Source organism: Glycine max, chromosome 11, assembly GCF_000004515.6.
Source record: "Glycine max cultivar Williams 82 chromosome 11, Glycine_max_v4.0, whole genome shotgun sequence".
Classification (NCBI taxonomy): Eukaryota; Viridiplantae; Streptophyta; class Magnoliopsida; order Fabales; family Fabaceae; genus Glycine; species Glycine max.
In genome coordinates this window covers 8,315,080-8,438,775 of record NC_038247.2, presented here as the reverse complement: position 1 = coordinate 8,438,775, position 123,696 = coordinate 8,315,080, and the positions used below count along the sequence as shown (strand labels likewise).

The 123,696-nt window shown below is 32.1% G+C and overlaps 15 protein-coding genes, 1 non-coding gene and 1 pseudogene across 37 annotated transcripts; 10 read left to right on the top strand and 7 right to left on the bottom strand.

Annotated features, from left to right (window-relative positions):
• Nucleotides 1–5,857: 5,857 nt before the first annotated feature.
• On the top strand, nucleotides 5,858–14,255 carry LOC100787028 (pentatricopeptide repeat-containing protein At1g30610, chloroplastic). The gene is made up of 9 exons (XM_003538952.5): nucleotides 5,858–7,110; nucleotides 8,374–8,565; nucleotides 8,942–9,023; nucleotides 9,138–9,329; nucleotides 10,039–10,152; nucleotides 10,736–10,826; nucleotides 10,900–11,057; nucleotides 12,785–13,216; nucleotides 13,781–14,255. Exons 1-9 carry the CDS (start codon nucleotides 6,059–6,061, stop codon nucleotides 14,147–14,149), a joined length of 2,682 nt encoding a protein of 893 aa, XP_003539000.1. The 5' UTR covers nucleotides 5,858–6,058; the 3' UTR covers nucleotides 14,150–14,255.
• A 4,270-nt stretch (nucleotides 14,256–18,525) lies between these two features.
• LOC100786486 (protein PARTING DANCERS) lies at nucleotides 18,526–21,325 on the bottom strand. The gene is made up of 8 exons (XM_014763674.3): nucleotides 21,084–21,325; nucleotides 20,302–20,426; nucleotides 20,124–20,212; nucleotides 19,932–20,027; nucleotides 19,736–19,830; nucleotides 19,624–19,664; nucleotides 19,452–19,535; nucleotides 18,526–18,977 (listed from the first exon to the last, which is right to left on the bottom strand). Exons 1-8 carry the CDS (start codon nucleotides 21,178–21,180, stop codon nucleotides 18,828–18,830), a joined length of 777 nt encoding a protein of 258 aa, XP_014619160.2. The 5' UTR covers nucleotides 21,181–21,325; the 3' UTR covers nucleotides 18,526–18,827.
• Nucleotides 21,326–22,635: 1,310 nt separating this feature from the next.
• On the bottom strand, nucleotides 22,636–22,719 carry TRNAL-CAA (transfer RNA leucine (anticodon CAA)). The gene has a single exon. It is a non-coding gene; the product is annotated as a tRNA-Leu (tRNA).
• A 4,872-nt stretch (nucleotides 22,720–27,591) lies between these two features.
• BZIP28 (bZIP transcription factor bZIP28) lies at nucleotides 27,592–31,618 on the bottom strand. Of its 2 annotated transcripts, none has more exons than XM_026124291.2 (5): nucleotides 31,341–31,618; nucleotides 29,970–31,262; nucleotides 29,741–29,873; nucleotides 29,546–29,630; nucleotides 27,592–28,111 (listed from the first exon to the last, which is right to left on the bottom strand). In XM_026124291.2, exons 2-5 carry the CDS (start codon nucleotides 31,199–31,201, stop codon nucleotides 27,888–27,890), a joined length of 1,674 nt encoding a protein of 557 aa, XP_025980076.1. In that variant the 5' UTR covers nucleotides 31,202–31,262; nucleotides 31,341–31,618; the 3' UTR covers nucleotides 27,592–27,887. The 2 variants fall into 2 exon arrangements, with proteins under 2 accessions (XP_025980076.1, NP_001237238.2); NM_001250309.2 differs by having other exon boundaries at nucleotides 27,609–28,111; nucleotides 29,970–31,237; nucleotides 31,341–31,611.
• Nucleotides 31,619–39,213: 7,595 nt separating this feature from the next.
• LOC100814660 (polyprenol reductase 2) lies at nucleotides 39,214–43,525 on the top strand. Its single transcript, XM_003537780.3, has 6 exons — nucleotides 39,214–39,822; nucleotides 40,428–40,765; nucleotides 42,162–42,396; nucleotides 42,818–42,913; nucleotides 43,000–43,071; nucleotides 43,189–43,525. Exons 1-6 carry the CDS (start codon nucleotides 39,640–39,642, stop codon nucleotides 43,291–43,293), a joined length of 1,029 nt encoding a protein of 342 aa, XP_003537828.2. The 5' UTR covers nucleotides 39,214–39,639; the 3' UTR covers nucleotides 43,294–43,525.
• An 843-nt stretch (nucleotides 43,526–44,368) lies between these two features.
• On the bottom strand, nucleotides 44,369–45,952 carry LOC100785971 (NADP-dependent D-sorbitol-6-phosphate dehydrogenase-like; annotated as a pseudogene).
• Nucleotides 45,953–46,772: 820 nt separating this feature from the next.
• On the top strand, nucleotides 46,773–48,548 carry LOC100815182 (V-type proton ATPase 16 kDa proteolipid subunit-like). The gene is given in 3 exon segments (NM_001289251.1): nucleotides 46,773–46,961; nucleotides 47,469–47,754; nucleotides 48,057–48,548. Coding segments are annotated over 3 exon segments (495 nt in total). The 5' UTR covers nucleotides 46,773–46,885; the 3' UTR covers nucleotides 48,190–48,548.
• A 2,249-nt stretch (nucleotides 48,549–50,797) lies between these two features.
• On the top strand, nucleotides 50,798–57,020 carry LOC100813590 (epimerase family protein slr1223-like). Of its 2 annotated transcripts, none has more exons than XM_014763512.3 (13): nucleotides 50,798–51,012; nucleotides 51,104–51,181; nucleotides 52,313–52,388; nucleotides 52,825–52,884; nucleotides 53,169–53,287; nucleotides 53,775–53,819; nucleotides 53,968–54,046; nucleotides 54,245–54,306; nucleotides 55,509–55,611; nucleotides 55,846–55,906; nucleotides 56,105–56,175; nucleotides 56,485–56,624; nucleotides 56,713–56,979. In XM_014763512.3, the coding sequence occupies exons 3-13, from the start codon at nucleotides 52,322–52,324 to the stop codon at nucleotides 56,812–56,814; spliced, it is 909 nt and encodes a 302-aa protein (XP_014618998.1). In that variant the 5' UTR covers nucleotides 50,798–51,012; nucleotides 51,104–51,181; nucleotides 52,313–52,321; the 3' UTR covers nucleotides 56,815–56,979.
• An 818-nt stretch (nucleotides 57,021–57,838) lies between these two features.
• LOC100814132 (GPCR-type G protein 2) lies at nucleotides 57,839–67,571 on the top strand. 6 transcript variants are annotated; one of them, XR_416705.3, is made up of 13 exons: nucleotides 57,839–59,440; nucleotides 59,528–59,736; nucleotides 59,917–60,167; nucleotides 60,484–60,562; nucleotides 61,141–61,229; nucleotides 62,105–62,197; nucleotides 63,297–63,323; nucleotides 63,463–63,549; nucleotides 64,639–64,710; nucleotides 66,138–66,268; nucleotides 66,837–66,988; nucleotides 67,095–67,147; nucleotides 67,240–67,571. XR_416705.3 is itself a non-coding variant. In XM_006590805.4 (13 exons), coding segments are annotated over exons 1-12 (1,407 nt in total). In that variant the 5' UTR covers nucleotides 57,951–59,225; the 3' UTR covers nucleotides 67,102–67,147; nucleotides 67,240–67,571. The 6 variants fall into 6 exon arrangements, 4 of the variants coding, with proteins under 4 accessions (XP_006590868.1, XP_006590869.1, XP_006590867.1 ...); XR_005887124.1 differs by having other exon boundaries at nucleotides 57,951–59,440; nucleotides 60,487–60,562; XM_006590805.4 differs by having other exon boundaries at nucleotides 57,951–59,440; nucleotides 67,100–67,147.
• Nucleotides 67,572–68,939: 1,368 nt separating this feature from the next.
• LOC100784908 (uncharacterized) lies at nucleotides 68,940–77,407 on the top strand. Of its 11 annotated transcripts, XM_041006693.1 has the most exons (13): nucleotides 68,940–69,026; nucleotides 69,371–69,499; nucleotides 69,882–69,970; nucleotides 70,510–71,357; nucleotides 71,645–71,730; nucleotides 71,837–71,931; nucleotides 72,116–72,421; nucleotides 72,596–73,105; nucleotides 73,369–74,059; nucleotides 74,173–74,403; nucleotides 74,515–74,639; nucleotides 75,265–75,635; nucleotides 76,059–77,407. In XM_041006693.1, the coding sequence occupies exons 4-13, from the start codon at nucleotides 70,548–70,550 to the stop codon at nucleotides 77,067–77,069; spliced, it is 4,236 nt and encodes a 1,411-aa protein (XP_040862627.1). In that variant the 5' UTR covers nucleotides 68,940–69,026; nucleotides 69,371–69,499; nucleotides 69,882–69,970; nucleotides 70,510–70,547; the 3' UTR covers nucleotides 77,070–77,407. The 11 variants fall into 11 exon arrangements, with proteins under 11 accessions (XP_040862627.1, XP_014619466.1, XP_014619464.1 ...); XM_014763980.3 differs by having other exon boundaries at nucleotides 68,987–69,499; nucleotides 75,265–75,624; XM_014763978.2 differs by having other exon boundaries at nucleotides 69,017–69,499; nucleotides 70,582–71,357.
• Nucleotides 77,408–83,064: 5,657 nt separating this feature from the next.
• LOC100527491 (uncharacterized) lies at nucleotides 83,065–86,757 on the top strand. The gene is made up of 7 exons (NM_001249867.2): nucleotides 83,065–83,320; nucleotides 83,999–84,076; nucleotides 84,184–84,259; nucleotides 85,109–85,182; nucleotides 85,281–85,351; nucleotides 86,491–86,534; nucleotides 86,624–86,757. The coding sequence occupies exons 1-6, from the start codon at nucleotides 83,255–83,257 to the stop codon at nucleotides 86,531–86,533; spliced, it is 408 nt and encodes a 135-aa protein (NP_001236796.1). The 5' UTR covers nucleotides 83,065–83,254; the 3' UTR covers nucleotide 86,534; nucleotides 86,624–86,757.
• A 2,519-nt stretch (nucleotides 86,758–89,276) lies between these two features.
• Nucleotides 89,277–90,207, bottom strand: LOC100784378 (putative gamma-glutamylcyclotransferase At3g02910). Its single transcript, XM_003538947.5, has one exon. The coding sequence runs from the start codon at nucleotides 90,015–90,017 to the stop codon at nucleotides 89,445–89,447; it is 573 nt and encodes a 190-aa protein (XP_003538995.1). The 5' UTR covers nucleotides 90,018–90,207; the 3' UTR covers nucleotides 89,277–89,444.
• A 3,955-nt stretch (nucleotides 90,208–94,162) lies between these two features.
• Nucleotides 94,163–98,962, bottom strand: LOC100783311 (uncharacterized). The gene is made up of 5 exons (XM_041006787.1): nucleotides 97,158–98,962; nucleotides 95,325–95,783; nucleotides 94,908–95,080; nucleotides 94,499–94,747; nucleotides 94,163–94,273 (listed from the first exon to the last, which is right to left on the bottom strand). Exons 1-5 carry the CDS (start codon nucleotides 98,923–98,925, stop codon nucleotides 94,163–94,165), a joined length of 2,760 nt encoding a protein of 919 aa, XP_040862721.1. The 5' UTR covers nucleotides 98,926–98,962.
• A 2,501-nt stretch (nucleotides 98,963–101,463) lies between these two features.
• Nucleotides 101,464–105,209, top strand: LOC100811958 (prohibitin-2-like). 2 transcript variants are annotated; one of them, XM_006590276.3, is made up of 6 exons: nucleotides 101,464–101,625; nucleotides 101,955–102,128; nucleotides 102,926–103,042; nucleotides 103,773–103,943; nucleotides 104,141–104,353; nucleotides 104,742–105,209. In XM_006590276.3, the coding sequence occupies exons 2-6, from the start codon at nucleotides 101,955–101,957 to the stop codon at nucleotides 104,934–104,936; spliced, it is 870 nt and encodes a 289-aa protein (XP_006590339.1). In that variant the 5' UTR covers nucleotides 101,464–101,625; the 3' UTR covers nucleotides 104,937–105,209.
• A 1,582-nt stretch (nucleotides 105,210–106,791) lies between these two features.
• LOC100500369 (uncharacterized) lies at nucleotides 106,792–108,471 on the top strand. Of its 2 annotated transcripts, none has more exons than XM_041006385.1 (7): nucleotides 106,792–107,018; nucleotides 107,094–107,217; nucleotides 107,294–107,337; nucleotides 107,459–107,569; nucleotides 107,654–107,746; nucleotides 107,834–107,946; nucleotides 108,051–108,427. In XM_041006385.1, exons 1-7 carry the CDS (start codon nucleotides 106,909–106,911, stop codon nucleotides 108,209–108,211), a joined length of 756 nt encoding a protein of 251 aa, XP_040862319.1. In that variant the 5' UTR covers nucleotides 106,792–106,908; the 3' UTR covers nucleotides 108,212–108,427. The 2 variants fall into 2 exon arrangements, with proteins under 2 accessions (XP_040862319.1, NP_001356049.1); NM_001369120.1 differs by having other exon boundaries at nucleotides 106,793–107,018; nucleotides 108,036–108,471.
• A 1,504-nt stretch (nucleotides 108,472–109,975) lies between these two features.
• LOC100811428 (anaphase-promoting complex subunit 8) lies at nucleotides 109,976–112,803 on the bottom strand. Of its 3 annotated transcripts, none has more exons than XR_003263389.2 (4): nucleotides 112,565–112,741; nucleotides 112,109–112,428; nucleotides 111,419–111,691; nucleotides 109,976–110,282 (listed from the first exon to the last, which is right to left on the bottom strand). XR_003263389.2 is itself a non-coding variant. In XM_041006692.1 (4 exons), the coding sequence occupies exons 1-4, from the start codon at nucleotides 112,648–112,650 to the stop codon at nucleotides 110,279–110,281; spliced, it is 462 nt and encodes a 153-aa protein (XP_040862626.1). In that variant the 5' UTR covers nucleotides 112,651–112,741; the 3' UTR covers nucleotides 109,976–110,278. The 3 variants fall into 3 exon arrangements, 2 of the variants coding, with proteins under 2 accessions (XP_040862626.1, XP_014619456.1); XM_041006692.1 differs by having other exon boundaries at nucleotides 111,640–111,691; XM_014763970.3 differs by lacking the exon at nucleotides 111,419–111,691 and having other exon boundaries at nucleotides 112,565–112,803.
• Nucleotides 112,804–120,695: 7,892 nt separating this feature from the next.
• On the top strand, nucleotides 120,696–122,906 carry LOC100810888 (protein RGF1 INDUCIBLE TRANSCRIPTION FACTOR 1). The gene is made up of 4 exons (XM_003537773.5): nucleotides 120,696–121,057; nucleotides 121,213–121,440; nucleotides 121,868–122,083; nucleotides 122,342–122,906. The coding sequence occupies exons 1-4, from the start codon at nucleotides 121,055–121,057 to the stop codon at nucleotides 122,564–122,566; spliced, it is 672 nt and encodes a 223-aa protein (XP_003537821.1). The 5' UTR covers nucleotides 120,696–121,054; the 3' UTR covers nucleotides 122,567–122,906.
• The last annotated feature ends 790 nt before the right edge of the window (nucleotides 122,907–123,696 follow it).

Sequence of the window (123,696 nt, the reverse complement as noted above, 5' to 3'; positions counted from 1 at the left end):
GGGGCGAGATTGCCAAAAACAAAATCAAAATCAAAAACGTAAATGTGTGCAATTCCAGTTTTAGGCTTATCGGTTTCTGTAGCCAAGGGACTAGTATATTATTGAGGATGACACAAACTCAAGCAACGGTCAAGGATGCTTCAATTATTCATTCATTGTTTGGTCACCCATACCTCATCATTCATGGACCACACCTCTCCCTAGGCCCTATCTTGTTTGTGTTTGGCTTCACTTGTCTTTCGATATTAAGGAGATAATAGTTTATAGTTACATCAATCAACTGATTGCATTCCATAAGAAACGAATATTATTACAATTACTTTTACATGTCTTTGTTAGGGAGGCAAAAAAAGAAGAAGAAAAAAGGCAGTTAAAAAGCACAATACAGAACAAAAAAAGTGATGTTGTAGCATCGCTTCCTCGAATGTGAAAATAAAATTCTCAATTCAGTCAATTGTATGAAGTTCGAAGGGGTTTGCTAAACCTTTAATTAATCATCACGATGGCAAAAGTCAAAGGGACAAAGCAATTTAAGGAATATATACCTTTAATTTTGGTTTTCGGCTGTTGATTGTTGCTTCTTAAAGTATGTCTCTGATCTCAGATCACGTGTAGATTCTTACTTTTGTCGGTGATTTTTTTCACCATCACTAATTTTGGTTTCTCGTACATTTTGTAATCAAGTTACGTAGCTTTGTTTCGGTTATAATTAAAGTAAGTTAGATTCTCTTAATTGGGATTTTTTTCTTGATTGGGATTTTTTATAGGTAAGAATTAAATAAGGTATGAAGGATTTATAACATTCAAGTAAGTTAGATTCTCTTAATTCTTGATTAGAGTAAATTGGAGTAAAACCATAGATAAAAAATAGGGATGAATCCCAACTTTTTAACTTCTTAACTTTTGTGTATAATAATTTAAACTAAAACATAAATTTAGAATAAAAATAAAATTTAAATTAAAAAAAAATAAAAATCACTGAGAAGTCGGGTTGTCAAATCCCTACATCTCAATGTCACAAAAAAATGGTGTAATTTGGGAATTAAAAGCCAAACTAGTGTATATTAATTTATTTATTTTTGGAGAGAAAGAGTGTATGTTTTGGCAAAAAATCTTCCTTTCAACATCAACCAGTGGCATAGTGACATAGTATACTCCACACATACAGTAGTACCAATTTTAGTGACATGTTTGATTTATAATTAAAATTATTGTAGTGCATGTTCTAATTTACATCTAACAAATAAAAATAAAATGAAAATAAAAATAAGAATATGATCTTTTGATAAATTTTTTTTTTCTTTAAAAGTTATTTTACACCAAATTTTCAAATATGCACTAACTTATTAGTATCATCTAATTTGGTTCAAATACTAGTACTCTTTAAATTTTATTAATCTCAATTTATCCTTAATCTCACCACTAGACATGGCAATGGGGGCGCGACAAAAATGGGTATTGCCCCTAGTCCCTGATTTCCCAACATTTATCTGTACTCGTCTCCGATATCCGACGGATTAAAATTTGTTACCCCATTCTCATATTCGTTGGGTATCGGGTATTCTCCTCTCCTTTAGATTTGTAAAAAAAAATTGTAAAAAATTACATTGAAAATCTGATTTTAAAAAATTGATTATTACACATTTATTTTTAATTATTTGTACTTGCATCGCATTTGTCTACAAAAATCATCAAGAAAAGAATATTAAATTATGTAAAAATTGTAAAAAATTAACAAGTAATTAATAAAATTTTTATAATTTTATTATCGGAACGAGTACAAGAATGAATATGAGACGAGTAATCACATCTCCTTTCTTGATCCCAATTAAAAAAATCGAATAATCTCTCAATTCGCACTCCATCAACTCAATCAACTCGAGTATTCTTATATGTACGGGTTTCATTGCCATGCGTACCCACCACCATGAAGACCAACTGAATTTGGTCAACATACAAGAACACATGAGATAAACATTGGTTTCGTCGCGTCATCCTTATGTCGAAATTTCAATACAAGGCTTTTAATAACAATACGCTTCTTGTTCGTAAAAAAAAAAAAACACAATACGTTTCTTATGTTGAACAAATGTTATATATTGAATTGAATGACATCAAATGAATTGTGAAAAATTAAACTCGAATTAGACCAAAAGTTAAATGCAACAAGTACCATTTTTGCGTCATTCATATTATTCTCTCGTAAGTTATGATGATGATGATTCTTATGCAATGAAGCATGGAAATAATCTGAGTCCAAATAACATATTGGTTTTATTCTTCACTAAACCCAAATACTCTGAACAAAGTTAAGAACAATAATATTAGTAATTTTTTACAAGAGGTACTCAGCCAAATATATATAACATAGCCGGGAAGGACAGCATGATACAACCAGGTGGTGGATCTGTCATTAGCAAACCAAATTCTCATTTCTATGGCAGAGACAAAACCGAACCCTCCATCTGAATTAAGGAAAAAACCAACACAAGGATGACTAGCAAGAACTCCCTTGTTGAAGAAATTGAGAGTAGCCAGGGAGACTTAACTCAGCCTTCTGGGATCCCTCGTAGGACAATTCCCACATCACTAGTTAATCCACATAGGCTTAACTTAACCCATCCATCAAAATATGTTCCACGGTTTCGGTGTATCATCCAACACAAAGAGCACATAAAGCTCGTTTGAGATTGATCTTTTAACCCATTGGGGCACAATCAGATTTGTTTGTTTTTTTACCAGGAGTTCTAATGGGAATTGTCCTCTAATATTCTAATAGATAACGCATCAAGAGTCCTTTTTTTTTTTTTTTTTTTATCATATTCCATTCCTTGTTTAAGGTATTTATGCAATTTTAACATTTCTTTTCACTCTCTACATAATCAAATAAAAGGAAAAAACTTAGTTCTTTTCTATAAAAAAATGTAAAAAAGTATTTCATTTATTTTTATTTTTTTCATTCATTTTCTTTCATTTCATATTTTTTTTGTTTAAACCAAACTTCCATAAGGCTAAGCTAAAGCTGTGATAATTTTTCAAAGTGGGATATTCTTTCAAGCAGATGGCAACAAAAATGTAGTTAACTCATTTAAGATTAAAGGAAAAAATTATAATTAAAAGTGAAGTTATAAAGAAACAGGTTTGTAATCCAAACAAGCCACACAATTGTAAATACATGCTGCGTGCAAGAATGTTAATTTCACAGTTTAAGAACACGGAAAGTAGTGTGCGTAGCTGTTGTCTGTGGAAATGCTAGGTTACAGATTAAATAGGCGACAATGAAATGAAACCCTAATTTTCTTTTGCGCGTGAAATTATGGTCGTATCCTTCGTTTTATGTCTCGGCCCGGATCCTTCATCCTGTCCATGAGCATATTGGGCTTGAGGTTAAAGCTCATTTGTTGGCGGCCTAATTTAAGACTATGTAATCTTTAATCTATCAATTTGATTCTCAAATTATTTTAAAATATTTAATTTAATATCTAATAATTTAATTTAGTTCTTAAATTTTTTAAATACATCAATTTATTATTTTTCGTCCAATTAAGCTCACATCGTTTAGAATTGAGTACGAATCGTATGCCATATATTAGAACACTATATTGAGCACTAAAATTTTTATTGGTCAATCTTAATGTTAAATCATATACCTAATCATATCATATTCATTCTCTATAATATATGTTATGTTTCATTTAAATATTGTATTATTTTATGCTTAATTTATTTTTTAACATTTATTGAAACTAAATTATAAGGAAAAATAAGAACTTCATTTTAAGTGTGGTAAATTATGGGGTGATCCTTTTTTTAATTCTTCAGAATGTTGTCTGATAAAATGTACAAGGGACTTTTACAATGAAAATAAAAGAAAGTATGATGCAGCATTGAATATTAAAATAATAAAAAGGAGAAAAACAATTGTAAAACTCAATGCAAATCAGTTACATAACAAATTCATTTTTTAATGTATATTTCTTGCTCTGAAAAATTAAAAACAAAAACAGTTAAATAACAAATTCAATGTTCATCATGTCCACCTCTTGTAACTGTTTCCTTATTTCTCTCTCTTTTTTATAAACTAAATATTCATCTCTCTCTCAATTAAAATGAATGAAAAGCAATATTGATAGAAAAGTAGGGGTCATAATATAGATTAGTAAACTGCACATAACTAAGTGGGTCATAATATAGATTAGTAAACTGCACATAACTAACCGAATCTGGTAACAATCACCAATTTCTAACTTTGGTATTTACCAATTAAGAATCAAGCACACACAAAAGACATGCAGTAGACTGAACCTTGATTCCAAAATCATCAAATAAGCGTATCAAACATTCCTACCTGCAGAATGACGCAATAACACATATTGGGATGCAGACGTGTGGTATCACAAATCACTTAGTATTTTTTTAAACAGGCAACAAAGAGTAATTGTTTGCAAATGCATAAAATCATTTCATGATTTTTATTGAAAAATAGTTAAATTAAACATATTTTTAGTTTTTTTTAAAAAAAAATAGAAAATAAGTACTCAAAGTAAACTTATTTTCAAGCTTTAAAATTTTAAAATGAAAACTATTTTAAAAAATGGAAATATAAGATGAAATTTTTTCTTTCAAACAGCATACACTGCATAGATATGGACTGCCGTTGAAAAGTTTAGAAATATGGATTTTGATCCACATTTAAAGAAGATAAAAAAAATGAAATGGTATATTTATGGATACGATAGAGAATGGATCTATTGTGGTTAGATATATGGCTTAAGGTTAAGATTAGTCAATAAAAGTTTTAATGTTCCAAATATTGTTCTAATCCACCGTAGAGGATTTGCACTTGTTAAAATTGTGAATTTCAACATTTTTTTAAAGGAATGGTGATGATTTTTAATTGTCATTATATTTTGGTCCCTTAACTTAATTATGTATTGTCATATTGATTCTTAAAAACACTTTCAATTTTTTAATAAGTTAACTTTTTAACTTTTTGTTAATTTTTCAGTTAGTTTGGTCAAACATAACCTAATTTTTATGTTATATGTAAATTATTAACATAGACATTATCATATTTATTCACTGTTATTTTTTATCCCTCAAGTTTTTTTCCTCTTTCTTACCAAATTTGTCACTTAAATTGTAATATAAATATAAGTGATTATATATCGATTAATTTAATGACATTGTTAACAAGATTCTAAACCAGAACTTCTACCCACATAAGTTACTATATTATATGCTATTAATTTGTTAGAATGTTAGATTAATTAATAATTATTCTATTTTATGAAATAATACGAATCATAGTAAAAAATAGAAAAACTTAAAAATCACAAAAGAGAAATAAACTAGGTGTTAGAATCATTTTCTTATATTTTTATTTTAAGATGAGAAAGGTATACGTGAAAGAAATGACATATATGATCTATGTAATTAATTAACACACAATTATCAGCTAAAGTGAAATTACAAAATATACGAGAAAATATGATTTAGTGACTAAAATAACAATAAATTATTAAATTCATATACTAAATAAAAAAATTAATAATTTTTAAAATTAAAAAATTAGTTCATTGATAATATATGGATAGATTAGTTCATCAAGAATATGTTAGCAATTGGATCCAAATGTGTCACATAGGCACCTGCGCTCAATAAATTAATCTTTACAATACCATGTATATTAATTAAATTCAATTATTCTGCGAATATAAAATATATAAAATATTTCCAAATTCCAACACATAAATCATTTTCAATTTAATCTCTAAAGTAATGAAATTGAAAACAATTTTACCTTTGTGAGCGGTTTTTTCCCGTATAAAAAAACACATCGTTTAACTTAAATACTAACATTATCAAAACGAGTCCAAAGTTCACATAGGCGTACTAAGAAGTGTGCATCGTGAATGATATTTTCGTAGAGACGGAGCATGTTGGTTTCCCAGTGTGAGTTTGGTGTGTTCGGCGAAGGAATCAGCTACGTAGTTACAGTATGACCTCCTCTCTCGTAAGTCCTTAACGTCGTACTACTGTTTCTCAATTTGTTGAGATGGGAATTGTTGGCTTTGAAATTAATGCGAATTCTGCTTCTGCTTCTGCTTTGCATTATTATGGTGCTAATTCGTTCTCTTCCCACACGGTTCCTTTTTCTCTGAGACCCTTTTTCGGGAATGCTCTGAACGTGAACACGAGGGTTGCAGGGAAGATTCGGGCCTCTCATGCTAGAAAGCCCAAATTCGGAGCAGTTATTGTTGCTTCACTGAGTGGTGGCTCTAATAATGCTGGGTTGATTAGTGACGCTGTTCTTCCCAAAGACTCAGAATTTAAGCCATCCTTCGACGAATATTTGAAGGCCATGTCTGTCAGAACTGTAAGGGTCAAGAAGCGTGCTGCCACTACTCAAAAACACAAGAAGACGGAAAACGGTGATAATAATAAAATTGATAGAGAAGATGAAGTTGGTGTGTACAAAGAAGGTTGCTCCACCAGAAGTAATAATAATGGTAAGGTCAGAAGAACAGCAACTAAAGGATTCACAAGTGAAAATGATGGCAACCTTGATGATGTAAAGGCAAAGCAGAAGAAAAGTGGAGCAAATGTAAGACAAAATGGGCCGTTGAAACGCCGAAGTCGGAGTTTAGAGCCAGAATCATATGATGGCAGTGAGATTGGCAAAAGTGGAAGTGGAAGGATGAGCAAGAGCATAGTTAGGTCTAGTTTGAATGGTAGCCATGGGAGTGTCAGAGAGAGAGGAGTGACTCATGATTTGTATTCTTCAAAGATGTTGGGAGAAAAGATTGTTAGTAACAGACAAAGGGATTACAATACACAGGGTAAACCCCCCCCTGGTGGAAATAAAATTGTTGCTAGGCAACAACAAGTTCAGGATAGAGGGCTTGATAGAAAAAGACATACTGAAAATGGAAGTTTGGCTTATAGAAATGGAAGCCGTAAGCGTTTCATTGATAGGGGTTATGATTCTGACAATTTGGAGGTCGAACGAGCAGCATTTGAGAATCTTGAGGACCCAAACAATGTTATCAGAAAGTCACAGTTTTCACATAAGGAAATGGAGGAGAAAATCCAAAAGCTAGCCAATTCGTATGTAGTCTTCTATTATTTCTTTCATGCTTTTGGGATACCTGAAAATAAATAGACTAAATAATATGCTCAGGATTTAAGTATATGCATAAACTTTGGTGCTAATTTTTTTTCATTAACAAATTTTAGTAAATTGGTGCCCAAAGGGACAATTGAAGCAATGTACAGAGGAAGCTTAATACCTAAACTTGCATGTGATATTTGAGCCAGGTCTATGATTGTTTGGCTTGACATTGTAGATGTAAGTTTATTTGTCAAAGATTTTTCTCACATTGAACATTTTGCACTTTGGTGGCTTTCCATTTAAATCAGAATTGAATCAGTGTGCCACAAGTAAGTGTAGGAAGAGTAGAGTTAAGGACTTAGTCATTAAAGGAACACTTTGCCTCAGCTGCATGCTTAACATCAAATAACTTTGGCTTTGGATGTTCCTTTGTTCCTCTCAAAGTTGGTAAACTGAGGATTTATAATCCATGGTTGTGGTTTGGAGTTGCATCGTGCATAATTTGCTGCTTTGCACCTTGTTCTGAGTAAGTGTTTGGTTATTGCATAGATTCTTTTATTTATGCCTTATGTCAGCCAATAATTCATGAGCTGGTGAAATGGCACTTAACTCCCATGCAATCTCTAAATGGCAGGCCCCTAATGTCTGGTGATTTTGCTCAAGTGCATTTCTTTATACTATAATTCTTTGTATGGGAGATTAGTGTGATTCTTGACCTTTCATTTTCTCCTATTATTTGGATTCACAAGAGTCTTGTGAATCTTGTATTAAAGCATTGTTTGTCTCTGCATTTGGGTGTGTAAATCACTGTTGGCCCCAAAGAAAAATGGGGAAAAAAAGTACATGAAAGGAGTTATATATTTCATGCAGGAAAAAAACATCATACTCAGCTTCTTGACAGGCTCCTAAAATTTATGATGCAAGCAATGATACAAATAAACATCTCAATTGCCATGGGAATATTTAAAGTTTTAAATATTAAATTCGTAGTAAGGATGGGCTCCTGGAGTTTTTTTTTTCAGTGTCTATAGATGGATTGCTTCCTTCTTTAATTTCTTTAACCTATGTTGGTATGATTGAATAGATATCACAGATATGTTGCAGGTAAATGTTGCTTCAAGTGGCAAAGCATCATTTTTCTTTCTTTTTTGCTTTAAGTTGATAATCCAATGGCTATTCTCAATGTGTAATTTTATGATCTTTTTATTAGTTTATTCATGTTAAAGTGTTTCTTTCCTGTCTACCATTTTCTCAAACAGGTTAAATGGTGCAGATATCAATTTACCTGAATGGATGTTTTCTAAGATGATCAGAAGTGCAAGGCTTAAATTTAATGACTATGCCATAACAAGGATTATCATAATCTTGGGAAAACTAGGAAACTGGCGGCGAGTGATACAAGTGATTGAATGGCTTCAAAAGCGTGAACGTTTCAAGTCCCATAAACTAAGGTAATTCAGTGGCCCGTGGTACCTAGTCACATGTGTGGATATCTTAGAAAATGATTTTAAGTAACCCAACCATTGAAATATGTTTCTTTCATGCCAAATTATACAATTTTAAAAAAACCTAGACATATAAAATATGTGTGTATTTGTTTATTTAAAAACTATATTATACTTTGATTTTGATGCCCATTGGAGTAGAAAACTTTAATTTTGTAATAACGTACTTTCAATCTAGTAGTAGATTCCATAACTTTTATCCTATAAATGTTATTCATTGGTGTAAGATTGATTTTCAGAAACACACACAGAGGAACCTGACATATAAAGTTCTGTTCTATCTTTGGTTAGTCAATGTTAATGTGCCAGTCTTTGACATTAGGCATATATATACCGCTGCTCTTGATGCACTTGGAAAGTCGAGGAGACCTGTAGAGGCACTAAATATATTTCATGCAATGCAGGTAATGCATGTAATCCATGCAATATGCTCATTTTTACTGAAATATATTAATTAACATCATGTGTAAATAACTAAATATGGGAAACTTCTCTAACACTCTTTCCTTTTCTTCCAGCAACAAATGTCCTCATATCCTGATTTAGTAGCTTATCATAGTATTGCTGTGACTCTTGGGCAAGCAGGGCACATGAAGGAACTTTTTGATGTGATTGATATTATGCGATCACCACCCAAGAAGAAGTTCAAAACAGGGATATTTGAGAACTGGGACCCAAGGCTGGAACCGGATATTGTAGTCTATCATGCTGTAAGTTGTTTAAAGAAGAACTTAGTTTTAAGAGCTTGATGCAATAGTTGTTCTACTCCATATATTTGGAGGCCACGTCTAAATTGAAATGTATGGTTTTGGGATCAGACATATCATTTTGAATATGCAAGTTAAATTCCAAAAAATCCTTATGGTTTAATTTATTTGTGGTAATGTGATAGTTTCTATAGTTAAAGATAGAATATATATTTTCACACTTGAAAACACTTGTAAAAACCAATTTTATGCAACTAATTCTTTATTGGTCTTGAAAATAATAGTTTTAATGACCAATTAAAGTACTTTGTCTTTGTCCAACAGTTGTTTTTTTCTTGTACAAATTTGGTTTTTTTCATTTTATCTTTTTGGTTGCGATAAGAAGGTTTTCATGATCCATCGTCTTCCTATGGTTGTTTTGCCAAATGAATTTTGCTATTCAAAGTTGCATAGGTGTTCAATTACTTCCTTGAATGAATGATTATGATAAAAAGGCCTCATGCTTGCATATTTTGTATTTATAACTTAAGTTGTTTTGTGGAGCATTTATCTGTCCTTATCTACACCATTGTGACTGGGTTTCTTATAGTCCATATTCTCTACTTTAATGTTTTAGTTGAAAATAGCTTTTTTTTTAATAACTTTCACAGTTTTCCAATTTGATAATTTAGGCATGATTTTGTATTTGTATATTAATTAATTGGGCATGCAGGTCCTTAATGCTTGTGTTAGGCGGAAACAATGGGAAGGAGCCTTTTGGGTTTTGCAGCAGTTAAAGAAGCAAGGACAGCCGCCTTCTGCCACAACTTACGGCCTAGTTATGGAGGTAGTAGTTGCCCCTAGTTTTTATTTATTATTATTATTTATAAAACATTTGAATCTTTTACATGCTTCTTGGTAAATAGCAAATATTTTTAATCAAGCTGGGAAGTAAAATTGGGTAGTTTTGTTTTCTTTTTCTTTTTTTAAACTTAATAATTTTGAGATTCTATTAAAACTTAGAAGCAAAATACAATGATGTTGGATTAGGATATATCTACTAGAACAGAAGATCATACAAAACACAGAAGAGAACATAATAAACAACAAAAAATAATACATCAACTCAAAAGAGTAGCCCACTTGTTCATTCACACATGGAGTTGTATTTAATTTAATAATTTTACTAAGTGTTGTGTGGCTAGAAGCAATGTGATAATTTAAATTTTGCTTCAACAGAAAAGAATAACATATTTCATTAAATTTGAGAACTTTACAAGATTTAGGACAGGGTTCCTGCTCCTAGTTGAGTTGAATTATACTGCAATTGGGAAACTTTGATTCCATGGAAACTACAACTATGGAAACAATTATGTATATATGAATGTTGGCTTGCACATAATTCATGAATTTGTGTAATGCTTGAACAGGTGATGCTTTCATGTGGCAAGTATAACTTGGTTCATGAATTTTTCAGAAAACTTCAGAAGTCTTTCAGTCCCAATTCATTGACATATAGAGGTATTCTCATTTATTTCATATCTATGCCAATCACTTAACTTCTTTATAATCTTGACCTTCCTTTTATATGCAGTTCTTGTAAATACACTTTGGCAAGAGGGAAAACCTGATGAGGCTATACTGGCTGTCCAAGAAATGGAAAGACGTGGAATTGTAGGTTCTGCTTCTCTTTATTATGATCTAGCTCGATGCCTCAGTGCAGCAGGAAGAAGTCATGAGGCACTAAAGCAGGTGCTTTTTTGTTATTCCTATTTTCTCTCACTGTTACCTTTTCAATAGGGTAGTCGTGGTGATGCCATTTTGTTTGTCCTGAAAAGCTTAAATGCATTAATAAGTTGATGATGTATTGTTAATTTGTAAGATTTTGGCCAAGTAACACACAACTTTTACCTAAGAGCCAGAGCTTATAAGGTCTCAAAAGAAGAAAGAATTTTCAAAAGGTAACTTAGCTGTGAACCGATAAAACAAGCAATTTAAATTGAACTCTTGATCTTTTCCAAACTTTTCCCTTTTTATCGAAAGCATGTTTATTTTTCAAGTTGACCATAAAGTACACACATCACCAATTCACTACATTAGTCTTCCCGAAATTTTGATTACTAAATTAGTCCCTCAAAGATTTAAAATGTCACCACATCAATCTTTCAAAATTTTCATTACCAAATTAGTTCCTCGAAGTTCTAAAATGTCACTAAATTTTCATCCTTATGGACGACTAAAGTGATAACATAAAAAGATTAATTTATTGACACGAAAGGTTTAAAGGATTGGAGTTAGTTTGGTGGCAAAAATTTTGGAAGACTAATGTGGTAATGTTTTAGATTGAGAGACTAATTTGGTGACCAAAGTTTTTGGAGGATTAATGGGTTGATGCATATAAGTAGAACTTTATAGGACCGACTTGAAGGTTTACTCTTCATTTTTCTCAAGCTCTATAACCTAAAGTCCACTTAATGCAAGTGAGAATAACCCTAGCACACTCAAAATTCTCCTGACTTCCAAGTTCCAACAGTTCATAGATCCCTCACACGTGAAGGCATCAGCTAGGTCGCATCTTACAAAGTCAATGCCAAACAGAACAGAACAGCTGCTAACTGACAATGCAATAGTTGTTCAACTGTCTCACCATCCATCATACCATACCATACCATACATCAACGAATTATAATGATATTACACTCCCTTGAATTCGGCTGTGAAAATGTTCCATAAAGGACTTGTCCAAACCCAATAAATGACTAAAAAATAGAAATCAATAACCTTTTGGAAGGCTTGCATGTGAGTTAGTTTAATAGAAGTTTAATTTCATGGGATTTTGTATAAATAACAGTTTTATCAGTTGTCTCCAATGGGATAGCTCTCAAGCTCAAAGGTAGTGGAAAAAGTGGAATCATAATTCATGAATCAATGTGTGGTAATTTGGATTTGGAGAGAATAGAAAGGAAATTGATTTATCTAGACTACAGATGCAGTAGTCCAAACACACAATTGATAATAAAAGGAAAATTATGACAAAATTTTATGAGTAGCGCAGAGAATCTCCAATATCTATTATGCAATGGTTGGTTTGAAAACTAGCAATTGATGGAATACAACATTGGCTGAACTGTGTCACACTCCCACTTACTAAGTAATTGTAAGGGCATTATATACATCCATAGCATTTGTCCAACTCTTCCACCGTGCTTAATTGCTTATGTAAATTAACACACTCCAAACAGCAGGAATAATCATTGTCATGGCCGCAATATTTGCACTTCAGAGAAGTCTAAACTAGATTATCATCGCTTCAATTGACATAAATTGATTGGATTAGTGTTGACTGTTAATTCTTTGTTGAATAAATTCTTTTGGTTCAAAGTGCCCTGGTTATTATGAAAATAAGTTATAGTGTAGAAGGGTATTTATACACTTTTATAAGGCTTGATCACCAAAGGTATCGTTCATCTTTTTGACAGATAGACAAGATATGTAAAGTTGCAAATAAACCACTGGTAGTGACCTACACTGGCTTGATGCAAGCAAGTCTAGACGCTGGAAACATTCAAGATGGGGCTTATATTTTTGAGAAAATGAAGGAAATTTGTGCTCCAAATCTGGTTACTTGTAACATAATTCTGAAAGCTTACTTGGAACATGGCATGTTTCAAGAAGCTAAAGTGTTGTTTGAGCAGATGTCAGAAAATGCAAATCGTCTGAGGGGAAATACTGATTACAAAATGCTGGTGGTACCAGATACATACTCATTCAACACCATGCTAGATGCATGTGTTGCAGAGAAGAGATGGGATTATTTTGATCATGTGTATCAAAGGATGCTGTACCATGGTTATCACTTCAATCCAAAACGTCATCTTCGAATGATATTGGAGGCTTCAAAAGCTGGAAAGGTAACCTTCCTATCCTATTCCTTTTGTACATATTCATTTGTTTATGAATGATCCTTTTGGTGATCATGTGAAGAGCATTTTACTTTTTGCATGTGATGATTTAGGAGATATGCATAGTAAAAAAATAAAATGGACTTCACGTTTTCTTGCTTTCCTCTTCAAAATTTGTGTCTCGATGTTAATTTGAATGGGGTGAACTACAGGAGTCTAAACAAAATAACTATATATTTAATTTAGAGATGTAGCGAATAACCGTAATGTTTTGTGAGATTTCCCTATTCACGTACAAGTTTGAGCTGCTGCTCTTATATTAGTATGGGCATGTCATTTTTGGTTCAAAATCTCTTTTTGCATTCATGTACCAAAATACCTATTGACACCTTATAGTTGAATTTTCTATAGTATGTACGTTTGTTTTGATATTGTTCTGATGTGTGCTGCTATCATAAAATCTTAGTTCTAGGTCTAGCTTTTTCCTTGTTGATACAAACTATATGCGGAGAAATGTTATCTTTATTATGAAATCTGAGATCATGTCGTTAACTTATGGAACTTATATTTTAGGAACGGCCTTTGGAGATAACATGGAAGCACTTAACCGATACAGATCGTATTCCACCTGCTCCTCTGATCAAGGAGAGGTTCTGTGCAAAGCTTGAGAAAGATGACTATGTTGCTGCTCTCACATGTATCATCAACAATCCCCCTAAAGACTTGCAGCCATTTTCCAAATCGTCTTGGTTGAAACTATTCAAAGAAAATTCTCAGCGATTTCAGAAGGATACGATTGTTGGACTAATGAACGAGGCCAGCAATATAGTTTCCAATAATAGTTTTCCAAATCCAACACTTGAGTATTTAATTCAATCATGCAAAGAATTTCTTTTTGCTACTGTCCTCAGTACAGCTGACATGGATTCAGTAAAAATGTAGTGGTGGTAGAGTAAGCTGGTAGTAGCCAAATCTGTATCCAAATCTTTGTAATATATTCTCAATCAGAATCAAATGGAAGCCTTATATTATAAAGGGGTTCTACTTCCATGCAAGTTCCACAGGAAACAGTCCCAAATAGATTTTTTTTATCCTTAGGAAATGCACACAGTATCATCAGAGAATTTATAACATTCACATATCTTGATTAACCAATGGAGTTAGATCCCCTCAGTAATACTCCCAAACAGATGGATGATAGATAATAATATGTTATTTTTTATCAGTTAATAAAAAATATTTTCAAGATCCCCCTCCCTCTCTTCCTTTTCACGCAATGCCTTTAGAAGGAAATCTTCATTACTTGTGTATATACCAATAAAATAGATTTGTTAAATTTAAAAAAATTATTGAGAAAATGACCTTGAAGTTCAGGTTAGAAATGATTGATTACCAGAGGAGATAATAGTTATCTTAGCTACCAAATATACCCTAATATTTTTACTGTATATCTCAGTTTGATATTTTGAAAATGACATATTTTGCTAAAAAAGAATGACATATTATTCCATTTAATATCTTTAAAAAAATTGAAACTAAATCCTGCCTAAAACAAATTTGTTTTCCTTTTTTTAGGCATTTGTTTTAGGATATCTAATTCTATTTTTGAGAATCATTTTTCCAAAAATATAATGATAGAATTGACATTCCTATATAAGTAAATATTTTTAAAAAGTTATGTTTAATTAATAATTAAAATTTACTATTGAGTTTTTGATATTCTCAAAGATAATCAAAACATTTATTTGGTCCACATTATATTTTCACATAAATATATGATACAATTATCAAAATATCCTTATTCTATGAAAGATATATTTTTTTTTACTGTGATTATTTTTTTATAAATATATTTTGTAGCCTACCTGATATATGGAGATACTATAACAATATTTAATTTTTACATAACCTTTGCTAATAGAATGATTAGTCTATAGTAACGGTTATTTGTGTGTATAAATTATTTTAAAAAATAAATTTATGAAAATGAATTAATGATACACAAATTACCATTTATTTTAAACATCCTATTAATACATCTTATTTTTTTCATCTTTTTTCTTATTTCCTTATAAATCCTATCATATCTATTATTTTTTTCTTTTTTTTTTACTCTCTTTTCAGGTGTTAGCACATTGAGTGTCTATCAGACATTTTTTATTATATTTATCTATTATCATTGTAGATGAATTCATTATAATTGTCTAATTGGATATAATAATAAATATTATTTAATAAGGAAATTCAACTTTTTCATTTTTTCCCCTATATATTATTTTATTTTAGGCATAATGAACTATTTGATCTTTTATTTTTTTGTTCGCTTTAATTTTTTATCTTTTAAAAAGTTTAATTTAGTTATTTATCTTATTTTTACCCTTTATTTTATACCACTCTATTTCCATCTTTTTAATAGCTTAACTATTGTTTGGTTGGATTTGCTTTTAGTTGTACTAGACTTGTATTTATCTTAAATTCATTGGTATAAATAAATCCTAAATTCTAGTGTATCCCCTGCTATATGTCAAAGAACCATACAAATATTGAATATACTTTATGCTCTACAGTTTCACTAATGTGGATGAGTAAGAATTATCTCAACTTGCATACTTTCTGAATCTTTCTAGTATTATCCTCTTTTATAAGTGTTTCTCTTTGTTCTGTGTTTTGGTTACTCAATTTCATTCTTTTATTTGCTTATTATGGTAAATTGGTAATAAATTATCTCTCTTATGTCGTAACAACTAACAAGGGTGATCCTTGGCGCAACATTAAGGTTGTTGCTTTGTAACCGGATGTCACGGGTTCAAATCTTGGAAACATCTCTGCTTGCGGGGGTAAGGTTGCATACATCTACCCTTCCCAAACCGCCCACCTAGTGAGAGCCTCATGCAATGGATCGCCCTGTATAAAGCATGCCCTAACCTCAGTATGGGGCAATCCCCCCTCTTAATCTTAAACATTTATATACCCAAAAAGGAATTATTTCTTCATTTTAAATGCCAAAAGGTTGTTACTTTTCTTTCTTGGGAGGGTGGGAGTACAAAGATTCCCAAGTTCAATCAATGTTATTCCTTCTTACTCATATTCCTAAGCCTTGCTTAGTACTTGGTGGCTGACATTTGATCAACATGTTCGACCTATCTTGAATATAAATAAATAGTAGGCTTCTATAATAAGAATGGAGCTCTGAAATTTTTCTTTTGTTTAGCTTTAAGTTTCTACTTGTTTTTTTTTTGTTTTTGAAAAGGGTGTGCAGAGGTGACAAAGTAGGGGCTGACATCCCAACGATTTGGCACCCCTGCCCCAACCTAGACTCTGCCGCACTGCAAGATTATATATATAAAAAAAGAGGAAAAGAAATAACTAGCATGGGGGACATCAACCAAAATCCATGAGATAAAACCAAAAAGCTATGAGAGCCTATAGTTAGGAAGACCTAACCTATTTCTAAAAAATCTTCCCTAATGAAAGAAGGAGGAAGAGCCCACCAAACAAAATTCTATACACTAAGACCATGAAAGACAAACCTATCTGCACAGGTGTTGCCTTCTCTGCACATATGAGAAACACTAACATTCATCTTTTGTGTGAGAATTAGACAGTTAGTCTATCTATTAGAAAGCTTAAGGAACAATGCTTTTTGAAGGCTGCAACCACCAATTGAGAATCACTAACAAACCAAAGATTATACCAACCTTTAATATAAGCTAATTCAATAGCAAACATGGCTCCAATCAGATCAGCATTAAAATTCTACTTGTAGGTTTGAGTTGATGTTAATATTTTTCTTTCTTTACTTACAGGTATTCTCTGGCTCAAGAACATGGAGATCTTATCAATCTTCATGACTGGTTCCAGTCTTTTAGAACAATTGTTCTTCAACATAAAAATAAACGGAAGCAAAATTCAAAGCAATCCCCCTCATCAAAGAAGAGAAAAGATATAAATGGATCTGCAGACCAAAACGAAGCATCAATCAGTATCCTTAATATTTTCAGTATCATAATAGCATGAGGTGTATTGCTTCAAGTGCATTGCTAGATGTCTGTCCCAAATTAGCACTTCAGAAGAATTAATGGAACATTTTCAAAACTATGACATGGATAGAAGCATTTTAACTTGATTGCCATCCGTACATGTTGCTAGTCAGCTTTCTACTTTGTTTAAGATTATTTACAATTATGGAATACATTTTTCATACTTTTCATTTAGGGTCCAATTTACCTGGAAAAATGTGATCCAAAATAAAAAGGTAAATAAATAAATGATAACTGGAAAAATGAACTATAAAGGATTATCTGCGTGTCAAAAGATATTTACCGATTATTTCTTTGCAGAAGTGATTTGTTCATGTTATCTTGTTAGTAATATTTACAGAAAAAACTATTTTCCAAACATTTTACTCCATTATCACTTTCTGTTATTAGTTACCTTTTAGGGCTTTAAGGAGTTTTTTTTTTCTTTTTTCTTTTCTGTACGCTAAAAGTACAAGTGAGTTGTCACCATGATCAGTAAGAGTGTTTATAAATTGTTCATTGACAAAGATGAGTCGTTTTTAAATCAAGCTGACAAAGGATCACATATAACATTTTCATAAATGAGATCAAAAGCCAATAACTTAATTTTGATAATTAAAAGCTAACTTATCCCAATTTATAAGAAATTATTAAATGACTTGGAAGACTATATGGTCCTAATTCGTCTTCGTATGACATTAATTGTTTTGTATTTTAAAAAATATAGTTGTTACATGAAGATTGATTATTTCATGACACTTTATTAACTTTTTTTAAAATTAAAAAATATGATTAAATGTTATCTTAAAATTGATTGTTTAATAATTTCTTTTTATTTGTAGAAATTTAATTTTTCTCATTTTTTATCGATAAATGTTAATTATTAATTTTTTTTATTAATAGAAAGAGTTGAATTTATAATCTCTTATTCTCTCTTCAATGTTATATTAATCTTATAAATTCACTCAATTCCTCTCTGACTATAAGGTTTACAAATATTTTTTCAAATCATCAAAACATAGGTTCAAATCAAATTATTGAGAAAAAAAATCCTATTTATAGGAATAAAAACATAACTAAAAAAATTAACAAAATTACATGAATAATGATAGTTGCTAATTGTGACATGACAAACTCACGTAAAAAAATCGCAGTCTAAATGATAGTATATGTAACTCTAGAATAAGTCTACAAATCAACTTCTCATAATATATATAACCATCAGACCACGAGGCTGGGATGGGTTTGGATGTCATCTCATTGAAGTACGTTTGTTGATTCCTTTTGTTGGGTGATATTCTTGATATTTAAATACAGTTCAGTTCATAACACTAACGGGCTAAAGCTTCCGTCTATCATCAATTTATACTTCAAACCAAAATCTAAGACCAAGAGCCTAAAACTGCTTGTCATCATCGTAAACAAAACGATATGGTGCTTTCTAACTCGTGATGTTTGTCAGTCGATAAAAATTGGAACTACGAGTACTATTTTATAAAGAAATTAACAAAGATCCCATGTTAAAACTGTGCAAAAGAGCTGCTTATTTTATTTGGGCAAAAACAACTCCAACCTGGATTCCATTGTTACTCTGTCTGTCATCAGTTGATCTTGGGACACAAGTAAAACTTTGGGTCCCTGAGAAACCTTGAAACCATCTCTGCCTTGTCAGTAGAAAGATCTGTGTTCTCTAGAATTTGCTCTTTTGACGCCTTGGCAATTGCTTGGACAGAACCAATAGCTTGACTAAGCTGAATTGAGCGATCAGAATAACAGAATAACTCAAGCTACATAGGCATGGCTACCAGGGTTTCGCATGTGACAAAAATATTATTATGTGGTATACTATCCCAATAAATAGGACGAGTTGCACGAGCCTAATATAGCATCAAACTCAAAACTTTGTCACGAGGGCAATTATCAGTAAATGTACAAAACGAATGCACAATATATAGAGAGAGGAGAAATCAAGTTACACCAAGAGCAATTCTAAGAAAATGAATGATGAAGATGAAACTTAACTTTTATATATATATATATATATATATATATATATATGTATACTTAAATTTACTCTTGTAACTTGATCCTTCCTCTTATACTACCTTAACGAGTTTTAAACACCTATATGATCAAGAATCCTGGGATTTAGCAACTTTGGGTGGAAACACGGAAAAATAGGGAAAACTAATATGGAGTAGTTGCCTCATAATAGAGGAATTTACCGAATTTGCATCGTGATTGTCAATGCCTGGGATGGATGTAAGCACCTTAAGGTAAAAGTTCATTCCTTGCACTAACTGCTTCCTCTTCAAAACCATAACAAAATTCGTACATCAACATGTTATTTTCATTTCTGAAGGGACATATATATGAATGTAGAATCAATCAACTGACCTCAGCTTTCAATTTTTCCCCAATTCTCTCCTGCTTGTATACTGCAATTAGATGGAGAATGAGAAATATGAATTGGAACAAATTAATTTTAGTTTGAAGTTTCTGGTTCTACCTCCAGAAGAATGAGCTATTTTTACCATCTTTTCAAACCCCATCTCTGAGTCCTGAACTGGCACAAATGTAGGCTTGCCAATCACCATCCCAAATCTTCATCCATAAACATGATCCTTATTCTTTCATTATTCAAGTCATACATGGCAAATCATATCAATCAATCAGAACACAAGTAAGAAAGAAACAAAACTCACTTGAAATATGACTGAATAAGTGAATCAAATTGCTCTTTTGCCGGGAGTGTGATAACCACGTAAAAACGTGCAAATTGCATCTTCAGTTTCTTAACTCTGAATGAGAAAATTAAAATCTAACATTAAAACTCATAACTAACCACTCAAACATGCATACTCCCAGTCAATGACTCCATAACAGCAGCCTAGTACCTGTTGAAGATTGGAGCAACATTGTTGCAGTCCCAGTTTGTCACAAAAATGAAGGCCACAGACAAACCCCCACAATTGAATATAAAATCCTACAAGGAAACTCCTCATATTTCAACGTTGAACCACTATCTGAAAGGAACAAAAAAAACAGGGGAAAAAAACACAAACTGCCAATTACCGGGGCGATTGGGACAAAATTTAGGCGAAAGGAATTAGCAGAGAGGAAAGTGGAGATAAAATTGATGAACGATGGATGTTGGTCCTCTTTCCATGCATTTCTCATCAGGCAGACTCCAGCTGTAACTACAACAGTACGTAACAATGGCCTCATAATTCTAAAAAAGTTAAATAAGAGAATGAATACATTTTGTAGTGATAAAAAATTTAAACGCACGAACAACATATCTAAAAGTCAACGCATCAAGATCAGAATCAAAAGCATTACTGCAAAGTTTCTTCAATAAATTAATTGGTGGTTTTAAGTGGATAACCAAATTCCGCACGTACGCTTTACCAGATCCTAGGATCAATCTGATGGATGAGAATAGTTCTCTTTACAACAATTTTCCTAAAATATGCTCAAAATTAAGCATCAAACAACCACTTCATCCTCCAATCCTATCAAAACCATACTTGAAAACAAGAATATCATCATATTCAAAGAAGAATTAAAATCGACGTCTAACAGGGAATAGAAGCAATAGATCCCTCTCCCTCAAAAACGAAATTCTATAATGATTTTTAAAATATTCTTCTACTTCTACCTATGAAGGACGTAAGTTTTTTGCTCCTTTTCTTCTTCCCTAAGTAGAAAGCAGATAGATCTCAAAGGAAAAATAGAGATACAATAGCATGAACCTCTGCTTCAAATTAGTATTGAACAGCATCAGAAAGTATGAGATCAATTCCGCATCATCGATGATAAATGCGATTTACGATTTGAACAAATAGATCGAATACCAGCAGCAGCAATAAAATTGTTTTCCGTTAATGAAGAAACATTGCTTCCGGAGAAGGTGGAATGCGAAGTTGTTGAATCTCGGAGGGATATATCCATATGTGAATCAATTGCGGAGAGAACTGTGAATGGAGAAGATCGAAGAAGCTCTTAGTCTGTTTTCGAAACGTGATTGATTTATTTCCCTCTCCCGAAGAATTCAAATGGCGAACGAAAGAGTGGAGAAGAGAGTCATACCGACGCGGTGGTTACGGCCCCAGAAATCAGAGCGAACGAGGCGGTGATAAGAGTTGGATCGCAGTTTGCATGTTTCCCGCCAAGAATATCAACCAATTTATATTATTATATATATACTTTTATTTCCATATTCAAATGAGTGTATTCGAAAAATGTTAGTGCATCACCCTTTAACGAACATACTTTTTATTGTTAATAAAAAAATATAAAACTATGTAATTCTCATTTTTATTTAATAATTTTTTCTCATAATTATTTTTGAATAAATTTTGACTAATAGTAGATTACGTATTAAAAAAATGCTGTGAGTTGTCTTTAGAGTTTGCATGCATCTTAGAGAAGTAATAAACACATTCCACTAATAAAATGGAATATATTTTTTATACTTTGTTAATATAAATATTTTATACTATTAATTAATTAAAATTATTTTAAGAAAAGGAATATTTAATTCTCTTAAATTTTATTTCTTTTATAAATAGACGTTTCAAACTGTAGTTTAGTCTTAATTGATTCTTGCACTTTACTTACAGACAACTACTTTAAACTTTAATTTATTTTAATTGATCCTTAAATTATTTTTCTTCCTTCAATTAAACTTGGCGTAAATAATAATAATTGCATGCCTTTAAAAAAAAAATAAGTACACCTTAACATTGTAAGAACATAAAAAAAACAAAAACAAAAAGTATATTATATTAATTTAATTTTTTTAATTAATTAAAGATATTTGATATAATGTATAAAATATTTCTTAATATTTTAACACACTTATTTGCTCCCTTATAAAAAACGCACTTATTTGCTAGACTCTACGGAAATTATTCATATCTAACTTGCCAATTGATTTGGTATGTGTTGGAAACAGAAAAGAAAAAAAAGAAGAAGAAGAAGAAGAAGAAGGAAATATCTTATAATGGAGAAAATGCTGATAAGTTTTTTAAGATTTGTGATAGAAAACCACGTCAATGAATAGGGCATTAGTAGCGTTAAAAGTAGAATAGCATCGGACTCAGTTTATCCTAATATATATTGAAGGAAAACATTTACAAGCTAAGCAAAATATTTTCAGAGCTAAAGAAAGAAATTCTATCTCTTGAACAACTAGCTTTTGCACACTAGAAAAAAGACATTTGTCATGATACGCAACAATTTTTGCAAGAAAAACAAACAATTCAGCAAATATATATAGAGGAAGAATGGGACATAAAAGGAAATAAATATAGGAACCCGACCCTCGTACGCTTCAGAGTTCAGAACCATTCGCATTGTTCTTCAATGCAAGTAAATCAAATATGAAAAAAATTCAAAAGTTTATGTCAGAAGTGGGATTTGAACCCACGCCCTCTCACGAGGACCAGAACTTGAGTCTGGCGCCTTAGACCACTCGGCCATCCTGACTTGTGTATTTATCATTCAAATTTTGTCTAGTAATTAAAATGGTTTTCACCATCTACATTTTCTTTTGTTTCTTTTCAGTAATTACGTAGCCATCCCTTTATTACCTTTACAATTTGAACGATTATCTTCATTATTTGACTCTTATTTTTATTATTTTCGTGAAAACTCAATTTTAAACAGGTACTTAAATAATAATAATAAATTAGGAATGAATTTTTTTAATTAAAGATTAAAAAAAATATTTTCCATAATAGGAAATAAGAATAAATTTCAAATTTAAATGAAAATTTAATCAGAGCACAAATTTGTTATCTGAGAAAAGTCGTAAACCTTAAAAAATTATTAAAAACTAGTATTTTAATCTGTGTGTTAAGTGAAAAATCCAGCAAATAAAATTTATTATTATAATTAATTATCATAAAAATGTAAAAAATACTTATATCATATAATTAATATAAATATATATAAATCACTTAATTAAAGTTTAATTTATTGGTTAAAAAATAATTTAAAGGCAGTAACACTTTATTCTTTACCAAAATTTAGAGGAAAATAACTAGTATGACTAGTACAAAATACCAAGCTCAAAATTTTAATCATACTTAGGGATATGCTATTAATTAAACGTCCCAATTTTTTAGGTTCAATTAAATGTCATAATATAAGAAAAATGAATAATGACTCAACTCATATTAGCTTCAGTATATTTAAGAAACCATCTGATTCTGATATGTAGGGAAAAAGTTAGCTTAGATTAATTACATTGAAACAGTATACTTTTTACCTCGGTATATGACGTTGCAACTACAAGATACAAGACCAACACAATTCACATAGCTGATAGATAATTGTCTATTGAGCATGTTGATCCGGTTTCAATTCCTAATCATATAAATGGAAAATGCTTTATACCTGAAAATTGAAATACTTTTGACAAACACCAAAAATAAATAAATAAACCTAAATGGTCTATAAAAGAGAGGGTCCAGTCTGATTTATCTTTTTGTATACCTTTGAGGTTTCTAGAGATTTTTTTTTTGGGTAAGAGAATAGTTTACGGCAATTCAATTTAGCTTTTTCGGTATCTGACTGCTAACTTCAGTCACCTGATAGATGAGACTTGAGAGATAGATCTACAAAGTACAATTGTTGAAGTGGAAATCTTCTAAACATTTTTTTTTTCATACATATATTTTTTACAACCAAACTTAAGATTTCTTGTTAAAAAATTTGAGTTTTTTTACACTTGAAAATTCAGGCACGGATCTAAGGGGTAAGCAGCTCCCCTCCCTTAGGACTCTTTTGTATACATATGAAACAAATTTAACAAAATACAAACAAAGAAAAATAGATTTTTGAGTTAATATTTACTTAAATTTTTTTAGTAGCAGATCATATCTCCAATTTTATTCATAATTTTTTTAAGTTTATTATTTATTAAATAATTATTTATTATAAATTAAATATTTAAATAATTATGTAAAAAAAAATATGACATTCACTTCTAGATCCATTCCTACATGGAATAAAACATGTTGGTTTTAGGTTATGTTTGACAAAAATAATTAATATGTTTATTTCAAGCTGAAAATTTGGTTAAAAGTTAAAAGTTAATTTTTAGTTTAAATTGATATGTAACTTATTGTATAATAAATGTTGGACCAATGCTGAAAGTTTCCATGATTTTATGTTCAAACTTATGCAGTAAGTGGATTCAGCTACTCGTATTAGGATCGTATTATGGTGTATCTGGAAGTCAAGGAATGCAAAGCTTTGGGATGAAAATTTAATCCAGTCAACAACTGCATTCACTTTAACGTGGCAGCAATATTCTGAATGGAGAAATAATGCCACCTGCTGGTCCAAGCACACGCTGTAATCTCCAGAAACTTGTCATGGCACGAATTGGAACCCTCCTCCAAGTGGATTCATGAAATGCAACACTGATCTGCACTTTTTCAAGAAGCAAAATCTTTTGGCATTGCTATGTGCTTGAGAGACAACAAAGGTAACTTCATTAAGCCTAACTCCTCCACTTTCAATGGCTTACCTACTCCAAGAGAAGCTGAAGCATGGCCGCATGGGCGCTTGTTAATACCTTTCTCTGGCTGCAAAATCTCCAGCTTTCAAACGTCATAATAGAATCTGATTGCAAGGTCGTGACTGACAATTTTAACAGCTGCTCCAAAGGTTCCTCTGATTTTAATATCTTGATGAATAAATGTAGACAATTAGGCTCCACAATTCCAAATTCTGGGTGAGTTTTGTAAAGAGATAAGTTAATCTTGTGACTCACAACTTAACAAGAATCTCAAGGTTTTATGTTAGTTCTCATGAGTTTAATCATATTCCCTCTTGTATTGTTTCTTCAATCATGAATGAAATGATATAACTATATTTCTCCTAAAAAAATTGTATAATAAATGTTTGATAATTGACTATTGAATATGCCATATTTATTTGATTTAGTATATACTTTTTTATTTTCCAGACAAAATATATTTTTTAAGTAATTTAATAACTTTAGATTTTTCAGTTAAACTTGAATTCTGATTTTTTTTTACTTAAACCTCGTTTTTTTTAAAAATCGTGTAATATTAAAATATTTTTTATGAAAAAATATTTTAATATCAAAGAACACGATAATTAAGAAGTTTTATTAAGTATTATGGGTAAAAATAAAAAATATAAATACTAATAAGATATAAGCTTAAATAAAGCATGTTTATATTGTATGAGTTTATTTTTTAATACAATAATTTGATTGGTAGGAAAAAGTTATTGCTAAAACCTTATTCTTTTTTGTTTGGTGCTCATAGAAGTTTGTTAACTTCTTGAAGATTACCTCTAAATTTTACCGAGTCATTTTTTTAGTGCGTGCGTCGGAAAACTTGGTAAGCAACCATTGTTGAGTTCTTTGAATCTTTGACTAGTTTATCGAAGCGTCAAAGTGGTGAAAGCAACTATTAGAGGAAAAGAAAAATTGTGAAATATTAAGAGTGCTTTTGATATTACGATTTTCTATTTTAATGGTTAAAATTTTAATAACTTTATAATTTAAAAAAGACTTAAAAATTTAACAGTTTATGTATTTTATTACTTAAAAAAATGCAATTTCAAATATTAGAGGAAGAGAAAAATTGTGAAATATTAAGAGTGCTTTTGATACTACGTTTTGCTATTTTGATGGTTAAAATTTTAATAAATTTATAATTAAAAAAAGACTTGAAATTTTAACGGTTGTATGTATTTTATTACTCAAAATGCAATTTCAAGTTTCAACCTCTGTTTTTTCTAAGCAACGGCTGTCACTACATTTTACGTTCATAAAATATACTTTCTCACTCTAGACTAACTAAATGTTTAAATCCATACCCTTTCATAAGTGCCATATGGTTTTGTTAATAGGGAAACAGGAATTTAAAAATAAAATATCCACTTCAAAAAAATAAGATACATAGAAATAAAAATAAATTTCATAAAATCATTCCCACCATCTAAAAAATCAATAGCATGTTTTGAAACTTTAAAGGTTGTTCAAGCCTCAAAGCCCACTTAAAAAATTTATTATATATATTAAAATAAAAATTAATATCCAATCTTAATTATTTAAACTTTTGTCCACTGTGGATTTCAAAAAAGAAAAAATAAAGGCAAAGAACATTATAAATAAAAATGACAATTTTCTCTGCCATTTAATAATTTTCGAGGAGACTATTCTATGTAAAATCTCCAGTTGGGAAATTGTTCTCCCATAAAATAATGACGAAAAAAAACTTTAAAGTAGATTTGAAATGGAGACGAGGACCACACTTTTCGTCCCACGAATGCCCATGTATATTAAAAATTGAATGTGTTAATTTATTTTTCATAATTTAGTTTTTAAAACGGAATATAATATACAATATTTAATATCCTCTTTTATTTTATTTCATTTTTTAAATTCATTACAATTTCAAGATTTTACAGGGCCTTCTGAAAGAAAGGAATTACGGGGGCTTCCTCACTTGAGGAGAATTAAAGAAACATGGACCGGGAAAATTATTACGAGATAGGGATAGGAGATGAAGACAGAAATAATTAAGAGGCAAAGATAAGAAAGATGATACTCATTACTCAAGACAGTGCTATGAGGTATCCCTAGTTCTAAAATTTAAATATATTACTCTACAAAAATAGATTGTTCCCCTACTCCTTTTTTTCTCATCATTTTACAAGAAATCTCCTCATTTATTTTGTCAGAAAATATAAATGCCAATAACAAAACTTAATGTGTCCATATATAAATGTTTCTCCTACATTACAAACAATAAAGAAAATATATTTAATATCTTTGAAACTTAAAATTACTCAAAGATAAAAGATATTTACCCAGAATGCTGCAACTTTAATATCTTAATATATAATCCACTAAAATCAGCTCAATGATGAAAATTATAGATCATTTACATGAGATTTTAGGTTTAAATTTCGTTGTTATTATTAAATCTTAAAAGATACAATTATATACTCACTTTTTCTTTATAAAAAAAATATTTCTTTAAATAAATTTCAATATATTGATAAATTAGTCTCTACTTCTCTGTTAGAGATATTGTAAAATCAGATAAAAAAAATTTATAACTGCCTGAGTCACTGTATAGTGTCATGTACAAGTAACTTATTATTATTGTTTTGCAAATATCTAAAACTGCGCCACCTAGATGATAGTTTAATCTAGATATAATAGTAGATTACGTGAGAAGATGTCGGTATGGTCCTCATCCTTTAATTATTGATTTCTGACTTCGATGTGATGCATTGGATTTTTTTGATTAAATTATTCTGAACGGATTAGAAAATTGGAACAGATCCACAACAGAATAGTCATTCTTTACAAAAGGAAAGTTGAACAGGTTCTCTAAAATGTCATCATAAAATGTCCAAATAATGCTTACAATTTAATATATATACTGAAATTAAATATGCTCTATGATAATCTAGATATAAGACAGGAATTAGAACTTGTATATGGACTTTCTGTCCGAGCTGGACAGGTAATGCGAATCAAACTTGAGACCATAACAACTAAGGAAAACCTTTTGTAAATATGCGAAACCGAGAGTGCAATGAATCAGCAGCGAATATATAAAGAAACAACCATGCAGCTGCAGGAACTCCTTCCCAAACTATTGTTTTAAGTCAGAATTTGAGTTGGCATTACCATTCTGGCGGTGCTGCTGCTGTTGAAGATGAATGTTTTGTTGGGATGCAGAAGGAGGCTGCTGCTGGAACATCAGAGGGTTGACAGAATGTTGAGGAATCAAACAGCTAGAACCATGCGAATCGCTACTTAGTTCAGCTGTAGCAATCTTTAATCTTTGAACTTCAGCAGTAAGAGCCTCATTTAGAGCTATTCGAAGAAAATACAGGGCACAGAATTAGTCAGAAGGAAGCAATCGATAAAGTCATACTAGTCTCCAAATGTTACTACAGAGGTACAAATGGCAGCTACTAATAACTGCATGAAAATGTAACTGACAGGTATGTCTTTTAATAATAATATGAAAATGTAGCAGGCAAGTATGTCTTTTAAATAGATAGAGTGCTGATAAAAAAAATAGATAAAGAGTAAGCATCAGGAAAACAAAATACAAGCATGCATACACAAAGGTCACTACTCGATGAACATGTATCCCTTTCAAAAACAGTAACTCTCAAAAGAACTTTACATAATGAGTTCTATGCAAAGGAAATTCATGCATAATCATATTCAGTAGAAGGGTGCAAGTACAGATAAGGGAATATCAGGCAGATGTTATAACTGGATTGCTTTATTAATTATCATCTTGAGCCTTGACTATACCAGATGACTTGTGTAAGGAAAAGGTAATTGACTTGGTTTCAGCTCACACAATATTTCTCAACACTCCCCAAAATTAGCATCATGTTGATTCCATAAAGTTTCACTGATTTGAGCAAAATTAATCTATGATCTGTCATAAAGTAATTATTATCCAAAAAAGTTAGGCGGTGAAACATGGCCTTGCACAAAGCCCCCTTTGAGTTCGAAATGTAGATAATTAGCAGTTGGCTTTAAGTTATGCCTAAATTGAACCGTGTTTAAGAATGAGAGTGGCAGGCACGAAACTCCTATCCACTGGATAATAAAGTTCTGGTATCATATCAAGAAGCAACTCTCCCAAGAGTTTAAACTGTTAGGTGAAAACCCATGATAGAATTTTATATATGAAAGGTTCCAAACATATTTTATTAATAGTACTCTCTCAATCACCGGATCAGTAATAAGCAGTAAAATAAAGTTGACAGTATGAGATAATGTAAAAGGCCCTGGTCTTCATACATAAAATTAAATTTAAAAAATTAAATTGAGTAGCTAATATAAACTATATCCCAAATTAAAATAAAAATAAAATCTAGTCCAACAACTTGAAGGAGCTATATGAACAATTTTTATATACTACTATTTATGTATTGTTGTCAGTTATGCATGCTTGCAAGGTTTCTATTATGACACAAACACGCAATTAAATAGCTTACCAGCTATTAAGTATAATACAAGTAAACAAGTACAATTTTATCATTAATTGCATACTGTTTCCACTTTACAGGCCAACTGCTAATTGTTTGCACTTACTCTTACACTCTTCGCAGAAAGTACTCACTATGCAGGTTGAATTGAAATATAATCTATGCAAAGACTAGTTCAACCAAGGCTATATAAGTGAACAATTAACTATTGAAGCCTAGCAGTTTTTAGCCACAAATCAATAAAACAAAATGGAGAGAAAAATTGAAAGACTACGAAACTAAAGGACATAAATACCATCTCGGAGCTTTGCTTGCTGTTCCATAGATTGAAGGCGAAACTTCAACTCGCTATTCTGGTTAGTGAGTCCAGCAGAATCTCTCTGTGTTCGCATAAATGATAGGAAATTAGGAATGAAATCAAATCAAATTACAAAACAATCTCATGATCACAGTAATAAATTGAAAACACAAACAGGTCCTCAGTCCTCACCTGTAACAGAGTAAGCTGTGCAGATAGTGTGGTGGCTTCTGTCTGTAGAGTCTGAACCTTGTGTTCTAGCTCCGAAATGTACCGCATCTTTCGCTCTTTGGATCGCGCAGCCGATTGCCGGTTGGCCAAAATCCTGAAAATGACCCCAAAACCAAGTCAATCAGTCAACTGGCAACATCAACCATACATGTAAGTAAGTAAGTCACTAGCCAAGATAACATCAACACACCTTTTCGCACGCTTTGGATCGGTCAAGGCAATCTCCGCAAGCTTTTCATTGGCCATAATTTTCTTCAATTCAGGCCCACTAAACTCCCCATTTCCAAACTCCAAGCTGAAGGCCGCCGAATTCCCATCAATTCCACCCGCAGGCGACATCAAACCACCTCTCTGCCCCGGCGAAGGAGGCAGCTTCGGCGACTCGTCACCGAAATTCAACTTCCCAATGAAACTATCCATGGAGACACTCCTATAGTGCCTTGTAGTTGGTGCAATCTCACCCCCAGCACTCCTTTTCATCCCTTCCCTCTTCTCACTCCCTCCATGCCCACTCTCATTAACACTACTCTCAGCTTCATTATCACTACTGTCTCCACCATTGGTCTTAGTTCCACTGGCTCTACTATCCAAATCATCGCGATTTTCGCCTCCATTTTTATCATCGGTTCCAGAAGAGTTCAAAGCATCAAAGCTATCCAAATTCATGTAAGCAGAGAAAAGATCATCCACCACTTCCCCTTCAGGAGATTTCTTCTCCCCGGATCCCTCTACATTATTATTATTATTAGTATTAGTATTATGCTCAACAACCCTGTCCCACGGTGTTTCCCGTTTCACCAACTGAGCAGGTTTCGCTGAAACGGGGTTCCGAAGAGGGATAAGCGGCGGAGAAGATTGCAAAACGGTGGAAAACCCAAACGGAATATCACTGTTAGAGCGTCTATGCGCTTTCCGAGGAGGTAATGGTAAATTACTGTTGTTGGTGTTGAGTGTTCTGGAGAAAGGTGAGGGTGGCAACAGGGAATGAGAACTCACGTCGCGATCTTCCATGGACACGTCAGCAGCTTCGGACACGGAAGTCGAGGAGGAGTCACGGAAGGGAGAGGGGCTAAGTGGAGGGAGGGAGTCGAGGGAGAAAAACGAGGGCTGCGAGAGTGATCGGGTGTGGGTGGGTGTAGGGGAAATGTTGCTGTTGCTGTTGATGTTGCTGTGCTGACGCGACAATGGGATCTGAGAGTACGGCGAAATGGGTGGGATCTGGTGTGGGTGCGAGGGTGGTATACCGGCGCGCTTGTTACTGTTCCCACCGTCGAACTGGTTCTGATTCTGATGATGATGCCTCGCGCGCATTTGCGAGGGGTTGAATTGCGGGATGCTAAGTTGCTCCATGTTTAACGGCTGCTTCAGAAAGTGAAGCCTCTGCAACATGTCAGTCGTCGTAGCTTCTTCATTTTCTCCCATTCTCTCTCACCTTCAAATTCCGCTACTAATCAAAATCTGCAAGCGCAAATGATAACAAATACTGTAATAAGAAGAAGAAGAATTAAGAGTGAGTTATTATTATCAATATGATATGAACTTATGAAATTGTTATGGTGACCTTGGGAGAGTTCATCTACTACAATAGGGAATGGTGAAGAGGCGAATTGAATTGAATTGAATTGATTAATAATAGCAGTAGCAGCTACGTCGGTCTTGGAAGTGTTAACTTTGTCTGACGGAAATGCCGAAGGAGCAGGCGCTTATCTCTCCAAGATTCACTCTCTCTTTCTCTCTCTAGAACAAGAGCAACAACGAAGAAGGAAGGACGAGAAGAAGAAAAGAACCCTCTCTCTGCCTCTTTCTCTCTCTACATCCACTATTACACGGATTTCATGACTAGTACGCGTGAATTTAATTTAATAACAATTTTTTGCATTTCGTTCGCATTTCAATTTCATTCCGGACAAATTTGCATTTCGTTCGCATTTCAATTTCATTCCGACCTCATTTGTTCTCTCATACGCCAGGTTTTTCTTCGCCTTGTCTCCGCAACTTATTTAGCCACCCTTTACCCAATCCAATGTCCTTTTTTCTTTTTTTCTTTTTTTTTTTTGTCTCTCGAAGTTATTGTCCGTCTACAGTTCCGGAGTAATTATCTATCTATTTGAAGGCTTAAAAGAACATTAAATTGATCATTTTTACTAATTGGATTTTGATTAACTTATTCAAAGGATTCAATTATTTATCTATTACTAATTGAATCAGATTTTGTTACTAATGCTTTTCCTTTTTTCGTTTCATTTTGCTTCACGACGCGCTGCTAAACAACGCAAAAGGAAACCGCTCACCCTATTGTTTGTTTATCCCTTTATTCTTTTATTTGATATGGGCAATTTTTCAACAAAACAATTTTTTTTCTTTTTTGGAAAGAAATCAATCCCACTACAATTCCTACATTCCGTGCTATAATTTGCAATTTTAAGACCAGATTTTGATTTTTAAATTCCCGTATATATCTTCACATAAATCAACAAAAGTATCCAATTTGACATCGACGGGGCATAAAGATTTGTTCAGATTCTCATTCCTATGATTCTGTCTGATCTTAACAAAAATACTCTTTACGATTTCATAACTAGTTGAGATATAAATATATCGTCATCGACGACGACCACAACAACAAAACAAGTTGTGTGGGCATTGAAAAAAGAAAAAAATTCTATGCGGGAAATTTTGCCATCACCATAAATCTTGGGTGTAGGATTTTCTACCCTGTCCAATATCAGTGGCACAAAATTGGGAAAGAGTGAGATATAAAATAGACATTCAAAAGAGAGATATTTCTACATCATGGGCCAAAATCGTGGAGCCCATTATTAGAGTTCATTTCTGTACCATCCCAATTTTTCGTAAATAAATTTAAAAAGCTTTTCAGTAAAAAAAAAAAATAAATAAATATAGAGCAAATAATAGGCTGAGTACCCTAGGTATAAATAGTTATGTTAAGTCAGCTGCCTCCTTTTGGCCTCATTTTCGTTTTTCCCCTTCTCCTCTCAAAACCCTTTCTTTTTCCCGCAGCCCACCAAACCAGTCTCAGAAAAACGACGATCTCGAACCCGTTCACCGTTGTATCGTCGTGAAATTTGAGTATCATGTTCGCAACAGAATTCCGAGAATTCTCACCGTTGGGAATTTCGATATCATCTCTGAACTGAGAGAAACACCCTTCGCATTGTAGTCTTTTTCTTTCCCGCAGAAACCCAGAGCTGTCTTGGTAAAACTACGATCCCGGTTTCGTTAACCGTTAGATTATTGTGAAATTTGGATATGTTGTTCGAAATTCAATTCCGCACGCTTCCACCGTTGGGATTTGCGAGATAACATTCATGGAGGGAGAAAAAGGAATCGCATGAAGACATTATAAGTGGAGGTTTCAATCTCTTCTCCGTCTCTCTGACGTTTGGGAATTCTATCGGAGCAGTCGGAGGAATAACTGAAAGAATTTCAGGGAACCGCTAAAGATGTTGCTATCCCTGGCTGAAGACACGTGAGTCCGCTCAGAGGTAAGGGATGAGTTATTCACAGTTGGGGATTAATGAGAACATGTGTAGGGATCCTTAGAGGATTAAATTGGGGTTTTATTTTGAGATGTTTATTAAATTGCAATTTTTCCTTTATGATTATAAATAAAATATTGATGTCCTAACGAAAATTGCTTGATAAATTGTGTTCTTGATATTTGTATATTTCGACTTATGATTTTGATATAATTGTGTAATATTAGTTAAGGGGTTTTAGTCCTAATGTTGTGATAGTGTTTTATATAAATTGTTATATTGAGGATATGAAATGATGATTCAAATTGTGAGTATGTGATGAATTGTAGAAGAATATGTTGCTTTGAGATTATAATATTGTTATTGAGATTGAGTATAAGTGTAAAGTTGAACATGTGTTAATTTGTGAGATACGTGTAAACATGTGATGGTGGATTGTCACACTATGAGAAGTGAAATTGTGAATGAGTTCTAGTTGTGGATAAGTGTGTAGTTAACACTTGATGTGAAATTACTTGTGTTGTAAGCTATGAATTGTACAATAACCCGACCAGTGTTATCTTGAGAAAAGCGTTGATGCGCAGTGTTAAAGAGAAAATGTAGGTTTCCTATTTAGGAGCCAGTGTTAAATCATAGTGCGATTGTGTTGAACGTGTTTAAAACACGAGTGTAAGGTCGTGGGTATTGTATAATTCATGAGCAGTGTCTGCATGCAAAAATTATTTTAGGGGTTGGACCTGAATCAGGAGGGAGAGGCCCTGACGGACTCTTCGGAGTGTAGGCCTTGGGGGTCACCGGGTTTGAGTGCTCCTTTAAGCCTATGCTGATCTCATATGGTTGGAGCATTCTCGCAAAACATCGTGACCCTGACTGGTCTCCCTATGATCTTACTTAGTGAGAGTGACCTGACAAACCCATTGTGTGGTGTGTCTTGTTATGTACTCCTAAGCGCCCCAGGGTGGTTTTTCACTGACATGGTACCACATTGCATATAGGATTGAGTCTTAGCATAACTATTGCATATGCTTGCTAATTGATGTGTTATTATATCTTGATCGAAGTGTGGGATTCTTGTGTAATGTGATTGATAATTGAAAAGTGAATTTTGAATGATGAAGTGGTGAAGTTACGTGAGCTATGTTTAAGCAAGTGGTATCTCATTTATATAATATGTATATTTAATTGTTTTGTTTCTCTATTAGCTAGGAATGTGATAACTCACTCCCTGTGTGTTGTTGTGTTTGGATCCTGTGATGATCTTGAACTTGTGTTCGGGGGAGCAGATGAATAGGTGGATGACTATGAAGAACCTCATGCTAGAGGACACGGGAACACCACGCTCTGATAGGATGTGACATTAGGATATAGGTTCTATATTAATTGTATGAGACTTATATGATTTTCTTTGAGTCGAGATGACTTTATTATTTATTTGGACAAATTTGAATATGATGTAGAAGAAAGTGAATGTGAGCCTTTTATCCATTTGAAAAGCTTGTATTTAAAAATGTTTTAAAAATACTTTTAATTAATATTTGAATTTTTATTCCTTTATTAATATATATGGGAGGGGTAGAGGGTGTCACAATTTCTAGTTTCCATAAAATCATAAGGGTGAGTTAACGGGTGGTTGGCAAAAAGGGGTTTTTTTTAGTATATAAATGATCAGAATGAAGGTCGAATTTACGACTTCATACATTTACTTAAATCTCTCGACTGCTAGGTCAATCCAGATGAGTAAAATAAGGGGAGAGTTTGTTAAACGGTGGATGAATCTTAGCGGTTTTTTTTTATCATGAATCTTAAGTTTATGGTTATATTTGGATAAAGTTGAGTTTTTTCCCCTAATTTTTATTGTATAAAATGAAGAAGGAAGAAAACGTTACTTTGAGAAACAATTTATTTTAAGTTTTTCCAACTAAAATCCAAAAATGCACGGAGATTAAAAACTTAGAGAGTTGTTAAAATTAACCCACCCAATTTGCCAACTCGGGTTAAAGAATATTTTTAAATTTCACGGATAGAGTATTATAATCACTGTACTCTCTCCATTAATAAACAGGTAAAAAAAAAAATATTCCAATGAGTAACGAACATTAATTTAAAATATTTATATTTACTCATGATGAATTTTATCTTCAAATATCCGCATGTATGGATTTTTTATCATCCCTAACTGAACATACTCTCAACGTCCCACGAGAACCAAATATATGCTACATATTTTACAATGCAATTTTACTCGTGCTACATTTGTTTAGACCGGGTTATGTAGCTTATTTCTATACGTTTGTTTTCATTATTATGTTATTAGTTTAAAGTATTTATTATTTTTATTTTATTAATAATTAATTTTTATTAAAAAAATAATTAGTTAGTTAAATTTAATAAAATATTTTTTCTTAAGTATATTTTTTTTGGTTCACAATACTTGAATCTTAGATATTATATAAAGACAAATGTTCACCGTACAAGGACATTTAACAAATAATGATTAAAAGGATAAGTATTCTTACTTTTCCTATGATTTTAAAATATGTTCTCACATAGTTTTATTATTTTTTTAAACTAAATCTTACACTGATTAACAAGATTCTTGTAACAAATGAGATCAATTTTACTTAGATTAACTTAGTTTTTATTTAAAAATAAATAAACTATACATTTAAAAAACAAAAGGAGTCAGCGACCCCAGGGTTGCCATCAATCGTGGCATAACAACGGGTGTTGATTTGCAGTCCTCCACAAGATATATCATATAGGCTGTTTGTTTCCTCCTTCTACACCTCTCAAACGGTGGTGACAAAAGAAAAATATTATAATTTCTCAAGTAACACTGCTTTGAAATGTGTGTTAGTCCATTCAAATGTTAAACCAAACACATAGGTATAGGTAGTAGTTCATATAAATGATTGATTATCAAACTTAAATAATTTTTTTATTGAGATATAAAAATTATGTTATTTATAATATTTTTTGTTCTTTTGTAATTTTCATAATAAATAATTCTCTTAACAACATTAATTAACAAGACTCATAAAAAATTAATAAATATAATTAACATTATATTAAAAACTAAAATTGATGAATATTTTTTGATAAAAAATTCTTAAATGATTTTTATGAGAGGGAGAAAGAGTATATTGTGACGTGTGGTCTTATATTGGTTTCCCAGCACACGTGAGCCTGGACGATGGGTCCGTACTGATGATAGCGCCACAACTTAAACAGGCCATGGCCGAGAAAAATAAGAAGAATTCAAAAAGGCCCTTATCCACTTTCTTTTCTTGAATCAAACGAAGGGCCCAACAATGACCCATCGCAATAATGCCGTTCCTATCCATATTCTTTTGAAAGCGAGAATCAATTTTGTCCCTCAGTGAACTAAACCTGCCTCCTTCCTCCCCCACCCCCACCAAAAGTTAGAACTTAGAAGTTATCCATGTTATTTTCTTAATTTTTATTTTTTAAATGTACATACAAAATTAAAGATAAGTAGAATATACAGTTAATTATATATAATATTGATTATTTGATGTTTAAACAGTAAAATGAAAAGGTTTAAACCTCTATGTATTATGAATTCAGTCCAACATTTGAGCTGGGTTTGGGGATTTAAGTAATCTACCAAAGGCCATTCACATATTTTAGGCAGCCGAATTTCTTATTGTTTTATTTTAATATTGTCCACTTAATATAATACCAAGTAAAGAAACTAATAAACATCATTTTTATTGGTATTAGGGTTTAGTAACAAAAAACTGGAACTTTCATTATGCATGCTATCCACTTTTGCACTCGAGAGTTGAGACTTGATAGGTGTTTTTTTCCCAGGAATATGTGTTGTCACTGTCGCGCATCTATTGAGAGTAATAATTTTTCTCCTAAAATATCTTTAGTATTGACTACAGTAAGAAATAAAAAAATATTTTAGATATTTTTTTAAATGTGACAATAGTCAATAAAAAGTTAAAAACTAAAATGACAGTAAAGACTTTTTTTTTTCTTTCCTTTTTCACAAGTGAAATTCTTTTCTTGCCTCTGTTTTGCATCACGCACTTATTTAGAATAAATATCTTTAGCCTTCCTATCTTGTTGCTCACTCACCTTGATATTCTTATACCTTAGTATATGTTCTAATGTTAATTTGTCAATTCATTTGCCTAAATTTATAATCTGTTCTCATTTTCATTATTCTTCAAGCTTTCCTTCATTTTTGTCTTTTATAAAAAAGATTATTCCTTGACCATTTGGTTCTTAATCCCGTGAGTACATCATAGTTTGTTTTCGTGTTTTAATTATTTCACTCGATACACAAAATTTCCATTTCAAAGAGTAAAGTGTCTCACTCACAGCATCATACAATATATAGTTGCTTCAAACTCAAGTCCGCATGTATTGTTCGTATATAAGATATCATCCGCTTAGTATTTCATGATTATCTCTTTAAAAGATGGATCAATGAATTAAGATAAATGATGTTTATAAATAATTCGTAATTTTAACTCTAAGTAATACGAGACTTCGTAGCTACTAAAACAACAATAAAAAAAATCAAGACCACCATTTCAACAACAACAAAAAAATCAAGACCTTATCACTTTTTTGCTTCCTTTAAACCCTTCTTCTGCATGTATCCTCTAAAAGACAACGTCATTTATATGTCGTCCCCTAAAATTAATCCCCTTACAAAAACTAAAATTAAAAGTAAACTAGCTAATTTTATCAAATTATAAGTCTCTACACGTGCAGATATAAAAATAAATAAATAATTAACCTCGGGTAAATTTATCAAGTTGAAAATTAATTTTTGTATACATAGGTTAAAAATTAGACGATGAGGATACAGCAAGGAAAATGAAAAGGAAAAAAAAAATCATAATTCATAAAATAAGATAAAAAATTTAAGTGATACTTGATTTAAATGTTTATTTTCTGTTTTTTATTTTATATTTTATTTTTAAAATTTAGAAAATACGTATAAAGAAAAAAGTATTATAGGATGTCACCATATTTTCACATTTTCAGAAAAATAGTGAAAATGATGATTTGTTAGTCTGTTTTGAAAATATTTTCTAAATTTTAAACACACATATTTTGATTTTAATTTTATATTTTATTTAAAAATAAAAATAGAAAACATTCAACCCCCGTCACATTACCTTTGAAAATTGTCATTTCGCGTGTGAGAAAATGTACCTTATTTGGTGATGAATTTTGATAAGAGGACTTTTTTGGTTTTTAGAATTTTTTTAAACATATGTGTTGGGTTATATGAAAATTAGATTTTAAATTGGAGGGGAAAAAAAATAAAAAATTACAATAAACCGTGTTAAATTAAGATGTATTTTTTTTTACATCCAAGTTTACATGTTATACTGAAAAAAAGGAACTAAAATGCTTTTTGAAAGAAACATATTAAAATACACTAATAATAGTCTAAAAAAAATACTGACAATACAAAAGCATTTAATATTATTATTATTATTCAATTATAGATCAATACATATAATTTTCTTTAAAAATTATATAATGATTACTTAAAAATGATTTCCATTTGATTAATAATGTATATCAAAATCAAACTCATAAATAAAATCATAATTTGTACCTAGAATTAAAAGCACACTAAAATTTAATATGAATTTTTTTTATATAATTTAACTTTTTTTGGAACTACAACTCTATTTTAAAAAATAATAATTCTATTCTAATAAGAAACATTAATAGGTTATTGATTTGAACAATACTTAACTCGAATTTAATATTCTTAAACAAAATTTAAGTTTAAATTTTATGATCAAAATCACTCGTTGAATGAATAAAAAAAACAATTATATTTGATTTGAACATTATTATATAAAAGATAATTGTGGTAAGAAGAAAAAATCACTCTAAGCTTTTAGTTAATGAGATAAATTTTACCGAAGCAATGGTTGAAAGATGTTGATTGGTTTCATGTGCTAAAAAATGAAAATTTTAGGAGAGTCGTGTCAAGCATTGGGAGCCTTGGGCGATGAGTTTTCAGTCACCGTTCTGATGGGTTGGGGTTGGTGAGTTGCGTCAATGTTTATCCAAATGAACACAAATAAGAAACGACCCAAGCTTCAATCTGTGTCCTTTCATTGCCTTTGCTTTCCACATACATATAGCAATTGTTAAATTATCAATCATCGTCACTCTTTTTTAACAACGGGAATGAAGATCAGATGAAATGAAAGATTTAACATTGTAGCCAGATCCCTAACCCCTCCCTTTACGCACCCAAACGTTTTTGTTAATTCCCCCCAACCCAACGACACGCTTCGTATCTCTCTCTCTCTCTTTCCCGCACTTCAATAAATCCACCACCCAGAAACCATGGTTTTTCTTTTTCATAATCAACCGATGGAGGTGGTTCTCGTTCAAATGCTGAGGCTGGCATGGGTCGCTGCCACGTTACCCATCATCGTCGCTTCTATTCCCACTCCCAAGCTCAACTGCCTCCGTGGCACCTTGCTGGGTTTTGCTCGTAGAGGCAAAATCATGCACTCTTCCTCCCAAGTAACACCACTTTTGCATTCATGTATTTACCCCCTTTCACGCATTTCTCAACAAAATTATTAGAATTAATTACTCGTTTAGTCCTTATATTTGCATGCAATCTTTGCATTCCCTACAATCTTGGACGGATTAAAAAGTGTCCGATATGGACTAAAACAAGTAGTCCGGTGAGAGTGCTTAGTGCTTAAATGAATTGCTTAACTTTTTTTTTTTTTTTCCATTGGAGCAGATGACATGGATTTGCTTGTATCAGCACGGTTGCTTATTGTTTAACAAGATTATATCATAAATAACCTATTTTTTAAGCATTGCAGGACCTGAAAAATTAATTCAAGCACTCACTTTAATAGTCTTACCATTGAAGTGAATTTTTTATATAGAATATTTAAATTTATGTGGAATTGTAAGCTCACAAAATTAAGATAAACTATTCATCTAAGCAACTATGTATTGTAGATACTCTAAAATGTAAAAAAAATTGTACAAACAAGATTAAATGAGTAATTAAAGCTATTTACTTATTGATACAAAGTTGCATACTAGGAATTGATGCGGGTGAGTATGTCATGAGTGAATGTTGAAACGTTAACCGTACTGTATTGCAGAAAGTAACTATTTCTCAGAGGTTCTTCTTGCACTTCTACGTTGTGGCTTTTATATGGACAACGTTGCTACTTGTTGGGACTTGGGCATATGCGTACAGCATGGTGCCACTTGTTGTGGAGCCGTTTTCTTACTCTACTATCACTAGCTTCTTGACTGGTGGTTCTACTATTAGAACTGATACGCATAAATTGAGGCAGGGATATGTGGCCTGGCAAGCGGTTTTTCTGCTTTTGATGATGGAAGTTCATGTCCTCAGACGCCTTTATGAGACGATACATGTTTTTAACTATAGCCCTTCTGCTCGCATGCATGCCGTTGGTTATCTCACTGGATTGTTGTGAGTTTTTTTGTTCATTGTTCCTCAATCTGCTTCACTTGCGATTGCGTTTTGAAATTGTTATTACTATGCTGAATTGAGAATGTGTGTGAAATGTCTATTTTTCTGCCAAGTGCAAACTATTGCAATTTTGGTTGGAGTTTTCCTGTGAAATTTGTTGCTTCCAGTTAAATTCCTTGGGATGAATCCTTAATTGTTGATTGATTGATCTGAAATATATGGGACTTCCAAACTTTGTAAATTCGGTTAATATAATTTCTGACATGAATGAATTACTATAATTGCAAGATTTGTCAGTAACACGCTCTCTGATACTTTTTTTTCAACACACTCTCCTGGTAGGTGAAATTCATGCGAGTCTCACTAAATATGCGGGTTCTATTCCCGGTTTGGTAGGTCTTGTTCCTAAACTTGTTGGACCCACACGAATTTCAACTAATAGGAGAATGTGTCAGAAAGAAAGTGTGTTAGAGAGTATATTGCTAACACTTCTTATAAATGTCTATCCTATTTGGTGCATATATGTGTAACTCATAACAATATGACAGATTAAAGTATAATGTGTTGGTTCTCTGTTATTCAGATTTTGCTTCACCATAAGGCATTTTCTGACTCAACTGAGCATGCTATGGTGCTTGGAACAACATTGTTCTTGTTGCCGCAAAACTTTGTCTATTTAGCATGAGATGAGAGAAGTAGAACATGGATATTTTGATTATTGCTCTATTACATATGAATTTGTTTAATATGGCCGGTTACTTTTTTCTTTCTGAATGGATTTTGTTGTGTTACATAAACTTGGAAAAATCCTTTCCTGAAAAATTTCCCCCCATTTTTATTTGGATAATCTGAAGCATTAATGTGTAAGATCTTGTGTCTTCTAATATGTGAAGTTATTAAGATAGTTTTCATAGCCAATAAGATAATATTTATGATTGTTTTAATAGAACAGGTATAATCAGTTTTTGGATTTAGTCTGTATATTTGAGTGTCGTTGAGACAAATATTTTGTGGTTAAATCTGGAAACGTGGTACAATTGGTCTTCCTTAATGCAATGAAGTAAAAAACAGGAGCAAACAAAGGAAATAAGTAGATGACTGAAATTGTGAATTACTAGTTCTATTTATTTTCTCACATGTGAACTAAATGTTATATATGCATGACTAGTCCTAGAAAGATTTGAAGTACGGTTATTACTTGTTGATGTGCAATCTAAAATAATTTCAATGTTTCTGGTTATTTGAAGTGGTGAAGGTTCACACCTGCGTTCTTAGGTAACATAATTATATAAATTAGTTGCATCATTTCCTGCATTTGTACTTCTTAGTTATCACTGGTTATTATCCAGAAAATACTAAAATGAAGAGGATTGATTGGTTATTTTTCTGAAGCCAGTTTCTACGTAGGAGCACCACTATCGCTGTGTGGTGGTTGTGCAGTAGAGGTGTTTAACTTCCTAGCAAATCTAGTGACTGAGTTCATTGTCAAGGGCAAGAATCAGATGCAAGTAACAGAGTTAGAATTCTGGCAAGTTGTGAATCCTCTCTTCAAGCTTGGGTGGAAGCATTGGATTGGTGCTGCTGTTTTCTTATGGGGTTGGATTCATCAACACCAGTGCCATAAGATTCTTGTATGCATCATTTTCTTGATTGACATCTAAATCTTTGGTTTTGGTCAGTGAAACGTGAATATCAAATGGTTTGAGACCATGACTTCATAATTTATAGTTGCTACCTCTTTTTATCTTCACAGTTTCTAATTGTTATATATTTTCATCTGACTGATATTATATTATACTAATGGTACCAAGTCACAATAGATGGTGAATTTGCTCACAAAAATTAAATGCATATGATTTTCTGCATTTACTTTGCATGTGGAACTTTGTTTGACATTTTGTAAATATATATATCTACATGCAGTGATTCTTTAATATGAAATGTTGAAGTTTAAAGCAAATATGTCATTTTTGTAATGAGGTGGATTAGGTTATCTTAACATTTTTGCAATCAATTGTCGTGAGACTGTCTTGAGTTTTATAATTTTGGCAGGGTTCTCTACGACATTCAAGACAAGCAGATGAATATGTAATTCCTCATGGTGATTGGTTTGAAATTGTCTCCTCTCCACATTATCTGTCTGAAATCGTAAGCCTCTTTCTCTCTGTCTTCTCTGTAACTTCTACTTATGTGACTGATATGAATAATAAGCCTAATATTTGATAATTATGAAGGTTATATACGCTAGTTTTGTGGTCGCTACTGGAGGATCCAACCTAACAATCTGGCTGCTTTTTGTTTTTGTGGTAATATTTTCTTTGCAGATTTTGCTAGGTTTTAATGTTTTTTTTTAAAAAAAAATAATTAAGCAAATGATCTTTGATTTTGATTTGCTTTTTGTATATTTCTTTTATTGGGTACAGGTGGCAAATCTGTCATTTGCAGCTGTGGAAACACATGGCTGGTATCGTCAGAAATTTGAAGATTATCCAAGTAGTCGCTTTGCTATAATTCCATTTATTCTGTGAGATTGTGAAGCAATGTGTAATTATCACAATTGATCACGGCAAAGAACTTCATTATTTCCCAAGGTGTACTTGTTTAGATTAAGCTATTTTAGTTTAGAGAATCTTATACTTCAAATACCTAAACCTAAATAATATTTGGCTTTGTTTTTGGTGTAAAAATCCAAACATTCAGAGTCAGTCGTGTATTATTTACCCACCAAAATAATACCTAAAATAGTTATGATTGCATTCATTATGGAAATTACTGTCGTGTATTATTTACCCACCAAAATAATACCTAAAATAGTTATGATTGCATTCATTATGGAAATTCCTGAAGTTTTCTACTATTTAAAATACTCATTCATTTCTCTGACTTTGTGATGCGAAGATAATTTTATGACTTAAATATGTTTAAAATTTATTTTAAATAAATGATTGAATTTTATTTTGAATTTCTCACTTATTAAAAAAATTTGTTTTAAGTCTAATTCTATTATCTTAAAAAATAATTTAATAATATCAATTTTATATGGGTATTATTATTGAATGATTTAATAATATCAATTTTATATATGGGTATCATTGTTGATCCTGAAGTATCAATTGTTAACACTACTATCTTTTGAGTGGTTAGCCAAATCACTTCATTGAGTCATTGTCATGGTACTAATTACGACTAGTATTGCGAATTTTGACTTCAATATATTTTCCTTTCAATTAAATCTGGTTCTCCCGAGAATTCACGTTGGGTTTGATAGTCCAATAACTACATGAAGTAAAAAAGGCAGGTAATTCAGCAATAACTCCCAAAACTACACTAACAAGTTGATAACTTTCCAATTTTAGTGTCATGTGGAATTGTGGTCCTTCCATTGTTTCATTTATGAGAGCCAGTAAAACAGACGAACTTTGGTTTATGCTTATATTTATTCCGTAGGCTATAGCTAAAATGGGTATTAAAATTTTAAAATTCCTGCATTCTGCAATGGAGACGGAATCAGGGAGTACAGTATTCACATTCATATTCATGTTTTAGTTGCTAAAATATGCCGATTTTATATATGCATTTTTTTTTCTATATTTCAGAAACTTATCAACTAAACGTTCACATTTCCAAAGACGAGGACTCCAAACTAGCACAGGAGTAAAAGGGAAGGGACAAACCAATTAAGTAACAACATTCCAAAATCTCCCTTATTTAGTCCACAAGATTTGATATGGGATGCGAAGATAGATAATTTTTCAACCATCCACAATGAAAGTTTACATAATCAAATCAACTGAGCTACTAAGGAGCCTGAAAGATCAGCTTATGCCAAATCTTAATGTCAACACAAGCCTCAATGTCAAACAGCCATGATACAGACATAGGAAGGGAATTCTCACGCATACAAATCTATGCCCCAAAACACAGCTGGTTGGTTGGTTCGATATTTTCTACATATACTTCCAATGAGCTCCATGTCCTCTTTAGACAACTCAAAATCGAAAACCTGAAAGTTCTCTTTCAACCTCTCCAGTTTTGACAATTTAGGAATGACCACAGTGTTCCTTTGAATGCCCCAGCGAAGAGCGATCTGGGCAACAGTCTTTTTGTATTTTTTCGGCCAGACCCTGAAATCAAAGAAAATGGTATAATCTCAACTTTATGAAACTGTTTCTGGATAGACAATGCCTGGCAGTTATGGTAGTTGACTACTCACTTTGAGAACTTGGTCATCCAAACATGAAACTGTACCAAACCATCCAGCCTTTGCTCCAGCACCTCCTAGTGGAGTGTGTGCAGTGACACAAATCCCGTGCTTCAGACAAAACACGCTGCAAGTATGGATGAGTTTCAATCTGATTTACTGCAGGCTTTATCTTGGAGTATGCCAAACAATCTCTGGTCAGTAAGACATCATAGTTGCTGCAAAAAGCTTCTTGTCAGAATGCAATTTCATTAAAAAGAATCAAGCATTTCTCAAGTCAATACTCTGGACCCTAAAATCAAACATAGATGGGTTATCCAATTCATTATTCCTGAAACATGAGTCAAGGGTGAACAAACCAGCATATAAAGAATCTTGAATGTGTACCACGTAAGTCAATACAGTTGATTGCTTAATTACTAAGAGAGACCATTAGTTGATGTGATGGATATTGCAAAGACACTTGGCTGCAAGTCTTTAATCTTTAATCATCCCCAAATAATATAAACTTTCATGCAGTAGTTGGACTCTGCTTTTAAAATCACGTAACTGATGACTAATAACTAATAAGAGGCTGTCATGATGTCAACCCTTATGATGAACTTAACAAAACTAACAGAGGGTGGGTGGTGGTCATGGTTATGGATGAAGTTGGGCAAAGAGAATGAAGATGAAGAGGCAAAGCGTGAAGGTTAAGTGGAAGAAGACTTCAAAGAAATGCATTTTAACATAGCGGGTTCGAGTGTAATAAGGTCTAAAGGAAAGGCTAGTGTAATTTGTTCTTAATTAATTAACTAACAGTATAAAAGGGGTAGGTGACGAAATAATACTGTACTGTTTAGCAAAAGGAAGTAGTAAATTTTAACTATATTCATCAATGATGGGCGATAACCGATTTTGATGGAATTGAGAATTAGGTCCCTGATTTCTTTTCCTTCAATGATGGGCATCTTGATCTTGAAGCCATTGTTGAGTGTTATTGCCATTTCTTTTTCTCTCTTCCTCCTTCCTCCACTAAGCTCAGCTAATCAATGGACAATAGACAATAGTCAAGTGTACGGCCATGATCTATTCCTATTATGCTTCAAGCTCGGACCCCTATGTCCCAAAAGCCCAAGCTCATCATAAAACAGTTATTTACTTTCTGCAGTCCCATTTTTACTGTATGGACACAATTATCCTTAATGAGTCTTAGCACTCCCTTCCCCAAATGTATTCCAAAATACATATTCCATAAGTCAAAAATCAAAATTTATGTGCTACGGAATAGGTGTTTTGTAGCACACTTCTGAATTTACAAGTGTATTACAAAATGAGTATTCCATTAATAGACTTAAAAATCTCCAAATGTTTTATGTAACACCTATTATGTAATACAAAATTTTTAATTTTTAGCTTATGAAATAAGTATTCTGGAACACATTCCAATCAGAATACATTTGAAAATTTTTAAGTTTACTATGAAATATCCATTCTATAGTACACTTGTAAATCCAAAAGTGTGCTACGAACCTATTCCATAATACATAGTTTTTGATTGTTGGCTTAGGTATTCTCGAATACATTAATTTTGTCCATACAATGAAAATAGGAAGTACAGGAAGCAAATGGTGAAATGCAGAAAGTAAATGCCCATAAAACATTATTACCCCACTTGGGCCAAAGCCCAATAAAAGCACCGCATTGTGACAACTAAAGTGGGCCTTCGGGTTCGGGTTATTTATACCCGGTTTTGTTGGGGCACCGGAAGGGGAGTAATTAACTAACTACAGTATAAAATAATGGAAATGGTTCCTTCCCCTCCACACTGTACGGTAACAGAGATCGGAGCGTGGAACCTCTCTCTCTCTCTCTCTCTCTGCGGAAACCGGAATATCTCAGTTCTCTGATCAGATCCATCCGACGTCGTTTCAGTGATAATGGCTCCGTTCAGCGGCGATGAGACGGCACCGTTTTTCGGCTTCCTTGGAGCCGCAGCTGCCCTCGTCTTCTCCTGTAATTCAATCCCTAATTTCTCAATTAGATCTATGCTCGTGTTTTCATGATCTCTTTTGAATTTCACTTTATTAGGATAATTTAATGTTCGATACGTAATTTGATCCCTGCTTGTAATGTGTAAAAAAACATATGTTATGGTTGTTGTTGATTCAGTTGTGCTTTGGTGGTTTCTGTGGAGCAATTGTTTTGTTGGATTCAATTAAGCTACTGCAAATCGTGGATTTAGTTTTACATATAAACTCCGAAATTTTATCTCATAGTTCAGTAATTGTTTCTCGTAATTGTTGTTAGAATCTTGGTTGTTTTGGTTGGAACTCAGCGGACAAAATAAGTCTATTGAAATTGCTTCACGTTGTTTCTGACTCTTGAAACTGATTGGTGTAAGAACCATTGAATAGTTATAGTTATGCGTATATATAAAGAAAGACAAAGAAATTCAGAGCTTCTTCGTTAGCTTTGCATTTTTTCTGTAGATTTATCTTTAATACTAATTGATGGATGAAGGTATGGGAGCTGCCTATGGCACAGCGAAGAGTGGCGTTGGCGTGGCTTCGATGGGTGTGATGAGACCAGAGCTGGTGATGAAGTCTATTGTCCCTGTTGTTATGGCTGGAGTTTTGGGTATTTATGGCCTTATTATTGCTGTTATTATCAGTACTGGCATTAATCCCAAGGCCAAATCTTATTACCTCTTTGATGGTTATGCACATCTCTCCTCTGGTCTTGCCTGTGGGCTGGCTGGCCTCTCTGCTGGCATGGCTATTGGTATTGTTGGTGATGCTGGTGTTAGGTATAATTCTTCTCTTCTGCCTTGCCTTAGTATCTTATCTGTAATTAAACTTGATACTTACTGATTTGATCACTGTTTTTACTCACATGATTTGCTATGCTTTCAACCAATGGACATGTGATCCTTGATGGTTAATTTTATACAGGGATATAGTTTTTATAATGATATTCCTAATAAAATTCTTATTTTGAAGAAGTTTGAACATTGATGGTTAATTTTATACAGGGATATAGTTTTTATAATGATATTCCTAATAAAATTCTTATTTTGAAGAAGTTTGAACAATTTATCTTCTTCCGCAGAGCCAATGCACAGCAGCCAAAGCTTTTTGTTGGAATGATTCTTATTCTCATTTTTGCTGAAGCTCTTGCTCTCTATGGTCTCATTGTTGGTATTATCCTGTCTTCACGTGCTGGTCAGTCTAGAGCTGATTAAGAAAGATGTGGCTGCAAAATATTCTTTGATCTACCATCTGTTTTAACCTTCTTATTGTGAAGGCAAGGGGGGTAAATTGTTAGTTGTGAGGTTAATGATGTTGGGATACCACTTGCAAGGTTTAACAAATGTGAAAGCAGTTGCTGCATCAGTCATTTTTGTGTTTGTATAAGTAGTCTTTCTTTGCTTAATAAAGCTTTTTAAGCTTCTTTTTCCCTATGTGCCATATAATTCTTAATCTTCCCTTTTTTGGCTGCTGCCATTGTAATTTATATGTATTAATGGGTCTTTTAGTATTGGATGCTGGTGTAGCTTAAACGTTGCCTTGTGTTCTCAATAAAAGAGCATTTTGAGTATTCTAATATTATTTTGAATGATGACTAATGAGATTGTTGAAGCAAGCAGTGCATAGGACTGAACTTTCTCAAACAGAAATTTGGATGGGTAAGCGAACTTTTGTATTATAGTATCAGTATACTAATTTTTAATTTGGTATAATTTTTTTTCCTGAAAGATATACAACGAAATTACTCAGCTACAAGAGTTTAGTTATTTGTGCAACAAATTTGTGCATTTTATTTATCATTCTATATATTTATCTTTATCTTTCACTTAATTTTTATTTTTTTCAATCCATACTTAAAAACATTTTACAAAAATTAAAGGAACAAAAGAATGTTATCACAAGATTGTGGTACAAAAAAATAAACTAATACTCATGATAGGAAGATAACCAGAATGGTAAGAATAGTCAGAGAGAAGCCGTGATCTTGAAAAATCTGGTTACGATAAAATCATTCATACCCAACCTCTTTAAAATCTTTCATCGTACTCTTCGCCTCTTTAAAATCATTCATACCCTTCTGTCAAAAAAAATAAAATCATTCATACCCAACCTCTTCTTTTCTAAACCTCTCTCACTCGGTGCCACATGATCCACGAGTTACGATATTTTTCTCTACTTTTGAACCGTCGACATTGGTCACGTTCTCCTTGGCTCCCATTTCTCGTGTAACATAGTAAGCCTGTATTATGGGTCCGGACTGCTCCCATAATAGGCACTAACTCGAATTGTAGTCGAGAGAGTTTTATCCGTTAGATTATACACATGATCCTGATTTTGTCACGTTTTTTACATTAATTTTTTTTCATTCTATTGCTTCTCTCACTTTGTTGCTCCCAATTTCAAACAAAAATAAATAAATAAAATTCTTCTCTATTTCTCTATTTGGTCTGCAACGTTGGTAACCAGAGAAAGACAAATTGTTACTCCAACAATGACCTCCAAGACCACGGCCACCTATGGAACTCCCTCACTTTTCTTTTTGTCAAAGGAGAATCTTTCATAGTAAAATTATCTCTTTATTACTATTGAACTCAAATTATAATGCAAAACTCTTTTTCAATAGCTGAATTTGTTACTTTTATCTTGTGATTCATTTTGGCACTGCTTCACCGTGTGTGACTTTGGAACTTTAGTTACATTATGACTTCTTTGTAACGGCAACATTGCAAAGAGAGTTTTTTATTTTTATTTTGTTTAAAATTAAAGCTACAAAGAGAGAGGAGCTATGAAGTGAAAAATAAATAATAAAAAAAAACTAATGTGAATCACATGGTAGAATCAGAGTCTTTCATGTGATCTAATGGGTGATACTCCTCAACTGCACCTCTAGTGAGTATCAAGTATGGGAAAGGATTTAGATCCCTATGTTGTTTGCCCTTTAATTTTTTTTTTTAATATAAGATTACAAGTGTTTTATGTCTCTTTTTTTTTACCATTTGGGGTAAAATGACTTGGTAAAAATTAACAAGTTTTTAAAAGTTAGGAGTAAAATGTATTAAATTAAATGTTAAATTATAATTTTGGTTCTTTTAATTTTTAAAATTCATGATTTTGGGTCCTTGAATTTTAATTGTAACATTTGATTCTCCTATTGTTATAGATTGGTGATTTTGATCCTCTTGATAGATTATTAACTAATAGTTATGATTATTTAAACTATTAATTTAATTATGAATTAATCAAAATCATTAATTATTAAAAAATTGAAAAAAAATCTCAATTTTTCGGTACCATGTTTCTCTCCTTTTTTGAAAACACTTCTTTTACTTTGATGATTGCACCTGACTTTATTCACAGTAATACCGTTTAAAAAATTTTAATGATTGGTAATTTTTATTTAATTTATAATTAATTTAATATCTCTAATAATTATAATTATTAGTTAATAATTTATAAAAAACCAAAATCACTAATTTATAAAATTAAGAAGAACAAATGTTATAATTAAGAATTGAAACTAAAATCATGAATTTAAAAAATCAAAGAGATCAATATTATAATTTAACCTAAATTAAAAAGTTGAAAATAAAACTCGCCCAAAAATTAAAAAATTGGGTGTAAAAATGTAACTAAACCAAAAGAAGTAGAAAACGGTTTATTTTTTGGGTCTGCTTAAAATTCTGTTTTTGAAAAGTTAAAATAAAAATAAATAAAAATTTGCTGGACAAGGTTTGGCGTAGGAACTGTGGTGAGTATGGTCCAATCAGAATTAATAAAAAGGGAGAACAAAAAGTGATGGATTATGGATATGAGAAGGGATGTTGCTGTGGCTCCAAATAAACCACGAAAGGATGCGAGAATAAGAATAGCTTTATAGTTAACACACACTTCGTCTTGTTGCTGAGACAAGAGTCATAATCTTGGCTGTAACAGGTTGAACACTGCATCGCAAATTCTGAATGGAAATGTGTGGAGCCACAGCTCTGACATGGTCTCACACCATCTGTCCATCGCTTCACCTTCCTCGATCCGTCTCTGTAAGCTCATTCAATGAAATGAACCAACGAAACCTCTTTTTTTTTTTTTTTTTTCTTTTCCTTTCTCAATTTTTGCATTGTTCATTTATAGCCATTCATTCCATTTTACTAGACCAGGGAGGCTAGGAGGAGCTTCAGTGTTTGGTGTGTCTCTGATCAAGACCCCAAGGTATTATTATTATATATTCTCCATTCATTCCATTTGCTTTTGCGGGAGATAATAACAATACATTAATCGGTGTAAATGAGTGAGATTTTAGACGTGGTAATTGCTGGAGCCACTTCTGTGGCATGGAAACTAAAAAATAAGCTAGTAAATTCAAATCAAATGCTGTCAAAATTTTTTGGCTTACATTTCATTCTATGATTAGGTTTCACGTAGTTGAAAATTCAATTCAACTGAAGGCTTACTTCTGGTGCAAATTAGAATCAATAAATGGAGTATTTCAGTTGAGAAGTAGGTAGTTGGAACTATTACTCTTCCGTGTTACTCCGTAGAGCAGCATAGAAGAAGAGTTTTTCCTATTTTATATATAATATACATGGGCTTTCGTCCTCAAATTCTAGAGAGAAAATTCATATAATCTCTTTTGAGGTGTATTCTCCTATTTATAGAGAGTTTAATTATTCTATTCTATCCTTATATTCAGTCAGAGACTAACTTTCTTCACGTAACGAAAATTTCTCTTACTTTTCCTATGATTTTTCCCTTATATGCATTCCACATTAAATATTGTATGCCAATTAATGATTTTCTCTACTTTTAACTTAGTTGCATGATATTATTTCTTTAACCTCAGTACCCAATATGGGACTGTTCTAGTTGTTAATTTTGGTGCTAACAATCAAGTTAGGCTTCTCTTGGCCTTGCTTTAGGAAAACCTGATACTGGGCTAGGATTGTTGAAAATAAGCATTTCATTGGCTCCATTTTAGTGGAGTGCCACCTGTGATTATTACAATCCTGGTTATTCTCTTCTCTGGCTCAGCAGGTAGTATTACAATCTTTAAGATTGCTACCTTTCAACTTCACAACAGATTATGAGCAAAAAATTGTTGAGGGGTGAGCTATGCAACTCTGTATACCTTGTTACCTGTTGCTAATAATTTATATTTACTTTAAGATCCACTAGTTTACATTTGGCTTCTATGTGTCTGGGAAGCATGATTTCTGTTAAAGATTATATTGGTAATTTGCACATTTAGAATATTATTTAACTGTTCTCAGTTTTGGCATTTCTAACTGGTTATTTAGTTTAGGTTTCTTCAAGATTATTATCACTTTAAGAGTGTTTTTGCAGGGAAATAAAATGATCATATCTGTAACTGGAGCAACAGGTTTTATTGGTAGAAGGTTGGTGCAAAGATTACATGCAGGTATGCCCTATGCTCTTGTTTACTGGGCACAATTGTATATGTTTTATGATATGATATGCCTGTTTTCTTGGTACATTGATATGCAGCATTTTCCTAGTGCACTCTTGCATATCTAGATTTCAGCTTTTTTTGGCCAATCCTGGATAAATTTTACTCTAAAAGGTGCATTGTGGTTGTATTGTCCTCGTCAGTTCCACTTATTTTGCAAAATAATTTTACATATAAATTTAAAGCTCGAGTTAAACATTTGGTAAATAGTTTCATCTTATGGACTGTATTGCTTCCTTATATTGTTACCCTGTGTTATGAATCAGTAGAATCCCTGGATTTTGTTAGAGTCTTGCTTGCCTAATTTTATCAATTGAATTCTCAGCTTCTGCTGGTATATGTGTGAACTGTTAAGCTAACTAACTGTCTCAAATAACAATACTTGCAGACAATCACAGTGTTCATGTCTTGACACGATCCAAATCTAACGCAGAAACAATTTTTCCGGGTAAGAAGGTAATAAATTAATGCTACAAATGTGTACTCACACTCACACTTCCACAATATAATACCTATTAATGTTCATTCGCAACTGCAAACCTTTTCAAGAGATCAAAGTACTATATATTTTGTTTGTTTCAATTATACAAAATTTGGATTCCTCCAGCATTGAAATTCTAGTTTTATTTCCTCATCATGGTAGAAAAATTAATTATTTTCTGCACAACCTGCCTGAGTCAGACATATACTACACTTTGGATTAGTTAGATATTTTTGTCTTGGTATCTACAGCAAAAGACTTTCCTGGAATCAAGATAGCAGAAGAGCCGGAATGGAAAGATAGCATTCAGGGCTCAACGGGGGTTGTGAATTTGGCTGGACTGCCCATAAGTACCCGATGGTCTCCTGAGGTTATTGCCATGCCCTTATCACTTCCACTACTATAATGATTTAGACTTCAACTTACACCGAATTGGTGGTTATTAAGACATATTAGGTATCTTTCTTTTAATGTTTTTGTCTTGCCTCTGTTCAGACTAATTTGATTTGTTGTCCGCTTATTGCCAGTGTACGTGTTTCTTTTCTAGTTGTGCTGGAAACCTTGGCCTCATTTACGTTTTTGTAATATTGAAATAATAAAGTTCACATACTATTTTTTTATATCATAAAATCTTAAATTATAAATAATATATTAATGTATATTTGGCAACTTTTGCTATCTTGGACACTGGTGTAAGGTTTAAACTGCTGAACATTATTTCTTAGAGCCAGTAACAGACTATACATACACATACACTGTCTTCCTATTTTGCTATCTCTTCTTCCCCCTCCTTCATTTGGATGCTGGAATAGCACACGCATAACTCCTAATGCATTACACACATTCTAATGCTGCAGATAAAAAAGGAAATCAAGCAAAGCAGGATTCGAGTGACCTCAAAGGTTATACATTTTCCATTGATGAAAAATGAAAATTAATACATTCTTTTTTTATTTTACTCTTGGTAAAAAATATGTGCATCAATGTAAGCCACAGTTATTTATATAAACCATCGCTTATTCTTCCTGACCTATTTATTTCGTAGCAAAGGTTGTAGAATTGATAAACAGTGCACCAGACGATATTCGACCTAAAGTTTTTGTTAGTGCTACAGCTGTTGGTTATTATGGTATGTTTGTTTGTCAAAACTGGCTCAATACTAATTGATCATTTGCTTGCATGGTAATTAATATTATAATGGGTTGTTTAATGCATTGGTTTAATCATTTTTGGAGCACGTTTTATAATCACTGATTGTTTAATAACTATGCACTATTTTGCATAAAAAGTAAGTTTTTTCATTTTGCTGCCACTTTATTATGTTCAGGCACCAGTGAGACACAAGTCTTTGATGAACAAAGTCCATCAGGAAAGGATTACTTGGCTGAGGTAAGGAAAAAAATACATGTTTTTCATATTTTTACCAAAAAATACATGATCTTCAATCAAATGAGACTGTAGGAAAAAAAATGTTTGCTTTGCGAATGGAATTGAGGGTATTGATCATGAATAAGGATATTGATCTTGTTTAACTTTTGATAAGATGGTATTGAATCTATTAGCTTTTTGTTTATTCACTTAATTGATGGGGTTTAAGGATATTGAATCATTGATCATTCATTGATGTACTAAATACATAGCTTTTGTCTATTTTTCCTTTGAAAAGGTTGTTTCTGATTATTCAGTTCAATGTATTTGATATTTTCGGGTTCAAAAAAAGGTTATTGTAATTGGTCGACCTTGCTTGGTTTTGGGTATTTGATAAGCATAAGCATAAGCCACACATCACCAAGGTGTACACCCATAAATACCCAAGGGGTGCAATCCACCCAACAGTTACAACCCACCCAAAGGGTATAAACCACCCAATAGTTACGATTCACCCAAAGGGTGCAAGGTCAGAAGATGTGAATCAAAGGGACATAACCCTTGGAAACAGTTACAACCAACCGAAAGGGGACATGATCTTTGGGAACAATCACAACCAACCGAAAGATATGAATCAAGGGGACATGACCCTTGGGAACAGTCACAACCAACCATTATGATCCGCCCAAGGGGTGCAAGGTCAGGAGATGCGAATCAAGGGGGCATGACCCTTGGGAACAGTCACAACCATTCAGAATAGTTGTGTTAATTAGATGTAGTATAAATAGAAGTAAACCAGAATAGGAAAGACACTCTGGGAATTAGAAAGAATCTGAATTGTGGAGAGACAGGCTCTCGAAAACCTGTGTAATACAATATCTCAAATTATCTATATAAAGTTTTGTTTCATTGTATCAAATCTGTTCCATTTTTATTTGTTCTTATCAGTATTTAAGCTACTTGAAAACACCAAGTGACCAATTCACAATAAATTTCCTCTTTGATCGAGAGTTCCCATACAAGGGATACGAAATTCGAGACTGTGAACCTTTAAAGTGTCTAACAAAATATACAAGTTAAGCAAAGGCAGTGGTTATGAAAGATTGGAGCTACTTTTTTCTAAGTTCCTAACCCTTAAGATGTTATTCAAATAGATGGAACATTTTACGGTGTACAACTGTAGCTTCTAGATTGCATTGACCAAAATTGTGCCTTCTGTTCAGGTTTGTAGGGAATGGGAATCGACAGCCCTAAAGGTAAACGGAGGTGTTAGAGTGGCTCTAATTCGCATTGGTGTTGTTCTTGGTAAAGATGGTGGAGCATTAGGTATGACTTCTAAACTACAAAATTCTGGCCTTGTATATATTTTTTGGCATCCTATATTGTCCACTTATCCCTTTAGGCTTATAAGTGTGCTAGCCTTTGAATAGGATCTTGAAACAAAATCTATTTTGTAACACTATTTTTTCTTTCTATATCATAAAAAACTATTAAATGATTTATAACTCTTAACATTATTGTCTGGGTTTAACTGATAATCACATCTTTGAGTTTCTGCAGCTAAAATGATACCTATGTTCAAGTTGTTTGCTGGTGGACCTCTAGGCTCTGGAACACAATGGTATTTCACTCAGTTTCTTGCTCTTGTTTGCTAGGAGAGTTTGTGTAATTTCATGAAACCTTAGGGATAGCTAGTGTAATTTACTCTAAATTCAATTTTCTTGTGTCATGGTGTAAATGTTTTATTAGATGGGTTTTAGTTTATCTTAATTTCTAGGTTGATGTCATAGTTGAGTTATTTTTATTCTTTCGTGTACAGGTTCTCCTGGATTCATTTGGAAGACATTGTCAATTTAATATATGAAACGCTGTCAAATCCATCTTACAAAGGTGAATTTTTCACTCCCATATCTCCAAAACGAATTTCATCAAAATTCTCAAAAAAAGCTGTAAATGAATAATGGAGATTGGATGTAGCATGGACTTGTCATAATTATCCATTTTCCACCTATTACATTAATTCCTCCAGCTGCAATTAAACAGTAAATTATGCTATTCCTTTTGAGATTACTGCCAGCTACTCTACATATCGTCAAGGCTACAACATAATGGATATATTTCTGTTTAGTTACTATAATCTTAATTAACTGATGAAGTTATTATATTATCATGAATCATGCGTATGAATGTTTATATTAGGTGTTATCAATGGAACTGCACCAAATCCTGTGCGATTGGCAGAATTGTGTGATCAGCTGGGACATGCCTTGGGTCGTCCCTCATGGCTACCAGTACCAGACTTTGCGCTCAAGGCTGTCCTTGGAGAAGGTGCTACTGTGGTAAGGAATCATCATCTAATGGTTAATTTGTCCTTTTAGTATGAATGAATTCCTTGAAATGAAATGAACTGTTAAAATCTCTCTGTAGGTTTTAGAAGGGCAGAAAGTGCTTCCTACTCAAGCTAAGAAGTTGGGTTTCCCATTCAAATATTCTTACGTGAAGGATGCCCTGCAAGCAATTCTTTCTTGAAAGCTGCATAGCAGCTACTGCCACATTCTTAATTCTTTTGACATCAGTGGCATTCACCGTATTGAGATTTTTGAAAGCGATAGATATACTTCTGAAGATGTGATTGAATTGTAATCTATTTTATTTTTGGTCATGTGAATTCAAAAACGTAACTATTAACTAACATGATACCGTGTGTTTTATAGCATATTAACATTGGCACGAGATCATCTTGATCTTCCACAAAGGGTAAGCAGAAAAGGTGAAAACACTACCACGTTTATTTTCCTTTTCATTCCCAAAATTTATTATAATCATCCTTGTCATACCAGCTTTTCCCCAGTTGTGGCAATGCAAGTAAAAGTTGTAAATATTAGTATATTACCACCGTATAATCCCAAATCCCAACGTCATATTCAGAGGTAAATACATTTATTTACAGTGGAAACTACAATACCTTAATATAACATAATCAATAAAATCAATCACCCTTATTCTAATCCACGCTTGTCAAAGTTTGGTCACAGGTCTTTAATTGGATTTCACCGTTATAGTCAACAACTCCTTCGGCTTCTTCTTTGGGTTTCCCGAAGAAATTACCGAAAGACTTTTCAATTTCCTCAAGAGTCTTTCCACTTATTTCAGGGAGCAGCGTGTAGTGAAAAATCCACGCAGCAACTGCGACACCAGCGAAAAGAAAGAAAGCACCCCCAATGGTAATAGCCTTATAGAGGGACAAAAAAGTACTCGAAATGACCCCACTGGTGACCCTATTCACGCTGAGCCCCCAACCTCAGCGGGAAAATCTCGGATCTATAAACCCAAGTAACGGGCCCGGACCCAATCCAGAAGGTGGCCACGTAGTGAGTTTTTCTTCCAACACCATTCAAATCTCAAATATACCATTCAATCTTTATTAATTTCAACATTATTCTTAGGTATAACCTATACGAACTGACCATGCATGCATGTAGTTCCAGTAAGTCTCAACTCGCATTATTAGTATAAAGATTTAATCAATTGGACTAATAAATCAATTATTTTAAAAAAATAATTAATATTATTATATATAACATTAAAATTTTTCATATATATTTAATACATATATAAGTTTATATAATAATATATTTTTTTACATTGGTAATACGGATTGTAAGAGTATGAAGAAATATGCTCTCAGCGGAAAGAAAATTCCTCACGTAGGACAATACCGCACCGATGCTGAGCCCAGCCGCCCACGTCAGCGTGGTCCGCGAATGGTCCTCCACTGTGAGGCTCAGGCCCAGAGTCAAAAGCGAGAGTCTAAGCCCACTAACGCTGGAAAGGAATAACACGCGCCACCCGCCCCGGTCCAACAAAAAAGTGGCGACCAAAATGGAAACGGTTCTCACGAACCCAACCGCAACCGTCGCGGAGGAGAAGGTAGTTATCGGATTTGATCCCTGCCTTCTCGAAGATTCTTGGGCTATGCAAAACGACGGCGTCTATGCCCGTGGCTTGCGCGAAGAGTGAATGCCAAGCGACGCGATGAAGATGTGGCGAACCGCGGGCGTGGGGTGAAGGAAAAGTTCTCTCCACACGCCGTGGCCGTGGGAAAGCCTCACCATCACTATTTTTTTTTTCCATCCGGTAAGCAACCTGCTATTACAGGTAATTTTCCTCCCTCACCGGTGAGGAAGTTAATTTATGTCTTCATATTAGACGCGACCCCTTCTACATGGCTCAAGAAAAAATAGTCCACAGTAGAGAATAATGTTAAGTTTTAAAATAAGTCTCTCATTTAAAACAAAATATGTGACATAATTAGTTTTTTTAATGTAATATTTTTTTTGGCATATTCATAATAAGTGTCACTTTATTTTTATTGTAATATTAATAATAAAATTAATTTTGTAAAATAATTACGTTCTTTTATTTATTTATTAATTTTTGTTTGTATAAAACAATTAGAATGATTCTTATTTGGAGGCAGAAGAAGTATAAATAAATTTTACGCTTTCACACGTTGGATGATTTTGTTATACAATTGAAATATCAAGCAAGGACTCATGTTAATTCAATTCTTCTTTACTCTCTGTATATGGATATATCGAATAAGTATGTATATTTCAGCATTAAAAAAAGTTATATATTCTATATTAATATCGAATTATTTAATTAAATAAAAAAATAATGAAAGTAGAATTGAATAAGGAGTGGAGATGGGAAGGTGTATGGAATGGAGATGAAAATGCAATTAAAAAGTAGCGCAAAAGGAAAGGTAGGAGGTGATTAAACTTACTTAAACCGGTTGTGGTTGATGAATTGAAAGCATTATTACATACTATTGTTGTTGTTGTGTTGGATCTGAGGGGCTGATGAGTGATGGTTGTTGATTTGATTGAGAAGAGAAAGAGAAAGTAATCAGAAGAATTGGAGTGAGTGAGAAAGAAATGGGTTGGGGAAGGGGAATGTTGGAAGGTGTGGTGGTGGTGGGATGTCTGTGTTTACTGGGTTGGGCGGGTCTGTGGTTTTTGAACCGTCGACTCTACAAAGAGTACGAAGAGAAACGCGTCCTCGTCCAAATCATCTTCAGCGTCGTCTTTGCCTTCTCCTGCAATCTTCTCCAGCTCGTCATCTTCGAAATCATTCCAATCCTCTCCAAAGAGTAACCTAACCCTAACCCTAACCCTAACTCTAACCTAACATCAATTCAATATTGGATTTGATATTTGTTTCTTTTTTGTGTGTGCAGGGCAAGAGTGGTGAACTGGAAGGTGGACTTGTTCTGTTTGATCTTGTTGCTGGTCTTCCTTCTCCCCTATTACCATTGTTACTTGATGCTCAAAAACAATGGCGTCAGGGCTGAGAGGGCTGCACTTGGTGCTATTCTCTTTCTGTTCGCTTTTCTCTATGCCTTTTGGCGCATGGGCATTCACTTTCCAATGCCATCTCCAGATAAAGGTATTGGAAGCACTGCTAGTGGAATTGAATTGGGCGCAAACAACTGATTTTTGTTTATTTATTTAGTTAGTAAAGTGTAAATTGTGTAATCAACTCACTGCTGATTGATTGTTTGCATTAATAGACACTGCAATTAATTGAAGGAATATGGTTGATCCTCGTGTTTATTTCTTGTTTCAGGTTTCTTCACCATGCCTCAACTGGTGAGTCGAATTGGGGTTATTGGTGTTACTGTCATGGCTGTGCTATCTGGTTTTGGTGCTGTAAACCTCCCATACAGTTACTTATCACTTTTCATCAGAGAGATTGAGGAAACAGAAATCAAGGCCTTGGAAAGACAGCTAATGCAATCGATTGAGACCTGTGTATCAAAGAAAAAGAAAATTATTCTTTGCCAAATGGAGATGGATAACAAGCAAGGATCTGAAGAGGTGATTAGATTTTTATGTTTTTCCTTTCGGCGGCATGTTCATGATGATGGATGGGTTTTCCTATTGATATGGCCTTAATAACAATTAACCGTTTACATATATAATAAATATATTGATGTTTGCTTTAGTTTCATAAATTAAAAGAATTTGATTTGAATTGGAAAAGGTGTATTTTCCTTCAAGGGGATAATTAGTGGTATATTGAAATAAATAACATATAAAGGTTTGTTTGTCAAGGCATAGTGGTGTTATCCTGTTTTATTTTTCATTTTCTTTCCTACCATTTTCTTGCTTAATCTGAACTTGTTTGTTGCAGAAGTTAAATGCTAGATCTTTAATTAAACGAATTGTTGGTACGGTTGTTCGATCTGTGCAAGAGGATCAAAAAGAGCAAGGTCAGTTTTCTTTAACTCTTAAAAGGCCATTTGAACGTTGCACTTTTGAAATCTAAATTCCGGGGAGAGCCATAGTGTTAAGAATTGAACAAAGCAAGCAAAAGCTGTTTACCGAAGTAAGACAGAGAGGCTGAAAAGCATCTCTGTGTTTTTTGAAAATTATATAATGATGGTGAATTTATGCCGTGATTTGGTTCATATGGTTGGAGGCTAGTGCTTGAGTTTTCAAGGAAAGTCTCTTACCAACCATTACAACTTATTTGAGAAAAGTGTTTGTAGTTTCTTGGTAGTTCTTTGCCAGTGGCTATTTTATAGGAATTTCCATATTGGATATTCAGAGAAATGGAATGCCCCTGTCTTTACATGTAGGATAGTGTGTTTAAATCTGATTGGAATTCGGAAGCAAAATTTGCTTATTTGAGGGGTTATAAGCAAAATTCTTGTTTTATTGGAATACTTGTTATTGGGCGGTGATTTCCTTAATATTGGTATTTCTAATCATCTAATCCTATTTTTCTGTAATTATGTTAGAGATATTACTAATTAGAAATTTTAATCTATTCTTGTCAAATTTGTAGATATTAAAGGGTTGGAAGCAGAAGTTCTGGCCTTAGAAGAGCTTTCAAAGCAATTGTTCTTGGAGGTCTATGAACTTCGTCAAGCAAAGGTTTACTATATGTTAGATTTACCCTTACTTTTTAGAACTGTGTATGTAATCATATTTAATTTCTTTCTTGCACCCCTTTAATCGATCCTCATATTATAAGCCCAGTTCGCATTAATAAAGTAAATTTTAGCACAAAATGAAACCAGTTTGCATTCAATTTCTTTGTGTTGTGCTTTTATTACATTTCCAAACCCAAATGGCTTGTGTGTGAGAGCTTGTTAGAGATATAAATGAAACCATTATGTCTCCTTTTTGAAGTGTTTGGACTCTTCTGCTGATGATGTGTGTGTGCATATCCTCCTCAATCACCATTCTAAATTTCCAATATAAAGAAGTTTCTCCATGTTAAGCCCCTTTAGAAATGTAAAGCTTGCAAGAAGGTTTAAGTTCCTCATATGGACAATGTTCCTTGACAAGGTCAATGCCAACAAGGGAATATTATGGTGCAAGGATGACATGTCCCACAAAGCTCTCTCCCGATATCTGTATCATGGCGATGAAACATGTGTTGGATGTGAAATTGATGCCCAATGTTAATCCAGCAGTTCTGCTGTGCACGGGTTTGCAGTTTGCAATGGGGTCCTGCTTAAGGTTTCTGCAGCTGCTGGAATGAAACCCTGAGGATCGGAACCTGCTTCCAAACCATGATTATCTTCACCAAAAACTGTGGCACCGTCCTTTAGGAAAACTGAAAAACAGTGTGACCAACTTCTTTTTTAAAAATGTAAATGCTATAGTGAATGATAAAATTATGTGTGTAAAATTGTAAAAAAAATGGCTGACTTCTTTTTCTATCAAAATATAATGTAATTGAACTTTGTCACACTTATATTTTCTTCTTTAATCTGATTATTGTGAAATCTGGTACATTGCAGGAAGCTGCTGCTTATTCTCGAACTTGGAGAGGACACATGCAGAATCTACTTGGCTATGCTTGTTCTGTATATTGTGTGTATAAAATGATCAAGGTATTGTGATGTCAATAATCAATAATTATTTATTCTTAGAAAGCTAATGATTGTAACTGGTGGGTTGGAGCTTTCTTAAGGCATAGATGGTTTGCATGAATTGCATGATCGATCTGTAAATCTATTTACTGAATAATGCTGCTTGAACTAATCATTCGTTTGTTTGATAGCAGCATTCCAAGATTATGAGTAAATTGCTAATTATATTAGGATTCTGACTCATTAAATCAGCCCAAATAAAGCTCATGAAGTGGGATTGGTAAAATTACCAAAATATTTCAATGCCTGATAATGTGAACATAGATTACACCTCTGAAGTTTAGCCCATTTTCACACTTGGTACTCTTTATTCTGCTTCCCCAGCCTCTCTGAAATTTAGTAAACTGTGAAATGGTTAAATGTGGAGTTAGACTTGATGAAGAGCTTTCCATGTGTGTCACATGGATGGGTAATATGTTAAATATGAACTTTGTGTAGTAAATGTGAAAAATATATAAGCTTCAAGGGAATTTCCTATAAGGGTTTTTCCGACAATTCTACCCCCCTCTCCATTTTTCAGTTTCACATTTTACCAGCATTCAGGGTGTGATCTGTACTTTATCTAATTTTTCAGATAAATTTAATGATACTTGAATTAAAGATGTTTTTGTCACAGCTTTGCAATGAAATTTGACATGCTCATTTCTGTGTTTTAACATCTGAATTGCGTGAGTTTGGTGAATTTACTAAGAGAATTTACTTCTGTGTTTTAATTCAAACAATAGTAGCAGTAATAAATAATAAATCATTTCTCTCTTCTTGCAATGAATAGGTATCTAGGGAATTATGATTTTTTTTTAAAAAAATTTTGCATCTCATCAGTTATTGTGGCACACCATGCAGTTATAAGCTTACAGCTTGTATTGCTTCTCACTATTATGGATTCTATTCCTGTGTTGGAAAGTTCAATTGAGGCTGACTTAATGTATGATTTTTTTGTTGGTGGCATCTGTCAGATGATGATAGCAGTAATAATATTTTCATTTCTCTAGCAAATGAGATTTCTTATTATTTTTGAATTTGTAGATAATGTGGCTTACTTAATCATTTTTTTTGGCAGTCATTGCAAAGTGTTGTTTTCAAACAGGTAAATTGTATTCCTCAATTATTCTTTAATTTGATTATACTTTCATTGTTATTAAAAATGTCCTTATATAATTACTTCTTTTGGACCGACTCTTATATTGTTAATGTGCTTCTTCGTTGATAATGTGTTTTTATGACAGGATGGTTCAGTTGATCCCGTGACAAGGATAATAAGTATATTCCTTCAGTTCTTTGATATAGGAATAAATGCAGCCTTATTATCACAGGTTAGAGTCCAGTTGCTTGCCATTGCTTTCTAGAATTAATTGGTGGCTTTCTTCTCAATGTGTTTCCAGACTCTGATGCGTTCTTATTAAAGATCAAAATGGGTATTTTATTATTTTGTAAATGTTATATGTACTAAGGTTATGAGTTGGATTTTTCTAATTATACTGGATGTACTTGTCCTAAAATCATTGGGATAAATATCTATATTGAGATTTGAGAGTCTGATTATAGTTAAGTTAAAGCACCCCATTTACTCTACTATCTCTGTCTTGACATCCCTTAATTCTTAACAATAAATATCTTAAAGTTTCTATGAGAAGTTTCTCATTAAATTTCTATTTTGTTATAAAGTTCCAGAGTTTGCTTTGGACTTGTTTATTATTGCCGCTTTTTGAGTCGGATAACTTTCTTTGTCCACTTTTGGTTGATCCTCCCAGTAATCAGTAATCACCACTGACACTTTAGCAGTGTTGTTAAATAGTGGCCCTGGTGCCGCCATGGTAGAATGGAGTGGCGGATTTTCCGGCAACCGCCGTAGGCAATTTGTGAAGGGAGGTCCATCATGGTGGCGCCATAAGATGCAATGGTGTGTTTATATGGAAAAATGTCGGCCATCTGCCATTGATAACACTGCACTTTAGATGATGAAGCAGAAATAACTTCCAACTTACATAATTGACTTGTTGAGAACTAGCAAATTCATGAATCAAATTAACTCTAATTTATATGCCTATGCATGCAAATCCCCAATCATTCTTCTTGTTCGTAATTTTTTCTGCCATTCAGAACTTCATTAACTGGATTAACTGAATGCATTCTAGTAAGATCATATTTGTACTTTGTAGTTCTCACTAGTTACTCATCACATGTATTTGCTGTTTTTTTATTTGGATTTTTCCATAAAAATTCACTCGTTGGTAGATATTTTGCTATTTGTAATAAAAAAAAATATAAATTACTTAGCAGGTTTTTAGAATATTATATTTTCTGAAAATTTCAATTCTTTGTTGTGAACTTATTCTAAAAATTATGTATTGTATGATTTGATGTATTTGTTTTCCAAATTTATTCCGCATTTTTTTGTGCAGTACATTTCCTTGCTATTCATTGGAATGTTGGTTGTGATATCAGTGCGTGGATTCTTAACAAACCTAATGAAGGTATTCCTACTGCTTTCAATTGCCAATTTTTTTCCTTTGGGTGTTACCTGGATTAGTTATATAGTATGTTTTACTGTTAAACAGCCTCTTGGAGAGTGTTCTTGATAATATTACAATCTGCTTTCATCCTCTTTTGTTGGGGGTGGGCCAGTTGAGCTGTTGAGGAAAGAACTTACAGTTTCATTGAAAGGAAGCTAATATTATGTGTAGCTATATGGCTTTGCACCGCAAACACAGATGGAAAGTTGGAAGGCTGATTTTTTGCTTACAATCTAGGATGATCTACCAAAGGATCAATATGCTATGGAAGAATAAACAATCTAACTTCCTGGGGTGTATGTAAATCAGTAAAAGTATAATCTACCTTCGTCATAATAGGCAACAGAAAACCTGCTCAAAGTCTAAAACAATATTTATATGCTTTTGCAATGTGTATAATTTTTTAATAATTAATTTAGAAGATCTTTACTACATAGAAAAAAAAAGAGGGGAAGAAAACATGCTTATCGGCAGTCTCCAGTAGAAATATGGACCAACAGATATAAGCAGCTCTGATAAAAACCTATAATGTCAAAATGTCCGCTTCAATTGAACCTCAAATATGAAATGCCATCTTCATCACACTGAAATAATGGCCATCCAGCATAAAGAAAGTTCATTTGCCAATTCCAGTTGGTCATGTGTGGTCCCAAAGAAGTACCCCATTGCCCGGAGCTCTTCGCTATGCGAAGGTATGGGGGAGGGATGTTGTACGCAGCCTTACCCTTGCATATGCAAAGAGGCTGTTTCCGGATTCGAACCCATGACCAACAAGTCACCAAGGCACAACTTTACCGCTGCACCAGGGCTCGCCCAAAGAAGTACACTTACAAAATAAATCTCCAACATCCACCAACTCTAAAACATCAAATAGAAGAAAACTTTCAAGAAGCAATCATCTTATGAAGCTTGAAACACTGGAATCCACAATGGAAGAGAGCTTCAAGTTCTTCATTGAAGAACTAGTTTTTTGTGCATTGGCTGTGGATAAATAATTATCATAGTAATTTGTTTTAGGAATTTTATTTGTTTATTTTTAGGTTCATTTGGAATAATTATGGTAGAACTACACCACTAAAGTTATAGCAAGTTACTATATGCCATATGGGTTATGGTTAGTTTAGAAGGATTTGTGCTTGGACAAGCTTTATTATTTGGTGTAAACCATGAAAAGTCTTCTTTTAGTTTTGAGTATAATTTCAAGGATGTTTCTTCATTTGTGGTTGATTTGAGATTTATCTTGTGTATTTAGAGTTTGGCTAGGATTATATCTAGTCCTAATATCATGTGTTCAGGTATAGTTTGGCTTCGCTAAATACAGTAAGAGATACAGTTTGTATTGTTGACTTATTATAAAGCCTAACTTTCATTTTTTGGGTTGCATGCAGTTCTTTTTTGCTGTTTCAAGAGTTGGAAGTGGATCTTCAAGCAATGTAGTTCTGTTTTTGTCTGAGATAATGGGAATGTATTTTGTATCTTCTATTCTTTTAATCAGGAAAAGCTTAGCAACTGAATACAGGTATAAGTAGTAGTATGTGCATTTATTATGTTTTAAATGATTTGCATAGTAGAAAATAGAAACCTGTCCTGTATAAAGTTTAGATGTTATTAATTTTTTTACTTCTGGATGGAGATAACAACACATTAATATTATAGGGTAAGAAAGGTACACTGTAATGTTGAGTTTGTTTGCTAATAACGAATTTTCTTTTACAAAATAGAAAAAAAGTTGTCAACAAAAGAAAAAGTGAGAACAAGATGACATTTTTTGTTTGAAAAAACATTTTTTAGAACCAAATAGTCCCCGAGGTTTCCTTACATCCTCATAATAATACAAGGAAGAAGATAACTGGAAATGGAAGAATGAACAGCATCAGCACTCCTATTGATATCTATACTATCAACAGACTAGTTTTCGTGGGTCAAAGTAGTTGCTGAGTAAAGTATGGGCCTGTTAGTTTGTGGCACTTGTCTTGATTGATGCAAATTTGGCATGCATAAACAGTTATTATTTCATCAAACTTCCCTGGATTATCAGGCATTTTTGTCTTAACTCTTAATGGTGTCTAATCCGGATCTCCTGGCAGGATTATTATAACAGAGGTATTGGGTGGTGATATCCAGTTTGACTTTTATCACCGGTGGTTTGATGCAATTTTTGTGGCTAGTGCATTCCTTTCACTGCTTTTACTTTCTGCACATTATACATCTCGCCAAATTGACAAACATCCAATTGATTGTGAGTGCAATTCTGCCATTTAAATATGAGTTTAATCTTCTTTCAGGCATTGAGTTACACTTGATAAATGAATTACTTACCATGTTCTCTATTTATTTCAATGTAGAACAGGAAACACACGCCGTATAGTTTTTAATGCCACGGAAAGTTTGATATCAGGCCAGTGAACTTATATGTTTAAATCTTCCAGATGGATGCATTTGAATTTATTTGATAGCTGATAGAGGTCGTTCATTTTTTTTATGTGCCAGTGAATAGCTTGTTAGAACATCCGATGCTGGAGCAAATCACCAGTGAGAGGGTTAATATTGTTATAGTTATATCAACATATGCGCTTTGTGCCAAATCGTTTAGTATACCCATTTTTTTTTGTTAATTTTCTATTGGAATTGGATTTTTCTGAGCAGAAATATTGTTGGACAATATGTTCAATGTAGATTTGCTTATGCTGTGTTAAGTAGAGAATGAATTGGATGTGAATAGTTTTTGCACTTGGGATTGGTACCATGGACCTAAAGAACAGTTGTATAGTTATTGGTGATTGGTAATTTTGGATTAGCAGTGGTTGAAATTCCCACTCAAATACTTTGGCCGTTTATTCATCTTGAAAATTTTCTCTCTGTCAGTATATCTCTTATCCAACTTGGTGGTTGGTCATTTTATTATCTTTACTTATCGAATCTGACTTGATTTTAGTGACCAAGGCTTACTCTCCTCGGGGTATTGCTTGTGTAGACGGAAGATAAAAGAAAATAGATAATATAATGACAAAAACCATGCAAGTGTCTTGAGTGGCCTTAATTTCTACTTTGTCTTTGGATTTAACAGATCCTCTATATTTTATGTTCACATTTAATCTCATTCAACAATAATTGTTGACTCACCAACTTTTGGTAACTATTAAATCAATAATGATGAAATCAAGAAGAGAGTGTTGCACTATTAAATCAGGAAAAGAAAATTATTAAATGAGAAATATAATTAATTATAATTAGTAATTTTTAATAAACTTCAACAATCATAAAAAAGAGTGTTATAAAGAGAGTATGGTTAGCATTCTTTTCTAACAAAAGAGTTTAATACAAGTTCAATTTTTTGACGTTTTTCTGAGTGATTGATCTTCTTACTGCTTGGTCAAATATGTTTTTTGTTTTATTAAACAAAAATCATTTCATACGCAACATTCTATGATGCAATAATTTGTGAAAAAAATTGCATAAAGCAATTATTTTAACAATTTTTTCCTAAATTATCTATTGTTTTACAATATTTAACTTTTTACATTTATTATTATGTTTGGACTTTTCTTTCTCTATAAATTAAAAATGAAAAGTTAAGATTAAAATATTTTAAATTTAAATTAAAGTTTTATTTAAAAATTTAATTTTTTATTTGATAAATCTTTTAAAGATTTTACGTATAAATATTATTTTAACTTAAAATATTTTAATTTTAATTTTTCATCTTAATTTAACGATTGAAATTGATCATTTTCATATAATACATAATTTATATATATATATATATATATATATATATATATATATATATTATATGAAATGAAGTATTTTAAAGCATATATCTTAAAAAAGATAATTTAATATCATCGTTATTAGTTTTTAATCCTTATGTAATATTTTAAAACTCGAATTATTTTATAATTAAGAATGCTTAGTCCACTATCTATCTCCCTTCACCTTTCTCACATGTTGGCCTAAAAAAACTCACTTATTGTTTGTTACTTATATGGCAAGAAAATTTGAAGATATACGCAAAAAATGTGAGGCATCAAGGCTTGTCACAGCGACGTTACTCCTGCCCCACGCGCACCTTTCCCACGTGTTCCCAGTGACTTCACACGCAACCCGTAACACGCGTCTAACAATCCTCACACGTGCAAGCTGTACCTTTCATTCATTTTTTCTTTCAAAGTTTTAAAACAATCAGTAACCGATAATTAAAAAGAAAAAAGAATCTTACGTGGGAAGACCCGTATAGAATCTGCCAGGAAAACAAAAAAAAGGCGAAAAACGAAATTGTAGGTTTTTGCATTTACTTTTTTTGCGCTGATTTTAATTTTCTAACATGTAAAAAATCCAGCGAGAGTGGAAGCAAAATTTCTGGGAGGAAGAAGAGAAAACCCATCTGAAACCCACCCAAAATATATATAAAAAAAAGAGAGAGAGAGAGAGAGATGAGAGCGTTTGGTTAGATGTAATTCTCGTGAGAAAAAATTCCATTTCAGAGATTTATTCTTTTGCCACTTCAGATCACAGACAGAAAAATTATGTGTTGATGTGCTAATATTATTATTATTATTATTATTATTCATAAATGCTCTGACTGAAATTTCATATTGCATATCCTTGAATTCGCATTCAGTTGGTGGTCGTAGCGCTGATTTTCCTGTTAATTTGAAGAGAGGTTTTTGCGACTCGAAACGACGTCGTATAAGACACTTTGCGCTTGATTATCATATGCAATGCGACCAACGTGGCTTGGAAGGAAGAGGCATGTCAATTCCTTTCTAGTTAGGGTTTTTATTCTTATTATTATTCGGAATTTTTTCTCATCGAATTTTTTGTATAATTCTCTCGGATTTTTGTTTTCCGTTGCATTGATAAGAGAGCTCTGGAGAACATGTATTCGTTTTCTCGTAGTAGCTAATTCAGTGTGTGTTTTATTAGGGTTTGATTTGTCAGTTGAAGGGATTTTGGGATTTGTACGAGATTGTCGCTTTTTGCGTCATTAGTTGACTGACTACTTGGCATTTTTAGCTGGTTGCAATTATGCTATCATTGATTTAGTTTTCCGTGTTTTTACATGCATGCTATTTTCTGTTGCAAGTGATAGTTGTTAATGTGGTTTGAATTTCCGTTGTAGATGACAACAGTTTTGAGAGGAGTTTTCATACGCAAAGACCTCAATATTGAGTAATCACGATGTTCAAGAGAATATGGTGAGATAGATATACATTACAGGGTAATTCACAACCTGTCCTTTTTCTTCTCTTGTTGCAATCCATTTATATACATAGATGTATGTGAAATAGCAACCTTATTTGGATCACATTATCTGATAAGTTTGTTTTCTCCCCATTATTTTCCTCTTCTTGCTTGATGGGACAATTGAATGCTTTTGATGATTGGGCAAGTAGCTTTGAGGGTCTGACTACTTTAGATTCTCAAATCTTGGTGACTGGCAATTTTCTTGGAAAGTAGTTGCTTTCTTAAAGTTCTTCTATTAGTGTTTTCTATATATTCACTATCATACCATTAATTATGATTATGTTTTCCTCTCCTAAGTAGTAGAGCAATATAAACATTGGAAGCAACAACCAACAATCTTCCTTTTCTACTATTTTGTGACGCGTTTTAGTTAAGGTGCAAAATTTCGACAGTGGACTGGAGGGAGCCTTAGGCTTGTAAAATGAAATAGCAAGAGCTAATTTCCTTATAGTGGGAGTCTGAATTGAAGGTTTTATCTTTTTTCTTTTTTAAATCATACTTTGTTTATTTTAGGTATCACACAAATCTGAAAGAAATTTGTCAAACATTCTATGATTCAGAACGCTGATATGAGACTCGAATCAGGGACTTGTAATGTGTGCTCAGCTGCTTGTTCATCTTGCATGCATCCTAACCGAGCTCTCATGGGGTCAAAGGCTGAAGAATTCTCTGATGAAAACTGTCGCTTAGGGGAGGTTAATCAGTATTGTGATGAGAGTGATAGATCTTCTCTTGGGAGCAGAGCTTGTGAAAGGTTGAAGCATGGTGTCAGTGAAACCAGTCACAAGCCTAGTGTTTCTTCCACTCATGATTCTCTATCTGAAAATGCTGAGAACAGTCAAGCCTTATCAGAGAAGTATCAGGATTCCAAGTGTTTAGAAAGTCTTGATGATAGCACTTCTTGTATTAGTAGGACCAGTAATGCTAATTTAGCGAGCAGTTGCCATCAGATAAATACAGACAGAATAAATATATCTTGTAGTTCAACTTCAGTTAGTCACTTAGTGGCAGAAGGATCTGGAAATGGGCCAACTGTTGACATATCTAGTTTGTCAGAATGTTGTATGGAAAATGTTGATTCATCATTGACCAAAGAGAGAGTACCTATTATTGTTCCTGGTGAAAAATCTCTGGCAGATAAGGAAAACCTAAATAATGGTACAGCCAAGGTTTCAATTGAAATATGTCCAAAGTCAGAAGAAGATACTGAAAATAATGTTGATGTTGCGGAAGATGATGATCATAAATATTCAGCCCATGATGGATTGCATGAGAAGGTTGAGGAGCTGATTAAATCATCTGGAAGGGCTGAACCTCAATCAGAAGATGAGAGTGATGAATCAGATGTTGTTGAGCATGATGTGAGTACATTTCCTTTCATTATTTTAGTTTATTTTTCATCAAAAATTAAACTTGATGGAGATGAAAATGGGAGAAGTAAAATGTGATGATGGTTTGAAATTTGGATGTAGATATATGCATGCATACTCTCAATTATTTTGAGGCCTGTGGTAATGCCAAACAATCAACCCAGTTTATAAATATTCCACATACTCCTTTTCATAATCTCTTAATTGTTTTTTTCCTTGTTGTAAACTTTTCTGATGTTGCGTACTGAGTTTGTTTCCCCTAATTGACTGGGAAATAGGTAAAAGTATGTGACATCTGTGGAGATGCTGGTCGTGAGGATCTACTTGCCATATGTAGTAGGTGCAGTGATGGTGCAGAGCACACGTATGTACAAGATCCTTTTATATTACCTCTTCTTAGCTTCTATCACATTTTTGCATGGTTCTTTTTAGCTAAAATGAGACTTAACATTCTGGTATCCATGAATCAGCTATTGCATGCGGGAAATGCTTGAGAAGGTCCCTGAAGGGGACTGGTTATGTGAAGAATGCAAGTGTGCAGAGGAGACTGCAAATCGAAAGCTAGGTAAGCGTGAAGTTGTTTATATACAGCATTTTTTTATTTTAAAAAAGATTGTGCATGATATTGAAGAAGAGTGCCCTTCAATCTGAAATTCTGCAGCCTTTATTCGTACTTTAGTTTTGGTAGCATAAGTTTTCAAGTACCCATATCCATGCTAACAAATTTGTGAAATTTAATTGTGGTTTAGATATTGAAGAAAAAAAAAATCACAAAGTTAGTTCAACTTCACAAATTTCTGGCAAAAGACCTTCTCAAAGCATGGAAATAGCTACAGCAGCAAAAAGGCAAGCTCTTGAATCAAGCACGGGATCACCAAAGGCATCAAGCCCTAAGAGAATAGTCCCACTGTCGCGGGAATCTTCATTCAAGAGCATGGATAAAGAAAAGATGAAATCTGGTCAACAGAAGATCCCCATGCATAACCACCTCGGTGGCGATGACACAGAACTTGCCCGTTCTCTATCAGCTGGCCCTCGGAGTCAAAATGCAAGGAGTATGGATTTATTTGATATCTATTGAGCTTCATTACAATGTTCTACTTTATTTTCTTTGTTCCTTAATCCTTATAAGCAGCTATGGATTCCATGGCAAACATATCTTGTCTCCAATTTCCCTGAGTTTCATCTTTTCATTTATTTAAAGCCTGATTTTTTGTTCCTATGAATAGGTACATTGCTGAAGTCTAATTCATTCAACAACAATTCCAAGCCAAGAGTCAAACTTGTTGATGAAGTTGTTCCCCAAAAGCAGAAAGGGGTTGTTGAACATATTTCTAAGAATATGGAGACACCTGCTGGGATGATAAGCAAATCAATGTCATTCAAATTGTCGAATTTGGGTCGTTCAAATGCTGTTGAATCAAAAGTGAAAATGATCTCTTCTAAGCCTGGAACGACACAGGATTTGAAAGCATCAAGACATGCAAAAGATTCTGCTTCATTTGACAGGAAATTTCTGTCTAAGATTGATCGACCTGTCATTTGTTCAACCATGGTTAGTTCTGTTGTTTCCACATCAAAGGGTGATCCGAAGCTTACACCACATGGCGAAACTGCTAAACCTTCTACAGTTAACAACAATAGAGAGTTTAAGGTCAACCAAGATGGAAAATTATATTCATTATCGAAGTCTATGAATAATACTAGCAGTAAAAGTCCAGAACCTCAAGTTAGTTCAGGTTTGAGTGTGATCTCAATTGGAAGCATATTATTCTTGTTATATTATTTTAATTTTAACCTTCTTTTAAATGGTTCAATTAGCTGCTTTTTGATATTTCAGTTTTCTGTGTAGTAACAGGCTAACAGCATTTTCTATAAAATTTTCTCTTATTTTAATTTTAGTAGGAGCATCTTCCAATGATGGATTTTGTGCTTGGAACTAAGTGGACTATGTTTTCTGCAAAGATGATTTCTTATTTAGTTATTGTTTTGAATTTTGCAGATAGAACATCAACAAGTGTCGATGAAACTCAACAGGATAAGCTGCCTCGATCACAGGATACAGCTAATCAGGTTGACAAAGCCAAAGATAGTTCCATTGATCATGTGATGTCAGGTGTTACTAATGCTTCAAAAAGCTCATTCTGTCGTAAATGTAAAGATTTTGGCCATGCTACAGAATGTTGTACAGTTAGTGGTACGCAGGAATTTGGTGCCGAATCATCAGTCATTGCCACAAGTAGTTCAAAAGAGGAGATGCATGAGGGAAATAGATTGAAAGCTGCAATCCAGGCAGCTTTGCTTAGAAGGCCTGAAATACACAAGAGGAAAGAAGCTCCGGATCAAACTAATGAGTTTCCTACATCAAGCACTGGTTTGAAACGCGAAGTCACTTCTCAAAAGCAAGTGTTGGTTTCCAGTACATTGAAGAATAGTATATCTGCTGAAGAAAGCAATATGAAGCAGGAAATCATTGTGAATTCTACAGTTGAAACCTCCAAATGTCCATCTGCCAATGATCTGAAGCAAGTTAAATTTTGTCGAACTGATTTTTGCTCTCAGCTGAGAAAGTCAGATTCTGTTGGTCCCACTTCTGGAAAGCCTGTAGTGAGAGACTTGCCCAATAATGCCATGGAAATATCAAGTATTCTTTCAAAGATGTCAGTCATTCCAGAATATGAGTACATCTGGCAGTATGTAACATCTTGTGATGAGCTAGTTTACCTTTTGCTCTGGATTGCTTTTGTTTTATTACTGTTCATGTTTTGTCATCAAGTGTGTTTTATGAGTGTTGTTGTTCACGCAGGGGTGTCTTTAAAGTGCATAGAAATGGAATGCCTCCTGACTTGTATACTGGGATTCAAGCACATTTATCTGCATGTGCTTCCCCTAAGGTTCATGAGGTAGTGAAGAAATTTTTACCTGAAGTTTCACTAAATGAAGTTTCTCGATTGAGCATATGGCCTTCACAATTTCATCAAGGTGGTGCTAAGGAAGATAATATTGCTCTTTACTTCTTTGCCAAAGACATTGAAAGGCAAGGATATGAATATCACTCTTTTATTGACAGTAGGCTTTGAAATGCAAACATATTTCTCTGTTTCCTATCTTGTAATTATTTTCCTTTTTTAACCATTTTCTATTACAGTTATGAGAGGTATTACAAGGGTCTATTGGATCACATGATTAGAAATGATTTAGCACTTAGGGGGACTTCTGATGGTGTTGAACTTCTTATATTTGCATCTAATCAGCTTCCAGAAGATTCACAACGTAAGAAATTATTCTGGACTCTTGCTAAACAATCCCTGATAGTAGGTACCTTGCAAATGATGTGTCTGGGTTTGGTGTTGGGTTGAAGTTTATGCCTGCATTAATGTTCAAATTCTCTAGAAATTAAGTTCATATGCAATTTTGCAATGTCTTGGACAAAGACAATGGGAATTGTATCTTACAAAGAGTTGCTTACAGTTGTTTTATATTGTATTTTAGATTTTTTTGTTATAAATGATATAGCTATTTGGGGGGACTTGGGTGTATTTATACCTGGTGCTGGTTGGTAATGCCCCCATTCATTTTGAATTAGAATTCTATATATTATTTTATAAGATGTTGGAATTCTAAAAACGACTTATCTGGATGAAATAAATGAAGGTCATAAAGACTGATAGTGCTTTTTATTGAATTTGGTTTTGTACTAAAGTGATGATTTGTTGTGCATCTAGTTGGCATTAGTTTGTTGATAGTGTTATGCGTGAATTTTCTCCCTTTTGATCATTGGTGGAGTGTGCTCACTGCTCAGGGCTGCTTGGCAGTTTACTTGCGTGAAATTATAAGTGTTCATCTATGTAGCAAGGCTTTGTTAATAAGAAAATCAATTGCTTAAACTGTCTTGCAGGTTGGAATATGTTATTTTTCCTATGGGGTATATTTAGGGGGAGGAGGATCAATCACTTAGATTCCACAAAAAAGATATGTATTCCCAGTTTGAATGTGATGCCAAATGAGAAAGATTTTCCAACAGCTGTCATGACTTTGTCTGAAACTCGGTGTTCACCTAAGCGCATGGATGAAGAGTTCATTGACCAAGATCACAATATGGTAAGTAGGAATTTTGATGGCAAAGAAACTATTTTTGACCAGACACATTTGGGTTTACTAGTAAACTTAGAGAGACAAGACGCTAGAATCAACACCAAATCTACATCAGGGATTCCAACCATCAGGACACAATTGTGTCAACAAATGAATTCCACTGGTTCGTCCCTGGTAATGTTTTTTCCTTAAATATGCTGTTTGATAGATTCAAGAGTTTCTGTTTGCTATTTGATAAAAATCTGCTTACATTCTGTCAACTTTGTGATCTGATCTTGATCTGTAATAATTTTGAGTTAGAAATTCTATTTGGTTCTTTTGGATTATATAGAGTATAGACTATGTACAGATTAGTTTTTATAAATTGTTTTACGCTTGGATGGTCCTACAATGAGGTTAAGTTGTTAATTATATAAACTTGCCCATCATTCAATTATTATACTCAAGGAAAGATTAAACATAGTAAAACAAGAAAATGCTGCTATGTGATTTCATGTTAACCACTTTTTAGGAGAGAACAAGTTATAAGTGTTTTATGAAGAGTCCTGCTGCTAGTCATCTCATTGTTTTTTTTTTAAATGTTTTTGGTTTGTGCAGAGAGATAGTGTTCCAGAGCATCGACAATACATAGAGTCTAAACCTCCTGAAGCAATGGAAACTAGTGTAAGTAGTAGGATTGTGGAAACAAAAACTAATCATGATATTTCTGTTAAGCAAGAGAACTCTTTGTCTTCGGGGATCCCTTCGGTTGGTTACCAAGAGATAGATACTGCAAGCAATATCAATAGGGATAAAATTTTGGACAGAACAAACAATGATGAGAATCAGCAAAGGCCTAAAAGGAAACAGATGGAAGATGATCTTGATATTAACGTTGAGGCAACGTTTCTGGGAGACCTGACTGTGAAAGCGGTCAACTGTCAACTACCTAATGATAAAAAAGTTAAGCATATAGATCTTTCAGATACAGCTGTGGAAGCTTCTGCAGTTAGTTGTCAGAAAATGCCTTGGAATGAGGTAAATGGAAAATTTGAAAACGGAGAAAGTTATAGCAAGAAGCTGCAAACAGGTTTTGGTGGAATTCACGGATGTTATGATTCTGGAGCCAGGGAATCTTTTAATGGTAGTTTTGCGTCACTTGTAAATGATCTTGGTTCCTGTTCTTCAGGGGAGAACAAACGGTGCAAAAAACCTTGTGATGAGAAAATCATCCACGAGGACTTAGGAGCGATGGAAAGAACCTTCTTTCCTGTTGATACTCGTAAAAAAAAAGACTCGGGGATGGTACTGAATGAGCCTCGTGCATACGTGGACCAATTTCAAGTTGGAATTCCAAATCTAGAGCTTGGTTTGGGGGGTGAAACGAAACCGTCACACAAGGGTATGCTGCCTTTCTTTGTTGGTGCGGTTGACAAGAAAAATAGCCAGGAAAAGACTCCAGATATATTGACAGATGAGCGAGAGGATGAGAATGTTGCTGCGTCTCTTTCCCTGTCTCTATCTTTTCCATCTTCAAACAAGGAACACGTCAAACCTGTTACAAAAGCTGAGGATGGGCATAATGTGAATTCGCCGTATCTCCTTTTTGGGAGATTCACGGACAAATAAATATGCTGCGCTGCTATTTCTCTAATCATGTACATTATCTATCTTGTTCCAGATGCCTTGGATAAGGCTATAGCCCATCATGTATGTAACCGTCCAGTGAGACCTTATACAAAGGAGACGGCCAACTGTTCATGTGCCCAGCAAAATATAAGTTTTTTTTTCCTTTCTACTCCTTTGTCAAATACATGCTTTTGTACTCTCTTTTTTGGTTTCAGAACGCATGGTTACGGCTGTTTGTATATATAGAGAGAATTTCAGCCGATATAATTTCAGAAATGTTACGAGGAACTTGCGGATGACTATTTTTTATGACAGGGTTTCCTTTGTTCCTGGCTTCATCATTGCTCTTTCCAGTTATAATTAATGAGCACTTAATTATTTGTTGCTCCCAGTTAATTTGTGAAAGCAGTGAGGCATCCCTCTGCTTGGCTGTTCGCCTGAGATGACATGACAGTTGATTTTAAACATTTTCGAATGTGACAAGGTTTCTTGTTATCCTGTACAGAAATTTAAGGTAGTGTTTGATTTAAATTCTGTTGGAAGAATTTGAGATGAAAATTTTTGAAGTTAGTGTGGGTTCCACCTCTTTAAGGTAATGTTTAATTCAAATATTTTACCTCTTCTCATTTTCATACCTTTTTTATTTCTTTAAATCAAACACAGGTTAAGTGAATTTGTTTACTAAATTTTTCAGTTATGTTGACGAGGTAGACGTCACTGCATGATATTAAAGTCTGTTGGTTCTAAGTAGCATCATGCCCGACGTGAAATTAGGCTATAACGAGCAAATTTTTGTAGTATTTATTTCTATTTCTATTCAGTTATAACTTACAATTAGGCTATATATCTCATTCTCCACGTCACCTATTTTTTCTTATCTCTTTATTTTTCATCACGCATCTGTTCTTGGAAACAGAGGACAAAGCATTGAACAAAAAGATAAGCCAACTTAATCTGCAATTGGTGATGTTTCTTTCTTCACGTTCGAGAGGTGGTAATAACGTACTTCTGCACAGCTCGGAAGTGGAAGCTAGCATGTGAGGTGTTTCCTGTTCATTTTGTTTGTTGCTCTGATGTCGGTGATACTATTAAGAAATTGAAGATTATCTTTGCCCCGCGGTTTTTTTTCATTTCAATTCTGTTTTGGGGGTTTGAAAAAGAAAGTCCTGTACTGCCGGACTATTCTCCTCGCCCTCCTTTTCCCAGCCAATTCATCAAGTCGGGGTATTTTTTTTTTTAAAAAATTATCAATTGGAGGTCAATTTTGAATTATTATCTATTTTGGGTAAATTAAAAGTCACAATATCCGTTTTGACTTTTGTTTTTTATTTTTTAATTGAAGTCGTAAATTTTTTTACGACTTGTTATTTAAAAAAAAAATTATAATTTCTAAGTTTTTTTTTTTTTACGATTTCAAAGTCTTATAAGATTTTTTACAATATTTATTTATGAAAAAAAAATTATATGACTTTAAAATTATAAAAAAAAACTACAATTTAAAAGTTAGAAATGATGCTACGACTTTCAATTCAAAAGTCATAATATTTGTTATCACTTATCTTAAAAAGAGTAATAATTCAAAATCAACTCCTAATTAGTAATTTTGAAGAAAAAAATTATCCTCACTTGGTAAATTGACCAAACTATTAGTAATATCATAAATTTTCATCCTTTGTGTTGATTATAAAACTATTTCTTGGTTAGAGATTTAATGCTCATTACCAAGAATTTATGAAAATTGAACAAAGATTATCTTTCACAAACTCAATCTGATGAGTAACATATTAAGTTTTTATATTAAAAAAATAAAAAATATACAAAATAAAAAATAAGCTAAATTATAACTTTAGTCTCCAATAATTTTGATTCTCCTATTTTAAAATTAAGAAATTTAATCCTCTTATTTTTTTCAAAATAAGAAATTTTGGTCAATTAATTATCTAAAGTCAAACATTAATTTTAATATGACATAAAACATATGTAAGTTGTTTACATAGTACTTATGTGAAAAAAAATTAAATGAGATAAAAAAAAATAAAATATTTTAATAGGAAATAAATTCATAATTCTTTATTAATGAATAAGATGATAAATTACTAACAAACTTATTTTATTTAATCAACTGTGTTAATATTATTTTTTATGTATTATTAATCAAGAATTATTACTTTTTTCTTTAAATTATCAAAATATTTAATATATAAATCTTTTTAAATTTATTTTATATAGATTTATATGCTTTTATTTTGAATAACTTACATATTTTTATTTTTATTTTACCAATTTATAATTAAATTTCAGAAATTAATATGTAAATTATTTATATAATTTTTCAAAAATTGATTTTAATATACAGATTATTTTTATTCTAATTATTTTCATAAAATTAAAAATATTTATATATTAAATATTTTTTAATTTATAAATTTTAAGAATTTTAAAAAAAATAATAACTCTCGAAGTTAATATAGTAAAACAAAGCAAATATTTTATTGTCTTGGCTATGAATATTTTACGTAAATAATTAAAGTAAAAATTATTTATATATTAAAATTAATTTTAAAAAAAACTATGTAAATAACTTACATATTTATTTATGAAATTTAATTATCAATTGATAAAATAAAAAAAATACGTAAAATTAAAAACATATAAATAATATAAAAATATTTATGTATTAGATATTTTTAATTTATAAATTTTGATAATTTGAAAAAAAATAATAATTTTTTTACTAATGATAGATAAAAAAAATAATTTTTATTTAATTAATTAAACAAATCAAGTATCTTTCTACTTTATTTTTTTGTATATAAATAAATGCTCATATTAAAACTCTTTTTAGTTTTTACTTTATTTAATTTTTTTTACAAACAATATTATCTACCTAAGTTTCATGTCACCACCAATATATCATATTAAAGTTAAAATTTAACTTTGAATGATCAACCAGTAAAAAAATTCAAAATTACTTATGTCAAAAAATAAAATGATTAAATATTTTAATTTAAAAATAATGAAACCAATTCGCAAATTTAAAATTATAAGACACTAAAAATTACAATTAAGCTTAAAAAATAATATAAGTACTTTCCTTACAATTGCCCAGGAATGATAATTTTACTCAGAAATCTATGGTCGCCCACAAAAAATATTAACAAATAGAACTAGTTTCCATTGTGTAAACAAATTACAACAGAGACTAGTTTGGGAATCAGAAAGAAGAGAGAAAAAAAAAAGGGGAAGAGGAGTCCGTAGAAGAAGACTCACTGGGGTGGAGAGACAGAGGAGTGAGAAGAGGCACAACTTAGATGGGATGTAGGAGAGGCACGAGTGGGTGTAAACTGTGAAGAAGAAATGGAGAAAGATAGCCGTGTGGGTGAGAAGAAGGAGAAGGGTTAAAACTTATAAGCGAGGGGAAAACGGGGTGTGAAGGGAGACGAGTAGAATAGGATTTTTTTTAAAAAAATCAAAAACAAATTGGGTAGTGTGAAGACAAAAACAAAAGTATTACTAACTTTTTCTGGTATTTTTTTATATTTAAGATTATTGTCACTTAGATTAAAAAATATTGAATGAAACTAAAAAATATTATTGTTATATTTAATGAAACATTTAATATTTTTATTTTTTTATATTTATATCACTAGTCGTAAGCATCTCATTATTTATAAGATTGTTTTAACTAATTATTCTCACTTCTAAAAATAATTAATTTAATTAATCACATTAAATTTATGTTATTTATACAGATGAACTTAATCTGTATGTTTTATACGAATGAACTCCATTCATATAAATCATATGGATGAACTTCATTCATATTGGTTTTCTGTTTTTTTATAATTTCTTAAAGTTTTATTTTATTTTTAATTATTAATATGTTAAATTATCATTTGTACATTAAAAAAATTACTATTATTAAATTTAATATATATTAAATTTTTTAATAGTAAATATGTTTTATTTATAAAAAATATATAAATTATATAATTCGTATGATTTATGTCAAAATTAATTGTCATAAAATTTATTATTTAAATTTACATGCACATTAAATATACATTAGAAATTTTAGTGTTATGTATAACAACGTTATTTATATTATTTTATAATGTAATTGATTCATTAGCTCAGTTGATTTGAGCGTTGTGTTAATAATTTAAAAGTCATAGCTTCAATTTTTGTTTGAGCCATTAATTTTAAATTAATTAGTCATAAATATTTTTAAAAAAAAATTTAAAAAAACTTTTGAATTGGGCTACATCCTACATCCGTATGATGAAAGGGCAAAAATGTGAAATTGTTGGGTGCTAGGTGCGCGTAGCAACACCCACAAACCATCCCTTCACACATCAGTTAAAACTCAAATTCTTTTCTTGCTATGTCACGAGTCTCTGTGTTGATCTTCAGCATTCTATGGTTGCTGAATCTGTGGTTCATTGCAACAAATCATCTTCTTTCCCATCTTGCATCCCGTGGTCATCGTAAGTATCCTTTCTCATGTGTTTGTTTTTTTTACTATGTTAGACCCATCAATCCATATGGTACATGCAAAATGAGAATCTATATCATTATATGGGTTGGCAATCTGTATGATCCATATGGATTGTCAATTCGTATAGTGCATACTTTTAGAATCTATAGAGGTGTAGAAAAAATTTGAATGGTGCAGGAAGAATAACCTTTTTTTGTTTTTCATACTTTTGTAATCCTTAAACTCAATTGGTTGTATGATGGGCCTAGTTCATTTTTTTTACTTGTATGTGTTGGGGCAATTACTTAATGCATTCCATTTTATTTTTTTGGTTTGGTACCCTCAAAATTTATAAATTTCCTTTTTTACCCTTTCTTTTCCCAAACAAACTCAAGCCACCTCTCTCTCAAACCATCATGGCAATTGCACCCAACACCACTATCACACTCAAACATCACCATTGCAACCACCCAATGCCACCTCCACACCACACCAAACCCACCATTGTGTTGCTACCCACCACCCCCACACCAAAAAGAAAATACTTCATTCATCGATCATTATTTGTTTTGTTTACTTAAATACCCTTTGGTCCTTATAAAATAATATTTTTTTTAATTTTTTTAATTTAGTTAAAATAAAATTTCATTTTTTAATTTTAATCCTTATCATTATTGGATTTCATTAAGTGATGACGTGACAAATATTACTATATCACATCATCAAATAATGACATCATCATTGTGTCATGTTGGCAAAATGATGACATCATCACTTAAAAAATATTGTGTCAGCAAATTATATCATCCTCAAAAAGTATTACATTATCACGATGATTTCAGCATATAATAAAATTAAAAAGTGACATATTTTTAGAACTAAAATAAAAATATTATATTTTTAGGGATTAAAAACAAACAAAAATACTTGCAAGGCCTGAAAAAAAATAAAGAATAAAGAAAAAGTAAAATATTTATAAAAAAAAATAACGCTTATGTTTTTTAGTGAAAGTTAAAGTTTGATAACTATTAACCGATGATTGATAGGTAATGGCTCATCAAGTAAGTTGTTTTTGAATCAAAGATACAAATGAAAAATTTAAGGATTGATTTAGTTATTTACTAGAGGACTAACTGGGGACCAACTCAGATTATGATTAATTTGAAAGAAGTCGAAGCGGAAAGCAAAGTCTGAACATAAAGCAACCTACAACTCAATTTATATTTTCTCCGATCTTAAATACAAATAAAAAAAAATAAAATCTTGTAGTACGAATAAATTTTAACTACGTTTATCTTATTTAGTAAAATTATTCTTAAAATATCATTTATTTAATTAAAAAATTATTTTCAGTTGCTCTATTTTAATTTTCTTTATATCAGATTTTCATTTCCTTAAGAATTTTACCATGGTTAACTTGTGGGACGCATAAGATTTGAAAGCGCCATACCAAAAGGGAAAATACAGAAAAAGAAAGAAAAAAATCCCTAAAAGCCATCCGAATTTCCCAATTGTGGCATAGGAATGCCCTCTTGTTCTCTATTTCACCACACAAATTCCCAATTCTAACTTGGTTTTTTTTTGTCTCTCACACACTCCTTTCAATCTCCAATTAATTACTTTTCTTCAATTTGAAGCGTGTCTGAAGTTGGTTGAAGCATTGTGTTATTGTTCTGGTTTTGGTCTCCGAGGTTTGTGTCGGATTCCGATGTATTATGTAAAAGAAGCTGCGCATGTCGACCCCATGTTCGTAGCTGATAACACCAACCCCAAGGTATTATAACTAATCACGAATTTTCAATCTTCCTCTCATGTGATTGCTCTATTTGATTGTTGGGAATTTTTTAGGCTTAATTTTGACCCAAATTCATTTCGATTATGGAAGTTGGTATTTTTATTTGAATCCAATTATCTCTGCTTCTTCTTTTACCCCACCCTTTCATGCCTTGTTTTCTGCTGAGTATTGCAGGACCCTTTGGACTGGGTAAAAGGAATGTCACGTAGTATTTGAGTAGAATGTAGTTTGAAGTTGAGAGGAAGAGAAAATATTGAATAAAATGTCTTAAATGAGTAATTTAAGTGTCTGTGTTTGATTAATATTGTAGTTACTAGTTAGGCTTGTAGTAGTGGGTGAAAGTGAAACTGATCTGGGAAATGCAGCGGAAGTAGGTTTATCTGTTAATTGATTGGTTGATACTGCTTTGGAGAATTTTCGGAATTCTGTCGCTCATATTGTGCAAGATACTCTTTCTGCAACTAGAGATGATTTGGTTTTGTTTGCTATCTTGAAACTGAAAAACTTTGTGCAACTTTCCTATTGGTGCTTGAAGCTATTTTACTCTGAGAATGCCGTCATCACTGCATGTAGCAAAAATGTTAATTGATGAGCTGGAAATGTTTGTGACTTTTTTTTTGTTGTGCTCATGATGGGTCATTTTTACTCTATATCAAGGATTATTACAAAGTGCTGGAGGTTGAATATGATGCAACCGATGAAAATATCAAATTAAATTACCGAAGACTCGCGCTGGTTGGTAACCTACCTTTTTTTAGTGGCATAATTTTACAAACTTGAATTTTTTTTTTCCTACAAGTTTGATTTATTACTGTGTACACATGGTTTTATACATTTGATAGAAATGGCATCCTGACAAGCACGGAGGAGATAGTGCTGTTACTGCAAAATTTCAAGAGATAAATGAAGCTTACAATGGTAAAATATTTCGTACTTTCACTTTTTCCTTGTAAGCACATAATTTAACAAGCTGCATTCTTCTGTCTTCCTCAAACTTCCTTATCATTACAATTCCTGAAAATGGATTTTTTTTTTATCTTCAACACAATCACAATATACAAATGGTTAGAGTAAAAGGACAAGTGTTCATAAGCACAAAGATTGTGCTCCTTCATTAGTTTGGATATGAACTTTCACCTTGTTGTCAAGCTTTCTGCCTCCCAGTTCCACTTGTTCTGTTGCTACTTAAATGATTCATTTCATTAGTTATATATATATGCTTTTGTATCCAGATGCCAACATAACTTTGTAAGCATGTGAACTTGATTTCACTCCTTGTGGTGACCGGAAAGTTTAGAAGAATGAAGGATAGAAAATACATATTCACGAACATAATGATAACAAAATTCAAACCCAAAACAAAATTGAGGAAAACCCAAGTAATATATAATATTATATATACTTCCAATCTGTATACCATTAACATACAATAAATGAGAATGAGTTTTTATACATATTATAAATCAACTACTTAAATTTAGGAAAATATATTTAGATGGATGCTGAAATTTACCGGATTGTCTACTTGCCTACTTGAGCATTACTTGCAAACTCAAAATTGATTCTGTAATGGAAATTACTTTAAACTTAATAAATAGGTCTGTAAGTGGTACTTTGTGTGGATTATTTTACTCCTTAGTGCCACAAAGTTTGACCTAGAGGTGTCTTTCCCTGCATATGGTTATGATTTAGAAAACATTAGTTGCTGCTTGTAAATGATAAAAATGATTTTCTTGTTGACTATTGTCTTTCTTTGTCATGTAACAGTATTAAGTGATCCTACCAAGCGTTTGGACTATGATTTAACTGGGATATGCGAGATTGAAAAATATAGCTTGCAGGTATGCAACGTAACTTTACTTAGATTTACTAATGATGTATCATCTCGATTGATAACTGTTGTACTTGCCTTTCGTGGGCCTTTCCCTTTGTTACACAGGAGTATCTTGCCAGATTTAAAAGCATGATTCTTACCTGCAATGGACTTGGTATCAATCAGACAGACAGATGGTATTTATTTTGATATTTTTTTCCTGTCTCTCTGTACTCTGTTGTTCAATGGTAGAGGTGGGATTCACCTTTTATAATGTCTCTAATGTAACCTTAACAAAGCCTGTCAATCCATGAGGGTTTTCAAAATGAACAGGACCAAAATCTGTTTCTAGTGAAAACTTGCCTTACAGCGTAAAGAACTATATAATTGGTTCTTTCCACGCAACCACTTGAACTTTACTTTCTCTCAAGCCCAACATTCACTGCAAAGGCTCTAAAGTCAAAACAATATTTTGGATGTTAATAAAGGTTTTAGCCATTATGTGGGAATGTGTTATGTTATTTTTAAGTGAGCTAACACAATTAACTAAAAACTGGCTTAGGATGTAATTCAACATAGATGTGCTTAAGGAGTATGATAATTTTTGGACGCCTCAGCTTTGCTATGATACTCTGTAATCCAGCTCATTCCCAAACTACCTTGAACAGTTGAACATACAAGCTGTTCAGATCTCAATGATGTCATAATAATTTCTTCTTTTACAATTTTCCTTATAATCCATATGCAAATTCATGTGAGAGGGAGAAAGTTAGTGTTAGAGTTGACATTTGTGGAGCCTATTCACTGTAAGCTCAAAGAATTTCCTGCTTCCCGGTTGGTGGTCATTGATAAAAAAATTTCAATGTCTGCAATTCTATGTAAGGAATCAACTTAATGTAGATTTAATATGGTTACAAGTATTTCTATGTAGTGCTTTGAAGTTTGAACTGTTCTATTCAACGGGGAACAACATTTGGAGTCTTCTTAGTTCTTATGTTGGATTCTTTCATGCCATTATGTCATAGGCGAAAACACTTTGAAACTCAAGCTTCTGTTTTTTCTACTTCTGGTCTTCCTATATTTCCTAACCGACTAAAGCCAAAATCCCTCATGATTTATTAATAAGCCTTGAAAATATCAATGCGCTGAAATTACTACTTTTTTGCATAAGCTGTTCCCAGCCTCGAAAAGCCTTAATTTCGGTCCTTGACTCTCGAGACCCCCAACTGCACATCTATTATTGTAAATGGACCTGCAGTGTATCTGATGTCATTTTTATTTCTTATTAAACTCTAATCCTACCTAACCAAAATTTAAATCTTGTACTATAATGCAGGTCTCAGCAATTGATTGAAAATTTTGAGTCCCTAGATAAATAAGGTTTGGCCTTCACTCTCTTTCAGTATATTTTAGTTTTGATCTCCGCACTAGTATGTCATTATAAATTAATCGATAAACATTTCTTTCAGGCATCTGAATCACAATTTCGGCCAGTGGAGTGATGAATAAGAATATCTAAGCTTGTCTTTTTTCTTTAACATGCTCTTAAATTCCACCACACTCGATTTCACTGAGTTTTGAAACCTCCATAATTGACAATGCAACCTGGTCTGACGGTATCATCCGTACTACTGTAACATTATGCTACATCAATGTGTACGTTTAGAATGATCTGTTGTAATAAACCTTGTACAAGTTTTCTTTCATGCATCTTCCCTCTTAGTTTGTTGACTGGTCGGTAATAAGTTGCATTTACCTGTATATTTAATCAATTAATCCATTTATCATTCTCTATCAATTGAATTGGTATTGTTCAGGTTCAGAATTCTGAGCACGTGCACATACAAAACACTGAAGTAAGGACCTTGGATGGTTGAATGCTTTTTATTTTTATTTTTATGGGCAGCCAGTAAACAAAAGCGACTACTATTAAATATTTACTCCATAAGATAACAACATTCAACCTTGAAAAATGTAGCCCATCAAATTAAAATAAGTTTCTGATTGAAAATTCTTCACTTACAGTTGTCCATGTCTTTCTTTTTTTATTGGGTGCCATTGTCCCTATGTTGTCCGCTCCTACTACGATGCATGGATACTGGAAAAAAAAAAATGCTGCGTATGACCCTTTAACCTTTGCTGAATCGTGTTGTTAGTTGCGTTGGATGCTTATTGTTTATGATCACATCACTTTGAAAACTACAATAATAAGTGACAATTTCCTCCGGTTTTACTATCCCGCCGCAATTTTTTTTAAAAGAAAAAATATGGCCAAATTTGTTCAATAATTGAGGCTTGCTGTTGTCATGCTCATGCACAATACTTAAGAGTAGTTAAATTAATAAATACTAGGTGAGTATTCATCGTTGTAGCTATTGATTGCAGTGTCAAAATTCCATTGAAATCAATAATACCAAATTAATATGTTTATACTTACCGAATAAACAATTTAATTTTAAAATAATAAAATATTGGAACTAATGGATTCACTAACTCAATAATTACCCAAGTTTTTTTTATTAAATATTTAATTCACCACCGAATTACTAGTTTTTAAAATGTTGTTACCAAATTAATTTATCAAAAAATTAATCCATCACTTAATTAATCCATTAACAATTCCTTTTGGTCATCACTTTGGTCTTTCATGAGCATTAAAATGGTGATATTTCATTTTTTGAGGGACTAATTTAGTAACAAATTAAGTTTTGGGAGAATTAATTTGGTGACATAAAATGAAGAAAAAATTATGAAACACTAATGTAGTGTTGGAATTTTTTAAATATTTAGGTAAAAGTAAAACAATAGAATCTGAAAAGAAGAGTTAGAGCTGAAGGGGAAAAAAAGACAATCAGAACAATACACTTATACACACCCGTTTTGAAAACCAGAATTTGGAAAATAGGGTAAGAGCCTGGTCGTCAGGTAGCTTTCTTCTGTCTTCACTCTGTACTGTAGTGTACACTATACGTACACAGTGTACGTATACGATATGTTCCTTCAAAGTCAAATTCTAAGGCTCGGGGTCCTACCACGTGGTACCGTAGACGTTACTATATATCAATTTTTAAGAGAAACTGCGTTTGGAAGGTACTGTTGTATAAATGAAGAGGTTAAAATATACGTCACATCTTTAAATACCAATACAAAAGAAAGAAAAAAAAAAGATCTTATATATAAGGGAAAAGCCTAAAAAGTAGACAAAATACACAAATATATAGTAATCATCACTAACGTTGTACTTGTAGAAAAAGGGTGCTGAAATCACATAGAAGTAGATTGACAATACTTTTTTATATATAATTTTAAAATATATTTTTAATATTTTAAAAATATGGTTAATTATCAGTTCCTTTAGATCACCTCGAAACAGCTGATTAGTCATTTGTACATGGAATGCGTAGTCTTAAACCTTCAGGTTTCTTAAGACAAATATCTTAGAAGTTGAAAATTAGGTATATATTCTTAAAAGTTCTCCATATAGAAAGTTAGTGGTCATAACTAAGAATTCAGTCACAAAGCATAAAATTTCCTCTCTGTTCCACTCAAACGGAAACGGGCTGTTCAAAACCTTCAACAGTCATATTTAATTTAACACCCTCTCTATAAAATTCTTTTCAAACTTTGAACAAAAAATAAAAATAGGAGCAACGGCTTACAAGGTTTGTTTATTCACCGTAAAACTTTAAAGAATTTCTTAGATTATCAATTATAGGAAATGAAAATTTATGATTTTTACAAATAACAAATATACAACAATGTATTTTAATTTTCTTGAAAGAAGAAAGAAATAAGATTTCTTTCATTTCCTTACACCTTTCTTTCTACCCCTCTCTATGTTCTGTCAAGTAATAATTAAGTCTAAAATTTTTTCTTATTAAATCTAATTATAATTTAATTTTTAATTATTAATTATTTATTTATTAATTTCTACATAATTCATATATGTTTCACATAAGAAATTAATTTTAACATTCAATCATACTAAACTAAACAAAAGAGCAAGAGATGCATATCCTGATGATCATCATCAATTCGTCACAACAGACTAAGAGAGCCAAAACTGTATAACATAACATAACAGTAGTAATAATACTATGAAAAATAAAAAGGGCAGGATTGGATTGGAGATATTTGCATAATAATTGATAAAAGCAAGGAACATAATAATCTAAATTAACCGACCAGAAAGGCACATAATAATAACAGAAGGTGAGAAAACAAAACAAAAAAGCCTTTCTAATTACTGTACTTATTTTTTGATCGAATAGAAAGAGAGACTAATAACTATTAATTAGAAGAAAGGAAGAAGCGAATGTGATCGAGGAAGGTCAAATGCTGAGGCCTATCCTTACGCTTCACATAACCAATCGTTTCTTTCTGCGAATAACACCTCAACCCACGCTTCCCGTTTTTCTTCCACAGCTCCATCGCGTAGTTCCCGTGCGCATAATACGCCTGGGCGCACGTTAGCCCCGCCGCCGCATCAAACCCCGCCTCCTCCTCCTCCTCTTCCTCTCCCTCGGCCGCAGGAATCACCTTGATTGGGAGACGCTCGTAGTGGGCGCGTGAGGTTCCCTCGAGGTCGTCCATGCGTTCGAGACCGCGCGTGGAGACCGAGTAAATCTCCCCGTGGACCCATCGACCCGATCCGGGAATGTTGAGGAGGAAGGGGACTTTGTAGGGCCCACAGACAAGGGGGTATTTGACGGCGGTGCGGTAGGTTCCGACGAAAGAGGCGTCGCCGGAGCGAATGAGGTCTTGGAGAAGGGGGTGGTTTGAGAACCCTCGCTTCAGGGTTCCGTAGGTGAATATTAGCGCGGTTCCCTCTCCCCCGCCGTTAACCTCTCTTTTGGCTACCATATTTTCAGGGCATGGAATAGGAAGAACGAAGAATGCCCAACAACTTGCCCTTTTTATAGCGCCAAATGTACATTTTTTTTTTCTTTATTTGGTATCATCCTACTTAGGATCATAGGTTTACTATTGATTATCAAAAAGTATTCTCATAAACTTTTATCTTTTAAATTAATTATAAGATTAATTTTTTATTAAAACTTAATCATGATTAAAATTCATTGACTCTCTTCAAAAGTATATCTTTTTTTTTCTTTATCTTTTTCGTGGTGATGCCTTTTAAATAAAGGTTTCCTTTTAAAATCTTAAAAAGAGAATAAAAACAATCCTTTTTGGGAGTCATAACACAAGTTATGGCAAGTACGCAGCCTCAATTTTGATCACTGTCTTGAAATAAAAACGTGACTCGTCTAGATTCAATAGCATGGTTCATGAGTTATTATAATTAATAAAGTTAGAATAAGTTTGTCGACATTAAACTCTATCAAATACTTGGAGAAGATGAAATTAAAAGATAGAGGATATAATATCATACGAAAAATAAAATAAAAAGAGATATAGTAATAAGTATCAATAGAGTATAAGTTTAATTACTTATATGATTCTTCAAAATTTACTTCAGAGTAGATAAATTAAAGGTTAATTAATTACTTATATGATTCTTACCTGCATAATTTTTACGTATAAGTTTCAATACATACATTATTTTTTTAACTCGTTTTAATTCTTAGGATTTTGGATGATAGAGAGAAGATCTATATATGAAAAGAAAACATGTAGTTTGAGTTTATGCTTGACTACTGTGTATATAATTTAAATTGATGTCTTTTAGACCGTATTTTTACTAATGCTTAACCTATACAATGCATTAGACAAAATCAAAATAATTAACTATACGCTATTTTACATCAAATGGAAAGATTTTCCAATTAATAAATTTAATAATTTTCTATATATCTTAACGGTTAATTAAGTATTTGTTATAAATTCTTTTGCTTTTTTGTTATTTATCATAACCCAATTATAACCCAATCCTAGCATGCAATATGATATTTATTAATGGCTAGAGATAATGCCATAATGGAAATGAAATTGATGAGTTAGCTTAGGTGTGCATGAACATAGAAGAAGGAATCACATCGATAGTCATTTCCAATGTGATGGTAAAATGCCACAATGGGTTGAAAAAAGCAAATGGAAAAAAAATAATGATACATAAATCATTATTTATTTTCAAATATTTTATTAATTAGTATCTTAAAGATATTTGTCAAAGAATTAAAAATGAAAAATATTCATTGTGAAAATTATATAAGAGTACAAAAATATCATAAATAATATAATTTTATGTATTCAATAAAAAATTACTTCAAATTTCTTAATAATGTTATAAAAATACTGGTTAATATTTGTTTATTTTAAATATTCCATTAGTATTTTTCAATTACACAAGAACCATACACGTGTGACTAATTGAGGGACCATCCGTACTTGTACTTTTCCGCATGTTACAATATACGCCAAAATGCACTTCTCCCTAGGATGCCCAATTTGCCATACATGATTACATGCAGATGGATGCTGTACTTTACTTTGCATTTTGGCATCATTACAATTTACAATACATCTTTTTATATGTAGAAATAGAAGAGAGTAATACAAAAATTTATAACAACTCAGATATCTCTCGTTACAAAATCAGTTTTTTTTTTTTCTTCCTAAAATTTTCTTTATAATTAAAATGGGATCATTCATCCTTTTTTATCTAAAGGATTTTATTATTTATACCCCATATAAAAAGAATGTTTTCTAAATGTTTTTTACTCTTTATTTTTTTAAAAATAATATGATAAAATATCTCTTGGTTTTGATGGAAAAAATGACGTTAATTGATGTTATGCATAATTTAGATTGAAGAAATATTGCATGTACTAAGTAAAACTATATATCAACAGATATTTGCATATTATAATTTCAAATAATTTTTTATATTTTGTAAATATATCTTCAAAATGGAATTTACCTAAGAGTTTAGTGACCCAAAACTCCTGAATATTATCCGGAAAGGTTTGGAATTGTAGCACGTCGTTCTCCAATTCCATGCTGGGCCTCCACATATAAAACTATTACAATCATTGCGGACGCAGACTAAGAAGAGAGGAGGCTATTCACAAAAAATAAAATATATCCAACAATTTTTTTTTTTGCTGAATAAATGCATCCGTCAATTATATATCATTAATTTTTATACAAACAAAATATTTGTAATTTGATGTTTAATTCGTTAAATTACATTAATAATCCATCAAAACATATAATATCTTATAAAAAAAAACACACATGACATCTTTCTTATATGTCACAAAAATAATCAATCACTACTAAAAAAAATTATTGAATTTTAATTTCAATAATTTTCTTTTCAATTTATACTAATAAGTATTCAATAAAAAAATATTTTTCAGTGTAATCTTGTTATCAAAACATTAAATTAAAATATGAAAAGTTAAAAATATTTTTTTTTTCATGTGATGCAATGTCTTTCATCATTCGTGGAAACTAGTGACTATTATGCGTTTTCATACTTTAAAAATTATAATTATTTTCAATCAATCCAATGACACTTATTTATATGAGATTTAAAAATAAGAATTTCTTCAATTAAAAAAATAGAAAAAAGTTTAATAATTAGATATTAACAAAAGAAAAAATTATTATATAATAATTAAAATTTAATGAATATAATATTTATATTTAGATAAAATTTCTTAAAAAGGATAAAAGTACTATTAATTTTATAATTTAAAATAGTTAGGAGATAAAAACAGATCATATTATGATGAAATATAATATTGAGATAAGATTTCTTTAAAAAATATTACTATTTATTTTATAATTTAAAAAATAAATTTAAGTGATTAAATCAATTTGCATAATAATTTAAATTCTAAAAAAATGATAAATAATCAAATTTGTTCCTAAAAGTGTGAAATGCTAGTAAATTAATCTCTAAAAGATGAGAAACTTTAAATTTAGTCACTAAATGTGTAAAAAGTGCAACAAAATAGTCCTCAAAATAATTTAATAACAAATTAGTTCCTAAATTTTACAACTTAATGTTAATTTGGCCATTAAAAATATAATTTATTATTAAATTGATTCTTAAAAGTTATAATTTAATGAAAAAATGATCTTATACATTTAATAACATGACTAATTAAACATATTTTTTACATATTTAATAACTAATTTTGTATTTTTCATCTTTAAAGAATTAATTTATCATCATGCCATCACACTTTTGAAGACGAATTTAGTTACGTAGTCTTACAAATATAATCAGTTTTAAACCATATTTCTTTATTTAATAAAATAATAAAATTTCTATAAAATAAATAAATAATATTAGTATATAAATTTTTTAAATTGAAAAAGAAATCAGGGAGGGCCAAGGCCTCCCTCACAGACTAACGTAGATCCTCCCCTGATTACAATAATCGTGTGTTTGAAACACATTAGCAACAAGGAAAAATGTGGAAACAATCTTTATTAGCTTTAGAGTAAAGATGAATGAATATCTATTCCGACAAGGACCCCAAAGATAAGTCCAAAAAGATAAAGTGATTAAAACTTAAATTTTATGTCCATAAAAAAATACGTGTGTTAAGTTTTATAAAACAAAAAGACGAAATTTATTAGAAAAAAAAAACATAACACAAGTTTTAAAAAAAACTTAAAATATTTCTCTTAAAATTTACTTTACACGTCACTTATCATTGGGTCATATATAAAAAATATTTTCTATTTAACAAATTTTATTTTCTCATAGTATCTTCAATGAGAATTATTGAGCATTACGAGTTCTTGAACTTAAAAGAATGTATATAATAATTTCACCATTAGAGAGAAAAGCAATCACTCTTAACAATTCTTAAGAATTGTAAAACACTCATTGTAAGTTCTAAAAAGTTGTACCATTGGAGAGAAAGCTTGTCAAGGTTCTTAAATCCCATGCAACCAAATTGTAGTGTCTAAAAAAAGAGTTAAGCACTGCTGGAGATGCTTATGATAAATAAATTCCAAATGCACAGTTTTGCAACCACAACAAGTACCAAAATCACATAAAGTAACGAACATATTCAAAGGGGGTCTCATCCAAAAGGAGGATATGGCGGCCTGGAGTTACCATAGTAATTTGTTCCGTTGTTTCCAGACCAAGCCATAGGATTAGCAGGTCTAAAGTAGTTTTCCGGGAAAACAAACTGCGAGGCGCCGGGCATAGGCATAAATACACGCTGGTATTGAGGAGGACGAGGAGGAGGCGGAGGAGGCAGAGGAGGAGGAGGAGGAGGTGGAGGAGGCAGAGGAGGAGGAGGAGGAGGCGGAGGAGGAGGAGGAGGAGGAAGAGGAGCGAACCGAGGGTAAGTTACACTTGTCCGAGGACGTTTGCTGATGTTACCCCACTGATTATTAATGGGGAGGCTTACTCCCACATGACGTTTCTTTTCTTCAGGTTTGTGCACGGTTACTGTCACTGCTTCTCCACCACACGTCTTTTCCTCAACTTCGGAGGAAGGTCCTGATGTTAAACGAACAACATTTTCCTTCTGCTTCTCTAGATCAACAATGCGATCATTAATCTCTTTAACTAGATCCTGATGAGATTCTAGGTTGTTCTCTGAAATGCATTCTAGAACAGTTCGCAGGCCAACAATTTCTTCGTCTCTGACCTTAATCTGAATATAAGTTTAACGTAGTAAAGTATGTAAAAAAAAAAAAGATTGTAAGTTTGAAATTAACAACTAATATTTTTCGATAAAAAAAATAATTACTATGCTACAACTACATGAAGACTGATAATTTAATGAAATGGAATTTGTATTGGGAAAAAATAACCTTTTGTTCGACGGACTCTTTCATGCAAGCAAATCTATTGGTGACTGACTTTACTTTCGCCACATGTTGTCGCAAGAGATCAACTGGTTGGATCTTGTCAGCCAACTTATATGCACAAATGAATCTAACAGCCTCTATGTGTTGCTGCTTCATAATAAGATTCCGAACAAAATCTGCAAGACAAAGGTAATTTCACTTCATCAAATCAATTCACAAAAGTCCTTTGGAATTAAAGTCCATTCAAGACGACTACAGTTTGCAAGAAAATATGGATTCAATTTCCCTCAAACAGCTAACACTTTAATCTGACTATATGTGTAGTATGTTTCCTGTACAATGTGTTGCCTTATCAATGTAATATAAAAAAATACCAAAAAAAACAACATAAAATAGCTATGGTGATTAAATAAGACATACCAAAGATTTTATCCACAAAACCAAGAGTCCGAAACAGCTCTACAGCTTGCTTGTGCTGAGCAGCAGATTCCAACTGCTTGAAAAGCTCATCTTTTCTAAAATAAGAAACCAATCCATAAGCAGATAGTAACAATAGAAAGCCCAGAATTGTCAAAGAGTTTTCAGCACTTTCTCTTATGTTCGCTTTCAAAGCAAATGCTATCTTCAGCGCCTCCTCTCTTACACGGGGTTTGACCCGTGGTGAGATTCTCATCAATTGTTCCAACAGTAAGATGTGGCTCTCATCAATGATAATAGCACCTTCACTTCCCTGTTTCTCTGAAGCAATAGGGACCAGTATGATATCCAAAACAAGTTTTGCTGGATCTGATGATGTATGGAGATTAACCGACTCATTTATGTGCTTAATACTGGGAAAATGCAAATTTCTTCCATCAATGGTGGGACTCGATTGATTATCTGTGTAAGATAAAACTATGAAAGCATCAGAAAATAAATTCGATCATAGTGCATGGGTGACAGAAAGAAAGCCACTCTATACTAATATTTAGAAGCAATATATCATCATAGTGCTACAATCACTAGAAATTGAAATGAGAGGATAATATGAATAAGTGAAAGAATATTCTCAGAAAAGGACAGATCATGAACATTAAAACAGAACAATGTAACACATGACTCTGGTAGAATAAATGCCGGACCTACTCCTTTTCTCTTTTCAGGGATAAATGTATCAGAGCTAGTAACAAATTAGACAGATATATACTATTGCATCATAAAGTTAATTTTACCTGAATGAGGGCCATTTGGCATTAGATAGCTATAAAAGTATTTAGGATGATGTTCATCAATACGTGGTGCAATAATAGTATAATACACATTAAAATATAAGATAATTCCATATGGACAGAGTATGCATCATTATTTAGCATTTTGGCATGTGAACAACGATTGGCAAGACACTTTTGTGTTTGAACACTTGGCCAATAGATATGAATCAAATGATCACTATCATGAATGATGTTCTAAATTCTAAATTCTAATATGAAGACAAATACAAATGCAAAATAGCTTTTGCAATGGCTAGTATGCTGCAAATAATTTCTAGCAGAAAAAAATAATGAAAAGAAGTTTCTAACTCAATAAACTGAAAGACATGATATATGTATCAGATACATACATAAGGCTTGTAAGGATTGAATTCAATCAAAAAAAAGAAGTAACAATTTTTTTTTTTTTGTCTTCATTGTATACTACTCAAATCTCTAGAGAGAAAACAGGTAATTTAAAGGTGCTTTTTGTATTGCTAACTAGTTAGAGATTACATTTCTTGTTTCTTCCCTTTGATCTTAAAGATCAAGTGCCCCAATGGTTTGTCAAGAAATTGAATCAATATTGTACCGCAAACACCATGCACCATTTGGAAATATTTGAAAAACAAAACTACATTAATCTATAATAAGCCACTTGATGAAAGGATGCCGAGAGATTCTAAAAAATATATAATTCTAGTCAGTTCAACAACATATTGCTACAAGATATTTATCTATCTACTAGGAAAAAAGCAACCAAGAAGAAAAAAGGATAGAATTCTCCGACCATGAACACGTGGCATGGCTGGACAGATTTAATATATATAGAGAGAGAGATAAGAAAATTATGGAGATCTATCAGTTTGATTGAGATATAATACATTGACCTGACTACGGAGGTAATATACATATCTGGTGAATAAAAATATCAATATGATTAAGTAGTATATACAAATGTGGGATCCATATTAATTTTTTAAAATTTTTCACAAAAATCACTGTTATAATGAATCAACCAAACACAGAGTAAAGGAAACAGTTGAGGTGAAAATTGTTTCGACAAAGTAGAGAGAGTTTGATATTGTAGGGTAATTATATCTAGAAGGTGTAGGGTAATTGTTACCTGAAGGTTCTTTAATTTTACCAATGGCTTGCAGAGTTTGATATTGTAGGGCAATTATATCTAGAAGCCTCTGAAGCTCAATTGCATCGAAAGATGAACCAATCTCATAAGTAGCAACAAACTTAAAAAAGTCCAGAACCTCTAAACAATCCTTATCACCCGCAACTAAGTTTGCCTTCCAGTCAGTTGCCAATTTGATTGCTTCTTGTTTAACACGAATCCCAATTACCGGCGAAGATTTCTTCAATTCATCCATTAAAAGATTACATATTCTCCTTGAGATACTTGCATCATATTCAATAAGTCCTTGCCTTGAATGAGAAGTGTAAAAACCTTTTATTGTATCTAGCACCAGCTTAGTAGGGTTAGCAAATGTTTGGAGAGCATCAGAGACTTGACTACACATCAACTCGTACTTTTCCAGAAGATTAATGAACAAAGGTAAATTCTTGCTATTATCTGCACCTGTAAAATTTTGTTGGTTAAAGAGACTTGCACTGTTGGCATTTGTGAAATGTTGTTGGTCATTAGACTTCTGTTTCGACAGTTTTTCCTCTTCAAATGATTTTCTTGATGATTCACATTGATTCTTTTTGAACTCTAGATCCTTCATTTGTTCTTGAATTTTTTTCTCTATTGACTCGAGCTCCTTGAGTAGCACTTTACACCGTGCTTCTTTTGACTCAAGCTCCTTCACTAGTCCTTCATATTGGTTCTTTTTGGACTCAAGATCCACCATTTGTCCTTCAATTTGCTTCTCCTTTGAATTGAGCTCAATCACACTTTTTACATATTGCCTCTCATGTGAAACAAGTTCTTTTACTCTTTTTTCATATTGCTTCGCATTTGACTCAACCTCTTTCATTCTTGTTTCACACTGCTTCTCATTTGACTCAAGCTCTTTCATTCTTGTTTCATATTGTTTCTCTCTAGAACCAAGCTCCCTGACTTTTCTTTCATACAACTTCTCATTTAACTTAAGCTCTTTCACTCTTCCTTCATATTGCTTCTGTTTTGATTGGAGTTCCTTTACTTGGCGTTCATAATGCTTCTGTTTTGATTCAAGCTCCTTCGCTTGACCTTCAAATTGCTTCTGTTTAGACTCAGACTCATATGGCTGGCGAAGTAGTTGCTTAATTCTGGCACGCATGGACTTGATGGTGGTTTCAGTGGCTTGTTCATTAATCAAGCTCCGCGTCACGACGTCAAGCTCTTCCTTTTTGGTCTTAAGGTCATCGTTGAGTTGAGCAACTTTGTTTTTGAGAGCCATGCCTTCGTCCAAAACCTGCTGAAACTCGGCGTCCTTGGCCCTCAACTCTTGCTCGCGCTCTCTGATCATGTCCGCGATCAAAGAGCGGTGCGCCTCCTTCTCGGCGAGTTCACGGTCACTATCCTGAATGCCCCTCTGTTTTTGCTGGTAAACCTCATCGCTCTCGGTGATCATGCGGCGCACGGTGTCGAGTTTCCACTCACAATCGGTGATCCTCCTCTGTACTGACTCCAACTCTCTGTTCCGTTCTTCGACTTTCCTCGTCACCACGTCGTATTCCCTCTCTTTGGCGTCAATTTCGCGGCCGAATTGGCGTTTGATGGAGACGAGTTTCTTCTCCTTCTCCTCAATGCAACGCTCCAGGGACTGCAGTCTCTGCTCGCTGCTACTCTCCATGGCAATGCCTTCACGTTTTTTTCCCGCTCAAACAATCTTTTTCACTGCATCAAGGGGAAAATGGATAAGGAGGAGCAGTTAAAAACGGATGTGTTTGCTCTCTGCATTCAAGAACAAACTGCATGTATGCAAAAACAAAAAGAAAGGCATGTACGGATAAAGAAAACAAAGAAACCTTTTTCATTCAATTTTAATTATTATCTTTTAAAAAAATTGTTTTATCAAGTGTATTTTTTTATCCCTAAAAATAGACAATATAATAACTCATGCATCACGCTCAACCAAATGAACTACACTACCTTAACTTTATCATGTGTCTAAAACTATCTATCTATAAATAAATAAGTCAAACCCTAGATTATTGAAATCTCTTGAAATCAGGAAAGACTATTTTATTTGGCTGCACAATTATCAACTTCTCATCTAATGCTCATGATAAATATTTAGCTTATTCTATTCATCACAAAAATTATATGTTAATATTTTTTTTATTAATCTCTATTTTATGTTCAAATGTTTGTAGTTTGGGCAAATCAAAATCACACAACAACAATGAGAAAATTACCTGGTTTTGTGAGCAACTGAAAGAGATTGATAGCGATTGGGAACGATGGACAGAAAGCAATTGACAAATGAGACTGGGAATTGGAGTTCATGATACCGAAATTATGTGAATGAGGAAAGGAATTACGGTTTGTAAATGAAGAATATAGCAATGGTTTGTGATATTTGTAAATGGGAAAGGAGTTATGGTTTGTGAAATTTATGAATAAGGAATGTGATTTAGGGTTTGCTGTATTGGGATTTTTGTGAATGGGGAAGGCAATTAGGGTTTGTGATATCCAGATTTTGTGAATAGGGAATGAAATTAGAGTTTGTGATATTGATATTGTGTGAAAGATAAAGGGAATTAGGATTTGCGATAACAAGATTTTGTGAACAAATACGATGAATTAGGGTTTGTGATATCAGGATTATGTGTAAGGTGAAAGGAATTAGGGGGAATGGTAATGTGATTTTGTGACTGATGAAAGGAACGAAGGTTTGTGTTGTAAGTTTGTGATGACGATCTAAGGATTACAACAAAGTAATTTGACGAGAAGGGAGTTGTGATAAAATTAGTATGACCTTTGGAGTAAAAGCATGACGAGCTATTGTTACTATATAGGCGACTAGAAGATGTGACTATGAGTTCAGATTTTGGTTTTTATATCTAAAAATCCATAAGCAAATGGGTATAAGATTGACAAAAAGTCAACTCATTAAATTAAAATTTTAAATACACAAAAGGAAAATGCTAAAAGATATAAAACGGTTTTCGTCAAAACAACACCAACAGTGTGTTTTGTCATATTCCATTTTTTATTTATTTTATTTTTCAATTAATATTTGTTTTAAAAAAGTTCGGCCACCCAATATTACCATTCATGCAATTATGTTTCATACAAAATAGTAGCACTTTAAACAAAAATGTGGTTTCGAACAAAAAGTAAACCCATTAAATCCAAATTTTAAAAGGATTTAGGTTGGACCAATTATGGATTGGTGTGGTATAGTTGGATTTGTTGCACATTTTTTTATTTGACAAGATTAAACAAAGTGAGTTGACTTGTTTTATCAATTTCTAATTTGTAATACCTTATTAAAGACTTGATTTAGTTTTTAAAAGTTTCAAAACTTGAAAATGGAAAATTATTTTTCAAAGAGACCTTTATTAATATAAGTTTTTTTTAAGACTTTTCAATATTTTACTTCAAAGTAAATAAATAATTTTTTAAAAAATTATGAAAGAAATTACTTTCTATATATTGTTAATTATTTTTTTGGCAAGAATGCTTCAAGTGGGATCGGAACAAGCTTAAAGAAGTACTTAAATTGGGTGTATTTATCCCCAAGACCTAGACTTCGAAGAATTCGTCAGGATCTCTCCTAGTTTAGGTCCAACCCAAAAAACATTTTAGCACACATACTCTATTTATAAATTATACAAAACACTTGACTGTTCTCAAAATAATTTTATGTCGTTGCACTTGTCAAAATATTTTAATTAGATATTTTAATTTATAAATTTTAGGATTTTATATATCAAACAATTTTTTGTACTCAGACCAAATATTGGTCAATTGCCATTTAAATTAGCCGTGTAATTTGTAGTTTGAAAGGTATTTAACCCGACTTAATTTCATACTCCATTTTGATAAGATGAAGCTGAACAAATCAATTTATTGGTTATATTTATATCTTTCAATTTATGGTTTGCTTCAAGTATATTTTCCAATAAATTTCTTTTGAGGTTTTGAAATCATCCATTTCATTTTTGTCTTTTTTAATAAAGTGTTTTAGGTGCACATAATTAAATAATCAAATTTATGTTAACATGCTAAAAAAACTTAATTGTTTACCCATTGTGTTAAATCTTGCTAGTAATTATATTCGGCCTAAAATTTATGCAACCATTGAAGAGTTGGTTAAAAAAAGAAAAAAAAAAACTAGAAAGAATGTTTATAATATAATCCATTGTATTGTAAGAAAAGGATGAAAGAAAAGGAGAAATTTTCGGGTACCCGACCCAGACAAGTCAAACCGTGCCCACAGACACGGGAAGTTGTCTCCTTCTCTTTCTCTTAAGCCCTAAAACCCTATACCCACATTAGTTCAACTCGCCACTTAGCGGAAACCTCTACAAACATTGCCTCCAAGGTGCGCGCTACGTATACTATTGTTTCCTCAACTTTGTTTCCTCGGTAATTCAACGTTTTTCTTTCTTTCTTGTTTATTTGCACATAGTTTAGGGTTTTTGAAGCTTTTTTGCTAGTGGAAGGACCCAACATTTGGGTCACAGATTCAGACTAGGTTCCCTCGCATAACTAACTGAAATTTATCGATATTAAAATTCCTTGCGTGTTTAGTTACGATGATGATCTTATTGTGTGCAATATCTGATACTTGTGTGTGCTTCATGCTGGCTAAATCTGTATTATATAATAATACCCTTTGATGCTTAATGGAGCTTTATTAATGGCTGGCAGATGAATTTTAACAACGTGAATGCTCCAAAGGTTCCTGGTGGCGGAGTCGCTGCTTTGCTTAAAGTTGGCATTATTGGTGGGCTTGTTGTATATGGGGCTGCAAACAGCTTGTACAATGTTGAGGGAGGTCATCGAGCCATTGTCTTCAATCGTGTTGTCGGTGTCAAAGATAAGGTTATTCCATTGTCCATGACTGTTGAATGAATGATTTTTTTAATGTAATGCAACTTGCAACGCCTTTTGCATCAACTTTAGTTGAAGTCTGTATGTACTCAAATGGAAGTATTATGTTCCAAAGTTTAGGTACGGTGTCAACATTGGAAATGAACTTAGAAGCTCTTGCTTGTCTTTTCAAAGTTTTTGTAATAACCTCCTCCTCTAGGGTCATTTCAATTCAAGGAAAATATATACACCTGGGACTGATCTAGCTAGCTAAATATTTATATTAAGTTCCAATTAATGTTGTTTTCAGGTCAGTGATGTAAGTATTTGGCTAAGTTGGTCCTCAGGCATAAGTTTTCCTAGATTTAAGTAGCCCTGCTTCTATGAAGACTTGTTATCTTTTGCAAACAAGATAATTCTTCTCCCAAATTAAGCATAAACTTTTGTTGAAACCCTCTGATTTAGTCATATTCTGTGTTTAGGTTTTCATGTCAATCACAGACACTTATAATATAAAAGGGTTTCAGCCTTATGGTTGACTAACAATCTAGCTATTAAGCACAAGTTAAAGATACGGTGTCTAAAACTGTGCACTCTTAAGGTCTTCATATTTTGACAGTTAAACAGTTAGCGTGTGTTTAATCTATTTTGAAGAAATAATAATTTTTTTTGTCTTTCTTGGAAATGTTTTTGAAAAAAAGAGTGATTATTTTCCCAAACTAATCACTTCCCAAGCCCACAGCTAGAGACCTATATTGACTAGTAATCTTATTGCAATTATATCAATATAGTATGCCTTTTGAATGCAGGTCTATCCTGAAGGGACACATATTATGATTCCTTGGTTCGAGAGGCCTGTGATCTACGATGTACGTGCACGCCCTCATTTAGTAGAGAGTACATCAGGGAGCCGTGATCTCCAAATGGTAAGTCTTTTTGTTTGTCCTATTTCTTTTCTTATTCTTAAGACCTGATATTGCAGTATGCTTGAATTTGTGGCTGCAAGGAGTCAAACAGGTTATTCATTTTCCTTTTTCTATTCAATTTTTGCTATAGCAACATGCCTTTTTGCTTTGAAGCTGGATTACCTACCCTCACCTTGCCCTTTCCTGCCTAAAAGAAAAAATATGGGGGTAAGGAGAAAGTAGGGTTCCATCCCAATTCTTGAATTTTCTCCACCTTTTCTTTTAATCCATTGCAGCTGCAGTACTGGTGCTCATTTCTAGCATAAGCATAGTTCTATGGTCTGATTATATGTAAATTATGGCTCCTTCCAATATAAGCTGTTGAGTGTTAACATTAAATAAGAGCTTATGTATCTTGTATTATTCATTGCTCTCATCCTTACCATTTCCTCATTTTCTTAATTTGTGTTTGAAAGCTCTGAGGTTGTTCATATATTTCAATCATTTTCCCCTTCCATGTTTTTCGCTTTGCTTAGTTCCATTGTATTTGAACTATTACAATCTATGACCATGATATTCTAGATTTATGATAGAAGAGTTACTACCAATTTATCAGGATCATGTAAAGATAGTCAGAGCTTGCTTTATTGGTGTATGGATAGTTGTTTCAGTTCTTCTATCTCCATATTTTTTTTTTGACACAGCCTACAATTTGTACTACAATTTCCATTTATTATGATGTTTGGTGTAGGTGAAAATTGGACTTAGAGTCCTTACCCGCCCTGTTCCTGACCAGTTACCAACAGTTTATCGAACCCTGGGTGAGAATTATAATGAAAGGGTCCTGCCTTCTATTATACACGAAACTCTCAAAGCTGTAGTTGCACAGTATAATGCCAGTCAGCTCATTACTCAGAGAGAGGTAAATATTTACCAGATTCTTCCCCATCTTCTGTACAGCTAGTAACTGGGCTAATTGTATGCATGCTCTGTAATTCTCAGCTGGAGTTTGTATCATAATCTTAGGAATCTAGTAAATTCACTTTTGGATGAGTATTAAAAGTGAAATTATAGCCTTATAAGTGGGACTGATTGTTTCTAGAACATACTGTTTAACAGAATGTTAGTCGAGAAATAAGGAAGATATTGACTCAGAGGGCCTCCCAGTTTAACATTGCTTTGGATGATGTGTCAATCACAAGTTTGACGTTTGGGAAGGAATTTACAGCTGCTATTGAAGCCAAGCAAGTTGCTGCTCAAGAAGCTGAGAGGGCTAAATTTGTTGTAGAAAAAGCTGAACAAGACAAAAGAAGTGCTGTTATTAGAGCTCAGGTAAAAATAGTTGTCCCATTTTTACATTTAAGAGGATTCTTAATATTTCTACAACTGGCTACCATACTTTTTATTATTTCTGAATTGCTACCAAGCCATGCAAATTAAATAAAAAAAGAAAATTGACATCGTGAATGTTACTAATAACTAGTTTAGAACTTCATCAACACCAAGAAATATTAATGAATTTTCTTCTACTCTTTGCTTCCCTGCCCTCTTGAATGGCCCTCTGGTGGTGATGCATGGATGGGCTATCAGTGAAGGACATCAAATTTCCTTTTTAGTGGTTCCTTTTTTTCTACAAAAGAATACAGAGGGCTATTTTTCAACTCTATTGTTTATATATATATATATATAACCTGTTCCTTCCCTTCTTTTTGACAAACAGGGTGAAGCCAAGAGTGCCCAGTTGATTGGTGAAGCTATTGCCAATAATCCTGCGTTTATCACCTTAAGGAAAATTGAAGCGGCAAGGGAAATCGCTCACACAATTTCAAATTCTGCCAACAAGGTTTACTTGAATTCAGATGATCTCTTGCTGAATCTTCAGGAGTTAAATTTGGAGCCCAGTGGGAAGAGATAGTTGTGAGGCTGAATTTACTTAATTACTTAAACCTCTTTTTCCCAGTATCATTCATTTTCACCTGCATGTGCGTTTTATCAACTGTTCAACTATGAGATTCAGCGTCACACAAACTGATAGTCATTATCATTAAATGGAGCACGTGAGATAAGGGAGGTTCAATCCGGGTTTATCCATTTTCAGTGGTTCTGAATTCTGATCTTGAATAATGAATAGTGGCTAACTTTGTCGGATGTCAAGGATTGGATTTGATATTGATTTGTTGAGGCTCAATTATGTTCCACTGTTGACTTGATTTGTTGACTTTATATACCTCGATAAGTTGCATACTTGCCCTAATTGCGGTGCTATATACCCTGTTAAAAAATAAAATTATCCTAAATTAAAGTATCAAGGGTGTAAGTGTGTAACTTATGTCAATTACTTATGGCACAAATGATGAGAACGAACCAATACATTTCAAGGAAAACCAAGAAATATCAGAGTGTTTACTTGTTCTTTTCATTGATAAGTAAGAACATTGTTCTACCACCTTTTTCTCCCAAGCCATACATAGTTCCTGGCAATCAGATTCAAAGTTAGCCTCATGAAGAAGCAAGTCTTTGGCTACTTGTTGAATACTCCACCTCAGTCCTCAGGGCCAGTCATGCTGCAACTTTTGGTTGGTATTCTTGAGGCATGTCTCGTTGCACCAGCCAACACTTCACACTTCCCCCGCACTGTCTCTAAAAATTACGCCCATACCAACATCTTTTCCTTCCTTCACTGAAGCGTCAAAATTAGCTTTAGCCTTTAGGGCCTGTTCGTTTGAGGGAAAGAGAGTTGAAATGCATAGTAAAATGAGATGTGATTTACATTTTACTTTAATTTAAAATTTTTATTTCAATTTACTTTGCAGAACGGATTCTTAATCTCATTCGGTCTTGGTGGTTTGCTTGCATGTTGCATACGTGTGTTTCTCTATTTTTTCATGTCCAATTCTGTATTTACCCAAAAGTTACTATCCGTATGTTAGGAAATGCAGTGGGGACATGAAAAACCATTTCTAGCCTGAAGCAGTATATAACACTTCTACGTATTTTAGCTATTGGGTGGGATGTGGAGAGAGAACATTGATCCATGCTCCAAAATCTCTTAAAACTTTGTTTGGAGTTTTCAAGTGAGTATCACTTGTATACATAAATCATTTTTTTTAAAAGAACTTGAGCACTTCATAAATATCCAATTCTTGTAATCTAATACCACAAAAAAAAAACTAAACGGGGCCACCAATAAGAGAAAGTTGAGGATTTGAAATGTGAGTAAAATAAATGGATGAAAATGAACTTTTAGATAACGTGTAAAAAAGATAAAGAAATGTGATTATGAAGAAATAAGAGGAATTTGAGAAAATTAGTTGTGTTAAAAAAATTCATATTAGTCATGTTTATATACATGTAAATTTACTATCCAACTGTTACAACTTTTATTGTTCAAATGTTTTCTCATGATACCAAATATTTTAAACGTTACCACTTGGGTTGCTGCTAGTAATTTTTTTTTTCTTTTAATTACAAAAGCCTTGATTGATATGAATATATTAAGTTCTTCCTCAAACAGTAATAACTTAGAATTTCTAAATTTTACATTTAATCTATTTTTTAAAAGTAAAATAATTAAATTATTTACTTTTTAATTCATCAACAAAATCTCCTTTCTTCCGTTTCTTGTTTCTCTCCAACGAAAACCTTTTATGCTGGTATGTGTTTTTTATCCAGTTATTATTTTTGCACTTATACTTTATTTGAAGCATTAATTAAGAAAGAAATAAGGAGAGAGAAAAAATATAATAAAAGTGTAAAAAATAGTCTTGTAAATCATTGATTCGTTGTTCGTGAGTCTGGCCCGCTAAAACCAAAAGGAACACCGGGTTAACCATTCTTGATGTAGAAAAGTGAACGGCAGCTGGGAAGCTAAACGACGGCGTGGAGTGATGATATTGGAGGAGATGTTCTTCTGCAGCAGCAGTAGCAGTAGCCAGCAGCTTCAACCATTTGAAAATCCTTCTTCCAATCTACTCCTTCTCTCTGGCCCTCCTTCTTCGTATTTCCTCTCTCTGAAAATTGAATATGACATGACTTGTTTCAATTCTTAATGATCCAATTTTACGTTATACAGTGGGAAGACTTCTCTTCTTTTCCAATTTGCATTCAATGTAGCACTGCACTCCGACTCAAATAACAAAGTCATCTTCATTTGCAACCGCCATAGGTTGGATTCCAAACCCCCTTTTCTTTCTCAGGTAGCTATCTCTCTTCTCTCCCTCTTTAACATCCATTTCTCAAAACTTCATTTCGTGTTGTTTTTCTGAATTTCAGGGTATTGACCCCTCTTCTCATGTATTCCACCGTATACAGATGAAGTATCTCCCTCCCATAACATAACCCGTGTATTGTATTGTATCATTCACTACAAATATATATGCCATCATCCATCCATCTCTCACACTCAAATTCGTTCGCTCTTTGTTTTGTTTGAGGTAGGTACGTGAATGATGATGAAGACATTCGCAAGTACTTTGCTGCTTTCCACCTGTATGATACATTGCCTGCAGCTGTTCTTATTGATGATTTCGGAGATTTCTTTGACAACAAGTAATTTTGCTCTTTCCCATCAACCCTTTCTTTTCTATGGCTTATCTCTTGATTTTGATTTCCGTTCGATCTGAAAATGAAAAGGATCTGCCAACAACGATATTCTAATCCCCGCGGACGAGACATGGCCATGGTCAAGACGCTAGCCTTATGCCACAATGCAATTACTTTTGCAAAGTAAGTATCCATTGCTGTTGATGTTATTGACTTGAGAATATGAATGATAATTAATTGGCTTCATTTCATTTCTAAATTCTGTGGCAGTCAAAAAGGATCTTGCAAGGTTCTCTTGTCAGATACTCATACCCACCAGAGAGACTCCCCAAGGTTTCACTTCATCTATAAGAAATGGATACAAACAACTTTTACTATTAAAGGTTACCTTAGCTACCTCCCTCTCATATCTGGCCTTCTAAAACAATTATTAATTAAATGTGTTTTTTCTTGAATGAATGATATTTCATAGTATCCGGTGTTGCAGAGGGGGATGTATCTGGATCATTTATTCTCAAAGATAGGAGCCATTCACCAACTGATCACACAGCTACGATTAAAGCAGCAGCAAAGTACTCCATAGCTCTTCAATATCTGGTTTTTCATGGACTTGTCGAAGAAGATCAATTACAATATATCCAGAACTGATTGATACATGTAACTGTGACATATATTCTCTTGTTCCATTTAACAATAGACTGAACTCCGATGCCCAGCACTAGTGTCAAATCTTGGGTTATGTGACATCGGTTAATTATCAAGTGTAGAACAACCTGACCAGGTATCCCTGCTGCTGAGTGTATGTGTATCTACTACTTGTATACTTTTAACAAAAAATATTTGTGGATACTCAAATTTATTTGATATCTAGCAAGATAAATGAGAATAATAGATGATATGATGTGATAGAGAGGGAAAAAAAGTTATAAGTATTAACGAGGTGCTTAGCGAGAAATAATGTTCATGTATTGCAACTCTTCTTTAAAGCATCCTAGGGCAAAATGCAAAACTTCAAAGAAGATTATTGGCCATCAGAACCAGATTATGGTAACAGAAATGCTTTGGTTAAAGTCAGCTTTAGAGTAGTCTTTTTTACTTTTTTTAAATAGAAGATCTGTTTCATTTCATTGATAATTTGAGAAACAATACATGATGGGATATGATCAAAGACATGAGAGCTAGCATAAAATTGTGAAGCCCTAACTAAACTATGAGCTGCATGATTGGTTTGCCTCTTATCCAAACTCACACTAGAGTTTGAGACATTAGATAATTCTGCTCTACATCTTATAAGTATTACATGGAAATCTGAGCAGCCATTTAGTTATCAACAACAGTTTCGCAATCCAATTCAAAAGCCACGTTTTGAAAAGGATGCTCCTTCATCCAGACTATTGCTTCGTGAAAAAGCACTGGCTTCAGCAATCGGAAGAGATGGAATCCCTTGGCTTTAAGGAAATTACCAAACTCATAACCAGCGCACAGACCAACACCAAAGGAATGAATGTCTTCAAAAGTGGAAGTGCGTTGGGATGCCAAGGACTAGGAGTAAGTTATTGCAGGGACAGTTACAATTCCTTTCCATAATCTGTCATTATGTTTGGATAAACTTTTCTAAAAACATTTTTAGGAAAAGAAAATGAAAACAAAATAAAATGAGTTTTTCTATAAGCTAAAATAAATTCTGCATTAGTTAATCATTAACTAATTTGTAAATATCTTCTCATCTTTTAAAAAAATTATATGATAGAATTTTTTCAAATTAATTAAGAACTAATTAATGAAGAATTCATTTTAACTTCTGAAGAAGTTCATCTTATTTTTTTTTTTCTTCTCTTAAAAATTCTTCTAAAGAAACTTGTCTAAACTGGCCCATTGCAATTCTTCCGTGTACACCAAAGAACAAGAGCAACGCGGTTCTTTCCATAAGCTTTAGAGTACTCTTAAGCAACTAATTTTTTTCATTTAAAAATACTTGTTATACTATTATATTTGTATTTCTAAGGTAGTAGATATTTTTTTTATTTTAGTTACTTAAAATCAGTTTTAAAGACTAATAATAACAAAACCCGTAAAAATCCTACCACATCCCCTCCCGCATCAAAATATCACGTCTCTCCAAATTGATAATTTGCCAGTCAAAACGGCAACGGTGCAGAGGCTACGACAATACAATAGAGTGGAAAATGTAATCAATCAACCTATAGAGTGAGTTAGCGAAATAATTATATGCATTTTCTATCTCTGGTCGATGCAAGGGCAACAGATATACTCTCTTAATTCCATATCACACGAGACAAAGGGCTTGATAATCGAATACAAATAGTTTAGGCCAAAAGCATCTACAAGTCTAGAAAGAAAATGTTACATTTCAAAAACAAAACTAGATCTCCTCTATGAAGAATTTGGTTGAATCAATAACATGACCAAGTTGATAAAACGGGATCAAACACGGACAAAACAGCATCCAGTTCATACTTCATAGTGAACTTAAAAGAAAACATATTTTCACAATAATTGGAGATGTGCAAATTATCCATTTCCTTTGCTTCTTGTGAACCCTGGTGTCGATTTGCTCTGGAATTCTCACATAAGGTTTTCTGGTTAAAGTCTCTCCTCTTAAGCAGCAATAGTAGTCAACTGGTCATAGGTATCCTCCGTCCGCTGTATCTCTCCTAGGTATTCTTGCCAGTCTCTTTTTATTGACTTGCCCCATCATCTGATACATAATTAAAGCAACTAGATCGTTAGGACTTTCACCAAAGGAAGTAAATCGCCTCAAAGACACAAATGCAAACTTGACTACTTAATTCAGCTTAACAAGTTATTTAACCTCAAGATAAAAACTGCTCTTCTATTCCAATCCAAGCCCAATCTTGTTGATTACATATGTAGGTTTAAAATTATCATGCTGACATAAAGGAATTGAAGACAATAAAAACAGACAAGTGGAGTCAGTCATAGAAAAACATAAGTTTTTGTTTTTGGAAGAATAAATAAATAAATGAATATATATATATATATATATATATATATATGTACGTATGTATATATCCTACACAAATAATTGGATGGAAAGTTGAATCCCAGATTATGTACAATGTGGGATCAATGTTAGTACCAAATAGTATACCATGAAGTTGCATCCTAATGGTTACTAACTGTTGTCGGTTCATTTTCCATAACCCTTTCAGGTAATTTCCCTTTGCCACCTCTCTCACCCCTTCTATTTCACAGTTCACACATGTTTATTAGATTTCCCTTTGTGTTTAAACTGTGTTCCATAAATGCATCGCAACTGCAATTGCAGCTGTATCAACCACATGTATCCACAATTTTCTGCAATATTAAGGTTCACAATTAACTGCAACAGCAACCACAAAAATGGGTGTCTATCAAATACAGCCCCTCCCAACATAGCCAAAGTAGAAATCAGGAAACAGCACATGGATTGGATCAAACAATTGCAGACAACACAGAGCAGTTCATAACCCTTAACCCTCCCCGTGTATGTGTGCTAAACAAATTCCCCTGCTTTAGGCTTATTAAACACGTCTCACATAGGTTAAGGACCTTCTCCTAAGAACAAAGTAATCAATGGCATACATATAGTAGCACAGAGTGGCATATAACAGTGTAGTGGATCAAGTATCAGTCAGCAGCCGCAAATTCCCTCAAACTGTACTGGACTTTTGCAATTTGTGCCTGTAAGTAATTACTATAACCGAAGGTTCCTAGTAGATATTCATACTTTGACAGAGAGTCATTATGCATCCTTAATTCTTGGTAAACACTGGCAAGGAAAAAGTCCTTCATCCAATGACTATTGAGATTCAGACTATTCAAGATATCAACCTTTTTGCACAAGGATTGCAGCTTGGTCCAGGCATTCCAGTTCCAAGGGTAGTAATTCACAGATTCTACAAGAACTGTACATGCGAGGTTCTCGTTGCCTTTCTGTTTGAGCACAAGACCATATAAATACAAACAAAAAGGATCAACTTTGCCATTCTTGCGAATTGTTGACAACTCTCTCTCCAAAGAAACTAGTTCGTGATTGATAGCATCACTCTTACCCAGAGGCCCCCCAAGTTCTATCGTCTCTTCCTCTTTTTGCTTTTCTCCAGCCTATAGAAATTAAAAAAATATCGGAAAATATTAACATGTAACAATGTAACATGTATTTTTTTTTTTTTTTGTTGCACTAGAGTGAAAAGTGACAAGTAATGCAGCAACATATATCGCGATCAACAATCTCTCTCTATCTCTGTCTCTTGACAGACAAGTAATTGCCCTAATTAAAAGATAACCATCAATGATAACTCATAAAACAGACACATACTCCCAAGTGAATGAACAATCAAATTCTCCATAGTATATACCACATTACATACCAATGACGGGGAAAAGAACATTCAACTCAAGAATGCATCAAAATTCTCAAAAGTCCAAGTTTCACTACTACCACAAACACGCAAAATCCCACAAATGAAAATCCACATTCAATCCAAAGCAGGGAACATAAAATAAAACCACTGTACTGACCAGACAGAGAGCATAACAGCGCAAGAACACTGATTTCCTTCCTGTTTGTTCGCACGAAGAACATGAGCAGCTGTCTTATACTCACGGCAACCGAAATAGGACTTTGCCAGAGGTAAAAATCACCATCTACAAGTTCATCCTTCTCCATCACATTCACAGGTGTGGCGTCATACAAAACACCCACGACCGGGGTGATCACCGCAGCAGTCTCATGAGTCCTAGACTTGCGGCAAATTCTCGAACTCCCACGCTGGAACCTCGTATTCGAAGGAGTGAACTTGGCAGGGTCTTCCTCAATACCCACCAACTGTTCTGCTGCCCTGAAAAAAAACACATTTTCGTCAGAATCAAACGACCCATTTGCGGAAATCACACAGTAAAGCAAAGGGCAATTGCAAAATACAAACTTAAATAAAGCTCGGTTGAAACCCCCAAATTTTTCGAATTAGAGTGTACCATTTAGAAGCAGAGTAGAGGCATCGATCGCTGAGTTGGCGGATGGCAATGCGAAGTTCGGTTCTGCAACTGTCTTTGGAACCCATTGCCTTCTTCGCTTCCAATTGCTCTCTCCACTCTCCAAATGCCTTTCCCGCTCTCCTATTTCATTCCCTTCTACTGTATTTTCTCTTTTCCTTTTGAACGCAGCCAGCCATGTTTCTATCCGTTGGAGAAAAATAAAAGGAAATTTTAAAGTTTTGTTAAACTATATTAAATAAATTAAAATATCTTTGATAAATTTATAATCATTGTAAGTGTATAATAACAAATTTATTCATTTATTTACTATAACTATTCTTAAATATTTACTGAATATTTTTTTTATCGTCCAACTTTTATGGTATATCAAATTATTATTTTTCATAAATAATAGTTATTATTATTTCAAAGATTAAAAAAATACATAATTTAATATGAGAAAAAAATATAATCATCTTCGATCTTAACTCGTTACCTATGATAAGTAAGTTTATTAAATTTTAAAATAATTATTTTAAAATAATGATATCTAATTAAGAGGGTGTTATAAAAATTTAGAAAACTAAATTAAGATCAAATATTTTTTTGAAAAATTATATTGTTAATTTAGACTTTTTAAAAAATAAATATAAATATATACTTATTTTATTTCATCTCACTTTTTATATTATTATTTTTTTCCATCACATTTATCAATTATCTCTTTTTTTCTCCTTCATTATTTATTTTTGACTTAAATATAACTTTGATATTTTATTTTGTTAAATTTGTAAATTTAGTTCTCTGTTTTAAAAATAGAAATATTTATTTCCTTATTATTTTTTAAAATAGAATTTTGGTTCATTCATGAATTTTGCGTACATTTATTTTTAATATTTTAATTAATTAAATCATTTCTTAATAGCACCTTAAATAAATATGTTAGATCTAATATTCAGCTACACTAAAATATAAAAAAATGTACCTAAAATTAAAAAATGAACAAAAATAAGAATATTAGAATATAGGTAACCAACATGAGTTTTTTATCCCAAAAATACCAAAAAAAAATTAAAAAGTTACACAAATAATACAAGTTCCAAATTATCTATCAAAAGTGATACAAATCATTATTGCCAATGAAAATCCGGTGCCCCTAATCCGATTTCTCACTGTCCAGCTTTAATTTTTTTTGCTACACAATATGTCACAAACCAATTTCTCAATGTGCCATTTTTTTTGTTTTATGAATTTATTTTTTTAATTCTATATTTATTTATTGTATTTTTTAAATAGTTGTTTTCTTTTTTTGAGTTTTTTATTTTAATTTGCAGATTTATGATTTAATTTACTCTTAAAATATATTAGTTATAGGAATTAGTTAAATTCTTTAAACTTTTCATGGAGGTGACTTTCTGGGCCATGTTTTCAATGTTTATGATATTTTATCAGTCGAATAATAATTTAGTCTAATCAATTTCATGTATATAAATCGCATGACACAAGTTTTACGTGTTGAATTTATATAAAAAAAAATAATTGACTTAATGAATTCTTTTAATTATTTAACCAGAGTTATTTTTTTGTTCTATTTGATGTTAACTTAATATCTTTTTTAGTTGAATTAAAGCTGTGGGTTAACTACAAATTTTATAAACAATAAATTAATTTTTATTTTTTATAGAAAGATTTAAATATTTTTTATAAAAAATATGCAAATCCACTCTAAAAAATATTGAAATAAAAAAAATAAAGGCACGTTGAAAACAAATGTAGAAAAAAATAGAATTATAAAAAATGAAATGAAAAAAAAATGGCAGGTTGAGAGATCGGTGCATGGAAACTGATTTCTCAACATTGAAAGAAAAAATAATTTTGATTGTACATTGAGAAATTGGTTTAGAAATGATCGATTTCTGTTAGAAATAATTATTTATATTATTTTTGTAAACATTTTAACACACATATTATTTATGTAATTTTTTTTAGGATTAAAAAATCTCAAATATCTCTAGTCTCTATTTTAAAATAAAAAATCAAAATTATTTATCAAATAAAATGGAAGGAATAAAATTATATTTAATTCCTATGATCCTATCCCTATCTCTCTATCCACCTCGTTTATCATAACCCGATTTTTTGAAGTCAGGGCAAGTATATTATATGTGTACATACCGATCTCTTTGCCATATAATTATTCCGTCCGCCGTTTTCAACAAACATTTGTCTACTTGTATGTTGGGTTTAATAGCTATATTCATCTCCAAAAAGTATAGTACGATGATAAGTTGATGTTTAAAACATAAAAAAAAAATATAAATTTAATCATTAAAAGTATAAAAAAATAAGATAAATTACTCTTATATTTAATTTATGAAATCATTTTATCATTAAATTATAATATTTGGAAACCAATTTGATAATGATTAATTTGACATTAAATTATTTGTAGAATTTTGTCATATTTTTAACATATTAAAAACCTAAATTTAAATTTATTATTTTTTAAGAATTAATTTTGTCAATATTTTATACTTTCAAGAATGAATTTAAATATTTATGATTTCTTGATTTTCTTGTTTTCAATGTAAATACATTTTTAGTGACGTAATATGGGAATTATTTTGAAAAATTCCAATAGCAATACAATATTTATTAAATTTTAAAATATATCAAAATAGTAATTAAGAATAACAATTTGTTGGAATTATTTTAATATAATAATGATTTCATTATAAATTAAATAATTTAATCCACAACTTCAACACACTCATGGATATCTTTCACATCAAGTTAATTCAAACTTAGAATTTAACATATCATCAAATTAATACCTCATCAATCAACATCTCATGTTACAATGAATTACTACTATTTAAGTAATGTCTTAAACTTAATTTAGCCCAAACTAGATTTAAGACATTATTGCTTAAATAATAGTAATTCAATAACATTAGTATTAACTTCCCCTACCTACCAAGGGGAAATTAAAATGTTTTTATCTAACTATAAGTAGTTTTATCATGAAGCGGATAACTATTATGTCATAGCCTATCAACAAAGTTCAACATCTAGGTACACTTATTTCTATTAATCTTATACACAACTTATTCTGACTAGAGTGTTAGAGTTCTTATATATAACCTCCCTTCACCTTTTATTTATTTATTTAATTAAACCTCTCCTCACCTTTCTGATTAAGAATCAATGCATTGGAGTATTCTACCAAGGTCTACCTAAACCAGAGACCAAATAAGAGGCATGTGGGATACATGTGAATAGAGATGGAAATGAGCCGAACCGCTTGTCAAGAGTCTTTGGCTCGGCTTATTTAAGGTTCGACTCGGCTTGGCTTATTTACTATAAAGGTCAAGTTCAAGCTTTTTTAGATAAAAAGGCCAAAGTCAAACTATAAAAAAAACTTGTTAAGCTTGACAAGCCGGCTTGTTTAAATAATAATAATAATAACTATTATCTATATCATTTTTATGACATCATGAATGACAGGAGAAAATGACATAAAGTGCTTGGAGAGTTCACTTGTATATGGAAAATTTTCAAAAAGAAAAAGACTCAAGTTAAAAGGATAATGCAACCATATTAATATTTCCAAAGAAAAGAATGCTTTGTAAAGATATTTTTAGACAATTTAAATATTTTTATTTGGCTATATTAGTATAAATCATCTATAATCCATATATTTTTTTATATTATGCTCTCTTTTTTCACTTTCTTTTGATATACTTTATGTTTTAACAACTTGAATTCAATATGATTTTGTTTATCAATTATTTTTGGATTTGTACATTACTTATACGAAATTTTATAAGTTTCTTTTTTTTAGTTAGTATTTCATTAGGTTTTAAAACAATTAATTGATCAAATATGTCTTTAATCAGACTTTTAAATAAGCTCTTAGGCCAAATCAAATTTTTATGTAAATCAAATTGAACCTTTAAAAAAAGCTTATGACAGGTAATGAACCAAACTCAAACTTTGCATATTCAACTCAAGTCAAGCTCAAACTCACTAAAGCTTGGCTTGACTTGGCTCATTTCTACCTCTATATGTGAAGATTCTCCCACACTATATCGAAATATCTTCATTAATAAATTAAGTAAGAATCATACAAATAGATTATATAACACATAATATTTTAAGAGCTTAAATATTTTTTTAGTTCTTGTAATTTTTTTTTTATTTTTTTCTTGTAATTTTTATTTTTATTTTCAATCCTTATAAATTATATTTATTCTATTTTTCGTCCTTATAATATCTTGAATAATATTTTTTTCATTGTTTAAAGTGTTATTTAAAATGCTTTAAGGACTATAAAAAAATAAATATAATTTAAAATGATTAAAAATTAAAAAATCTAATTTTACAGGAGAAAAAAAAGTTAAATTATAAAAACTAAAAATATATTTAAATATATTTTAAGGGTATGTTATATTTAGAAATACAAGTGAATGAAAAGACCATAAACAAAAGAAAAAGAAAGGAAATCAAAGAAATAGAAAGTAAAATAATTTCTAACTGTTTTATAGGAAAGAAAGATGAAAGTTAATACTTTTTATTTTTTTTTTTTGTAAAAATTAAAAGAAAATAAATAAACAAGTACTATGTAAAAATTAAAATGACATAACCAAGAATTTTTTAAGATATAAGTATCAATTAAGGGAATGGTTTTTTAAGCGTGTGAAAATGCTTTTTTTGTTCATATAATTAACTATAGATCACCGTATGCTTAAAGGGTGAGAGCTACTTACTGGTTGATTAATGTTATACACTAATATATTTTAAGCATCTAATTGATATAATAATACCTTTCTTTTGTTTTTATTTAATTTTTTTCCACATCAAATATTTATTACATCTATTTTTTTTTTCATTCATAGATTAGTGCATGGAGTGTCTAAGAAATATTTTTCTTATTAATTTCTCGTGGCACACCTATATTAAAATATATATAAAGAAAGCGTGTTAAAAAAATATATGTTTAATTGTTGATTTGCTTCCTATAGTTTTATCATTTGTATCTTTTAGTCCTTATAGTTTTAAAATGGTTTTTTTAGTCTATATGATTTATATTTTAATTTTCTCTTAGTCCCTATAATTTGAAAGTGATTGTTTTAGTTCTTACCATTTGCATTTTAATTTTATTTTAGTCCCTATAGTTTGAAAGTGATATTTTTAGTTCTTATACTTTATATTTTAATTTTCTTTTAATCCTTACCATCACAATATGAATAATATTATCAATTACAATTAATTATAAAAAATTAACAAATAATTCGTAATTAGTTTATCGAAAAATAATTTGTAATAAAAAAATAGTTGATAATTTATAACTAATTTGTAGTTTATTATTTTTATATATTTTTTACAGTAAAGACTAAAAGGTAGTTAAAATATAAATAATATGAACTAAAAAAATCACTTTTAATATATAAAAACTAAAAGAAAATTAAAATACAAATTTAAACTAAAAAAGTCACTTTTAAATTATAAAAAATAAAAAATTTAAAATATAAATTATAAGAATTAAAAAAATTATTTTTAAATTAAAAGATATGAAATATAAAAAAACTATAGAGATAAAATAAGTAATAGATTGATTGATAATACAAAACGGACCCTCTTAAATATTCTGTTGGCTTACTTTTCTAGTTTCTAGCTGGAAAAAGTTGCACGAGGACAAAGTTGAGGGTTGGTTAAGTTTGGCATCATAGTTTGGTGGTTGACACTTGGGAGAATGAGTTTGTGACACGTGGATATAAAGACGACTCATCAATTTGAAGGAATATTTTTGTTCATGAGAAAAAATACGGATTGGCACGTGTTAGATATTGGTGTGTAGGTTCTGATTAGAAGAAACATAAGTTTTTCAAATGAGAAAACACAGGCTTTTCACTTACTAAATTTGTAGCATTATTTCACTAGAATCGAGAAAAAAAGATTGTAAAAATAGAAATGGAAAACAATCACGCTGTAAAATTTCTATAGATGTTTGATAAGTATCAATAATAACACAGTCGACTTCGAATTTAATGATGGCTAAAAATTTGTAACCCTTAAAATTACATGAAGAAAAATATAATACTTCATAACTTCCGAAGAATATAATACTTCATAAGTAGACAATTTGTTATTATAACCATTCTTATATGATGATTGTAAAACAATACAGTACTATTTAACTAGGTTCTATGAACAAACCATACAATTTTCTGCTCTGCTCGTACTGTGTTCATCATGGATACCTGTCTTCTTTTTTTTTTTTTTGCATTCTCAGATACCCGTCTAATACCATGCATCATGATTCCAACGCTAAAACAAAACCATTGGACTAAGTTTAAAAATAAGATCAATATATATGTTCCACTCAAGATATATTACACACATGACACTTTCTCAATTCTCGTCACCGAATTAAATTTATGAGTCTAAAATTAAAACACAAATATTCAAGATATGTTACACACTTCTCATCACCGAATTAAAACAAATTGTGATAAAATATGGTTGAAAGATAATGACAGTAAAATAAAAATAGATCATGATTGAATTAGATAAACTTCAATATCTGTCAAGTATGACATTCCCACACAGTCTATTAAAAATTATAAAATGATGGTATCAAAATCACACCAGAGATCAATTTTTTAAAAAAATTTATAAGATATTATTTAGATTTAAAGAATATTATTATATCTCTAGAATGATATTTAGATTTAGTCATTTATATATATTTTTTATAAATTAAAGATTTTTTTTAAGATTAAGATACTAGATTTATAAATAGATATTCTTTATATAAGAATAATCATTCACTTGATCACTCATCATTTTAGATGAGAAAGGGATCCATCATGTCAAGGGAAGATTCACAAATTTTTCTAAAAACACTTGTAACAAAGTTGAATAAAATATTGATGAAACTCATTTATATAACATATCTCATTTCTTTTATAAATATATCTCTACGCACGCGCACAAAAAAAAAAAAAAACATCACGGACTAGTTGAGAACTAGAAATTAAATTAATTCATTTAATCCTAAAATTTGATTTTATAAAGAATATTTAAAACTAGTTGAAATTGAGCATATCGAGCATGATTGGTTTGTTAGAAAAAAATATTTTTCATTGAAATATTTTGTATTATAATAGTTGATATAGTTTTAGTTAATAATACAATGATTAATAATTATATTAATTTAATTTTTTCTTTTAAATTGATTATTAATAGACATTATTACGTGTAGTTAAATTAAATATTATATGATATGAGTTGTGTCATATATAAATAAACTTTAATTTTAAATATTATAAAATTATAAAAATTAGGTTAAAATATAATTTTCATTTTTATAAAATTAAAATGTTTGATTTTGTACTTACAATAAGGCGTAAGTAAATTTGAAACTAGGCGTAAGTAAATTTGAAACTACCATGATGATAACTTTTTATATTAGTTATGCATATAACTGATGTACAAAAGTAATACATGTAATTTTGTGTGTCCAAATTTTGTTTCGGACAAAAATAATACATTTTAATTTTATGACAACAAAAAACTTATTAAAAATTTGAAAATGATAAATTTCCAATATTTTTACATTTACAATGATGAAAGATATATTTTAACCTAAAATTATACTCCTATGTTTTCAAATATAAGAAAAAAATATGGTACATTAACTAAAAGAGTTAATTAACCATATTTAATTACATCAATTTTAATTAAAAAATAATTTTTTTAAATTTAATCTTGATCGAAACTTGATATCAAAAATAAAAAATAATCATTGAAATTAGAATTTTAAATAAATGAAGGATATTTTAACATTAAATAAGGTTAAATTAATTGAAATTTTTTATATTTGAGATAAATTTTTTTTTTCTTATATTTGAGAATAGGGGCAGTATTATTTTTTTTAGTATTAAAATATTATTATAAACTCTAATTGATTGATTCATTTAAAAAATGTTATAAAATAAAACTCAGCTTCCAAATAAAAGAAAAGTCCCATAATAATTGACTTCAAATTAAGAAAATAGTTAGTTCACAAAAAATGGTGTAGCCATGAGAGGATATTAAGAAAATAGGGAAAGAAATAAATTAACGAATAAAACGGAAGGTGACCATATGACACACGGTGAGTTCCTTGAAGAAAACGCATCCTCTAGGTTTGGGTTCGGAGCGAGGTTTGGTTTGGTTTGGACTTTGAAGAACAAGAAAGATAATAAGCACTTGGCACTCACTGCCACTACAAAAGTATACCCCCACTCCCTTGTTCCAAACTTTATCTCTCTCTCTCTCTCTCTCTCAACTCAACTAGTTCTTAACTTGTTACAGAAAGTTCTCTCTTTTTATGTTCTTTCTGCCTCCAAATTACCACTCTCTTCCTATGCTATGATACAGATACAGGAAGAGGATCAAAATACCCCACCATAAGACAAACCCAAAGGAATAGCAACGTCAATTATGGTTAGTAATAATTCAATACCACTCAATCAAATATCCAACACACATGATGTGTTTCTTTTTTAAATAAAAAATCCTCAATCTACCCCTTTTGATGCTTATTTATTTACCAATTGACAATTTTGTGTGCTTTTTTGTTTCTGGGTCTATGGGATCAGGTGGGAGGTTTCAATGGAGAAGGTGTTGTGAGAGAAAAAGAGGAAGAAGAAGAAAACAACAAGTGGCCTTCATGGCTGCAGCCACTTCTCAAGACACGTTTCTTTGTTCAATGCAAAGTCCACGCGGATTCCCACAAGAGTGAATGCAATATGTATTGCTTGGACTGTGTGAATGGAGCCCTTTGCTCTGCATGTCTCTCTTCCCACAAAGAACACAGAATAATTCAGGTACCATATATATTTAACAGAAAAAAATTGTGTTTTGAGGTTCCATCACTCAATTTGATCCAATTCTGTAGGGTCAAAAATCAAGTATTTGGGTGCCTATAATCGGATTTTGTAGCTCGTTCCCACATTTTTAGTACTTTGGATCCAAACCCTTTTGAATCTGTCTCTTGTATTGGTTTTATCGGTTAACACGTGCCATTTAATGCTGAATTTGCAGTCTTCCCAAGTCAGAGTTAAATAGTGATTTTTTTTCGTTGAAAAATTGTTTATCACTCAATTATATGATCCGTTGGTTCTGCTTAGATAGATAATTTTGTTGATTTTATGAATTTCGGTATTTTCTTCCAGCAAGAATAAATAACGTGGTTATTATCATCTGATGACGATTTTTTTTCTATTTTCTTTTAAATTTTATTAATTTTTTAAGATAAGGAGGTCTTCGTACCATGATGTGATAAGGGTGTCTGAGATACAGAAATTTCTGGACATAACAGGTGTCCAAACTTACATTATTAACAGTGCCAAGATTGTGTTCTTAAATGAAAGGCCCCAACCTAGGCCTGGAAAAGGGGTCACCAATACCTGCCAAGTCTGTGAGCGCAGCCTCCTTGATTCCTTCAACTTCTGCTCTCTTGGTTGTAAGGTATATTTAAATGGAATTCCTAATCTTAACTACATCTTAGTTGTAACAAAATATGATGAATAGATTTCCTAATTTTTTAAGAAATGTTGTATGTCCTTTGTAAATTGTAACTACCTCCTACTTTTTTGCTGTATAAAGTATGTAACATTATAGTTGTACTTTTTATGCCTGCTTTGAAAAAGTAAGAAAAAAATGATGATGAGAACAGTTGGATACGAATGAATAATGATCTCTTGAACTTTTGAATTTTCTTCTCAGATTGTTGGAACCTCCAAAAAGTTCCGAAATAAGAAAATGTTAGGTGAGGCAGATGGTGAAGAATCAGTTAACGGTATAAGAAATAATGCAAGTGCCAGAAAGAAAATCCACAGCTTTACACCCTCAACACCACCACCAACAGTGGTTAATTACAGAACTGCCAAGAGAAGAAAAGGAATTCCACATAGAGCTCCAATGGGTGGAGGGCTTATTATAGAATACTAATGTTGTATAGTGGTTTTCTGTCACTTACCAATCAATATTTATTTATAGCAAAAAGATACGGCAGTTGTTGTTACCACTTCCTTAGGTGGCACCCTCAGAAATAAAAAAATATGCTCCATATTTTATGTAGTTGCAATACCTGTGCCCTGTCACTGAGGCCGGTGTTGGGAACTACTGCTTTATCTTGTATAGGATGAAAAATGTGTCAAAAAGCAAGTAATAATATAACATAGAGTGGGGAGTACTTTATGTTGGTATGTGATGCTAAATGTAAATAGTGGCTTGTAGAAAGGAATTGTATAGAGCATCAAATTAGACAATAAAAAAATATTATGAACTACTCATGATGGGTATTAATTATATTCTCTTGGTTTGGTACATGATCGTGTCCTTGTCCTTTCAAAGTTGAAAGTGTATGTCCTGTTTGGCTGGTGGACGAGTGGTTAAACTTTAAAGTGCCAAAGTTAATTGGTTTTTGCTTCTCTTTAGTATAGTATGCTTTTAGAGCTTGGCTTCTTATGAAAAACAGTATACTGCTGAACTGTATAGCAACAACAAACACGCGAAATGTATTGGTGTGTTTATTGCTTCACGGCTCCTCATTCTTAATATTCAGATTTTTATTATATTTTCATTTTCTTTTTAAAATGTTGAAAAATACACATAGCATGTTTTATTGTCAGAGAAAAAACAAGCACACACACACTCAGAATCAACTGTACATGCTTGGTGTGTTGCCGTTTTTCGCTCATATATAGATGCTCAATCGAACTCCAAATGTTGCAACAGTAAGTGTTTTCCTTTGTAAGAGTTTGACAAGGCCGTCCATGCAAGAGATGAACAATTCAAGATTGTATACATTCTCTAACAATAGTCGTTACATTACCGTGGCCAAACACACCGTTAAATGTCAATACAACAGATAAGTTGTAACTAGTAAAGCTATAGTTAAAATATTGTAATAATTTAATGGTTTAATTACTGATTGGGTCCATATAGTTTAATGATTTGTATTTTTTTAGTTTTTATAGTTTAAAAATAGTTTTTTTAGTCTTTATAATTTATATTTTAATTCTCTTTTAGTCCTTATAGTTTATATTTTAATTTTTTTTTAATTTTTATAATTTGAA

Excerpts from the sequence above, each read along its gene's own strand:
- LOC100814132 (XM_006590805.4), top strand. The coding sequence starts at position 59,226 with ATGGGTTGGGGAAGGGGAATGTTGGAAGGTGTGGTGGTGGTGGGATGT. Across the intron at positions 62,198-63,296 it reads GTGTGTATAAAATGATCAAG|TCATTGCAAAGTGTTGTTTT; the intron begins GTATTGTGATGT and ends TTTTTTTGGCAG. Across the intron at positions 63,324-63,462 it reads AAAGTGTTGTTTTCAAACAG|GATGGTTCAGTTGATCCCGT; the intron begins GTAAATTGTATT and ends TTTTTATGACAG.
- LOC100814660 (XM_003537780.3), top strand. The coding sequence starts at position 39,640 with ATGGTTTTTCTTTTTCATAATCAACCGATGGAGGTGGTTCTCGTTCAA. Across the intron at positions 40,766-42,161 it reads GGTTATCTCACTGGATTGTT|TTTCTACGTAGGAGCACCAC; the intron begins GTGAGTTTTTTT and ends TTCTGAAGCCAG. Across the intron at positions 42,397-42,817 it reads ACCAGTGCCATAAGATTCTT|GGTTCTCTACGACATTCAAG; the intron begins GTATGCATCATT and ends TAATTTTGGCAG.
- LOC100784378 (XM_003538947.5), bottom strand. The coding sequence starts at position 90,017 with ATGGTAGCCAAAAGAGAGGTTAACGGCGGGGGAGAGGGAACCGCGCTA.
- LOC100500369 (NM_001369120.1), top strand. The coding sequence starts at position 106,909 with ATGATATTGGAGGAGATGTTCTTCTGCAGCAGCAGTAGCAGTAGCCAG. Across the intron at positions 107,218-107,293 it reads AACCCCCTTTTCTTTCTCAG|GGTATTGACCCCTCTTCTCA; the intron begins GTAGCTATCTCT and ends TCTGAATTTCAG. Across the intron at positions 107,338-107,458 it reads TTCCACCGTATACAGATGAA|GTACGTGAATGATGATGAAG; the intron begins GTATCTCCCTCC and ends TGTTTGAGGTAG.
- LOC100811428 (XM_041006692.1), bottom strand. The coding sequence starts at position 112,650 with ATGGGTTCCAAAGACAGTTGCAGAACCGAACTTCGCATTGCCATCCGC. Across the intron at positions 112,429-112,564 it reads CTCTACTCTGCTTCTAAATG|GGCAGCAGAACAGTTGGTGG; the intron begins GTACACTCTAAT and ends GTTTTTTTTCAG. Across the intron at positions 111,692-112,108 it reads GCTGTTATGCTCTCTGTCTG|GCTGGAGAAAAGCAAAAAGA; the intron begins GTCAGTACAGTG and ends TAATTTCTATAG.
- LOC100813590 (XM_014763512.3), top strand. The coding sequence starts at position 52,322 with ATGATCATATCTGTAACTGGAGCAACAGGTTTTATTGGTAGAAGGTTG. Across the intron at positions 52,885-53,168 it reads CGCAGAAACAATTTTTCCGG|CAAAAGACTTTCCTGGAATC; the intron begins GTAAGAAGGTAA and ends TGGTATCTACAG. Across the intron at positions 55,612-55,845 it reads TAAAGATGGTGGAGCATTAG|CTAAAATGATACCTATGTTC; the intron begins GTATGACTTCTA and ends GAGTTTCTGCAG.
- LOC100811958 (XM_006590276.3), top strand. The coding sequence starts at position 101,955 with ATGAATTTTAACAACGTGAATGCTCCAAAGGTTCCTGGTGGCGGAGTC. Across the intron at positions 103,944-104,140 it reads AGCTCATTACTCAGAGAGAG|AATGTTAGTCGAGAAATAAG; the intron begins GTAAATATTTAC and ends ACTGTTTAACAG. Across the intron at positions 104,354-104,741 it reads GTGCTGTTATTAGAGCTCAG|GGTGAAGCCAAGAGTGCCCA; the intron begins GTAAAAATAGTT and ends TTTGACAAACAG.
- LOC100527491 (NM_001249867.2), top strand. The coding sequence starts at position 83,255 with ATGTATTATGTAAAAGAAGCTGCGCATGTCGACCCCATGTTCGTAGCT. Across the intron at positions 83,321-83,998 it reads CTGATAACACCAACCCCAAG|GATTATTACAAAGTGCTGGA; the intron begins GTATTATAACTA and ends CTCTATATCAAG. Across the intron at positions 84,077-84,183 it reads ATTACCGAAGACTCGCGCTG|AAATGGCATCCTGACAAGCA; the intron begins GTTGGTAACCTA and ends TACATTTGATAG.
- BZIP28 (XM_026124291.2), bottom strand. The coding sequence starts at position 31,201 with ATGGGAGAAAATGAAGAAGCTACGACGACTGACATGTTGCAGAGGCTT. Across the intron at positions 29,874-29,969 it reads GATCCAAAGCGTGCGAAAAG|GATTTTGGCCAACCGGCAAT; the intron begins GTGTGTTGATGT and ends GGTCATTTTCAG. Across the intron at positions 28,112-29,545 it reads GCAAGCAAAGCTCCGAGATG|CTCTAAATGAGGCTCTTACT; the intron begins GTATTTATGTCC and ends TTCTTCGAATAG.
- LOC100786486 (XM_014763674.3), bottom strand. The coding sequence starts at position 21,180 with ATGGATATATCCCTCCGAGATTCAACAACTTCGCATTCCACCTTCTCC. Across the intron at positions 20,213-20,301 it reads ATTTTGTCCCAATCGCCCCG|GATTTTATATTCAATTGTGG; the intron begins GTAATTGGCAGT and ends GTTTCCTTGTAG. Across the intron at positions 19,831-19,931 it reads CTTATTCAGTCATATTTCAA|ATTTGGGATGGTGATTGGCA; the intron begins GTGAGTTTTGTT and ends TTATGGATGAAG.
- LOC100784908 (XM_041006693.1), top strand. The coding sequence starts at position 70,548 with ATGATTCAGAACGCTGATATGAGACTCGAATCAGGGACTTGTAATGTG. Across the intron at positions 71,731-71,836 it reads AGTGATGGTGCAGAGCACAC|CTATTGCATGCGGGAAATGC; the intron begins GTATGTACAAGA and ends TCCATGAATCAG. Across the intron at positions 71,932-72,115 it reads GACTGCAAATCGAAAGCTAG|ATATTGAAGAAAAAAAAAAT; the intron begins GTAAGCGTGAAG and ends ATTGTGGTTTAG.
- LOC100787028 (XM_003538952.5), top strand. The coding sequence starts at position 6,059 with ATGGGAATTGTTGGCTTTGAAATTAATGCGAATTCTGCTTCTGCTTCT. Across the intron at positions 10,827-10,899 it reads CAATTCATTGACATATAGAG|TTCTTGTAAATACACTTTGG; the intron begins GTATTCTCATTT and ends TTTTATATGCAG. Across the intron at positions 13,217-13,780 it reads AGGCTTCAAAAGCTGGAAAG|GAACGGCCTTTGGAGATAAC; the intron begins GTAACCTTCCTA and ends CTTATATTTTAG.
- LOC100783311 (XM_041006787.1), bottom strand. The coding sequence starts at position 98,925 with ATGGAGAGTAGCAGCGAGCAGAGACTGCAGTCCCTGGAGCGTTGCATT. Across the intron at positions 95,784-97,157 it reads AACTGTTTCCTTTACTCTGT|ATAATCAATCGAGTCCCACC; the intron begins GTTTGGTTGATT and ends TATCTTACACAG. Across the intron at positions 95,081-95,324 it reads TTTTGTGGATAAAATCTTTG|ATTTTGTTCGGAATCTTATT; the intron begins GTATGTCTTATT and ends TTTGTCTTGCAG.
- LOC100810888 (XM_003537773.5), top strand. Across the intron at positions 121,441-121,867 it reads AAGAACACAGAATAATTCAG|ATAAGGAGGTCTTCGTACCA; the intron begins GTACCATATATA and ends TAATTTTTTAAG. Across the intron at positions 122,084-122,341 it reads TCTGCTCTCTTGGTTGTAAG|ATTGTTGGAACCTCCAAAAA; the intron begins GTATATTTAAAT and ends TTTTCTTCTCAG.